At 40.2% G+C, this 144179-nt stretch overlaps 5 protein-coding genes across 6 annotated transcripts in view; 1 reads left to right on the plus strand and 4 right to left on the minus strand.

The window, feature by feature from the left end:
• Window positions 1-3352: 3352 nt before the first annotated feature.
• On the minus strand, window positions 3353-19521 carry LOC121954659 (guanine nucleotide-binding protein G(I)/G(S)/G(O) subunit gamma-4). Its single transcript, XM_042502308.1, has 3 exons — window positions 19102-19521; window positions 17744-17849; window positions 3353-5502 (listed from the first exon to the last, which is right to left on the minus strand). Exons 1-3 carry the CDS (start codon window positions 19173-19175, stop codon window positions 5374-5376), a joined length of 309 nt encoding a protein of 102 aa, XP_042358242.1. The 5' UTR covers window positions 19176-19521; the 3' UTR covers window positions 3353-5373.
• Window positions 19522-19894: 373 nt separating this feature from the next.
• Window positions 19895-93693, minus strand: lyst (lysosomal trafficking regulator). 2 transcript variants are annotated; one of them, XM_042502737.1, is made up of 55 exons: window positions 93636-93693; window positions 91934-92218; window positions 79774-79865; window positions 73529-73727; window positions 70109-70199; window positions 66493-68596; window positions 60843-61785; window positions 60583-60744; window positions 57373-57529; window positions 54249-54460; window positions 54078-54144; window positions 53543-53652; window positions 52479-52848; window positions 52229-52385; window positions 51945-52118; window positions 50890-51050; window positions 49951-50141; window positions 49029-49274; window positions 47084-47257; window positions 46159-46308; window positions 44734-44871; window positions 44457-44655; window positions 44238-44366; window positions 42005-42629; window positions 40902-41082; window positions 39451-39620; window positions 39074-39304; window positions 38740-38906; window positions 36884-37036; window positions 36578-36739; window positions 36002-36193; window positions 35680-35891; window positions 34460-34669; window positions 33808-33984; window positions 33527-33603; window positions 33214-33402; window positions 31471-31616; window positions 31274-31370; window positions 31033-31094; window positions 30770-30825; window positions 30521-30673; window positions 28130-28374; window positions 27732-27798; window positions 27496-27652; window positions 26786-26926; window positions 26466-26683; window positions 25546-25776; window positions 25236-25425; window positions 24999-25135; window positions 24760-24858; window positions 24124-24263; window positions 23079-23176; window positions 22819-22975; window positions 22326-22397; window positions 19895-22208 (listed from the first exon to the last, which is right to left on the minus strand). In XM_042502737.1, the coding sequence occupies exons 2-55, from the start codon at window positions 92012-92014 to the stop codon at window positions 22070-22072; spliced, it is 11658 nt and encodes a 3885-aa protein (XP_042358671.1). In that variant the 5' UTR covers window positions 92015-92218; window positions 93636-93693; the 3' UTR covers window positions 19895-22069. The 2 variants fall into 2 exon arrangements, with proteins under 2 accessions (XP_042358671.1, XP_042358670.1); XM_042502736.1 differs by having other exon boundaries at window positions 60559-60744.
• A 2436-nt stretch (window positions 93694-96129) lies between these two features.
• Window positions 96130-115879, minus strand: nid1a (nidogen 1a). Its single transcript, XM_042502149.1, is given in 21 exon segments — window positions 96130-96711; window positions 97898-98010; window positions 98810-98933; window positions 99014-99171; window positions 101220-101391; window positions 101483-101609; window positions 103025-103134; window positions 103137-103196; window positions 104027-104254; window positions 104737-104856; window positions 106332-106475; window positions 106807-106935; window positions 107474-107611; window positions 108360-108593; window positions 109343-109543; window positions 109846-110097; window positions 111168-111308; window positions 111428-111732; window positions 111840-112066; window positions 112562-112864; window positions 115461-115879. Coding segments are annotated over 21 exon segments (3621 nt in total). The 5' UTR covers window positions 115665-115879; the 3' UTR covers window positions 96130-96580.
• Window positions 115880-121367: 5488 nt separating this feature from the next.
• Window positions 121368-126621, plus strand: gpr137ba (G protein-coupled receptor 137Ba). Its single transcript, XM_042502765.1, has 7 exons — window positions 121368-122065; window positions 123701-123750; window positions 123901-124123; window positions 124513-124659; window positions 125493-125621; window positions 125912-126033; window positions 126124-126621. Exons 1-7 carry the CDS (start codon window positions 121685-121687, stop codon window positions 126239-126241), a joined length of 1170 nt encoding a protein of 389 aa, XP_042358699.1. The 5' UTR covers window positions 121368-121684; the 3' UTR covers window positions 126242-126621.
• Window positions 126622-126999: 378 nt separating this feature from the next.
• The window catches only part of egln1a (egl-9 family hypoxia-inducible factor 1a), a 29266-nt gene continuing 12086 nt past the window's right edge, over window positions 127000-144179 (minus strand). Inside the window, exons 2-5 of the mRNA XM_042501788.1 lie at window positions 137829-137948; window positions 130564-130700; window positions 129368-129435; window positions 127000-129265 (exon numbers count right to left, since the gene is read on the minus strand). Coding sequence (XP_042357722.1) covers window positions 129210-129265; window positions 129368-129435; window positions 130564-130700; window positions 137829-137948 — 381 coding nt within the window. The 3' untranslated portion in view covers window positions 127000-129209. The remainder of the gene's footprint in view (window positions 129266-129367; window positions 129436-130563; window positions 130701-137828; window positions 137949-144179) is intronic.

Consider the following 144179-nt stretch of genomic DNA (forward strand, 5'->3'; position numbering starts at 1 on the left):
TGTATTAAAAAAAATATATTCTTGGCATCCATGTATTGAAACAGTATTGCCACACACAATATATGGGATACTATGTTGCACTGATTTATTTTTCCTACCTGTAAATAATAATAATTTTGGGGTTACATGCCATTATTATCAGCAGTAATAGCCTATCTCTCTCTTTCTAAAACCTACTAAATGTGTGGTTTTCAATGATGCCTTTTAGACTTTTACAAATCTCCGTAGAAAACTAGAGCAGCACCATGCAGCTTAAATTCTCACTCAACCGCTTATAAGTAAATAGAATGGCATAGCAAGCACAATAAATAGTTTATCACATGTCCTTAGAAGTAAATCGAAACGTTAAAACATTGATTCGGGCTACAAACAGTATCTCTGAGGCAGACAGTCCCATGTTTATCACATAAGGACCTGTCAGGTTCTTTGTTTGTTTTGTCCACATTGTAAATTTCTAATGAAATGTGAAAAATCTTCTAAGCAGAGTAGAAAATGAACATATGAATCATTTTATCCCCCTAAAACCCAAGTGACATGTTGTAGCTTTAAGATTAGAACATAACTTTATTACTCTGTGCTGCACATAAATCATTTAAATGGAATCTATTGTGCATGGAGAGGGGTGTTTGAGGAGGATTTTTTCTGACTCTGAGAGCACCACCATTTCTCTCAAAGAGGAAGAGCAGACCACGCCACCAAGAGCGCCTGCTGCCATGCTTGTAAACATTTCATTTGTACTGATTTTAATGGAGTTCCAGTGTTGCATAAATGTTATTTTAGATTTACTGTGCCTTCTAAGGAAAAATAATAATGTAATGGGAAACACAGGCATGCAACACACTGTATGGCAATGCTATGAGTGGAAATGAGCCCGCTCCTACAGCATGCTGTGAGTGTAGTTATCAGAAATTATTACTATTCTCATGTATTTTGTGTACACTTTGGGGGCTCACTGCTCAATTTGGAAAATTGCTCCAGCACAGATTCTCAGCATTAGATAACCTACTGCCCCAGGGATAATTACTTTCCTGTGCATTATATAATTCTTTTTGGAGTCATATTCATAGATACACTCATTACAATGATTTAGTCCTCTCTCTGCAACACATTATTCATTCGAAAGGAAAAGGCTATTCATAGCATGCTCATGGTTTCTCAAAAACACAACCTAACATCCTCCTCTACTGCGGATATCCATCCCTCCTCTATCCTAGTGTGCTCTTTATGTGCTCATGTCTTTAACTTTTTATTTAACCCATTTATGCACTATTTATATTATTCCAATCCAGGTGTATGCATTTTTTCTTTCTCTTTTGTTTTGCAGCGTTCAAAACACTCAGCGCTCACTGCACTTTTCTCTGGATCTATATAGATTTCTTTTTATCTTGTCAGGTCCCATCTGAGAACTATGCATGCCAAACTGAGACCTACTTCTTGAATGTCTAATTTTAGCTTTTGGTTCATAAAACTCATATTTTTCTCTTTAGTACCTAAAGTTTTCTCCCTAAAAAGTTTTTTTTCTTATCTGAATTGAAGGTCTAAGGAGAGAGGGCGCTGCATGACTGCAAAGCCCTCTGGGATATGACTTGGGGTTATATAAATAAAATTGACTGACAGCTCCTGAAAACTTGGCCCTGAATCCTAAATATGTATTTATTTTCTGTAACTTCAGCTGGCCGCTAATGGCTAAGACCAACAATTAAAATTTAATTCAGAAAAATTGACATCCTAAAAGGAGCTGTATACAACATTCACAACATTGGTTTTGCACAGTTCCAAACACAGATCCCCCTGGGGGAAAGTCCTATGTTTGTTTGACCATCCACCATCCCTACATGCCTCTACAAGGCTGTTCACTCTGAATACTACTTAATACTACTAGCAGCCTTCCCAATTTCATGGGCTATAAACAAATTATTGGCTTATGGTTATGTGATATACAAATTGTGGTACATTACTTTTCGTAGCTATGGATTCAAACAGTGCATAAGAAAAGCCAGGCTGACAGAGTTAGCTCTGTCAGCAGTGTTACCCTTGTTAACACTGTTTATTGAGTTAGCATCATTAGCTGCTAGCCACCAGCTCAGCAACCTCCATGGTGAGAACCGTGTGCAGACAACCTGACTCAGAGTCTGATTCATAGATCTGCCCTGAATGTTGTGCACAGCTCCTTCAAGTATTTTTTTCAAGACTTAGAAAGTCAGCTCATCTGCTTCATCAGGACTGTGTAAGTGTTGTTGGGCCAACTTTTATTGACAGTAACCAAACAACCCATCAATTTTAATTTATGTTTAGACTCAGATGTTACTAAATCCTGATTGGTGAATGGAAGTTTGCGACATCACTTTTTCCTCTTATGGAGCCCAGCCCCTTTCAAAACCATGAAAAAACACAGAAATCTCTAATGTAAAAGAGGCAAAAACTGTCCCCACTTTAGGGAATACTTCTGTGTTTCTAAAGGTCCCCATCGATCATGGTAAGAACCTGATTGAGAAAATATGTTTTCAGGAGACTTTAATTTGAAATAAATGTAGATAATAATCCACACCACAGCTGTGCCAAGGTTTTTTTTTTTTTTTTTTTTTTTAAAAACCCTCGAAATGTGCTTCTTTTTAATTCCATCCTGGTCCTTTGGGATTGGTTCAGAAAAATCAATAAGGGATACCTGGCTTGTCATATCAATGTCATTCATCAAAAGTGTCCATACTATTTTGTACCATCTGTTCAGTATTTCCAGTTTTGTAACTGCACCTATGATAAGAAAACACAAAATTGGTTTCCTCATATGTCTGTGACTTATTAAGCAGAAAAACAACAACAACAACAAAAATTGCCTGTGATCACCAGACCTCAAAGTGCAGTGAAATAGTGTTAGAAAAGGCTTAAAAAATAAATATCAACCAAACTTGGTAGAAAGTGGTAATGTCACTATATTCCCAGATGAGGCTGTAAATGCATGCATGGATGGACGCATGAAATTGCTCCAACAGAAAATGTGAATGTTGATGTCAGCGGCTGATACCTTGAATCATTATAAGGGACATTCGTCATGCAGCCCACAGTGTCGGCAGATGCTTTTTTCTGTCTAGAGCGTAAAAGGCAAACTGGCTAAGGCTGAATTGAATTCTTAAGAAAAAAGATGCCCCGACGCATAAACAGTACAGCCAGATGGCCTATGGTTCAGCTCAACCACAGGGGGTCTCCACTACACACCAGAATATCATGTTAGTCTGTGAGACCCAGACCGATTTTCAGTGGCCTTTTATGTTATCAGTGTGATCAGATAGACTGCGGCTCAGATCGTCAATGAGAGACACAAGGCAGAAATAGTGAAGACACAGCACACTGGGGTTACCGTTTTCCTTTAATTCATTCGATCCATCAAAGGATTTACAAAGCCTGCTATTTAAATGCTATTTTTTTTTTACCAAAACGATAATACCATTCATTAATACAGCTGCACACTGTCGACATATCCGGACTCCAATTAGATTATTATGTGCAGAGTAGCACCCAGAAAGTCAACGAAGAGGCAATATTTCATATCATAATAGTTCTCTCTGTTAAGATAGAAATAAATCCATGCAATATTCATCTCTAGCCACTATATTTCTTGTTTCAGATTTGGCACCATCCTTAAGATGAGGTCAGAGGGAGCACCCTGAGGTCAGACTCAGGTTTCTTAGTTAGGAAATAAAGACAATAATTTTCCTGAAAACAATTTGAGTCCAATAGTCCAGTATCAGTTTGATTCTTAATGCGATGGCTGTTCAAGTACCAAGGGTTAATTACCTTTCATTTTACAGAAACGGTGATGCAAAAAGCCTGAACCACTGAAGGGATCATATTATGTAAACCGACCCATTCCATTGTTTTTAAAAAATTCTCAGATAGTATCAATAACTGCATGATTTATAAATGTGTTTTTTTTCTCCTAAGTATCATACAAGCTTAGTAGCACTACACGTCATGTAGCGGTCAGTGCTGTGCAACAAATATTCAATAATACTACTGATAATAACAATATTAAGAACGATCATAACAATTCATCGTAAAAATTAGCAAATGCTATTCAACTACCATGTAAAGGAAATGTTTCGACAGTGTGCTTTTTCTTCTAAAAACAAACAAAACGGAGAAGGAAAAAAAGAGGCTGTGGGAGCACAGTGTGAAGATCACACTGCTCTCACAGAAATTGGCACTGTAACATACTGTACACTCTAAAAGACTGACAGTCCCTCAGAAACGGAGGGGAGCTGTCAAAAAGGAGCAGAGAAACATGCAGGCCTCTGGTTTGGCATTAATGTCAAAGGCCTTGCCATTCACTCTAGGACAGGCAAAAGGAATCAGGCTCAGGAAACATGCCCAGAAAACAAATGTTAAGGAAATAAGAGGAAAAAAACGTCCTGCAACTTGAAGAAATATTCCAGTTGAGGGCTGCAGGATTAACTGATAGTGTGTCTGATTTGAAGTGGATGAAGTATATGAAGAGTAAATCAAACAGAGCAGCAAAGGTAGGATGCATTAGAGCGGGCTGGGGAAGGAGTTGGCAGATTCATAAATAATTTTTGACCTAAGGGTTGTTTGCACAGTGATAACCCTGCAGAACTCATCTCGCTGTTGAAACATTAGCTCGGCACCTTTCAATAAACACGGAGTCTATTTATTTATTTGCAGCAGAACTGATGTGCAGCCACCTTCTTCTTATTACCAGAGCAGTTGGCACAAGCTGAAATAATTCGCAATGCGAGATAAGGTTTCTGTTTCTAGGTTCTAATCTGAATCTGACTGTACCGCAGCGCTAAAACGAGCGGGTTAATTGTTTGTGACTCTGGAGGCAAATTGAAAGAGAAACCACCAGTAAGGGAAGTTTCAAATTTTAGTAGTGCTTTCATTAAGTGTTGCTACAAATAGTCAAACCTGTGCACTGAAAGCAATAAAAAACTAACGCCAATTATGCTCAAGATAATACAAAAATTAACTCTGCTCTGTTTTATTCAGATAAAGGGAAGGGGAATAAATGTTTAAAAAAGTCATAGATATTGGGCAAATTTCTGTTTCCTGAGGCATGTTAAGATCTAGCACAATAAAAGAAAAAAACATCTCTCATCTCATTAAGCACTGAGCAAGGCTGTTCTCTAATAACAAAGCAATAACAAACCTATTTAACAAGACATGATACGCTCACTGGGTTGCCAGTTTGGTAGCTGACTCCCCAAAAACCTTCAGCCACCAGGACAGAGCTGACCAACAACAGAGTGTCCACGTGGCAAAACTCAACTCAACGCCTATGGCCAATAGCTTCAGGTGTGGTGAAGACAGAGAAGACAGGCAACGCCATGCCTGCACCCGTACAGCTCTACCATTAGGTCATCAGAGGATGGTGCAGAAGAACTTCTTCTCCCGGAAAGGGTTCTCGGAGGCAGGGACGGGCATGATGAGGGGGTCCTCGCGTATGTGGGCGTCGCAATACGCCATCAGGTCTGCAGCTGCTTTGGAGACCTGAAGTGTTGAGACAAAAGGACAAGCATATGTGATTTGGCTATTACATAATAACTGTTACATAAACTTATTAACCGAGGATCACAGAGAGGTCTCCCTCATTTGACTCTGTCTTTTTGTTTAAATCTTAAATTATGTTTGGGAGGTTTTTGGTTTATTAAAATTAAAACTTAGTCGCATTCTTCTCCAGCGCAAAATGCTTTATTTACAACTTTTTCAGCTATCGTGCCTTCATCGGCGTGGTGTCTGAGGGAGTTTCCGGTTTTCTATTTATAATTCATCAGTAGTCATGTGATTTAAAAGTTCAAATCCAGCCGGGGACCTTTGCTGTGTCTCCGTCTCTCTTTATCTTCTACTCTCATCTCTCCCCCCGTTGCTGTCTAATAAAGATAGAATGACCCCAAAATAATTGAATTGAAGACTAAGGCTGAATTTTAGTTAATGCAGTATAGTATTTAAGTGTTAAATTGACTTAGCTAAGCCAATAAACACTTACTGACAAATTTATACAGTACAGCTGACGCCCTTGGTGTAGATTTCTGGTGAGGAACTTGGGACATGTACCCCTCAATATTTAGAACAAGTGCATTTGTCCCCCCCAATAAAAATATTAAAATAGCTGAGGACTTTTATTTTGACAAAATTTAAAACATTTCCACCATAAATTGATGCAGAAAGGGGACATATTGGTGAATAAAAAATTCAGCTGAAATGCAGGAATTTGTTCCTCAAAATTTCCTGTGGAGAGACCCCAAATCCTTCATTTCATATGTGTCCCTCTCAATATTGAAATTAAGCCTGAGGCTGATGGGAATGTCATTACTTTTGTAGGTATTTGGTAAAAAACCTAAGTATTGGACAAGTGAAAATTGTCTGTGGCCTCTGGGGACCATGAATGTCTGTAGTGAAATAAATTGATCATTACCGACAGCAGACTGATCAACCAACATTGCCATCCATTTAGCCACACCATTGATGGGTTTTAAAAGGAGCAGTGTGTACAATTTAGTGGGATTTAGTTGCATCTAGTGGTGAGGACTGAAGATGCAACTAGCTGAAACTTCTCCCTGTTAGAATTCCTTCAGTTTTTATAGTTCAGGAGGTTTTTAATGGAAGCTGAATTATCCCCAGAGGTCTCTTCCTCTCAAAAACTAACAGACTAAGTGATTTATACTGGTAAAAACCATAAATAAAGCAGTTTTAATGTTTAAAAAATCCCCTTTTCCACCGATCTTATCACAGAGAGCCTGCTTATTACAGTGTCCAACCCAAAAATGCACATGTCCCTTTCCAGAGCCAGTACATGCTTTTTCCATCGGGAGCTACTGTAGAAACAAGGTGGTGAACATGGCAATCTCTGTAGACGATCACCCGTGTCCTATGTCAAATTAAACTGCTCATTTTAAAGTAACAAAAATACCACAATTCTTATTTTCAGTTGACTATACACAAAAGAAAGCATACTTATTATATTATATTCAATTTCCACTAATATATCACGTAAATCCTACACACTGGACCTTAAAGTTGGTTTGCGTTGTTGGATGTTTTTGCATTTATGGTCATTTCTCTCATACATTTTACTATCCTTTAAAAGTAAATATTGTACAGGTGACTATGTTGAGGTGAATAAAACATGGAGCCCTGAAGAAGAGTTGTGCGACTCTTCTTGTGTGCTTTAATTTTGATAAACGTGCACGATAAATGATAAACGTTTTGGAGTTAAACTCACAGCAGATGAGACACGTCCAAAGTGTGAGTGACTTGAAACTGCACATCATGTGTGCGTCTGAGTCGTCGGTGCCTGTGGCGACTGCACTGATGCCTGTTTCCTCAGCCTCAGGCAATAAGACGAGACAGCTCATCGAGATGACTGACAGGTGTTAAGGCGGGACCTTGACCAGCTGAGGGGAATCGAGGCCAGGACTACCATCACACTTTCTGCCTCAAGGCAAAAAGTTGCATTGCGTAATTTTGAAAGTCAAATAGTGACTAGTATATATTTTACAGTACGGACGGACAAACTGTGTGTGAATGTGGGCTACTGCTGCTGTTACGGGAGGGGAGGCTGCAAATGGAGAGCAGAGGAGCAGCTGCATCAGAGGGACGGCGAGGGCTCAGGGATCTACGTGGAGGACAGAGCCATCTGATCTCCTGTCTGCCATTTCACCTCACCCACTGCTGCTCTCACAGGAGAATACAACACACTAATTCATCATGCTGCTTATGAGCTTTAGCCTTAAACATGGATAATACAATATTATTTTTACAGTCTCACAGCAGGAAATGATACATCTAAAGGGTTGCTCAGGTGAGAATTCTGCATTTTAAAAGGAACAATAAGGCTAGTGTTATTCTCTTTTTTCTTTTTGTCACAAATCCCATGAAAAGACCATTAACCAACAATATGTTAGAGAGTCTCTCAAGTCTTTCAGCCTTCCCTTCCCTGTGGCCGCAAACCCATTCGCTCCTATATCTATTGATGCACCTCACACATATATACATTCACTTTTTAAAAATGGCAAATAGAATTTCTGAAATAAAAGTGTACTGTGGTTTCTCACAAATGTTGCTCGAATGTGAGCAAGTAGTGCATTTGCTGGGGACACATTTGCAACAATGTGGCTCATAAATGCGTTTTAATGTGTTCGGGTAACAATGCAGGGAGAAAAGAATGACGTATATCAGGATTTGGCTGCACATGAAGTAACTGTCTTAGGAAAAGTTCACAAAAGCATTCACATCTAGACGACAACAAACTAGGTGCAAGACAAGAGAAGAAAAAAATAACTATGACCTAGTATAGTAGGTATTTGAAGGTGTGTGTCTGCACCGTAACTTGTCTGATGAAGAGCATGTAGCTTGAAACGTCACCTCAGTGGTAACTGAATTAAATATTTATGGCAGCATAGTTAAGTGTGTGGACTTTGCGTTTTCCTCTAAGTGCTATATAGTAGGCAACTGGACTTGCCTGAGTTTCCTGAAGATGTTTCATTTCTCAGCCAAGTTCAGTTCAGAAGAAAAATCAAAAGTGAAGAAGCCTCTTGGCTCAGAAGTATCTTCAAGAAACTCAAGCAAGTCCAGCTCCTTACAATGTAGCATTTAGAATTACCATGACCTGGATGACTGAAAACCTTTAACAACTTTTTGTTTTCTCTTCTATAGTTATCATAGGAACAATTGTTGGTTTTAGTCTTTTCATGGAATTTGATAAGAAAATATAGAAAATATAGAATATCACATGCAGCATTGTATTTTATCATGTAAGCCACCTTCCTGTGTTAAAATAAACAGTTATTTAAGAATAAATTGATGTATTTTTCTTTTATCTTAGAAGCAAAATCTCTTCGGGTTGACTTACTGTATCTTTACCTCAGTGCTTCCCCACCTATGGTTCTGGGTATATTTTCAGCTCTACAGGGCATCTAGCAATCCTTCAAATAAATCACCCTGAGAAGGAGGTCATTGCTTCATTTTAAGGGGTCACATAAAGCAAAAAGTTATGGAGCCACTGAGGCACCTCATGCTGTGCTAGTAAATCTATATCAAGATATTGAGTCCACAGCCATGCTAGCAGCACAGTGAGGCTGTATTCAGACACAGCAGTGTTTTCAGCTTCATGCGAACATCAGTAAGGTAACATGCTCATAATGACAACACCACAGTGTTGAGCAGGTTTCTTGTTTACCAAAAAGTGCTGCAGGGATGACATTTTGTTTGTGTGGGCTGATGTGCATGTTTGTTTTGTTCTCGATAATTATTGCTATTTACAAATATGAATAAAAGTTACAGCACAAAAAGAGTTTCCACCTTATGCAGCTTATCAAGCAATTGTAAAAAAAAAAAAAAAAAAACAACAAAAAAAACCTAGCAAACAAAAACAAACAACAACAACAATAACCCCCCCCCCCCAAAAAAAGACATGATGAGTATTTAACTTAAGAAAATAGAAATAAATAGGAGGGTCATGATGAACCTTCTATATTATTGTAACAAGAGGACAGATGTGCATTATTCTACCTGCATGCTTCATTAAAATTAAACATTTTAATTTGGTAACTGTTCCAGCTGTTGTTGGCCAACACGCAAACAAGCTTTGCCCTGGTTCCCTCTTTAAAAAGCCTCTGGTATTTTTCCATTGAACTGTGGATTATTGCAGTAAATAAGATCTGTGGTTGACAAAAGTTTATGATAACTGCATGTTTTGTTCAGCAAGATAATCTTCACAAATGATTTTTGAAGCACAAATGCAATCGCCAGAAGTATGTCTGCATGACTTAACACCCATACCACAACGAGGCTGTAAAGCTGCGTTTGGTGTTATGTCGTTCAGTGATCTTATTGAGCCATTTGTTAGCAATCATTTTCTCTGAGACACAAAAAGGCTTCGAAATTCATGAGTGGGATTATTTATCGCCATATTTTACGATGTAGAACAAAACATGAAAGTCCCTTCAGCTTGTTAACCACAGACCTCATTTACAGGTTTAAGGACTCATACCTGCACTTCTCCTTTTTCACCATCATATTTGGCCTTGTTAGCATGCTAATATTTGCTAATGTGCACTAAAAATAGCTGAGGATGATGGGAACATCATTAGTTTAATATGTCAAATACATGGTACTAATCAAACTGGTTTACTGTATTGGAGTCATACTCAGAGCTGTCAGTCATATCAAAAATTATCTGCTGACTCAGAAGACACAATACATTAAATGGTTAATCATTTTAGTTACATTGTTATTTAATATTTCTGTCTCATTTGACCTCATTCAGGCACTAATCTGTACAAAGCGGGAACACTAACAAACCCTTCTCTTACAATGCAACTAAACAGCTGAATTCTGTTCATAATCACAGTAAACGAAGTATTTATACTGATACTTATATCATGTAACTGCAGCCAGTGTTTCCGCAGAGGACAGGAGCCCCACAGGACAAAAAGTGGTATTGCACGGTGTGTGTCATTAGGCCCAGACTGACTGTAATTACACTGCAGCCCCATGGTGGAAGGAGAGTCCTTCTAATTAGCACAGATCACATTCCTTTGGCTGATTGAGCAATTAATGAGAATGTGGTGATCCCTCAATCAGCAGCACAGAGACTCCTCCTGTCACTGATACACACTCTCCCTCATCAGATCCCTTAATTAAATTTAAGGGATCGCCAGACGTGGCCAACTGTCTGTTTCCTCCTCTTTCTCTGTACTTTTCTCTGCTTTCATTTGCAGCCATGCTCTACTTCAGTGGCTCTTTTTTCAGGGCCGTTAATAAAGAATGACTTGGATCTCCACATCTGATGTGCCAAGTGGTTATTAAAGCCCAAACAGCTACCTGTCTTTTCAATCATCCAACAACTGTGGAGAAAATAATACAGATGTAAAATCATGCTGCTCCTGAAATTGTTTTTAGAGGGACCAACCAACTCTCCCATCTGAGGACTTAAGGTATTTTTTCCCTTATGAATTAGCAAAAATGTTATATAAATACCTAAAATACAATATTTATAACTGCCTGAGGCCCAATGTGGCCTGCTGTCTTAATGAGTGGAAACATATTTTCTGCTTAATGCATTCATTAAGTTTTTCTTGGGACATTATTATGGCTAATAATTTGCTGAGAAATGTGAGCTCTGATACAGAGAGTGAAACTGTATGTGAACCCAGTGCATCTTACCAAATATTTTATATAAAAGGTCCTCACAGTTGGATGAATTAAACTTTACCAGTGTCATGTTTTACTTAAAGGTCCAGTGTGCAAGATTTTGGGGGATTTAGTGATGTCTAGTGATGAGGATTGCAGATTGCAACCAGCTGAAACCTCTCCGGGTTAGGATTCCCCCCGCAAAACATGAAAATGCAAACAGCCCCGTACAGAGCCAGTGTTTGGTTTGTCCATCTGTCCCTATGGGCGAGAAACCACTCCATGTGAAGATATAAACAGCTCATTCTAAAGTAACGAAGACAGTATTCTTATTTTTAGTGGATTATACACTAAAGAAAATATACTCATTACACTATATTCCTACTCTGCCAATATGGCCCCCTAAACTCCACATTGGACTTTTAATTTTGAATCATATGTTTGTTTTTGTAAGAGATGAGAAGTTTTGGCCTGATTAAACACTTAAATAACTCACTGAATGAATTCAAATATGCCAATAATAACACTACTTTGTCTCTGACAAGTTTTAAGTTTTGGTGCTCTTACATTTTCACATAAGAGCAAAAAATGCTCCATACTGCAGCCAAATGAGGCTGCAGAAGTCAATTATTCAGTGAGCTTAAATATCTCTCAGACCTACTATGGAGCTGAGTGAAAGCCTCTCAGATATAGATCAGTGTGACATTTAAGATTCATTCACATTCAAGTCTGACGTGTCTTTTTCCATAAAATGCTAAGGTGACAATAAAACTGACAAGTCAGATCTATTCAGACACCATGTGATCCGAACACTTCTCAGCTCATTTAACAGAACATCATTTTACACTTTTTTTTTTTTTACCATTTACCCTTCACCTTCAGCAGCGCTATAAATGAGTTAGTTAACCTTGCACACTATTTTTGTCCATGACAGCAGATTATTATGTACGCTAATAAACAGTTTACAACTTTAAGAGCAATTCAACCATGACCTTGTTATGCTTGATGCTGGTGCCATTTTTCATTTTTGTAACGTTCTTTTGTTTTTCTTTTGTCCATCATACCCGCTCACTGTGACAGTCATTTGATTCCTCTCACTACAAACAATATGGTAAACACATATTTATGGTTCTATTTTTTCAGCTGTGTCACCGTCCTTTTGATGTGATGATGTGAGTCCACTGCAGAACTGGCTGTGGGCTGAACACAATGTGTAAATGTATAACAACTGAGGACAAAATTCACTATTTACACTGGTTGGTCTGATGAAATTGGTGTTCAAATGTTCAAAATCCTGAAAAATTTTATGCTAGCTGCATACTGATAAACCTTCAGTTATTTTTAGCATTCACACGCTATGCCAAGACGGACTGCTAACCTAAATTCTGAAACACATAGCTGAAAAATGCGTGTGCCTCTTCTTGGAATAGTTGACTCAGGCCAAGTGAAACATTTAATAAACATCTCAAGCTTTGATGTTGATTTTTGATTTCCATTATAATATAAAGGCCTTATATAAAGGATGCCTTTGCAGCCACAGTTTTTTGATACTTAATGTGAACAGTTTTTTCTCTTAGCTGTTACATATGATATGATGTGAACATGGCATTAGTCTAAGACTTTACTCAAACTTTATTTGCGTTCTGTTGACAACAGCAGAAGTTGCAGGCTCTGTCTAAAAACTGGAAGAGCTAGAGGCCGCTGTCGCCCAAGACCCCCACGAAAAAGCAGACCTCCAATAAGGCTGCCGGAGGTTGTGTCTAATCTGTGTTATTTTTCCCCCATAGCCTAGTCCTGCTCTACTATACTGTGATAGGCTATTAACCCTAACCATAACCTCTTTGACCTAAATGGTAAATGGACTGTACTTGTATAGCGCTTTTCTAGTCTTATTGACCACTTAAAGTGCTTTCACAATACATTGTCACATTCACCCAGTCACACACACATTCACCCAGTCACACACACATTCACACGTTGCCGAGGCTACCGTACAAGGTGCCACCTGCTACTCAGTAATCATTCACACACACTCACACTCTGATGATGCTCATTCAGAAGCAATTTAGGATTCAGTATCTTGCCCAACGACACTTCAACATGTTGCAACGGGGGAGCAAGGGATCGAACCGCTGACCTTCCATTTAGAGGACGACCTGCTCTACCTCTGAGCCACAGCCTAACCCCAAACTACGTCTGTCTTCGATGCGATGAAGTGACGAGTACTAGCCAACCAACGCAGGAGGGCTGCATTATAGGTGTAACACTCTTGAGAAAAATTAGTGTGCGTCTGATCGTTGTATTTCAAAGGTTTGATCTTTACCAATGCACTCAAAATAGTACAAACGTAGCCTAATAATACCACAGACTATTATTACTGACATTGCCATTAAAGTTCCAGTGTATAGGATTTATTTTTCTTTTTTTCTTCTTTTTTTAAATTCAGCCTTTTTAGCAATTGATGAGCTGGAATGAAATACTGTTCAATTCTAAAGAATATTATGAATATTATGGTTTAAATACTGTATGTTTAGGGTTTCATGTCATTTGTATTTATTCTGCAAATTTATGTATCAACTAAAAGTAAACATTGTATTTTGCAAAAGTATTTTTTCAAAATATGATCGTAAAATCACTTTAAGTCAATGAAAAACAACTTCTTGATTGATAATCAATGATTAGAAGTATATTAGATCCAAATATGTACATATCTTAAAAAGACTTAAATGAAACAATGTGCCAAAAAGTCAACTTGTAGGTTAAATTAGAGTTCCTCCTGAAACATCTCCCAAAGTGTGATTAGACGTGGGGGATAATCACTTTGGGGTTTTTTTTAAAGAAGAGTTTTTCTTGTAAGCAGCCTTTGTTGTGCTGAGTAGGGATGATGGTGTATGGCAGACTTCCAGGCCCCGGCTATAATGCTGAGCGAACAGCCTCGGGGCTGTGGGGCAATCATTCCCTGAGCACATGAGGAGCATACCGAATGAGCTGATGACACGGCCTTTTAAGTTGCACAAGAAGTCGTTCATGAACGATGTTACAAAGCACCGCCCCCTTCATATGCCAGAAACATATTCATGTAAAACAGTCATTTATTTGGGTGCAAAGATCATGCAGTGAAAAAAAGACCTCTAGGAAAGGTTCGATCTAATGACTGGTATATGAAAATCTCTATTTAAATATGAATATTATGACATTTAAAGCACAGTGACTGACCCCAACTATAAAGAGCATAAAGGGCTTTAAAGTCAATATTTAACCAGGTGTTGTATGATAGGGACAGATTATGATGACTCCTTCACAATAAAAGCTGCAGGAGGTTATGGGTATCAGGAATATGATTATTGCACAGAAAAAGTGAACAAATAGTCCAATTTTCTTTGCTGCAACTGCAAATCTGAATCAGTGAAACTCACAAGCCTGCTGCACACTTGCCGAAATCAAACACTGGCAATGTAAGATGAGAAGAAGCCTGTATGAGTAAGTGCTAACAGAGGACAATCTCTGTGATCACACTCAGAGAAGATGACCCAAATTGGTGGAAAACTAATGTCAGAAGTGGTCAACAATCACAGAGGCCTAGCATGCCTCCGGGTTCATCCCTCGCTGTTACCACACTGGTGCTACTGGAGTCTCCCAGCAGTGCACAGTGGCGTTTCGCAGTGACGCTGACAGAGAGGTGGCCGCCGTTACTTTTTAGGTGAACTGAAGCTTCATGTGATGTCTGTCAGAAGTAGTTGCACTAAATTGAGCTGAGAAACATTAATTTAGTTGGCAGCCCGCAGTCGGCTGTTGAAATAAATCACAGGAACTCCAATTAGGAATAATTATAAATGTTTATAGATGTGAAAAAAAGTTGTGGAAAGCCTTGTGTGGCTCCAGAGGGAGCTGCAGAAAGTCTGGAGACTGCCTTGTGTGATGTCATTTGAGTCAGTGAGGCAAAAAAAAGGGGGGGGGGGGGGGGTTCAAGTTAGAAAGAAGTGACTTACAAAAATGTATAATACCAAACAATTAACTATCTGTGCCTGTGCTTCCCTTATCGACAAAGTGAAAGATCTTTTATGCACAACCACTGGGTCATAGTCCTGACCTCTAATGAAACTTTATTTACTATCACAACTTTTATTATTATTTTTACTTTTCATTAAGTTTGATATTCTTAGAAAAGAAAAAATTCTCTAAAAAAGTTGATTACGAAAAAAAAGAAGTGAGTTCCAGACCTCTGTAGCTCATCATCTCTGCTTGAGGCCACATTAGAAGATGGTTTACTGATACTGTATCAGCCCATATAATATATGGGTTAATGCATTCATAATGCACTGAGGTGGCAACTAGTGCTGGAGAGAGCAGCCAGTTAGCTTAACTTAGCATAAAGACTGTAAACATGGGGAAACAGTTAGCCTGGCTGAGTCTGAAATGAAAAGAATTCACCTTTCAACACTTTGAGAGCTCGCTAATCAGCATGGTTGTATCTTCATTGTTTAATTAAATGTAAAAACAACACTAAGATTTGAGGGGATTGTTTGCAGGATTATTTCCTCTAAAGTAAAGAGAGTGAGATCAAAATAAACTTATTCTAATAGGTTTTTGCTGTTGAGCTCCTCAGCAGAAATATTTCCTGAAAGTTTGTGTTACTGTTCACTATTTAACTGTAAATATAATTTATTCTTTCGGCATTGTGTTGTTAATGTGTTAACTGGCTAAATGTTTGTCCTAAATACGTCCTGTTGGTCTTCATTTTTTACTTTTTAAATGACAAGTGACTGCTGTGTGCTGGTACATAAAGTTATTTCCTCTCACACAGGGGCAGAAATATTTGTCAGTGGGTTGAAGTCTTTGCAGTGTGTTCAGTGCAACTTTTGGCCGAGACACAGGCAACTTGAGGCGACACAACACTTGGACTTCCTTGCCATAAGTTCTTAATGTCAGTTTAGTGTGTCTGGGTATTTAGAGGTGCTTGTAGGCATATTTTGCTGCCTTTGGACAAAACCCGGCCTGCTGTTTCCCCAATTCCAGTCTTAATGCTAGGCTAAATCAACATGGGAGCATGTGTAGTTAGTCACAGAGGAGGTACAAGGTAATGCTAATAACTAAACACCCACCTTGCTCCTCTTGTCATTTTAGTTTAGACGCTGTTAATACTTTATAACATTATTATCAACAAACCCCATTAAACTGACCAAAAACAAAACTGTGGCAGTGTGTCTCTCAAAACCTTCTTCGCCTCTCTGAAGCCCAGTGGCGACGGCAGACAATTTCTTTTTGGCTATATAAAGGTGAGGCTAAACCATACATTGGTGGGGCTTAAGTCATTGTCGAAATTTCAAAATAAGTAATGATGCCCTTTCAACAACCAGAAATAATACACAAGCTGAGATGATTACTATAGGATGATTGCAATGACTTCTTTTTCCACACACAACAACAAGCACAACAGATGCAGATGGTCTACTCCTCAGGTGTGGATGAAAAGATATCCAACATGCTCAGCACATTTACTATCCATCGGCGTTTGAAAATCAAACGGTCCATTTTGACATTTCAATTTCCCCACTTAAATTCGGTTAGTTACTAGCTAGTTTTGATGGAAAGGTTACAATCGGCAGCCACTCCTGTGTTTAATTAATTTTTAGTAGTCACAGGTATTTATTGGCTCAAGCTCAGCTGACGATGATGGAAATACTACGCCTGTGTGGATGTGCTAGTTTTAGCCCTTTGCTGGCACGATACAATGACGGCCCACCACAAAATACCGTCCATCTCTGCCCAAGCAGCACTTGAACATTGTTAAAAATAAGTAGGCAACAAGTTTCACAGAGAGATTGAATAAGTAAGAAATATAACAAAGAAGTGAGCACATTTTCACTGGCCTCCATGCTGCTCTCTGCTGTTTAAGCTATTCTCTGGCCTGTTGGTGACGTTAAACATATCAAACCAATAAAAAACTAAACTAAAAACTAAACAGAAAGGCATACTACTGCAGACCCGTGTACACAGTGTCGGTCCACCGGCAATGGGGATGCAGTCGGTTTCCAATTTTTCAACTGTGTTTAAAAAACCTGCGTACATGCGTTTATTTTGATGGGAAAATATTGCATTAATAGGGGACTAATTGGAGAAGTGGATTGATACACATTTGGTCCACTAGTGAGTATTTACAGCAGCATGATGTGTACGTGGGACTGAGTTCAAATAAACAGTGCTGACTGTGATGAAGGAATAGGCTTGTTGATGTTTTTGTTAATGGTTTTTGGAAATCAATAGCAACAATGTTTTAACCTATTGAGTCAAATAAATGAATGTTCAGACATTAAATGTACACTGGGAGCTTAAGACTGTCATTCATAAAAAGAAAGCTATCGTACTGCTCTAAACACTCATGTTAAAGTAAGTGGAGTTTAGATACACAGATTTTTAGCGCATTAATCACATTATTCTACAGACCTTTTACGCTTGTAGTTGTATAAAATGGCAATACAGAAATTTTGACTGTGACTGAGCAAGGTGATTTACAAATCCACACAGTGAAAATGTGGTCAAACAGAAACAAAAAGCAAATATTTGCTCACAGTCACAGGTAAAAATAAAAGTCCCCTACCTTTATCCTATCCATGCAGGCCTCCATCTTCAGCTGCTCCACAGCTTTCCTGGCTTGGGAGATGCTGGCCGTGCTGTTGTTGGCGATCCCGTCCTTCATGGTGTTCCTGTGACGCCAAACGCAGGCACAAAGGGGGACACAAAGAGTCAATGAACATCACATTAAATCCACAAAGCAGCATCACCCCCCTGGCCATGTCTCTACCCCCACCCCACCCCTGTAGCAGCAATTCTCTTCCACAACCTTTTTTATTTAAAGGACCCATTTTGTCTGGGGGAATCTCTTTTACGGCAGCCAAGCTCCATTTTATCTGAAGAAAGAGATTAAAAGGCAGCAGCTGGACAGCATTTTGTCATTTTACAGTCAGTGATCATGCATGATTATTTCTCCTGGTTTGGTCAAGTTGTCTTGTTTGCTCAAGTGCTTTGCTTAAGGGCACTATAGAAGACATTTTGGGAGTTTATGTTGCCTCGTTTCCTTTGAATAATCAGCTCTTGAAAACTTTGCTCCCTCTGTTTCACAGCTACACAGACTGGAGCAGATCGGTCCACTCTTCACCTCCATACATTCAACTTCTCCACAATGTGCATGAATGCAACTGCACCTGATCCATTACAACCTCCCTCTCTGTGCATGCATCATTGTTAAACTAAATCTTGCTCTGATTTTAGGCCCCCTTGACCCCCTCACTCCTGAAATGTCCCAGTTTGGCAGCTACAGCAGTGAGAGAGAGAGAGCCATGACACCTGATCACAGCTGTGTCTTATACTAACGTGCATGAAAATATGAAACATCTCACTGAGGTGGGGTGAATCAATTCACACTTAATGTGGATTGTTGTTGCATCGATTTGCTTATTTATCCCATTTCCATCGTATCTAGTCGATTTTTTGTGTATTTAGACGGGTATTATAGAGCAGATGTTTTGTAAAGGGGGGGTGCAGACGGTGAAATCATTTTCCAAACCCACCCTTCATGCCTCTAAAGCCAATTTATTGCTTTTAATCACACCCTCGTAGGAAGCTATCAGGCCTTTTCCTTTTAGGTTTCCCTCCGACTCGTACATCCTGAAGCTCACACGGCTGCAGCTGGGGCTCAAACGGGGCTCTACGGCGTTTTATCCGAATGTAACGATGCTAATTGTTGATGCAGATCTGTCAAACATGGGCGACTCTTATTTCTAAGGGGATTAAATTGTGAACACACGGCGTGCGAGCTGCGGCCCTGGTTAGAGCAGAAAAACAGCAAACCACACATCATGATAAAAAAAAAAACAAAATGCATGGAAATATCTCTTGATGCTTCGCTGCATTGCTCGGCTAGGAGCACATTAATGTAGGCTACAGCCGCCGACCTACCTGAAATGTGCCAATGCTTTTCCAATTTGGAGAATTCCGGGTTGACTCCACCCAACACACACATACACACACATACACACGCACACACACACACGCGCACGCTCACACACACACACAAAAAGAGGATCTGTCAAATATCAAATGATAAGAGGAAATCCCAGCCTCGATTCGCTCTGGACTGAACCCGAGGAGGTAAATCCTGGCGTTTTAATTTCGCCTCAGCGGCTCGCTCAGTGTGAGTCGTGCGTATTCCGTGTAGGAAGATGAGATCCAAGCGGTGAGGTCTTGTTGAGCACCACGGCTGGACTTGGAGAGATGTTACGCATGCAGCAGGGGGGGAAACCTCTGTATGACGATCAGATACAGGCTGTGGGGCAGGGAGCACTCGATCAGTGGACCAGGAGCTGCAGCAGCAACAAGGCAGGAGGCGTTTTCTACTGAACAAGCTGGCCCTAAACGCACCGAGGCAGCCTATTAGTCGAATTAGGATCTGCTGCTTTTCTAATTTGCTTTATTGCTGCAGAAGGCACCTGAGATCTGCAGGCTTCCCCATTTCATTTTTACATCAGCTTTGACACCACCGGGTCCCCCCCCCCTCATAGTAGCTGCAGGGCCTCATCCATAACAACGCCACGGCGGTTTGGGGGGGAATTTGCATCCAAATTAATGATTTGAATCATTTTTTTTCTTCTTATCTAACGTACTTGTGCAACATCGCCGAGATTTGGATGTCCCTGAATGCACCTTTTGCCACACAAGCTAAAAACAATTTAACACAAAGAACAAGATGTAGTCATGTTTCTTCAAATATTTATATATATTTATATATTTATATTATACTCATCACTTGTTTTGTCCATACGTACACACACATACTGTATATACAAACAAAAAGAAACATAAAACACTTTCAGAACCTTAGTCCATGATGCCAGAACAGCCCAGAGGGGTCAATAAATGATACAATTTAAGCAACTCAAAACAATGATCTTAAATTATGCATAGTTCAACAGAAACATATTTCCTTCTGTGTCAGAAACAAATCTATCATGTTTTTTACCCCCGCTTTTGCAATTTTCTCAAAAAATAGGGTGTGAAAATGCATACAATCTCACACGTGGATGTTCAAGAGAAAAGAAAAGGTTTTGGTTCTCACATACTTTTAGAAATTTCAGGGAGGAACTTTATGTACACATGCAAGCATGAAACACAGTAAACGAACACAGTAACATCATGTCTCGTACAGGCCTGATGCTGCACAAAATAAGGGTCCAGGTGGGCTGAGAAGGAAAAAACAAAAACAAAAGGAATGACGTCGTTATGTAAGAAGAAATATTCCCTTTCTTGTAAACAAGTCAAACACCAAGTGTGAAATTTAAGACATCGTTTTTCATTACAGAAGGCTTCGCTGCAGTCAACACAAAGGCAAAACTTTTTTTTCACAGCTGAGTTAAAACAAATGAAACATGACGAAAACGACCTATTGCATGTCTGATATTGCTTTCTGGATTAGAATTATTAGTGGAGTTAACTCAAAACTCAGTTCATGTCAAGACCACAGATCATTGGCTCTCCTTGAAGTAAACGGTAGCTGATCAAACAGTGCTTTCATACATCAGACAAAGTGAAAGTGCTGTAGGTTGAGTGGGAATGTAAAGAATAGCTGCAAGGAAAGAAATGTTTGGTCGATTGTTTCCTGGACTGATCAGTGTAGTGTGTAAGAGTTGAATGAGCTGTAAACCTCAACAGTGCAGGAAACACTCTCTGCTCTAACCTCAGTCTGCTGATGCTCCTCAGCACGCCGCCCCACCTACTGCAACCGTTTTGTAATTCTGCACAGGTATGCCTCGTAGATCAGCAACGGGGTATTCAGGAGATTCCTCTCTGCTTCTTCTCCAGCTTCAGGCGTCTGATGCTGTTTGTTAGTTGCTTTCTCAGAATTTCAGCAAACAATATTAAGTAGTGAAAAGGTTTTAGTGCATTTGAGCGACAAGTTGGTAAAACACAAGAGAAGGAAGGAAGAAAAAAAATGAGCCTCCGAGGTGCTTCTAATAAATAAATAAATGAATATCAACAATGCAGAAGGGCAGGTTCCACCAAGGCAGGCCTTAATAAAGGAGTATCATGACAGTAACTGTCACATACACATACGTACAGTCAAGGTCAGCATCATTCTGGCATGCAAAAGTAGGACAGAACAACAGGCAACACAAGGAATAATTCATCCCAACGTCCCCCCATCCCTCCGCTGAGCTCAGATACAAAGTGAAGCAGGGCCATGACACTAGTGTTCAAACTTGAGTGGAGCAGACAGCCCAGCAGAGCGGCGTCTCACTCCCACAGAGCGGGGCGTCTCCTGGTGACAGAGGCGAGGAGGGGCTCCCTCCCTCCTGGCTACTGCAGCGTCAGCGGGACGATGCTCACCGAAGCTCCAGCAGCAATCTGTCAGATGACGCGCTGCGGGAGATCCGAGCGTCGCCGAGGTGAGACGGGAGGGGTTGCCTTCACACTTTGGGTCCGGCTTTGGCCAGACGATAGCAGCTTACCAGGAAATGGCAAAATCAACAACAGGCAAGGATCTCTGCGCAACACAAACCCAACACAAAAATAATAAAAGACCTAACAAACCAAACACACTCTCAGAAATGCATTTTTGTATAAAGTGTCTGTTGCAGCCTCAGCCAAATATTCATCCATTACCCCCGACATTCCACTTCAGTATGTTTATAAATATATATTTATATACATATAATACTATCTTCATTATCTTGATGCTGTGGGAGAGTTTGCTCAGCTGGGGATGGCTTTAGTTAAAAGTTTAGGGAGGTTTCAGGGAGGTTGAGGCCATGCTGACAAGTCCTCCTCCCTATCAGTGCAGAGAGGAGGAGGAGAAGGAGGAGGAGGAGGAGGAGGGGGGGGAGGGCTCCTCTTGCTGAGAACTGGACAGTAGTAAACGTCAGACACACAGTCAGCCTGCGGCGTAGCTGCTCAGAAAGGAGTAAAACATGGGCAGCTTCATACGCTGCTGGTCCCGCCGACACCACGCCATCACCGTGCCCTCACTGTTGGCTGTGTAGAGGTGATGGCCGTCACACGAGTACGTCAGGCTGCGGCACACAGGAGAGGACATTATCATCATATTCTCCACACTATTAAACATTTATTCACAACGGTGGCATCGCATACAAGCAAAGAATAACATGGTTGCAGTGCTGACGAGATACCTGATGATGGGTTTGCTCGACTTGGAAAAGGTGATTTCTCTCACTGGTTTTAAATCCCACGTGCTCCACAACCTGAAAATATTCACAGATAATAAAACGTGTGAATATGTCAGTGTCTTGGAAAACATGAATGTAAAAAAAAAAGGTTCCTTCATAAACACCATAGCAAATCTCTTCCCTTCCTTCATTCTGTGGTTTGACTCGTGACATAAATGGCGCTGTGTTTTCATGTAACTTATCATTAACTTTTACTTTATTTATATATTTAGTTTTTAACTATTATCACCATTGATAGCATTATTATATATATTTTGCATTCTCATTTTAAAAATTAATTTTATTTATTTAATCTATCTATTTTTTAACTTATTCATTTATGTATTTATTTGTTTTTCCATTTATTTACTTTTTAGGGGTCTGAATGTTTGAGTGTATATTGACTGAAAAAGCCTATAAGTAAAGTTTGGGTGGGGGGGTGAAGGTTCCTGCTCACCTGACAACGCCATTCTCCAGCCCACCGGCGATGACGTTGACAGAAACGCCCTCTGGCTGGTTGGAGAACGCCACGGAGCAGATGATCTCTCTGCAGTGGACGTGTCCGATTAGGTCACCGTTCACCGTCCACAGACGCAGGTCGCTGCCTCCGCCAACTGGATACACAGAATCATGTGTCATAACTCCTGTCAGCGTTGTTTCAGTCTAGAATAGCAGTATGATAAAGTCTGAGAGGACACAGAGCGGAGCCGTCCTAACCTGAGTCACAGACGGTTGCAATGTCACCCGTCGTCTCGCTGGCAGAAACTGCAGTCACCGGGCTTTTGTGGCCTGTGAGGCTTTGAACATAGCAGAGCCTGAAGGAACACAGAGCATCAGTTTACTTCAGATTTCCATTATCACACACAAAAACACATACAAATCTTCTTAAATGGACAGTTCACCTCAAAATCAAAAATATGCATATTTCCTCTTACTTGTGCAATTTATCAATCTAGATTGTTTTGATGCGAGTTCCTGAGCATTATAGATATTGGTTGTGGAGATATCTACCTTCTCTCCAATATAACGAAACTAGATAATTGGTTATTCTGGTGTCTCTGGGATTCAGTGTTATTATCATTATCTGCAATATTCCTGAGAAATTCCTCCAAATGTCTGACTTGCTTTGCTTTTTTTTGCTGTCGTAATGTCTTGATTTCATGTTAATCGATCTCTGGGACCTGCATGCTCTTTTTGACCCCCTGCTCCCACCCATGGAAAAGATGAAACCACCAGTTCCAAAGAATTGTGTTGGGTCCCACGGGATAATAAATAATAATAATGACTATAATAGATAGGACTTATATAGAGCTTTTCTAGGTACTCAAAGGTGCTTTACATGAAATCCCATCCATAAATGTATAATAATAGCTAGATATACAATAACAAGCCTGCGTAGTATGTGGCCCACTGAATATACGCAACCGTGTCTCTTCTGCAGGTTTCATCAATGAGTCACCCAATCGGCTCACAGACTTTAGATTATGTTGACACAGATTTTGAAATCATTGTTCCTGTTTTGAGGAAATTTGTACAAATATTAAACCTCCATGGAGCAAAAGTTCATAATAGAAAGAATCATAATTGACTTTATTTGCAGTTGGAAGTGTCTTGTCAACAGTTCTACAGATGTCTCGAACAAAAGTGGTCTATGGGGAAAATTTGGTCACAGAGGATTTTTTTTTTGCTGCAATACCATGAGTGGCCACTGGGAAACATTGGAAGCAAAGCTGAGATGTGTTTCTGGGAGCCTGACACTGACCTGTTGAGGTCCCAGAGGATGCAGGTGCCATCTTTGCTGACACTGATGAGAATGCTGTAGGGTTTGCACACAAACAGGCTGGTGACCTCCCCTGTGTGTCCGTACAGGTGAACCTGAGATTCCACCTCCATCTCCGACGGCTGTGGAAAGACATTTTCCATATCCATAAAAAACATATTAGAGACAATACATACAGGACATACAGATCTGAATAGTTGTGTGTGATTCAGTGTTAGCATGGATGAGGCATCTCGGTTTAACAGTTTCCCAAAAAAAACTCCATTAATGAATCTCCAAGAGGATTTTCTGAACAGCACAAATCAATTGCTGCTGAAACCCCCTTCAGAGATGAGAAAACAGGAAATCTAGATGCCTGTTGGTGGGGACCGATGAAAGTCTGAAAGCCTCTCTGATGACTGAACTCCCAGACCTCTAATCCCACTTGTAGGCTCGGTGGAAATGTGTTTCAAGGGCAACTGTGATGTGACTAATGAAGCTGAGCGTTTGAGCACGGTGAGGCGGTATAAAGAGGGGGAGGGTGAGGAGGGGAGGTGGGGGTAATGGGAGGTGGGTGGGTGGATTGGGTGTTGATGTGGAGGCGGAAGGTTAGAGGGGGACGTCGCCATGGAAACCCACCGTGGTGCTGGTGAAGCGGTTGCTGTAGGCGGTGATGACTCCACACTTGCTGCCTGTAAATAGCTGGCAGCCATCGGGCACCCAGGCACAGCTGGTCACCTGGAGGAGAGAGAGACGGGCGGTTGGACTGTGGAAACGAGAAACCTGACAGCTCATTGGTCGACGCTGAGTGCAGAGTTGTGTAATACCAGGGGGAGATCAGTAATTCCTTTCACTTACAGGTGCTCTGCAGTGTTTACCTGGTGAAGCTGTGAACACTGAATGAAGTTGATAGGTGGCTCGCTCTGCTTGCTCTTCAGCCTCAATATATTGTCCGCGTAGCCCCAGCTCAAGATGGCAGACCACTGGATGTCTGTGCTGTGCATGCTCCGAACACCTACGGAGCAGAGAGCGTAAAGTTAATGGAGCCAGCAGGACGTTGTGCAAACCGCCCCACACATCAAGGCTGGGTTGTGAGTGACCGGTGGGCTTCGTACCCTGCTCCTTGCTGTAAATCATCATGAGGCAGAACTTGCGGGACAGCCCACAGATGGCTCTCGTCGGCAGAGCCAGCAGGGATCCGAACCTCTCCCCGTGCGGCTGGCTGAAACACACCACTGGGTCTGGAGCGGAGGGAGAGCCCACATACTCACCCCACTTCAGACCTTTGATCCACGGCAGCGGGCTCTGTGGGGGAGGAAGAAGAAACTGCCAGGTGAGCAGCGGATCATTTCATGGACGATGTATTAAGTCATTCCTCAGCGCGCAGCGGGGTGTTATAGTCATTGCCACCACAGAGAAGATTACCGGGCAGACTATTTCCTTGGCCTGTTCTCTGGTCTCTCTGAAGGCCAGCTGAACCAGGAGACCCATGGCTGCAGGCAGCTCCCCCTCCATCATGAGTTTGGGGCCAGCCCTGCTGATATGAGAGGCACTGAAGAGCTGCCGGGGTGTCTGTCCATATGTCTTAATCATTGTCTCCAGGGCCCGTCGCTGCACTGGGTCTTCTACTGCCGAAACGTCCATGCCGAAATAAGTCTGAAAAATAATATGAAAACAAACGTAAGCAACAACTGTCCTGATAATTTCTATCACATGAACATCTATCATGAAATTATAAGATACGTATTATAAAATACGTAAGCCAAATTACCATCTCAAAATAATGAGCTGGTATTTTAAAATAACATCTAACAAACGTTTTTTTTTTAAATTAATGACTTCCTATCTCAAATTATTGAGTATCTTAAAAATGACAAACTTTCTTAAAATAACGACTTAAAATATCTCAAAATGACAACATAGTATGAAACTAACATCAAATTGTACATCAAAATAATGAGACGTTTTCTCAGAATGACTCAGTTTCTCAAACAGTGGCTTAGTATCTTAAAAAGATTAGTTAGTGTCTCAAAGCAAGGACTCAGTATCCCAAATAATGACGGTTTCAAAATAATCAGTGACTCACAAGAATAAATCACAAATTCAACATGAGTTATTACCTTAAAATAATGAACAAGTATTACAAATGAATGACTTAGCAACTCAAAATGATGACTAAGTATCTTAAAATAATTAGAAAAAATACTAAGTCATTATTTTGGGTAAGGTTAGTCTTTTTTGAAATAAGTAAGTCTTAATTTTGTGATATTAACTCATTATTGAAATAACTTAGGGACTTTTTTTCATTGCACTGGCAGAAATAAGCTTCGATAGAAGCTACTTACAGCTGGGTGGAAGACATTGATGGCGTGGACAGCAGCTTTGCCTTTCTGCTTGAGGCCGAACACAAGGTCGATCCACTGGCACAGTGTCTGGGAGACCTGGTCCGACTCCAACGCTTGCCGGTGGATCAAGATGAACAGACGTGGGTCGTTGCGGGCCCATGGTGGCAAATTCACATGATTCACCCTCTCACCATTTTGACGAACACCAAAATCAAAACCTGTGGAGGTAAAAAAAAAATTATTTATTAATACATGAAAGTATATGAAAAAGTTATGCTTGTATAAATGATATGTATTCAGATTATAATAATAATAATTACCCTCTCTGTTGACCAGGAATTCTGGGAGGTAGAAAAACTCTGGGATGAGCTCCTTCACGTCAGTCATGGACTCGTAAGAGGACAGGCGCCACGTGGTGTTCATGGAGTGAAACGTTCGGTCCGGGATATCAAAGCTCTGGTCTGATTAAGGCCAAAGACAATCTAATTATAGATTCGACTCGCTGATTGAAAAGATCCCCATTCATGACCTTAGACACCACGCTTGCTGAATACATTTACGATCACATGAAAAGATGCCTCGGAGGATCAGAGGAGCGAGACGGATGAATGAAAAAAATAATTAACAAGAAAGGAAAAAAGAGAAAAGAGAAGGGGAAGGGCGAGGAGTTGATCAGAGAAAAGTGTAAAGATGAAGTAACCTTTCATGGCCGATACATGTGATGCAACACGACTTGGCAACATGCTGCTCAGTCAGATCTGAGAACGGTATGTTTCAACATTTCAGTACTAAAAGCCTCAGCATCAAACAAGACGGAGCTGTCAATGTAATGCAGACAGGCTGCACTCGGTGCTGCTAAAAGCTTTTTGAAGATGTTTGAGAATTATCCGCTGTTAAAGGACTGTCAGTCAGGTAATATTTACAGGACATGTGGAAACTGGAGAAACTGTAAAAGACAACACAGCTGGAGACTCCGGATTTTCTTTCAGATTTTCTTCCTTAAGTTTCAGTAAAAAAGTTAATGACTTACCCTGGTATGCGAGGAACATCTTGGTGAAAGGAGGCATTCGGACGAGGAAGTGCAGCACAGTGCCGCTGTTGGAGTAATGTGAGCCGTAGTGATAAGGCTGCACAGGAGGCATGGGGTCGTCCTCACGGATGCCCTTCTTATACTCCTCCTCAAGGTACTGCACAACAAACACGTGTTATTACCCAAACATCCAACAACCTCAGGAAACAAATGCTATAATAGAAAACAGGCCTCACCCTGTAATTATCCACGTAGCGATCCTCTTTCTCTTTTGATTGGACGGCAATGGGTTTGATTAAATTTCTGTATTAAAACAAAATTAAATCAAGCGGTAATGAGCCACAATGTTCAGCTGTGACAAATCAGTCAGAATAAGAATGAATCCTGTGTCATGAGTCTTGGCTTCAGAGAAACCTTTTTTGTCATCCAGTTTATCAAATAAATTGAAAATACAACAATCAAGTCAATAAACATTGCATTGTGAGTTAAAATTATGGTGTGGAAGGCTCTCGCATAAACAAGAGGAGTTTAGTGTGAATATCTGAGTGCAAGTACAGTTTTTTTTAAGACTTTCAAACAAAATAACACAAACGTCTTTCCAAACGTATCAACAGAGCTGCCTTCCAGCACTGACCTGTAGATGTTTGCGTCCTGCAGGTCGAGCGTCTCACTGGTGTAATCTCGCAGGATGAAGGGGAACACTGGGTACTGCATGAGGTCGTTGAAGGAGCGCCCTGCGTGCTTGTTGAGATGTGTGAGGTACTCGAAGTTGGAGATCTGACCCGAGCCCCACAGCTGAGTGAGCGCTGTGATGTTTCCATGCTCCAGCAGGTTGGGCAGATCAGAGGTCAGGATGTTGTGGTAGACATCGTCACGGAACTAAAGGCAAAAACACAGACACATGAGATGTTTTCCATCTCTGATGTTGAAACTGAAGTGGAAAAAGTACTAACTTGGAAACAAAATCTGAATGATCCAATCTGACAAATAAAATCGATTGTGGAACTTTGTTTCCTTTACCACTGAGAAATTGAGCCGGATGCCTTCAGGAAACTGAAACTGAAACTACTGATCCACATGAAATAACTAATAAATATCAATACTTAGTTACTCTTGAAATTTATTTTTATTTTTAATTTTAAAAGATGATCAATGAAAAACTGAAAATATATTATATGCTGCTATGAAAGATTCAACTATCAATAAATTATATATATCTATCTATCTATCTATCTATCTATCTATCTATCTATCTATCTATCTATCTATATATATCTATATATATATATATATATATATATATATATATATATATATATATATATATATATATATATATATGTATGTATGTATATATGTAGATATATAAATTCAGTTGTGGCTAGCCAACCATAATCCCCAATGTCCCAGGTTCTTGTCTTGCTAGGGACACTTTTGTTTCCTGTCATTGGTCCAAGTACCAATTAATGCATAAAATGCAGCTCTGTGATGTTGTACTTAGGGCCAGCAGGGCTCGGAGCTAAATGTTTCGGTCAGCATGCTGCCATGCTGATGTTAAAGTTGTAATGACACAAATGTTTATATCATCTTAGTTTAGCATGTTAGCCTGCCAACATTTTTACATGTAATTAACACAAAACACAAGATCCATCTGAGGCTGATGGAAATATTATTTTTGCAGGTATTTGGTTATAAGCCAACGTATTGGAAAAAACAAAAATTTTGACATGATGATGTTGTTAGTTGACAAATCATCACCAAAGATACAAAAATTCATATAGAGGTGAACATGAGTGTGAGTTCAAAAGTTAATGACAATTCATTCAAAAGTAGTTAAGACACTAAACAAAAAGAGCAAAACATATCAGTCTAAACTTGAAATAAATAAACAGGGAAAAATCTTTATGCCTGTAGAAGAAGGTCTGCAGACAACAGATGATCTGTTTGGCTTCTGTGTGCTGAGTTCTTCTGTGTAACACTTGATTTCTTTGCATTGAAAAATACCTGCTGTTAACCCCAGACTTGCCCTAAAGTCGGTTGTCCAACCACATCAAACACTCTTTCAGCATTTCACTGAAAGCAGTCTTAAATAATACTGTTTCTTTTCTGCTTGATCAGTGTGATGGTACTGTATCTAATCATTGTGATTGATTCCTGGCACAAAATACTCCAGAGCTCGGCAGGTCTGAGGGATAAAAGGCAATTCCACAATTAACTCGCACTGCCAATATTTTTTTTTCAAGTAGCATTTTGTCTATTCATGCATCTTTTTCTCTGAGCATCAGTACACTCTCTCATCTTGTCATTTTTATCACAGTCCATCCTCTGTGGCTACATTTTTATATTCAAATGAAACATGGAGCAAATCTTTCTTATTGAGCTGCTGGAAAGTCTAGTTATGGATCATAAGCATATATGCATGGATAGTGTGAAATTCTGAGCCGACATTGCTGCGGATGTGTAAAATAATTTGGCCAATTGCAATTTTTTTTTTTTTTGTATAATTTGATTTAATCTATTTTTACAATATAACTACCTATCTAATATCTATTTTAAACTTGAAAACATAAACAAATACAGTTTATTCTTAAAACAACTGTATTTATTCAAGTTTCTCATCAAAAAACTCTATTTTTTTACATTACACTGAACACACCATGAAATTGTTATCATTTACTTTCACCTAATACTCATTTTTATTTAATAGATTTTGAACACATTATTATGTAACTCAATGTTACCTCCGGTAGTTGATGTCGTCATTTTTGCACGTCTATGACAGACAATAAGGCAAATATCGGCCAATGTGGTTCTTCTTTTAATAAATCGGTACATCTCTTATAATAAGCACACTCAATTTTTGGTAAAAATGAAATAAAACTGCTTAAGTGAATACACACTGACACGTTTACTGTATGTCATTCATAAGCAACGTCAGTACTTATCTGTTTCCTGTATAGCCAACTTTCAGTCAGAACTTGGCTTTGTTCATTTTGTTTTTAAATGACCTGTGTTTTTGATTCACCTTGGTGTTGTCAAAGGCTAACAGCAGGGTCCTGCCGTTGGTGAGGAATATCTCCACAGCGTTGTCTCTCAGCTGCCACCAGCGCTTGTGCACCTCCTTGATCTCCTCGTATGTCCAGGAGAAAGACGGTGCTTCAGTCTCCCCATGAAGACTCTGTCCAAACACATAAACACATCTGGTGTTGAGTCTCCAGGTGGACTCACATGGCCCTCTGGTAGAGAATAATCCTGAACTGTCCTCTGGCTTTACCTGGCTGTCATGAGCATCAGCAGCATTGTCCTCCACAAAGTACATCCCAGACTTTCCTGTGAGACAACACAGGGTGAGTGAGATTCAGTGTACTAAGAGCAAGACAAACACGAGCTCCCCCCACTGAATAACTGACAAACACTTGTGTGTGAGGGGAGAGCAATATTCTCTTGTGCTTCAGAGAGAGCACATTACTTGTTGTGCCTTGTGACCGCTGACTATATTATGCACGGAGCAGCTGTGAGAGATGGTCAGTGTCTTACCCAGAAGTAGCTCCCCTGCTGTCTCTCTGGAGGGGGCGACGCTGATGCACCGTCTGGTGAACCTAAGGACAAAGAAACATTTCTCACACGAGAAATACACCATCTGAATAAAGCACGGCGCAGCACAAGTTGATGTGACATTTATGTGCCTTCTCCAGATCCTTCTGTCTTCTTGAGAGGAATATGATGTTTACTAATGACTTACAGGCAGGCAGAGTGACAGAGGGGGAGCGAATTATACCTGATGGGCTCGCTGGTGGCTTTGTCTTTGACAGTGGAGGAGAAGGAGGAGTGTGTCTTATCCTCAAACAGGAAGGACAACGGTGGCTTTACTGTGTCTAGACAAGACATGGAGGTCAGATTAAAAACAGTAAAGAAGACAAACACACGGGTATCAGACAGGGTTTTGTCATACTGCTATAAATACAGTTTCCTCACCTTCAGACTTGCGTCTGTCTTTGAGCAGGTATTTGTTAGGAATAGTGAGGTAGCATCTCTGTAGCCGCCGTCGCTCCCTGTTCGGCCCTTCAGTGGGGTCCAGCTGCCAGGACGTTGGGTAGGACGTCGGGTCGTACCAAACCGCTCTGAAACAGACCGGTACAGCCTTCTCAAACACTTCGTCTACTCATATCAATACTGAAGTAATATTATTAAGGAGTTGTAGCTAGCACTGGGGACACCAAGGCCATGGAGTTTAAATTCTTTAATTTCACATAAATTTCACATTGTGAGTTTTTTAAGCCTGGTGCAAATATTTTCAGAATGAGGGAGGAACTGTTAAATTCACCTGTTTTAGGTCTGAGATACATTAAACCTAGAAGGGCATTTGAGCATCTGAGGCACAGAGCTCAGCCAAGGCCACATGCCCTATCTGCCAATGTTAATATAAGTGAAAAATAATTAATGTATCCGCCCTGCGATTCCTAACTGCTTCGGATTGGATTTAATGGGTTCTTCCCGAGTCCCCGCCTCACCTTTCCACCAAGTTTCATAAAAATAAGGCCAAAAATGTTTCTGTAGATATTCTGCAGATATTCATATCCTCTATAGAATCAATAATAATAACTTCATTAATCCCACAACTTTTCATCTAGTGCCACCAGCAGGTCAAAAAAATAGTGCTAATTAGCAAATGCTAGAAGAGAACATGCTAAACTAAGATGGTGAACATTAACATTGTATCTGATCATCAGCATGCTCATATTGTCATTTGTGAATACTTAAGCATATTGATGTTAGCATTTAGCTATAAACTGTGCATTAGTATAGCTTGACAGAGCTGCTAGCATGGCTGCAGACTCTAAGGACCATCCACATTGAGAGCAATAACTATAAAGATGACTATGAAGATAGCGATGTGAGCATCCACACTGATTTGATGAACGACAAACATTCTGTAAAAAGTGGCGCAAAGCACAAGCTGGCGCTCCAGCTGTGTCATCAGCTTAGGGGAAATGGATACTGATAATTTGTAACTGCTTTACATTGCACAGAGAAACTAAACGAAAACCATAAGGACACGGGTGAGCCCGATTGCATCCCAGATGTTCTGCTTTTTAACACTGTCTCTATAGATCGTTTCATTGCTATTTTCTTTCTGTATTCTGTTTGAACATCAATGATGAGTCCCTTCAAAATGAAATCTATCATGTTGAACATGACGCTCTTTAAATTCAAATGGATTTTGATTGGATGTCATTTTTTTTATCGTTCACCACTGTCATCGCCATAGTTGTGGTGTGGGCTCCGTCCACAACAATTTTTAGAATAACATATTCATAGTTAATGTTATAGTTCTCATTTTTGGTGTGGATGGCTCTTTGGCCTTGTGTTATATCCTGGCTACAGCCCTGCCTCTGAGGATATACAGCCAACACATCAAAGAGTTAACCTGATATAACTGTTCTACAAAATGTTTCCCCTGTATTCCGGTGCCCTGTACGTCTGAGATCATCTGTTATCTTATTCAAATCTAGTTATTCAAACACAAACTGCAACATAATTGCTTCTCATTAAAATGTCATTTTCTCTATAGTTTATTATCAAGACAATGGCCATAAAGTAAAGACGACAAAAATAATCATCACCAGAATAACAATCATCATTACAGTGACGATTTTATTATTGCACTTTGTGCCAATATTGTGTAAGCCCCCGTGAAAGATAAATGTCGATGCCTACCGGTCATGCGTGAGTTGTTGCACCAGCTCCTGCCAGTGTCGGCTGGCGCTGAGGTCAGTCTTATAGAGTCCCCTGATGTGCTGGATGACTTTCTTTCTCTCCATGCCTTGTCGCAGAGACACATTCTGAGTGACATCTGCTGCAATCTTTGAAATGTCCTTGGACTTTCCATCCAGCCTCTGGATAAGACTGCAGAGGAATGAGAAAGAACAGAGTGAACGGAAAAGTGGAATTAAGACATGATTCTTAACAATATTTTCCTGTGCTGAGGACTGTGCTTTGGTCTCAGGACCAAAAAAAAGCCCCTACTTACTTCCTCTGAGTGTTGGCCATTTTCTTTTCCCACGCCCCTTTGCTTGTTTTTTCTTCCGTTTCATACTTGAATTTTTCCTGTGTAAATAACATTGCAAGTAAACAAGTTCATTAGCTTTATTTTCTGGCTATAAAGAAATCTGACCGGCTGCATGGACAACCAAAATTTTCCACCTGCACAAAAGTTTATATTTCATACTACTTTCTTACAACACTCAGTTGCGTAAAATGGATCAGAGCTTATTCTTTGCTTTAACAACTGTTCGTCTTTCCAGGACTTACCTCTTTTATGGCCTTGAGCAAGTCTTGTTTGTGCGGAGTGTTGGGTGGGATGCAGCGATGGCCACAAAGCTTGAGTGAAGTCATAAATACACCCACGGCGTTCTGCTCGTCTTTGGTGAGGCTGTCCTTGTGATCGTGCAGCATCTCATACAGGTACAGTGACAGCTTCGGTCCATGCTGAGTGACAGAGAGAGAGAGAGACAGAGACACAGAGAGACACAGAGAGAGAGAGAGAGATGAAACAAAGCACAGATTCAATTTTCATTTGTGTCTGCAGCAAGTCACATACATTGATGGACAGGAAACAAGCCTTTTCCGGCTAGTTGACCCTCGGTAAAGCCTGAGAGGAGGAGTGAAAGAAGGCTCCCATGGCGATGCAAGGGGGCTGCTGAACAGCATGAAAACATCTATCAGAGTTATTTTAGAGCCAATGCCTGACAGCTCTTGGAAAAACCTGTCTGTAGGAGTGGAAATGACAAGCAAAGCTAATACACTGAACACTCACTCACACTTTCCCCTGAAACAAACACAATTTCTGCACTGGGTAGGTAAAAATGGCCAGAGATATATCATTTAAGGGTCCAACACTTGGCAGAGAACAAAAGCTAAGTTGATGTGTAAGCGAAAAATGGTGCATTTGCTCCACACTCACCTCTAGACCTGGGCTGAGACTCTCTTTGAGGATATCCAAATGTCTAGGATCAAACACAAACTCCAGCGACTCCTTCCTGTCACACAGAGGATGCGCAGGACTGAGTGTGTGCACCAGCAGGCGGCCGATTTGGACCCTAAATGTATCTCGACACGACCACAGGATTCTTCGCCACTGCTGATGCGGGGCTCCACCTCGACCCGTGCTGCCCTGTGAGATCAAAACCATCAATGCAAGGTCTCATAATATAGCAAGTGGCTTTTAACAGCTAAAAAAGCGTGCTCATACTCTTTTTCAACCAACATGGAACAGGTTCTGCTCCAGTTCTGAAACCTAATTTGGAACCGTTAGGAACATTTCGACCAAAAAATGAAATGGTTTTGAACCAGAAAAGATGGCAGGTTTTCCTTGACCTGAAGTGCGAATTGTGATGACATCAGTGGGTGTGTCATATTTTATTGGTTACAGCACTTAAATATTCTATGTCTTTGATTCATGTATAGTTGCTCCTTCTGTGCTAATTTTTTTGAAAACTAGAATAACTGTTGGGCAGTTGCATGCTTGCATTCATCAGTCATGTTGCACTTGTTGCAAGTTTGCATCCATTTTATGGCAAAATATATGTTTTATGAAGTCACAGTGACCTTGACCTTTGACCACCAATTTCTAATTAGTTAATAATTGAGTCCAAGTGAACGGTTGTGCCAAATCTGAAGAAATTCCCTCAAGGTGTTTGTTAGATATTACGTTCACAAGAATGAGACAAATGCAAAGTCACAAAGACCTTGACCTTTGACTACCAAAATCTAATAATTTCATCCTTGAGTCCAAGTGGACGTTTGTGCAAAATTTGAAAAAAATCGCTCAAGGCATTCTTGAGATATTGTGTTCACAGGAATGGGATGGACAGGCAAGCAAACTGAAAACATAATGCCTCCAACTACGGCTATCACCGACGCCGAGGCATAAAAACAAATATGTGTAATAACAGATCAAAAGCTGGTAAACAATGTGATCCGCCGTCTTGCTACTAATGTTTACTCTGAATGTGCATTTTGCAATACCCTCTGAGGCATATTTGATGATAGTGCTTCTGCTCAAAACTGGTCAAAGCACATGCTGGTTCGTCAGACAGCACCAAGGTTCAAAGCATGCTGAAGAGAACTTTGTTCAGGACCCAGAGCTTATTTATTTGAAAAGGGTTCTCTGTGTCGACATACCAGGCTGATTTTGATCCCGTCCATCATAAGTTTGAGGATGTCTTTCTGAAAGCTCTTCTTGCTGGCGGGCGGCAGGGTGAAGGGAATGGGAGAGTGTGGGACGGAGGTGGAGCCACTGTCGTCCTGCAGTTGATCACCTGGTTCTGGTGTGAAAAGCTGCTGGTCTGGAGAGTCGGGAATATTCAGCAGGTCAAATAAGTCCTGACTCACATCTGAAATGAGAGAGACATTCATACAGAACCAGAATTAGACGGCTCGGATTATGCTCATGTAAAGTGAAGGAGAGGATGGCTGGAATAGATAAGCAGGACAATTTGTTTACCATGGTAAATGAGTCTGTTGACAGCAAGAACCACAAGCCTCTGAAGCCGTTGGACGAACTCAGTCTCACTGGCACGAATGGGGTTTTCCTGGCTCATCCTCCTCTGCATCATCTGGTGGAGCTCATCGCTGGCCACGGAGCGCATCCGCATGAGGAGAGAGTCAGTCTGGGCCAGAGAGAAGCGGCGCCGGCCTACAAGCACAATATTGGTATGTGCTCAGTTGTGAAAACAAAAATTAGGCACACATGATGATATTTGTAAGTATAAGCACACATTTTTGTTTTTTGTTTTTTTTTTTCCAAGTTCAGAGTAAGGTTATGCAAATATCTTGTGAATCATTGAACACAGCAAAGATTAGAAAGATTTGCTAAAGTGCCATCTGTGCTAAAATGCTTAACACAGATTCAATTAAGCTTTCAAACATGCACACACAAAGGCACCAGTAGCGCATGAGGGTACTGGGCAGATTAACCTCCGAGGTGAGTACAGGGGAAAAGGTGAGCTCACAGCAAACACGGGAGACATGCTCCATGACAAGGAGGATGTTCTCCGCTGCGGACCGCAGTCTGAGCTACCTGCGTCACAATGGAGCATGTAGGATGGAGCTCCTGATGGGGAGGGGAGGGGGGAGTCCTGGGACAGGAAGCTGAAGGGAGGGGAGAGGGGGATCTGGCCATAGGAGCAGTAGTGCTGTCTGGGGATGCGGGGAATAATGGAGTCTTTCATGGCAATGGAACCTTGAGATCGTGACGAGGAGAGGATCAATAAACAGACAGGTGAGGGTGGAGACGTGAAATGCCTGAAAACACACGGTAGTCCATTCTATCTTGACACTCAGGATCAGTGAACTAGACACCAAATTTCACAGAGGAAATACTCACCTGCAATGCTCTTGCGTTTCTGATAGATAGCGTGATGTGGAGAGCTCGGAGGATTAACGGAGCTGCTCAGCTTCTGAGGTTCCTGATTGGCTGTCGTCTTTATGAACTCAATCGCTGACTGAAGGACGCGGAACTGCAAAGCCACAGCCATCTCTGGAAAAACCAATAACAAACAGTGAACTTGGTAACGTTACAAGTTGACGCTCTTCATGAGTGACTGACAATTAGCTTCATGCAACAATCAAGCAAACAAATTTTTGGCTTTGTGATTTGTGGCACATAGAAGTGATTTAAGAGAACTTGTTTCCTTCACCAATTTTATTTTACGTAGAATCTTCTCTTACATATGAATGTAATTCAAAAGGCATGTTGTACTAGTCGTAAAGAAAGCTTGCCTTTCTAGACATATAAAAAAAACAACACATGTTTAACTAAATAATCATTCTTTAATATGAATGTATTTTGAATTTAACCATGATACCAGAATTAAAAAAAATATATAAAAAACAGAAAAACTTTTTTAAAAATGGGCCATGGGAAATTAAAAGAAATACTTCGTCAACACAATAATAACTTGTATATCAATTTCTCACTGTGTAACCTTAAGTTCAAGAAAAAAAACACTTGTTTCTCTCGCATGCCTCCACAGTAAATCAAGAATCCAAAAACCGAGCAAATTCTTGATAAATTGAAGTAAAAGGGGGTTTACATAGTAATGTTTTCGCAGAAATGCGTGCTCGTGGGAAGTACTGAGCACACGACTGGATAAGTGTGACTTGGATTATACTGTAAAACCCTCTGAGGTAAATGGTATGTTTTGATGTTGTTTAGCTGTTTTTAACTGCGAAACCCATGTGCTACAATTTATTAAGAATTTTTATTAATTTTTCATTTCTTCGCTCATCTCGGAGGTGGTTTTCTTTATGAGCTCAACACAACATGGGGTGAGTAGCTGATACACAAATTATGATTTTGTGGGTGAAGCATTCCTTTAATATTCTATTTACTGTATCAGTGTGATGTGTATCGTGGATTGGCAATTAACAGAGCAGTTTGTTTTTATTGGCTTTTTGTTTGTTTGTTTGTTTTACCTTCAACTTATATATTATTATTATTATTATCATCATTAGTAATTATATTAGGCCATTCTTGGCATTTTTGTCTCTGTACAGCTTTGCAGTGACATTGGGTAAACAGTCATGGTAATATTTTAAAATTTTTCAGGTTCCCTAATATGACAACAGCCAAATATGCTGTATATTAATCTGCTTATTTTCTATTATTTTTATTCTTGGGTGAACAATAAAACTTGCCCACAAACATAACAGAATAGGTAGCCTAACACTGCAGTTTGGTTAGTCGATTATGCTAGTGAACAAACTGTCCAAACACGCAGCTCTTTACGAACTGTTGGCATTCATTAATTTAGCCTAATGAAGGCAGTAATACAGTCACTATTACTGAAATGACAAACAAGCAAAATTAAAGGGTGCCATGTACAGGGCCATAATGCCTTGTAATGTTTTTGTGATTACACAATGATTTTATCACATCAAAAAATGACTAAGAAATCAACGCTAATGGGAAAGAGATGGGAGAGATACGTTCAGAGAGCAAATTTAAGGAAGAATGAGAGGAAACTACTTAGTGGGAAGATGGAGATGTAAGATATTTCTCAAATTATGTTTTCTCTCAAATGAGTTTCCACTCTGCAGTTATAGATAATGAAGCGACAGCCCAGTTTCTTTCTGCTGCCAAGCTTGGCAGCTTGATATCATTCAGAACTGCAGAGCATAGCAGATGACAACACTGATGTATTTTGCATGTGTATTGAATTTTAGAAATCCAGCCCTCACCCTGTGTGCGACGCATCTTGCTGGTCTGCATGAAACCGAGCAAGGTAATGAGGTCTTCAATGATTCGAAAGTACTGGGACCCTGAAGAACTGCAGGAGTGGATAGTCACAGCCACTAACAGCTGCTGGATGTCACACACCAGGAGCTTGTAGTCATTCAGGGGAATACTGCAGAGGGACGACAAGAAAAGCAGGAAAATATGAAGCACAGAAAGAGTCTCGTATAGACCAATGAACAGTAAGAAAGGATTAATGATTCAATTCATGGCTCAAAGGTCCAAGACAAAACCCATGGAGGTGTATGAATGAATCATCCTCTGTTCTGGCAGCCCTACCCGTTCTCCATGCCATTGAGGGTGGAGAGGGTGTTAAAGAGCACGTAGAGCAGCCCATGGTCTAACAGGATGTCTGCCAGCTTGGGGCAGGCGTTGAGGAGCTGCAGCAGCATACACAGGATGTTGTGCACCAAGGAGTTCTCATACAGGGAGTTCTCAATAAGACCCAACACTGGGATGATACAGCGCTTTCTGAAGGGTGAGATATTTTCCATTTCCTCCAGGTCCAGACTGTGAAGCAATACAGCAGAGAAAAATATTACAACGTGCACAAAAATGTATGCATCAAACACTTTTACTTATACAGCAGACAATCCTATGCATACTATGGTGCACTAGATGTTATGGCTCGATAGGTTTATTTCCCCTGAACTCACTCTTCCTCCAGGCCCACCGGCCGTCCAAACAGCATCTCCAGGAAGCACTCAAGGAGCCCCTGGCTGCCCTGGTGGATGTACAGCTGGTTGGCGAGCAGCGAGAAGCCGTGATTCTTCAGAAATTTCTCCTTCTGCTCCTTGAGGGCTCTGCTGAAATATGCATCCAGCAGCTAGAAGAGAGAATAATATGAAGTAACCTCAGAAAGATTAGTTTTAATGCTGACAATATATTGTGATGTTTTCCTAACATGCTGGTACCATTTTTAGAGTATAATATTTTTTTTACTAAGATCTTGAGGCACAGGGAATCAAATGTTTAATAGATACTTGCTTTCATGGTAAGAATTCAATGAGAAGACTGATTAGCATAAAGGCTGATCACAAAGGGAAACAGCTAGCCTGGTTCTGTCCAAATAAAACCCTGGCTACCAGCACCTTTAAGGCTTCTCTAAGATAAAAAACAAATGTGTAAATGTGACTTTTGAGAATGGTAATGAGCAAAAACATTTGTCACTGGGAAATACCACATTGTCTACTGGCATCATAAGTGCAGTAAAACTTGACTTCTGGTGCTAAATCTATGGAAGCCCTGACAGGCGAGTGAGAAAAAAAATCTGGTGATCAATTTTCTAATTCTCAACTTGTTTTCTTTCCTGTGTTTGTGACTTAAAGACAGGTGGAAAAAGTGTTGCCAGGATAATTTTCCTAAGATCCTCTCCTTTTTTTCCATTTTTAAAAGGTGGAAAAAGTTTTGCTAGGTAAAAAGTTTTTACTGTGATGATTCCCCTAGTTTCTTTTTTTCAGTCTGTGAAAACAAAGTATATTTACTGGGTTTTAGCATGTTACGTGACATTACCGTATTGTCTAACAGTTAATGTCAATATAGCTAACGCTAACAGCAAACTAGAACAGAGTAAAATACACTTTTAGTCATAAGACAGACATAACAGTAATGTAACATTACTTGCTAACTCATAATTTCTGAACCTTTCTGAACCAAAATTCACCCAGAAGAAAACATTACAGCTTTTAGTCCTGTTTAGAGCAGGTGCTAGGGATACACTCTGAAATTTGAAATTCATATTACAAGGAAAATAATCCTGAAAGAAAAAAATCACACACCAAAACTTTTTTCCAGCTGTGAAAAAACAAGTAACTAAGAAAAATGAACATGGCAAAACTTTGTTGTTTTATCTGGCAAAACTGTCCCCCTTATTCATTTAATAGATGGAAAAATGGAACTTTAAAATAGCATCCTGGCAAAACCTTTTTCCTAAGTCCTAAAAACAGGAGAGAAAACAATATAAAAAAAACAATACAAATATAACAATATCAATTGGACACCAAAAATGGATCATCATAGATCTCACTTGCCCCTCGGAGCCTCCATATATTGCAGATCAACCTGCTTCACAGTGTTTGAGACTAATCAAAGAAGATACTTAACCAACCTTCATGACTCCTTGCTGGATGAGAGGTGACGAGTGGTTGACCAGGACAATGAGGGCTTCTGGCTGGATGAGTTTGTCCATCACCTCCTCAAGCATGAGGTCAGGCAACAGCAGCAGGATGCCCCGCAGAAGATCATAGAGTCCACAGCAGATCAGCACCAGACAGTCCTCAGTGCTGGACCTGACAAACACCGCTTAGACTTTAGTTCTGAATCATTGTGCAGGAAGAGCTAACTTAATTTCCTCTATCAGTGCTCAAAATGACAAGTAAAACTGCTTATTGTGAGTCCAACTATGTAAAAAGAGCCATAATCAGCACTACTAGAACTGAGAAAGCTGTTTTGCACCCCAGTTATAAAACTTGCATCAGTCAGATGAAAAGCTAATTGTCAATGAACCCACAACAGCCTGTTGTACTCATCAGGAAGGAGACATTAATGAATGTACCTAGTTTCATTAATACTGCCGAAGCAGTCAAAGCAAGAGACAAGAAAACAAACACCTGCCATGAGGATATTGTTTTCTTTTCTTGAAAGTTTTCTGAACAGCTTGAAATTCATCAGCAAATCAAATTAGATATCTAAATGTCAGACGGCAACAGATCAAACTGAGTCTAATAAAAAGACAAAGGTGACTTTGGTGAGAAAACAGGATTACAAGGAATAAATCGTTTTTTAATTTCCTATCAGTTTAAGTCACCAGCTCGATGGCAGGTAGAAATAAACTGAAACTGTCACCGCTGTGCGAATCACTTTCAACGTTGGCTCAGGATTATTACCATAACCAAATGCTGTATTTAGATTATGCAAATCCCTTCACAGCTCTTCTTTATCAAGCAGAGTGGACGAGGTATTTATCTTTTTTGGAGTTATGTAGCAGAACAAAACTCACACAGACATGCAATTAGATAAAATGTTGAAAGAGACTGTTAGTGCTCACAGTACACAAAGTCATTTACAGACCCGCCATGGTTTAGTGTGGGCTGACTTAATTAAGATTAGTAATGATATTGCTCATTCAGTTAGAACCTCCCGTAAGAATTTTCTTTAGATACAGCACATTCAAACAAACATGTCTTGTTAAAGTTTACTACAGTAGCATACCTGTCATTGGACTCAGTCTTGCTGTGCGCCCTCTCGTAGCCAGGAGAGTAAGTGTAGCTCTCCCAGTCTTCGGGCATGGAGCCTCGGTCAGCTGTACTGGGCCAGCGGCCGATTGCCAACGAGCCATTTGGAGCTGGGAAGGCCAGGCCAAGACTGGCCAGATTGCTGTGGCTCCTCTGGAAAGACTGGATGCCTTTCAGGCTGTCAGGGCGGCGTGGCGCCTCGTCACTGGCCCAGTCAAACCTGTCCTCAGACTCAGCCACCCCAACGCTGCCCTCTGCCAGGCTGTCTACCTCTGCCGCCTCGTCCCGCTCCTCCTCCACACTGATAGAAGGAGTGCGCAGAGCTCCTCCCTCACCTATGTCCTTGGACTCACAGATTGTCTTGGCTGATTCACAGCTGCTCAGGAGCTGCTCGTCCCCTCCGCCCTTCTTGAGTGTCTCTGTGCTGCCAAGAGCCTGCTGTGTGGTGAGGGAGATCCCGTCACCTTCACCTGCCTCATTTGAGATACCGTGTCCGAGTCGAGGTGTCAGTAGAGGGGAGGAGTACGGAGATGGTGCCAGACTGGGTGGGCGTAACGAATGATCATCACCTCCGTGTTCAGGGGACGGACCGTGGAGATGGCCTAGAAAACAGGACAAAAATGATTCAGCATTTACAGGCTGCAAAGGGCCTATTTGTATGCAGACACAGAAGCTGCACTGACACTTGTAGGGCAAATAGTAAAATTGATGGACTTGTGGATGTGATGAATAACATGATGTGGCAGAGCAAAATCGCGGATATTCATTGACAAATTTGTACATTTAAGTGCGGTCAGAAATTGTGGATCAATGCAGGAAATGTCTGTTGCTGAATGTCTCACAACGTACTGTTGCATGTAAGGTTTACTTTATTCATAAAGCAGTTTATACAGTAAAGTTCTTTACAAGAAATAAAAAGAATAAATCTCAAAAAGCAAGGCTAAGATGACAAAAGAGGCTCATAATTGTAAAACTGAGTAGAACTATAAAGCTCAGATAAAAGAGGTGAAATGGTGTAGTTACAAAGATATATAAGAGGATGGCTTTGTAAGACATACTGTTAAGAGCAGCAGTTAGATTAAATCTTTTTTAAAGCAAAGAACAGGAAGATTAGAGGGAGTTTCACAAACACATAATGACCTAATGTCCATGCATCAGCTTTTCCTATAAGTAATGGTGTTTACATTAGTGGTACTTTAAAATAAAACTCTGGTGACTGTAATTAATCACAGTGAGTAAACAGGGCTGATGCAGCTCTAAACATGTTAAACACATTTTCCCTGTTGGACAGAAATACACTCATGAAAGCACTGCTGCCCATTTATAATGTCAAAACAAGCAACAAACTGAACTGTTTGTATTTAATCATCCTCCTAACTGTGTTGGATGCTTTTGAGTGCTTTAAAGGGACAGTTAAGCCAAAAATCAGAAATACATATTTCCTCTTACCTATAGTGCTATTTATTAGTATGGATTGTTTTGGTGTGGGCTGCCGAGTGTGAGTATATCAGCCGTGGAGATGTCTGCCTTCTCTTAAGTATAATGGAACTAGATGGCATTTGGCTTGTGGTGCTCAAAAAGCCAAAAAGTGTATTTGAAAAACTCAACAGCAATGTCTTTTTTCAAAAATCATAACCTTGTTACTCAAGATCATCCACAGATCTTATTTTGAACAGTTTTATGTAGGCACTACTTTCTCGCTACTAAAATACAGCTGTTTATTGCATCACCACACAGAAGAAAGTGGGCTTCTACTGCCAGCTCACTTAGCACCACTACGCTAGCTAACATCACAGCCCAGCCACGGACGCCATTAATGTTTACATTCCCCACTGTCACAAACACAGTGAGTAGATGCCGGGGTACAGTCAAAGGTGTAGTTTGGTAGAAAGAAAATAGTTCCTACATGAAACTGCTCACAACAAGGTCTGTGGATTATCTTGAGTAACCAGGTTATGATTTCTGAAAAGAGACATTGCTGTTGAGTTTGTCAAATGTATTTTTTGGCACTTTGAGCACCACAAGCAGAGTGCCATCTTGTTCCATTATACTAGCGAGAAGTCAGACATCTCTATGGCCGATATCTCCAACACTCTGCAACCCACACCAATCTAAACTGATAAATAGCACTCAGCAATTAAGGGGATTTTTTTTATGTCGGAGTGAACTGTCCCTTTGTGATTGATGTAATATAGTTGAAACAGCTGTACCTTCATGCGCAGCATCAGTGAAGACAGTTGGGGAGAGCGACATCACAGAGCTGCTGGCAGACTTTCCTCCACTGTTAGAGTGTCTCAGGTACATAATGGACTGCACCTTCTCCTGGTACAGCTTCCCATCTGTAAAATCAGAGACATCAAAAGAACTCAGTGCATTGAATTAATGGCACTGATACTGTGGTGCTGCTTTAGACTGCACTTCTTCCTCACCTATGTGCAGTGAGAAGTAGAAGCTGGATGGAGTGTGGCAGACGTAAGTGTTGGTAGGTGGGTGAACAGCCAGCAGGAAGTTGTAGATCAGTTTAAGCAGGTCCATGTCCGGAGGAGACCCGAGTACCTCCTGGATGATTTTGACGAATGACAGACAGACATCCTGTGGGATGGCAGTCAGATGCTCGTCCCGATGCTCCTTCAGACAAACATCATGCAAGTCAGTGACAGTGTCAAAAGAGATATTTCTTAGAGCTGCTTTATGGCTACGACTTACCTGTAACACCTGGCAGGTGAGCAAGAAGCGATGCACGACCTCAGCCTTGAGGAACTGACGGATGTTGAAGACCTGATGAGGGTGGTGCACCCTGATGAGGATCTCTAAGGCAGCCAGCAGTGTTTCCCACACTCCACACTGACAGAAACAACACAGTGAATGACAATGAATAGGCAGAAACATTATCTGGTTCTTCATCTAATGGTGGATTAGAGAGTGCCATCACTCCTCAGCAAAGAAAAATACTGCTGCACAGAATGCAAAACATAAAGTACTAGTAATTAGTAAGTAATTTTCACTTCTTAATTTTATCTGTTTATTTCTGCATGATTTGCAGTCAGTTAGTACTTTCTTTCCAAAACTTTTGGGTTTGTCAGAAAATCGAGGTGAAAATTTGTTTAAACCAATTTATCACCTTTAAATCCTGGATATTTTTTTGGAAACATGGTAAAAGATTGAATCATAAATGCTGAGTGCTGCTCCTAAGGTGAAAGAATTTATCACCAGCACACCATTAGATGATGATGCTTTAAGGTTTCTTCACCTCATCAGGAATGGATGTTAATAAATGAAAAGACCTTGGGAAACTAGAAATGTGCAAATTCAGTAAAGCCATTCCACATTAATAGTTTTCTCTTTTCTTACTTTTCTGTGCTGCTGCACCTTTAAATCTAATGAGAAAAATTATTTGAAAATTTAACTCATCTAGAGCTGTATTTCTACTCTTTATCCTGGCTGTAGTTTTACTTCATATTTGACTAAAAAAAGAAAAGAAAATGTCTCCTAGCAACTTATTTGTTGTCTTAAATTGCAATCATTCTAATGACCTAGTTAGAAATACGACTGTTAATCTTTGTGCATGTTTACTGTTCGTACATTCTTTCATTTTTGTTTAATTTTTTTAGACGTGTTATTTCTTCTGTTATTAATGAAACACAGGGTTTCATCATATTTTCATGGGCAAAATTTCAAATCTTATTCTTGAATTTGCAAGAATAAAATATCTGGGACAATCACAATGTGTAACATCACATAAATGTACAGTATTCTTTAAAATGAATGTTAATTACTATATGAAATTTAACAGCAACCTTTTAAAAGTCTCTAATAGTTGGTTATGTTCATATTCAACTTACATACTTCAAGCTATAGTCATGAACAATACATTGCCCTTTATTAAACAATAGCTTTCCAAGCACTTGTGTCAGATTGGCGCTGGCTTTCAAGACTACTATGGAAGATAATTAACTTCATTGTACACAAAAAAAAAATCCATGACTTTCCAAAACTTTTAATGATTTTTACTAATTCTGTGACTTTTCCAGGCCTTGAAAATGCAACTGTGAAATTCTATGACTTTTCCAGGTTTACCGTGACCAGGGGGAACCCTGAAACCATGACTGACCCTGTGATGTATAGGTTTACCTCAGCTTTGGCCCAGATCTTCCAGTCCAACAGGACGTCTGAGAGAAGCTTGATATCCTGAACCACAGCGATGGACTCTGCGTCCAAACGGAACTGCCCATCGTCCCCCAGGATGAGGATGGGTTCACTGCAACATCCATCCAGTAAAGTCTAAAGGGACAAAATATGGCACATCATACCACATCAGTTCTTCTACAGTGTTTTTATAACAGAGTGCTGTTCACTCTCATCAGACACACACCTCAACATATTGATAATCACTATCTCTCCAGAAACAACCTTACAGTGCAGAATCCCAGACAGGAGGAGAGTCAATAAATTCTCCATGAAATTTTTTGGAGTGCTTATCACTCTGTCAAATCCACTGCCATTTACTCACTGAGCAGCCGTGTCTGTATTGATCAGAGTCTATCATTTGTGACCAGCTTTACTGCAGTGGTTATAAATCTAACACTCCTTTGGGTCTGTGGTAGACCAACGTAAGACAGAAGTTGGCCGCCTTTTTTGCAGCATAAATAGAAAAGTAAAAGTGAAAAACAAATCCAATGAGTGTAACACAGCATGTTCCTTTTGATATAGGAATGATTATGAGTGTTTAATATTACTAATCAGTGCATTTCTGTGCTATACAATACAGTATTTGGAAGCCTAAAGTGACAAAGGCAATCAAAGGTGCTGTGTGACTCTGCAGGACCTTAATGTTTCATCAAGTCAGACAGAATCCATTTCAGCACACAGCCATCGCACAGCTCAATTACAGACACAGCCAGAGGGTCAAGTAACAGCAGGGTCACCAACACCGGCTCTGAGAGGCACCGGTGTGTCAGATTGGATCAGATTCATTGTAAAATGAATACGTTTTACTGCGCAGATCAGCAGAGGTGGCGGCTACAGAAGACGGCAAAGAGTTCACAGTGTGACTCACTTTCAGCATATGATATCCAACGATGCATTTGGACTTGATGAGGACCTGGTGGATCATAGAGTAACCATGGTAACAGTCCATTTCGTGGATGCGGTGTTGGTTAAACTTGGACAAAGACAGCAGCACCCGGAGGGCCAGAGCCTGGGTCTTCTCACAGTCACTCAGCTCCACCGTCTGGACACCGCAGACCCAGAGGCGAGGGACAGAGGAACAAAAAGATGTATGAATGTGAACAGCGAGGGCCTGAAATTTGAGTTTTAAAACGCTATTTCACACTGTTCCTGCTACAGTTATTGTGTTCTCACAAAAGCACACATGAGCCTAATATCAAACTTTGTCCGTGAAAGTGACATTTAAACTACAATTCCAACTGGCAAACAGTTACAATGACTCTCCTCAACCAACACAGGCCGGTCACCCGTTACAGACATAATCAATTAGGTAACATTCTCAGAATCAGATGAGTAACAGCTAATTACAGAGTTCAAACATGAGTTAATCATTGAATCATTCATAAAAATAAAACAGCTTTATCAATTATCTTTTGGGATTAGAAATGAATTTGAATTTCCTCTAGCATTATACAAAGCACCCTCACTAATGCATGTATGATGCAGTGAACTGACTTCATAATAAAGGCTTTTTAAACTGTAGGGCTGCAAAAAAGGATTATTTTCACAACTGATTAATATAAGATAAGATAAGATAATCCTTTATTAGTCCCACAGTGGGGAAAATATGCTAATATGCCAGTTATCATCTTGATTAATTGATTAATTGTTTGACCTCTAAAAAGTGAGAATTGCCAATCCCCATTTCCTGGCACTCAAGGTCACCCCCTTACTGACACTTCACAAAAAGATTTAAATTTACTCAAATGTTAAGACAAGCAGAGGCAGCAAATTCTCAGATTTGAGAGACTGGAATGTCAAAATAGGAATGTTACGGAAAAATAACATTTGGCATTTTTGCTTGAGAAATGACCTGAATGTTTATTTGATAATCAAAATAGTTGGCTATTCAGTTTCTATTGATTGACCAATGTAGTTCTATGACATCCATTCTATGATTGTTTATGAACTGAAAATTAAATCCCTTCATCTTTTGTTTGTTATCTTAAAAAAGGTGCTGAAATGCACCCTGCAGTAACAGAAGACCAGCTGGGAAGCAGAAGTTAATGCAAGATGATAATGTGATATTGGAGTGACCAAATCTCACGATCGACCCGTGGCAGTTGGGGGAAAATATGGTTATGAAACAAAGGATCATTCCATTAGGTCTATTTGTTAAAATTCTGATTTAACATAAAATTGATTGGTATCTACCGGTGTGTCAGATTGGATCAGATTCATTGTAAAATGAATACCTTTTAGACTCAAAATTTCTTTTTTGAAAGCAAGCATGAACCAAACAAATGACGTGTTCTGTCTGTCAAGTCTATCCCCTCTCACCACTCTTTCAGTACTGTGGATAGTGCCACACCTACATACAAACACACATCTACACACTCACCCTCGACACACAACAAACAGCGCTGGATGAAACACATCCTATTACACAGTAAGTCCTTATGCCACGTCAAGAAGACAAACTGTTCAATTGTGTGTTTCAATTGTGTGTTTAGCTTTTTTGCATAGTGCGGATCAAAGTGAGAGAAAAAGAATTTAACTCTTAGTCTACAATAGGCAACTCTTGAGGAATCAGATTCGACTGTGTAAATTCTTAGTTGGGGACAACCCTGATGTGTTCAATATGTGACGTTATGATATATGTTTTCCTTTTACTGAATTTGTAAAATTAACAGAAATTACCTTTTAAAGAAGAAAACCCTTTCCCTCTCTGGAAAACATCTATTTAAACAAACAGTATTTCAGAAATGTTACACTAAAAGGGACCTAGCCAGAGCTTTAGCTCCAATGAAAATATCGAAATATGGACCAACTACCTGTGCGAAGAGGAAGACAAAATTTCCTGTTCCTCCTATCTTGTGCAGGACGCTCTGCAGGCCGTGGGTTTCAGTGGGGAGCAGAGCTCGGAGAGAGTTCGGTTCCAGGGAAACACTCTGCACTTCCTTGGAGCTGAACGGCCGCTGTGTCACCACCATCTTGGTCTGACCCTTCATCCTGATTACCGGCTCATAGATGGTGTAGACTCTAGGACTGCTGGGAGCATACACAACTGCCAAGCTCTCCTACACAGAAACACAATTATCATTTCAGCTACAACTTTCATTCAGTAACTTTTAGTTATTTAGAGTTTTAGAATTTTCTGTATTAAATCTTTTTTGTTGAAATTCAATTAGACCCAAGCAAGGAGGCCAGATAGCCTGGAGCTACAATTTCTAGCATGGATTTAGCTGTGCTAAACTTGGGCAGAGCATTACAGAAATTATGAAGATGTGGAGTGGAAATCATTAGTTCTTCTTGTCTTACCCCCTTCATTTCTTTTTTTAATCAGCAGAGTTATTATCAACAAAGCCATTAGCATTTAATGGGAGAAAAACTATTTTCAGTCTCACTGAAATAGCTCCAGCTTAACTGTAATAGCTTTTTCCATTGGGGAAAAATTACTTCCTTCCATGCAGTATCATTAATGACAGCTAATTGGACCAGCACATTACTCATACACCGTGAAATGAAACAATAAATGAGACATAGGAGGGATTTGCTATGCTTACAGAACACTTAAAACACTAAGTATAAGTGGAGGGTTTAACAGCATTGTCAATCTGTATTTTAACTTTCAAAAAATTCTTGAAACAACAATGACAAAAAAACACTTCTTTGTCTATTGAATGTTTAATAAGTGAATGCTTTTATGTTGTGATTTGGATGATAAGTTGGTGCTTCCCTAAAACAAAGACTTACAACCAGAGCTGTTGTGTCCACATCCTGGTTCTTCATGAGAAGCTCTCGTACATGCTCACACTTCAGGCCTTCCAGAGTGACAAACTTGGAGATCGTCCCACTGGGCTTGCCGTATTTGCAGGGCATGATTGAGGTGAGGTCAGGCCCACTAGTGTACAGGTAGAGGGCCTCCTCAGATCCTATTCTAGATCCTGAAAAATGGAGAAAAACGGGTTTTATTTACTCTACTACTGAGACAAATGCTGCAAATTCATTTCAAAAGCTGAGAAACAGAATTGTAAGAAATCTAACACTGACCCTAAATAAACCCGATGAGTAAATGATTAATATCATTCCATCCATAACCCATAACGTAAAGACATATGATGTGACGCAAAGTGAGAACCCTGAAGAGCCATGGTGCTCCTTGATATCTAATTTCTTGTTCTTCTTCACGAAACTTTGGTGTCTTTCATAGTCCTTATTTTCCAAGAAGAAGCTGCTACCTACAACAGCAGAGAGGCTAAAGCTTGTCTAAAGACATCAGTTGGGTTCACAGGTTGAGATTACCCAGAGGCAGGCCATTCACAGACAATTAGAGGCAACAAGAGAAGTATTCAGTTAGCCTCTGGAGAGAATGCTAAGAATCTACAGCATGCAACACACATCAGCAGCAGCCTTTTACAGCCCTGAGACTCGTTACGCTTCAAAAATATAACTGCACCAAGACTCATTACTGTGCATTTATAAGCCCAATATTTACTGCTAATAAGAGAGAAGTTGGTAATAATCAGTGTACCAGCAGGGAGCGACACTGAGGTGGAACAGATTAAATTATATAAAGGATTATAGCAGATTGCATGTATGAATGTAGAGTAAAATGATGAGTGACTGGGATTAAGTATCTGAGAGCTTATGGAAACATGATTTCAGTTAGATAAAGAAGACAGGAGGTCCTACCATTAAAGAGAAGCACAGTGCCCATGCTCCAGCGTCCACCCTGCTTCAGCGTCTCCTCAGAGGACGGCGTACAGTGGCCCAACATGCAGAAAGTCTTGTTGCTGTCAGATGATAAACTTGACTTTCTGGGCAGGGTGTAGTCCAAAGAAACTTCACATTTCCTGAAACAGAGAGTGAAGGTTAATGTTCATTTATTTACCAGATATAAAATTAAACTTCCATAATCCCAGTATACCCCATCTCCTACCATTTAGCCCTTACCCCTCCGTTTTGTTTGTTTTTATCTAGGGGTAGGGTGTTATGATTCCAGCTGGAGATGCTAGTTGGAATAGAACAGTTGGGCAAAGTGTTGCTGCTACATGACCCTCCAAACTGAGGTTTTACAGAGGAAAACGCTAGACAAAGCGTTACGAGAAAAAATCTGTGAGATGTCTGTACAAACAAAAAGAAAGCCACAAATGTGTTTTTCTTTGTTATTAAAGATTTAAAATTAATGATTGAAGGTATTATCATAGTTTGATGTTGTTTTAATGCATTACTCTCCATTTCTTAATAACAAGCATAACAACAACAAAACGGTAGCCAACTTTACATTGTTATCGTTACTGCTTATTTGTACATGACAGTCCCACATTTTGACATATTTCCATGTTGCCCCCAGTGATGTATGATGCCTGAAATTTTACTTAAGTCCAGCAGCAAAGTTGGTGCATTTGTTTATGCTTCTCTAATATCAGTGCAGACTGCCAGGGTAGGAGCATGTTAGATCCAATCATAAGCATCAATGCTTTTCTATCACCATCAGAGAAATGGAAAATGTCATTGTGATAATACAATTATTACAATAGTTGCATGTGTTTAAGTAAATACCATTGATGATAATGACGTTACTGCTGACGTTTCAGCCTTCAGCTGTCCCGTTTCACAGGGGAATGCTTCAACTACTACCCCTTGTAATTCTGTTCTGAGGGTCAAAGGGGCACTCGAAAACAAGTGGTAGGTGTAAAAGTAAGAAATGTGATTGAGCCTTACTCTCGCCATTACAAGTTCCTCACCTGATGCCACACACCCAGACAACCACACGGCCATGGATGTTCTTCTTTCCCTCTGGCTGCTGTGTGTAAGTGAGGCCCAGGTGCTGCCATTGGCCCGTTCTGAGTAGTTCCTCACCAGAGTCTGCCTGTGCCAGCAGCCCTGCTTTTATCTCATCGTTTGGGTCTATACAAATCCTGAGGGATCAGCACATTACAATACTTCAAGGTCCATAAACTATGAATACTTTAAAAAACTCATTCTGCACACACACATCTTGGAGACTGAACTCTACACTGGAGCTCACCTGAATGTGAGAGCGCCTGTGGAGAAGTCTGCCCACACTTGAAGCATCAGTGCCTTTGAGCCCATGGACAGAATATGAATGAGGCCTTCCTCTGCTAATCTCGCCCCAGCCGGAGGGGAGCCATGGTGGGACTCAGCTGCAGGAGGGTTACCCTCCTCTGGAGAACAAAGACAAAAAAAAAATCTTAAAACCATTTTATATTTATGGACTTCAGGCATGAAAGGGTCTTAGTGAAGGATCTGTCTCTCACCCTGCTCTTTGTCCCCATCCTTCTCCTCCTGCTCTGCCACCCTAAGCCACATTGAGGCGCTGAAGCCGCTAGCCATGTGGGGCCAGCAGTTCTGCCCTACCAGGGGCAGGTGGAGAGGAGCAATGTGCCAGGGAGAGGAACGGATGTGGCTTGGTCGATACTCACTATCCCCCTCCCTGCGCCCAGGAGACAATTTGCCCTTCCACAGCAAACCAACACTTTTCCCTCCAGCAGCACCGTTCTGCCTGGAGCCCATGGAAGCCCCTCCTGGGGTCGAAGCCCCAAGGATTATTGGAAAGGTCAGGAAGTGAAGAGGTTCTATATTCACGTTGGCTTCAACAATTTGTAGTATGCCTTTTAGTAAAATTTCCTGCAGGTAAAAAAGTAAACAGGGAGTCAGAAACACAGAAGATTTAATAAAGAAAACACTTGACAGGTTTGTGCAAACTCTGCCTGCTTAAGTAAAGAAAATGAAAAAAATCACACATTACTGAGCAGTTCAATTTCTTCAACAGTCTGATCCATCTAGACTAGCTCAGCATTAAAGCCGTAAAAACAGTGAACATTTTGACAGAATGTATCATAACCGTCTTAAATATAAAAAACCTGGGTAGCAGCACAAAAACAGTGGCCACTGTAGTCACTGATATGTCTCATTTTCATACACGGAAACTCAAGTCACATGTCATCACATTCATGTGGTTAAAAATAAACCCCTCTCTTTCCTTTCCTCTCTTGGAGACAGGTTATTAATGATGTCTGCTGCCTGATTCCAATTAAACACAGACCTGTGGCAATACGCTGTAGCATCACATCTGTTCCGCACACATTGGTGTTAATTGTATGTAGAATGAAGTGGGCCCGAGGGAGCATTATGTGTTGATGAGTTTTTAAGAACCAAGAAGTGAGAACAGAGTGTGACAGGAAGAGTGGTGTACAAATAAGTTCTTGCTCCTGCTGAAAAATTGAATGTGCAGACAGTGTGAGCACAAGCTATCAGTGTCAACACCCTGAACGTAAGCTAACAGTGCATTGCTGACTGACTGATAGAGTTTGCTATTTACAGTAGGTGGGGTCTTCTCCAGGAAGAGGCGAATCAATAGGGCCAGTTCCTCCGCTGTGATTCGCTGGCTCACCATGGCAACCAGCAGCTCCACTAGCACAGTCTGGCAATCTGAACATAGACCAATGAAGAGCAGATTACGTAAACAGTTTTCATTCACTTGGGCATGCACCAGAACACCACAGGCAGAAACAATAAACAGCGTCACCGCCTGCTTTGCTCTGAACAATAAATATACATGTGACAGAAAAACAAACAGGCCACAGACACATGACAATATCTAACAATGACAGATAAGATAAACATGATTTCTGTATATAAAAACAATCCTTTGGGTAAAGCTTTTTCCAAGAATTACTAAAATGATGCAGACTGAGTATGACGTTTGAACCCTGAGGAACCAGTCGAAATGTCAGCAGCAGGAAAAAGTAAATCTGCAAACTGAGTGCACCCAATGTTTTTCCCTTAGATGTCACACATGAATAGTATCCTACAGTGTCAGAAAAGACAAAAATAAACCAGAAGGAATAACAAACCTGTAAAGGAGGGGTCTGTTTGGCTGAGGATGCTGTGAAAGCCAGACAGGATGGTTTTGACTCCTCCCTGCGAGGAACAGGACAAGAGTTCATCCTCAGAGCACAGTTGAGGAGAAAAGTAGAGAAACTGCTGAAGCGGCTAAGAGTTGTACAAAGTGTTGTCAGTCTGACCTGGTCATAGAGCAAGGCAGCATTGCGGCGATTGGCGTGCACTGCGCCCAGCAGGCTGTGAAACACATGACTCAAAACCTCCAGATCTGGTGAGCCTGTGGCGAGTAGCTGCAGCTCCATCGTGCAGATCTCCGGGAACAGCAGCACACCACGCCTTGGCCCGTCCGCCACCACCCCAAACTCACGCAGTAGAGTGGACTCCACCTTTACTCCTATGAGAACCACCACACACACCAGGGCAAGATCAGTAACACTACAAGACTTAGAGATGATAAACGTCACGCTGAATGGCATGCCACACATGCTAGCACAGAAACACACACGGGCCGGCTGTGTTGCTTAAACATCTTCACGATCCACAGGCATTCCCTGCTTCAGCTCCATCCTTCCATCTTGGAGGCAGCTCATAAAAATGAGTTATCTTCAGTGCTGTGCTCAGCCTCAGAGCAGCATGGGAGTCCCCTCATGATTTACAGGGGAGCAGCCCAGCAGGCTCTCACACAGCTTCTAGGACCTCCTGTAATTAATGAACCTCGCTCTCTCTCCTTGTGCACAGCTGTTTGCCTCCAACTAACACTCACACAGCCAGATATACACTGCTGAGCCTGTCAGGAAATATAAACTGCATAAATATGAAAGACTTATACCAACTGGTATCACTTCATATCATTTGTGAAAAATTGAGATGCTTGTGTTAGAGACTGGGTTTACATAGAGGTCTAGCTGTGAGGGTGAACGCCGGGGCCGAGAGTCAGTTTTTGTGATTAACGGAGTATTGATGGATTAGTATAGAATACGGTGGGACTCGAGAAGCATGTAGGTTTTTACTATTCCATTTTGGAAATTAAACATTAATTTATGCTGCTTATTGAAAGTCTGCTGTATATGTTTTCTGTTAAGTATTAGTTATTTTTGCTTTGTTTTTTTGACATATATATTTCATGTTATTTTTTTAATGTTCAAATTAAATCATATTCAGTTAAATATAATTGCACAAGCTTCTACTGTATATCATTTTTGCTGTGTTTTTGGAAAAAAAAAAGTACTTTAGTGCACAAATCATTTCGATTAATCTCTTTTCAAAAGTGGAAAACTGAACATAAGAAGCTAGTCAAGTGTAAGCACAATTAAGAGACTAAGGAATAGGCTTTACAAAAACATAGATGTGAAGTGCATGTTCCATATCATGATTGAATTGTGAGGAGGCAGCAGTTAACAGGGCCAGGAAATTTTAATGTGGGCATAAAGAGGAAAGCCTGGGGAGTCAGGATGTAGGATGAGTGAGTGCCAAATGCCACAGCTGACTGTAATAGATTACGACAGCTGTCAATCATGCAACATCCCCCTGGAATACTTAATATTTGAACACTTCAACAAAAAAAAGAGAAAGCACCAGACATGGGATGATGTGAAAATGGCATGTCACGTATATTCCAGCCAAAATACAAGAGATTCATGATATTATCCTGTTCTCATCAAAACAAGCTTAAAACTCTTAAAATGGCTCTAAAACATAGTGGAGTGACTTTACCTTACAAGCAAATATTTGCATTGCATCACAAAGACGACACACATCTTTTTTAAGTGATCTTCCTTTTCAGTGCAAAACAATTTAAAAAAACTATTAAAAAGCCAGGGTTTTTAACTACTTAAAATGACATCATGTCTTTCGACATAAAATATACCGGCACTTGATTTAGCTCTATTGTGTTTTTTGAGGTTGGTGTGTATGCAACCTGTTTTGCCAGAGTCTCTTTATTGTTTCTTACACCGCAGTCTTTTTGGGTGCTGCTGGACACGATAATCACTATTATTCTGAATATGGAATTTGACATGATCAACTTAATGAGTTTTTTATGTTTTATGTTTTTTAACACAATCTGCAATAAAATTGCATATCATCCCATCTCTACTGGTGCCCTTTAAATTAGCCACTGATATCATATGTTGTTGGGGTTTTTTTTTTAACTTGAAGAGGATCATTTTATTTGATTTAGTCTGCCACTGAAGCAACTAGCTGCCATTAGTGGTGATAATTACTTTATCAACAAGATGCATTTTCAACTAAACCAGGATGTTCAAAGTTAAGGAGAAAAGGCTTTCTGATAATAGAGGAAGGATAGAGTATTACTGCCCAAATTGGGGGTTAAATTGTGTCTGGTAGGGGTCAGTGTTTAACATTCACTGTTTTCCAGGACGATAAAGCTTTCCAGGAAGTTCAAGCCTCCATTTGATGGAGACTTTAAGTCACAAGATCCAGCTCATGGGGCCACAGACTGTAGTTGCCTGCAGTTGTAAAACGTAAAACAATGATTTTATTCTGAGGGGATGAAAAAGCAAAAAGGGTATAATCAGGCCACGTTCTTAACTGGTGAGACCAGAGTGGAGAAGCAGACCTAACACAAGAGGCTGTTGTGAGGGGAAAAAGTGCTCAGGCCCCTTTCTGCCATGTCATATGTACGCATTAAAAACTAGCCACTTGTTATTGCCAAATATCCTCCTCAGCAAACCAAAAGAGGATGTGGTTTTTACACTGCAAATTGCTTAAAAAAACATGATGCTGTTCAACATAAAATCCTTCAGTAAATGTAAGGACATGCAATAATGCATAATACTTTCACAAAAGCATTGAATGATTAATTTAATAGTGGGAGAAGCAAGATTTCCCAAGGCTAAAATTCACCAGGTTTAGAGGTTGAGACCAATACACGACCTCTCAATCCATCAAGATTAGTTTGTTGACATTAATCACGAACAAAAACAAATGTTACAGAAGACGGAGCGCATTGGGTAAAAGCAATTTATAGCGTTCTTAAAATAACTGCAGGGAGGTAAAAAAAAGAGTGAAAATTCTGCAGTTGAGGATTTCAAAGTAAAGCAACAGAGAGTTAAACGTTAAACCAGCCTAAGCTAATATAATAAAGAGCAGTTAGGTGTGTGCAGTAGCTGTGGATTCTTGAGAAGGAGTAAATATGGGAGCAAGTGTGTGTGTGTGTGTGTGTGTGTGTGTGTGTGTGTGTGTGTGTGTGTGTGTGTGTCTGCATGCACATATGTGTGCATGTGTGTGTGTGTGTGTGCATGCACGTAAGTGTGCGTGTGTGTTTGGCAGTAAGCGTGGACCTACCCTCTTCCTGCTTGGCCATGTCTTCAGGGTTGCTTTCACTGTCAGCGTCGTAGCCCTCCTCCTCCCCCGGGGGCTTGACGCCACAGTTCTGCACCTCGTCCACCTCCTCAGACAGATCGCCTGCTGGGGCCACCCCTTCCGCCAACACCTGGAGCTTCTGACAGAAGGAGAGTCAGAGAGGAACAGTGAGACAGAGACAGAGAGCGAGAGAGGAAGGGAGGTAAGAAAAAGTCATGAATTTCAATGTCTTACAGTCCAGATACAACAAGATCACCGCCTGGTTCCTAGATAAGAAGAATTTTGCAAGATCTTACCCAATCTGATTTAAAAAAACAAACAAAAAAAACTCCTGGACTGAGAATGTTTTGCTAAAATATACTAAGCATGACAAGCAGTGGTCCAACCACTAATACAGCGAATAAATTGCCAACAAAATGTTTTCAAGTGATGAGGGGGGAAAAAAAGTACAAGATTTTGGTCATAAGACAAATATCAGCTGACTTGCAGGGCACTCACACAGCCCAGTTCCTTGACGTGAACAGTCAGTCATCATATGTGCACGTAGACACACACACACACACACACACACACACACACACACACACACACACACGTAAACAGTCAACTCTAACCCGTTGCCTAGTTCAAAGCAGAGGCTTACTGTAATACACACCTCTATTCCTTTCAGCATAAGACGAGGCAGCTTTGATATTCGATTTTGCTAAAGGGAACATTTCAAAGAATAGTCTTTCAGTGGACAAACTTTGTGGTGAAAGACTAATCTCGGAGCTTCATAGCACATAGTTGTAATGGTTAAGTGAACATCACGCTCTACTGGGCTCACTGAGAAAGAAACTAAGCTCTTAGGAAATAGGTAAATCTATTATATAAAAAGCTAAATCCTCCAGTGTTGGAACAGGCTTACTCAGACAGGCATTTTAAGACTTGTGAAAAACACATCTGAGGCTGTGAGATGGGGGGGACCCACTACCGGGTGGGTAGTCATTTTAGTGAGAAAGGAAAATTATTTTCTTTTTACCCTGTCTCTGTTTGTTTTTTGTATTTGTCACACTTCCTGGAAGAAATAAGAACAGTTTCACATTTGAGAATCAGTCATTAATCCCTTCAAACCTGGGTTGACATCACTTTTCATGTGCTGCGTTCAGACACCTTGCACAAGCATTTCAAACTTTGCACCATAAACAAATTGGTTTGATTTCTTTTGAGAACATGGGGAAAAGGCAATGAGCAACTTGATGAAAAATGTCCCGCAAAATGGAAGAAATTAGTAGATTAAGAAAACTATATTTAAAAAAAAAAAAAAAGCTAAGGAATATAAAGCTAAAGCTATAAATAAAGCTATCTTTATATTGATCTTAATTATACATTTAAAAATATTTAACTTATTTTAAGCACCCTTTTCGGGCAATTTCCTTTGTTTTTGACCTTCCTTTTTTTGTTATTTATCGTTTATTTTTCAGGTTATTTTTTTTTCTTTTTACTAATTTCTTGCTTATTTTGGGGTTGTTTCTTCTTTGCTCAGGTTTCAAAGTGTTTATGTAGATTACATCAATAGTGATACTATTGAGAAGGTAGGAGTTGTTGTGACTGAAAGATATGTGTAAATATATTCCAACCAATTTATTCTTGACATGTTTATAAAGACTATATAGGCAAAAGTCACAGTATCATGCAAAAAGCTCTAAAACAAAGTACCACGAGTGAGCTGTTTGGGTTTCAAAATGACACAATGCTTGGTCATGTTTGCATCCACTGCTCAGTCTAAACAAAGGCTATCATTATTTAGGTCTGCTGTTTTGTTGCACATCGGGCAGATAACGGCTGCTAAGCAACATAGTTTGAGCGGCCATACACAGCCGCGCTGATGCTTGACAACACTCAGTTGGAAAATGTTTTTTCTTTCATTGTACCTTCCCTCCTAAATAAACACTGCTGCTCTTTATATTTTCCCATGGCGTCCAGCCAAAGACGCAGCATTTGGTGTCTGAACACAATCAGCTTCTTTCTACTCGGAAAAAACAATTAAAAAAAACAACTGTAAATGAAATGTGCTTTCTTTCAATCTTTTGTGCTGGAATGAACTTTTATCGAGCAAAGATTCATAGTTCCCTTGCAAGCAGCTAATGACAGCAGAAGATATGTTCATATCATTCAGCACACAACAAGATGCAGTTTGCTTCCTGTCACATGCTTGTTTTAATCTCTCAAGTCTCTCCAGTCCTCACCACTGTATGACACAATTTGCCACCTTATTTAAACAAGTTATGAGAAACTGTTTAATGAAAAGGCAAGGTAAATGGTAAATGGACTATACTTGTATAGCACTTTTCTAGTCTTATTGACCACTCAAAGCGCTTCAACACTACATGTCACATTCACCCATTCACACACACATTCACACACTGGTGGCCAAGGCTACCGTACAAGGCGCCACCTGCTACTCAGTAATCATTCACACACACTCACACTCCGATGACGCAGTGTTGAAGCGCAAGGATACTTCGACATGTTGCGCAAAAGAGCCTGGGATCGAACCGCTGACCTTCTAATTAGAGGACGACCCACTCTACCTCTGAGCCACAGCTGAGCAGGCTCAGAAAGTACGAAAAACAGTCCTTATTTCATTGTAATTAGTTGCAATTCTTTAGGGTTTTTTTTCTGGGGGGGGGTAAAAAGTATGACTTTGGTACCCAACCCTATTGATAATTGAGTGGATATATCAATGCAGATCAATGTTGAATTACACCCATACTGACAGAGAGAGACAACAGAAACCAAAGAGCCCGTAGCTGCTAATTTTGAAATAGCAGCAAATTAAATCATAGCAACATTCACTGAAGAGGATAACTAGAGTTTACACTGATACATTGTTACATGGGTGGAAGGCAGAATTTGCATACGAGGTGCTAATAAGGGCATTTAAAGTTTAATACAAATTTTTATTTTTTAAGGCTTTATTCTGTTGAGTAGTCCAGAAGAAAAGATTAAGATTAGTAAAGTAACATTTTGCAGAGAGCTTTATATTGTGAATAAGACAAAACCTCCTGTGACTGCAAAGGTATCAAGTGTCTGACTGGCTCTAACCTGAACTTGCCTCTTGATACATGAGTAGCCAAAAAAAAAAAACAACTTGAGAATATAAAAAGGTGCAATAACTTCACTCACAGTTTCTTCAAAGGCAGGACTCACCCTGTCTGGCTTCTCCTCAGGGGGATCAGGACAGGATGACACCTCTGCCAAGGCCACTCTCAGGAGAGAGTCAAACAGAGGAATAGCAAGGTCAGAGTTCACCACGCCTGAGCGAGAGAGCTGGTCTCTCACCTCAAACAGGGTCTCTTCCACTGACTGGAGCTATCAACAAGAGCAGATGTAACATTTTTATTAAAACCAGGGGTTCTTCTATGGTAGATGTGGTCAGGGGTTGGCCAATATGATATTAAACTACATACCTGATGAGAAAGCTCGGGCTCTATCCTCTGCAGGGCCGAGTTAGCACTGTGCAGACAAATAGCCAGCAAGGCTTCAAGGAGACGAATACTTTGTAGTTGCCACTCTTCCTCCAGCTTCTTTGCTGGATCTTTGGTCTTTCCCTCAGCTGGACCAGTGCCGAGGGTGTCGGCTGAAACATGAGTTGTCTCCTCCAGTCCCAGTGAGGAAGCCGTGGACTCAGGGCTGCCTTTGCCCTTACCATCTCTCTTCTTCTTTGCTTTCCCATCCTTGGTTTTACAGGAAAGCTTCTGAATAACCATGGCCATGAGGCGCAGGCAGACATCAAGTCCTCCTAGCCTGAAGAACTGCCTCTGAAATAACGGGCTGGCCAGGTAGATCCACCGACAGACTGACCAAACATCTGCAGCGCGTCGTACCTGCTCTTTGGAGGGCAGAGCCACACTATCTGGAGACAGGTAGGGCAGTCGCCCACCAAGAGGTTCACTGGCGGTACTGTCGTAACCTGAAGTGTCCTCAGAGTCATTGGCCGAGTCCCGATCAGAGTCGGCCTCCTTGCTGACACAGAGGAAGGCCACACACAAGAAGAGGTTGATAACATGGAGGTGGGTCTCTGCTCGGCTGCGCCCTGGCCCACGGCCCTGCCCACTCCGGCTCTTGTGACGCGGATATGCCTCCTTTAGGCCTTCGTAGAATTTGCTGAGGCTTTGTGGGCCCTCTCCAGCCCCTCGGGACCCCAGTTCCTCAGCCAGGCCCAAGACAGCCTCCCTTTCTTCAGCATCAGCACTCTCCAGCTCCTGAAGCACCCCGTCAGCCTGCTGGTGTCCGATGCCAATTATCAGAGTCTCAAAGACCTTCAAAGCCAAGGAGCGTGTCTGGTCTAGGTAGACCAGCTCCGTCACCTGATTGAGCCCGTTGCAACTGACGAAAAGGTCTCGGATCACCCTGCAACAAACAATATAACAAATGAAGCAACGCAAAACAGAAATTGGACATAAACATTACACATACTACACATACATACTCGAACTTTGTTTGTTTGTTTGTTTGTTTGTCTTTTGTTTCTATTGTCATTTTACTTAGGAATATGTGCAATGTGCAATAACATCTAAGGAGATATCCTGTACATGTACAACATTATATGACTGAGCAATAATTTATTGTACTTGGTCTGCTTTTATTGCCTGTTTTTAAACATATTTACTGTTTTTTTATATTTAGTTTTTTTTTGTATTTATGTTTACAGTCTTTGATGTGTCTGCTTGTCTTTAAATTTCAGTATGTACCACTGGAGACACAAAATTTCATTGTACAGCTGTGCAATGACAATACAGGCAGTTTTTTTGTTTTTTTTTTAATACGGGGTAGAGGAAATGGATGGGGGAATCTGATGATACTCAGTGAACTGTTACGTTTGTTTGTCCATTGGTGATTGCTGATTATTGTGCACTCTTCTGAAATAAAAAGATGTGGAGCAAACGTAAAGTGTGCATACGTCAAGGTCAAGCTGTGATGGCAAGATAGTAAGCAGAGGTAAAAAAAATAGTTTAGAAACACAGCAATCGTGGCTCCAATTTGGAACTATTGAGAAAAAAGTACAGATCAGGATGAGAACATCTTGAGCAGCCTCGCTGAAAGTGAAGTGGATGAAAATCAAACGGCTGCAAGTGCTAGTGGCTACTTAAGCAGCGCCAGTAAAGTCTCTGATGGGGAGCTGGCCTTGTAGTACATGACAGATGTGTGGAAGAGTTTAATTGCCAGTATTTTCTGAGGTGGTGCTAAGTGTAAAATATTTTAAAGCATTGCCTTGGCCTTTCAGTTACTTTAAAATCACCACCAGGAAGAATATTTCTGTGCATGAGCCCCTCATTGACTGAGGAGAAGATTAACGTGGAGACAGGAAGAGAGAGAAAGTAGATGTTAAGCGCATACATATAAACTCACAGATCTCCCAGCAATTAAAATAAATGGCACCACTCAGTCTAATCTAACAAATTCTGCAACTATTCAATCAGAGGAGAAGCCACTGGCACCACACAGAGCCCGTCACACTCTTTCCTTCACTGATTTCATTTCCTCCCCATTGGATTGCCAATGTAATTTCCCCCAGGGCAAAACAACTCCTTTAAATACATTAGTCAACTTCTATTAACATGATAAATTAACTGTGAAGGACACAACAAGCCAACATTGTACATAAACACAACTGCTATATTTGTAAAGTTCCCACTTTATTTACAGCATTCCCTCTGTTATCTTTTGTGTGTGTGTGTGTGTTTATTTTACTGAGCGACAAAGACAAATTTGCACCAGACTGTGTCAAAGTTATCTGAATGTGAATCATATGTTAAGTTAGCAAAACAAAGATGACATTTTCCCCTCTTGAATTTGTTTACTACTGGAATACACATACAACTGAGACATTGTTAAACAATAAATTGCACCGTTACAATGCAAGGTAAATTACCTTAAAAGAATAATGTGTCACCTCTGAGAGAGGGTTCAATCAACGTTTGTTAAGAGAAAACAAGCTGCTCAAGAGATGATCTGACACTATACACTGACTGGAAATGAAAAACACTTTCATCTCTGTATGGGATTGTTTACGCAGTATGTCAAGGAATCAAAACAGATGTTCACTTGAAGCTTTGAGCTCCGTGCATGAATCGAGTAAATTTAATAAATAATAAACTCACTGATTTTTTTTCTCCAATTCAAACCCTTTCTCCTGCCTTCCTCTAAATTAATGTAGAGTCGATTAATTCTGATTTTTCAGAGCATTTCCCCTTGCCATTAGTAGTGTGCAAGTCCAACAGGATGACTTTCCAGCCTTAATATTTAATGCTTTCATCTGAAAATTATGGAGTTCTGTCATGCAGAAAAGCCATAGGAGCGGTGCAAGATGATGCTCTCACTGACAATAATTTGGTCTTCAACATTGCAAGTATTTATTCCTTCAGACCAGAGTGAAAACTGTGCATATGCTCAGGACCCAGAATAATGTCACACATAAAGTATATTACTGGGCCCAGAGATAATTTGGCTTAAAAGCACTTTGATTATGCTGAATGTGCTGTTTGAGAAAAACGACCTTTGTTAAACCGTTTAAAAGAAGGCTGAAGAGATGGAAAGGTTGAGACTGACTTTTAATTATGTAATTATATTTCAATATTTCAAAAGAAAAAACCCTCAAATATGTAATTGGCCCACCAGATGGAGCCGTATAGTCTAACCTAGTGAGACTGACCATATACAGTACAGTATATGCATGGGTGAGTGGTTTCTCCCTGTTCAAAAGCACTGGGTTTAGAAAGCATCCTTCTACAACTTATGATTTTCTTGATCTTGCTGTGCAGTTGATATTGCAATCTAGATGCCAATGTTCCAAGACATACTGCAAAAAAGGTTTTGTTTTTGTTTTTTTGGATTCATAAGATCAGTTGTACATTATATATGGGAAGCTCCTGTTTTATTTACCTTGTTTGCTGTGACCTCAAGTTTCAATAAACTTGTGCAACTGTGACCAAACAGACTAATCTAAATGTCTAAATGTATTAAACATAGTGTATAGCAGACAATTAAAAACTGCATGAAGTGGAGTTCTTAAAGCTGTTTAGAGTAACAACAAATAAAGAGACATCAACGTGTACAGCAACAGCATGTTGATTACGTGGCCATATCGTCTAAATTTAACAGCTTAAACGGTTTTGTCCCCTCACATACTGCAGCAGTGGATAATTTAAGAATACAGGTGAAAACTTGCTCTTAAACGCCAGAAATCAAAACAAGCATTGGCTCTTGCCCACACTTGGACTCATACTGCTTCCACTTTTTTTTGATATGCTACAATGGCATTAATCAAGGATTTTGTTGTTTTTAGTCATTAAACCTGCAGTGCTTTTGTCTCTACTCTGATTACACAAACACAGTCAACACATGCTGATGATGTCTGCCTGCAGGTGAGCTTTTCTTTTTGACTTTAATCCTTCCTCTGAACACCTCTTCTTTATTATCCGGAACATTCACTCCAGAAACGTTTCTTGAACGCTTCCTGGGATTTTTAGCTATAACTTCTGCAATAAACTTTGCTGCTCTCCTTTACTAAGGTTTCTGGCCCTTCTTGCCCCCTTTAACTCTGGCTGGTTGATGTAAAACACACTTTCAGAGTGCCAGCAACAGACATGATGCATTGATAGAGAATAAACTGCCAACAAAATGTTCTCAAGTGATGAGGGGGAAAAAGTACAATTATATTGGGCATGAGACAAATAAGTCACAACAGACACCAGACACTAGACATCACAACTCTGGTATACAGAGAAATACAAATCTTTCCCTGGCAGAATCAGTGTGTGTTTGGTAAGACCTTGAATGTAACAAACCTTCATTCGTATGTAAAATTCATGCACTCCAGCTTTGACAAATAAATAGTGAAAAAAAAGTATTCAAATGTACATCCCTCATACTAAAAACCACATGTATTCATGAGCCTACTCAGGTATGTAAATTATAAATATCCACTGAGCAGCAGCAAAAATGCATTAAAGGTATGTTAAGGAAGAAATAAAAAATGATGCTAAGAGCACATGGTCTCCAAAAGTGGGATTTATCTGAATATAGGACTTGTGTAAGGATGCTTTTTACATAAGCATAAGGGCCTAAAATTGTCTCTAAAGTGCCTTTGAAAAGGCTCGGATGACAAACATCACAGCTGTAAAGACTTTGAATGCCAGTCAAACCTGCAGAGAGCACAACAACATACTCTGAATTTCAATAAGGAAACCTATCCGCCCACCGCTGACAGACTGCCTCAAAGCATCCATCCATCCATTTTCTATACACGCTGATCCTGTTTAGGGTCGCATGGGGATTCAACCTATGCCAGCATGCAGTAGGCTAGAGTCAGTACACAACCTAGACAGGTCACCAGGGTTAACACACAGACAGACAGGCACATTCACATTCACACATATCTAGGCAGTTGAATCTTTACTTATCCTGCGTGCCTCTGGATTGCCTCAAAGCAGAGGACTCAATATTCAACTGATAAAATATAGAACAAGAATAAAACCTAATTAATACAGTGTCAAACCAAGTTAGTGTTGGCAGCATTTTGTAATAGGTGTCTGCACAAACACCACAAGCACCTGCTTTCGCCAGACTACTGTACTCGTGACAGTGTTACATAAACAGTTAATGATCCTCCCTCTGTCACTCAGTGCACAAAGCTGTAATAAATTATTGATTAGCATCAATTAGCAATGACCTGGAGAGACAGATCTAATAACAAACTATGTCCAAGTGGATAAGGTGTCTGCCTTGAGCTGGGTGATTATATTTGTTTTATGGGATAAAACGAAAGGAGCAGAATCGACTTCTTGAGTCAGAAATTTGTCAAAACAACCACCTGCATCACTTTAATATGATGACAGATTAGTTTAAACACCTTTTATAGATGCCCCTGCGCATTTAATTATCCCAAGAACAGCTTGCAGAATCTTTCTACCTAAAAAATAAAAAATTTAAAACAAATCTTTGGTAGAACTCTGAAATCTTGTCCGAAACTACAGGGAAATCTCGCTGACTAAAACCACTGAAAAAAAAGGCAGATGATGAAGGAAAAGCATCTTAAAGTCATATAAAACCACTCACCTTGATTTGAGAAGGGCAGGCAGCGTTTGCAGGTATATTAGTAGTACCTCCACAGGCAGGCACTGCGTATGATAGCTGCACACCTGAGTACAGACAGTGGAAACCCCCAGCTGTTGGGCATGATGGGCCAGCTCTACCCCTCTCTGCAGCACAGGGTTAAAGATGTGTGTGTAGAGTTGCCACTGCACTATAGCATTGCCCCGCAGGGTCAGGTGGCACACATGGCCAGCTATCTGCTGACTCAGCTGCCAGTCCTCACCAAACACTAGCTCTTGATAGGCCTCTAAAGCATCCCACTTCCACAGCATGTCCTCTGCCCCCCCTCCGCTTGGCAGAATCCCCTGGGAGCGGTAACACAGACTGGTAGAAACTGCCGAAGGTTCCCCGTGCTGCAGTGTCTCCTCCAGGCCTGGTAACTGGCTGCTGTCCAGAGTGCAGATGTTACAAGAGGCCAGCTTGGCTCTCTCTGAGGGTTGTCCCCCACCAAGCTGGTCTAAAATCAGTCGGCCAAGGACGCTAAGAACATGAGACTGGTAACTACGCAGACCTGGAGCTTGGAAGGCATGCAGCAGGGGTCCAACAACTGAGCGAGGGTCCATACAACAGCAGATTCCAACAGCCTGCACCCCAGCGAGTACCTGCAACACAGCTGGCCCACTGGGGGACAGTCGCTGCAAGAGCCGCAGACATTGGTGAGCACACGCAGCAAGGCAGCAGCAGCGCTCAGGGTAACGCACAGCATCACCCTCCATCCCTTCCTTACCCTCTCCGTCCTCTTCAAAGGGGTTGCGTCTCGCAGCCTGCTTGAAAGCAGACACGGGCAAACCTGACAGGTCTCTGTGGTGATGGAGGAAGTGGGAATATTCACAGCGACGGTGGCGCCGTCTGGCGCACACGGACTGATGCAGCTGCTCCGACTTTGCCTTCTTAACAGCACTGATGATCTTGAAGACCCCTGCAATGAGACCTCGTAGCCTCTCTGAAGCCTCACCTCCTACCTCAGAATCCCTGGCTCTGCCAAGTACCTCCAGCCGCAGCACTGTGGCTTCGAACAGCTCCAGGCCACGATGCTGGACAAACTCATGTATGAGCTCCAGCGCCTGGCTAAAGAAAAATGGGTTGGGTGTGGAAGCTTGCAGGCAGCCCAGCAGCACTTGTAGTACTCCCTCTAGAAGTTCTGGCAGCAATAGCGCTCTGTGGCGATAACGAGAGAATGAAAAGTCATCCTGGACCTCCTGTAGGGTCTTCTTAGGCCGAGGAGCAAAAGGGTCATTCTGTCTGTCCAAGCAGCTCCGAATTTTAAGGGTGGCTCTTAGCAGGTCTGTCAGGCTACGTCTCAGGCTATCTGGGAGGGTTTCACTCTGACTCACATCCACTGACATCAGGTGAAGGATAGTGCGTAGAAGCATCCGCTGGACCAGTGCGATGGGCTCTTCCGTCCAGCCTCCAGCAAGCTCCTCTGCCCCCGTCCCACCAGGCCCTCCCCCTGGACCACAGCAATCTCCAAACTCAGTCAGGATCTCAGTGAGAGTAGGTACGACGCTGACTGCCAGGCCAGGGTTGTGATTGATGCTCATGTCAAACTTACAAACCTTCTCCAGCAGAGAAAGCAACACATGGCAGAGGTCAAAGGGCGAGTTTTCCATACGGTTGAAAATTGATATTGCAGCTGGGTCTGTCAGGGTTTCAGTGTCCATCATTTGGGAGCCAGGGGCTCGAGGGTGTGGGTATGGTGCACTCATGGTTTCTGTGTTGCTGGTGGCGGTGGATGTTAGCTGTGAGGCTTCTGAACGATGATGCTGACAGCTTACACGGATGGTGGAGCCATGTGATCTTCGGCTCCTTGCACCACTGGGGCCCGGGACAGCTTTGTCTTCAGGGTTGGCTTCCGAATCTGAGGTAGAAACCTGGGACTTCCGAGCATCCTTTACAGAGTATCTCTGCGCTGTCCTGCGCGATCTCCGTGACTTCCAGGTGCCGCTGCCAACACGAGACCTCTTCCCAGAGCTCTGCTCATCTGTCGCAGCCTTCTGTCCTGCTCTGAGAGGGGTTGCCTTCACCTCCCGGCTGAGGAATACCTCCAGTAAGGACGGCAGGGTGAAATCTGTCAATACAAAGAAATCTGTCAGTTTCATTCTGGACATACATAATGAGCTTGTCTACACTAAGTTTTGTGGTTTTGGTGATCTGTTCACAAGTGGGCAGCGCTAATTACAAGTTGATACGATCACCAAGACACATTGTTATTCTATCACTCAAGCAACTTGCAGAGGTGGTCTGGGATGCATTTGACCACATATTTTTTGTAGTGACAACGCGAACACATCCTGATGCATCCCTGATAAAGAACTATGTTATCAATGCTGGACATGGTGGTTGTTTTAGTGACAGTGTGCTAACACTTTAAAACTGGCCTATTTTAGTAGGAATTGAATGAAGTATTGCGTAGCCGTCCATCATTTTGCACTATGGAAGGAGACGTGCTGACATGAGTGAGCATGCTGACAAGCAGCTAGCGAGGGTGTGGTTGTAAAAACCATGCCCGCTTTGTTGTTTGTACCTTCTAGTAACGTTTCTGCAAATTGACATTGGCAGTAACGAAATCTGACGATGGCGATTTGTCTCAGCTGTCTACTTGTGTTCGGATAAGCAAAACACTTAAAATCGAGTAAAGACGGCCTAATAGACCTACATAGAGAATGTACTTCTAGACATTCATACTATTATTTTGACTCACACTTAAATTGTACACTGAGGACATAGTGAATTAATGTCTGCTAGTGTCACATTTTAGGAACTGAGACTTAAAATCAACATTCTTCAAACTATTGCCATTTGAAATTTTCAATTTGCAAACAAGATTTTAAAGTATAAAGTGAGTAAGCTCAGCTGCATGTCAGCAGACATTCTGTGTTTGTTAAAACACACTCTGTGAGTAAGAATTAATTAAAGTAAAAATGTGTAGAGTCCATGTTAGATTGGATCAGCAGTCCTGTACTAAATGCCGGTGTCATCCTGAGGTCACTGGCCTCTGCAGCCAGTATCTCTCCTGTTGTGTGGCTGCTGATGTTTGTAACACTAAGATTCTACATAATGGAGACATTTACTTCACGATAAACAGATTCATCCACCTCAAAATAAGCCCAGTACAATGTTTGCAGCAAAGAAAAAACTGCACTGAAAATAAAAATGAGTCACTTGATAGGAACATCACAGAAACTATTTACAGTCAAAAGCAATGTGCACACATTCCACTGCCTTCACCAAAGCTAATGCTGAAACGTGGCTTGACCTCAACTGGTAAATAATTATGTAAAAGATGGAAAATGAAGCATATAAACGAACACATCAAAAGAACATTTCTGGCCCATGAAATACAGCCTGCATTTCAGTTCCTCTGTACAAATGATATTCACGTACAGTTTGTAAACTACAGAGAACTGCAACACACAGACAAATTTCACATTTGTAAAAACAAATTATGTAAAATAAAATCATTAGTTACAAAGCAGGAATAAGAGAAAGTCACATGCCATTGCAGCTGGGCATTGTGAGGTATGTGCTCTTAATACCAGCATTAACATTAACAAGAAATAAAGTATTTTTGGGTACTGACCTGGGGCTTTCTCCTCCTGCACAGGGATTTTCCAGACCAGTGGTAGTAAAGACAGCAGCAAAGTGAGCAGCTCCTCCCGGCATGTCAGTTCCTGAGAGTGCAACAAAACACACTGAGGTTACCTAGAAAGCCTCCCTGCCCCTCTCCTTGTGGTCACACACTGAAGTCACACCCAGACACTCCTATTAAGATAAACTCTTAACTACTGTCCATATTTGGTACAAATGTCCATTTGGTTTTCACCAGCATAAACAGGGAGAATTTAGCTACTTAAAGATTTTTTTGTACCTGAATTTGACAGCTTTTGAGAAGTAGCTTCATCTCAGGACTTAGTTATTTGCGAACATTTAGTTTATTAGTTAGTCTTCAGTGAAATGTGTCAGGAAGCAATGTAGCAGCTACATGACGGCTTTACTTCCTAGACCTTGGGGATCTCATGTCTTTCCAGGACATACCTCACAGCAGAGAGAGAACCGACTCCTTCATGTGTTAATTAAAAACAAACAACCTACTCCTTCAGGTGTGAATTATGTTTGATCAACTTGCCGATTTTACAAGATTGTGAGTATTATTCTTTTCACGGTACAATACGCACTGCAATAAATCAATACAGCATGTGTGCCGTTTCTTGAAGTTAATTAGTCTGCCAGTTTTGTGTTGTTTATACACAGCATGATATTGACTTAATTTACTCATTTAGTTTCACACCAAACGAGTAGACTTTTCATTAGATACTCTTACCCTCATGAATAGTTTTCCCTCTATTTAATAATACTATTTGGATACTAAAACTATAGCCCTACTGTGGTAGCTAATAATGATATATTAATAGATAGTTATTATCAGATTTTTGACAGGCAAGAGACGGGTAGAGAAGGGTATGATATGTGGCAAAAGTCATGTTGGGGTTATTGGCATGTGCTATAACAAGGAGCTCCAAAAGCCTTTTTTTTAACACATAAAAACACAAACAACTTGGATTTAGGTCACTTAGATTTGTATTTCTACATACTGAGCAGGACATTTTTTGGTGTAAAAATGAACTTGTCAGCACTCACTGGCTGACAAACTATAGCCTAATTCCCACCAAGCAGTCAGGTTAATTTAAAACAGTTGTGGATGGAGCCGATAAAACCATTTCATTCCCTACCATTTTTCCATCACGCATCTGGTGAGTTACCTAGCACACTTATCTGATCCTATAAGGTGGAGCTGGACACATTGCAGTCCGTTGATTGGTCAGTACAGAATCGACAGTCTTCAACGCACAAACCAGCTATTAAAAATAATCAGATGCAGACCATTTAGTTTTTTTATGTTTTTACATGACTATAGGAATACTAGTTATGTGTGAGAAAGTCTTACTTATCTGATGAGTCTTACATAAGTAACATCTTACTGAGATAGACCTGAGTCATCTGAACAGACAGACACCAGGTAGCACAGGGTATTTAACAGCACAGTGGAACAAACACAACCCAAAATACAATTTCTACTTTATTCAAACACAAGATTAATGATTTAAAATCATGTTTTACACACCACATGTTCTTAAATACCACAAATAAATAAATGTTTATAAAGTGTCTTGCCTTGATTGTCAATAAAGGCTTGACTCCATCCAGACCACAGCTGACACACACAGCTGGAGCTTAAAAAAACACACTAGCACAAGAATGCATCAAATTTCTGCACTTGAAGGCTCCCATTAAAAGGGAAAATACAATGAATGTGTGTGAAATTAGCTAAAAGATGTGAACAAAACGTGGCCGCAGGCATGCTGATACACAGGGTCACCGCATTCGTTGCGCTACAATATTTAATTTAAGAATGCTCTTGCTACTTCAAATCAGTCAATTATGATCTTCTTATTGTTTTAGATTTAGACTGTTTGGCATGAAAATAACTGAACTTAATGATCTCTTGTTTCCCTCTGAAGCAAACAGCCCCCTAAAGGGCAGACTACTATTTACATTGTCATAGGGCAAACACGGCTGATAGTTTCCTCGTCTAGTGTTCTTACTTTGTCAATGGCAGTGACACACTGTATCACTGGCACGTGAGTATTTACCCTGTTTATTAACTCAATTGCACATGATCAGCATCAAAGCACTTAAAAACCTAATAAAACCATTATGATTTTGCGTAGATTGAAGCGTGACTCAACAGCGGTACCATTTGTGATGCAAGGACTGATAAAGAAAAACTCCAAACCCTAATGCTCAGGGGCCTTACTGTTTTCAACTGTGTCCTGATGTTGGGCCCTTTACTGCATGTGCAAAGCTTTAGATTGTCATGTGAAAGTGCCATGTTTACTATGGAAAGCACTGTTTCCTGAATTGTTACAGCCCTTGCCCTTTATATGATAGTATTGCCATCAACATTATGTCAAGCCATATCTGTAAAATCCTTTTTGAACAGGAGTAATACTGTATTTTGTGTATTTTGTCATAAAAAATAACATTATCTACTCTGGAAGTTATTATGATATGCTGTCAACTAAATGAATTTGCATATCAGCACCAACATCCTGTGTGCAGCCGAAGCAGAATGAAGAGACAAACTTTCTGCAATCAATCAGAAAATCAAACAACGCGTAGGCACTGCAAAGCTCATTTCCTCTCTAGATTTGACCACCATGCAAGCTGTAGCAACACCAGCCACAGATGTAGAGAGGCAGCCTAATTGACCACTAAACAAATATGGTGACAGTATCGGCCAGGCGGTGGTATAATAATTGAGCACAGTGTCTGAAAGTCAAAACAGGTATTAGGTTTCTCATTTCTACGGTCATGGAAATATAAGCATCACCTAATGTGAAATGAAATGCTTACAGGGCTTTGAAAAGACTTTAAAGAGAATCTTAACTCCAATTCAATTTAAACCTTGAAACACGATTTGTTCTCTATTTTCCACTAATGGGTTTTATTGCACTATGGTCATTAAATACCCCTTTTATCTTACCATCTGATGTCTGATGGATGTTGTTTGCATAATCTTTGTTGCTTTTATCATGTGTTTGCATTATGCTGTATCACTATAGACAACTCTGACTGTAATTTCCGTTTCATGAAAAGAGATTAGTGGCCACAAAGGTCACATAGGCTTATGTGCAGATATTTAAATTTGCCATGCTGATATTAAACAGCTGCATGAAAAAAAGTTTAAAACATTAATTAAAAAATATGAGGCATAAATTCAAACTAAAAGCAGTGGCCTGAAACCAAGTATGACTATTATTGAACTAGTATGGTAGAAATATTAACATAAATTTGGGATCAAAGCTGCAACTCACAGTGCTGAACTACAGTTAAATGCACATACTGTGTGATGTGGCCTCAAGGTGAAGGTTGCTGATCTTGACTGATCAGTGGGGATGTTTTTCATGATTGAATAATTTGTCGCTTTGAACGTCCTCACCTGGTCAATGATGGAGTCCAGCGTGCTGAGCAACAGGAAGCCCCGTCCCCTCACCAGGTATTCTCCCAGTGCTACCATGTGACTCTCCTCCTCATCTTCCTCCCGTGCCTCCGCTCTCTGGGCCACTGCACTGCATAGTTGATGTACATCAGTCAGGAACTCTCTGGCCAGTGTGTTACTGGCTCCACTCATGTCTGAGCTACAACAGAAAACATAAAATATCATGAAGCTGGGGCACAATCAAATCTGCACACACACTCAGAACTACTATGACGAAGGTCGTCCTTCATAATAAAAGAAAACCATACAATGTTGTTTCTGTGTAACATTATGAGTTATATAATACAGTAAATAAAAACGAAAAGCTGAGAAATCATCTTCACAGACTTAATTGGCCAAACCGCCTCCTTAAAAATCTCTGGCAAAGTCCCAAACTTTGTTTTTTTCCTGTTTTAACTCTTAATAGAGATATCCTTTGGCAGTGAAAGTAAAGCCAAACAGATTTATATGAGGTAGAAAGGTAAGATTATGGAAGTAATTTTAAGGAAAACCAAAATGGTTAAATGAAGTCAGTTTTATTTATATAGAGCCAAATCATAACAAAACTCATCTCAGAACACCTTCATATAGAGTATGTTTAGACCATGTACTATTGTTTTACAGAGAAACAACAATTTCTACCACAATGCTTGCTCAATTTGACAGTCTTAAAAACATACCAATCACATTTCTGCTTGGTTACTTGAAAGTAAGTAGTATTCAATGTATTTATTGCTTACTTGGTTTTAAGAAATAATACCTCTTTCCAGTGCATGTTCAGAGGACAAAGTAGGAATCAAGTATGGAAAAGCAAAGAAAATTTAAAAAGACAAGTTTGCAAAAATGACAGTTAAGCATTATGCTCAAGTGTGTTTTAAATATTATCTGTAAATGTACAGTACTAATGTGACAAAGCTGCAGTTTAATCATATTAGTCCTTCTTTTAGAGTCAATGTAAGGGAAATGCCTGGATACCAACACTGATACAAATCGTGGGAAAATAAAAAAGCCAAAGTGAACTCCCTCAAAAAGCCCAAGCTAACAACATGGTGGCACCCATGTTCCAACAACGTTTCATCTCAATAAGCAAAACCAACTGTTGTGCTTTCATAGAGCACATCCAAGCTAGTGTTCAGGTCTCAACATAAAACACACACTTCACATCTTTCTCCCTTCACAGCTTCAGATACACCCCTGCTTTACAGGACAACCCCAATAATACAGATCAACATGATTTAAGACATGCCCACAGGACTGAGCCATAGCTAATTCCAACTGAGAGTAACCAAATAACTCCGCTTTTACATTCCTGCCATTTAGATGCAGCACAGACCCAAACCTACTTACAACATAATAATAATACATAGAGGACTGCTGGGTAATAATATCTACAAGTATTTAATTTATACCAAACTAATTTCATCTCACCAAATGTTACTGGGACAAATGGTTTCCCTCCAGTCATCTTGTGTCTGCTCCGTGCCTGACTGCAGCTCTGCTGGCTGTATCTGCATACCTCCTCACACGACTGCTGACTGAATTTTCTGTTCTGCAGCACAAATTCCATTAAATTGGAATTTCAAATGGAAGCTTTCCAGATTCGCAGCAGATCAGCGTATCACATGAAAGCATGTGATGTCACATGGCGAGGGGACTGGACTGGAGAATACTGACAAGCCCCTGGTGCCCTGTGGAAGACCTCAGTAATCGACCATCATTCACAGTAACGGTCCTTGTATTCTGCACTACAATAACTGTTTTGGGATTTTTTTTTATTTTTTATTTTTTTGAAAAACAAAAAGGCCTACTTGGAACAACAAGCAAAAGCACCAAAGGAGACAAGTTATCCTTGATAAAGCATACAGTGCCCTATATTACAAGATGAAATCCGCAATGTACTTGTACAATGTAGTTCTATTCTTCTATTATTCCTAATTTCATTCTTGAAGAAATCAAGATTGTAAGTTTCCAAAAGATACACTAATTCCATTAAGATGTGTACAAAATAACGTACAAAACATGTTTTTATTACTCATTAACCCCTTTTTTAATTAATTACAGGTCTATTCCTAGCTTTAATTGAGACCACAAGATTTTCAAAAAATAATTGGCTAAATACATTATGTTGTGTTTCCACTCTTTTGGATAGATTTTTTTTTAGAACATTTCTGCCACAGTAAGACCTACATTCTACTTCTACTGAGGAGCACAGTAGATAAACTGTTTCTGCATCTTCATAGGGGGGTTACTACTACTACTACTACTAGGTGATTTTCACAAGCATAACTGAGAGACAGAGGATTAAGAGACAAAAGTGAAATTCAATTCAATTCAAAATGAAATGAAATGCAAATATCACCATTTATACTACATTTTGACTCATATTGCAATATCTCTCAAAATACTTGCTTTTGTGCTTGTAGCCCTCTTGTAGCAAGACCAATTGAAGAATTGGTCAAGAATATAATAGTAAAGCTGAGGGAAAGATAAGGATGCAGCAAAAACAAACCAATCACTGTACTTAAAGTAAACTTTGTCTGACCCTACCTGTATAGGTGCACATACTGCACAGCAACTCCTGTTTATGTAATTATGTATACAAGAGAGGCTCCTACAGCTCAGACAGCAACACAACACAGTACTGAGTCGAGCTTTACAACTTTTAACACATGGACAATTAACATTAAGACCAACCAACAGACACTGTACACATTAAGAGCTGAGAAAGATCTGAAAAATGTTGTCCAATTTGATGATTCCAACCCCACTGTAATTAAAAACTAGCAAAAATTGTTTTTTGGTTTTTGTTTTACATGTGTGATGAATTTTGTCTAATGTACTACACAGTGGTAGACAGTTCATTAAATTGATCATCGATTTGATCATTGTGCCATTGCAAAGATAGAAATATTAATACGTGGATATTAAAAAACATTTAGCCATATCAACTGCCCTACCTTATACTGAATTGTCCTCTGAAACTACTACGCTACAGTGTGTCACTAGAAAGTATTTAGTGACACTGTGTCACTGCAGTTGAAATTCAAGATTACCATGATAATTCAGCTTCAGTCTGGGAGAAATATTCAGCAGATCGTCTATCCACTGAATTGAGCTTATTTAGGTCACAGGTTTTGTCAGATGCTCTGAAATGCTTAAAGATACAGTTTGTAGCTTTTATAAAAATAACTTTTTGCCATATTTGCGGTATTGCTATACTTGCTCTCAATACAGCACGAGACAGATAAAAAAACATGGTTTCTTCTCCCACTCCTTGTGCTTCCAGTGGCATTTTCAAGAATATACCACAGCTCAGAGCCGAGGAGTCTCTGAAGCAGCTGTCAATCATGTCAGTCACTGCTTGTGAACTGCGGTCAAACTGCGCAGGCAGCACTGATCAAATATGAATGAAGACTCTGTTACTGCATTGTCTATTTCTAGCCTCAAATGCTGTCAGATAAGATATTTTAGTGTTAAGCTCTACTGATGTTTTCAACATGGCAGACAGGTCATTTAACAGCTATATAGTAAACTGATATATGTTTCCGAAACCATTTGAGGCAAGATATAGCAATGCAGTAACAGAATCTTGATCATATCTGATCACAATTGACAGTTTGGCCGCAGTTCATGGGCAGAGATTGACAGCTGCGTTGGAGACTCCTCAGTCTTGATTGTTTTCCTTCATGTGTAGTAATGCCAGTATAAGCTATACCAAACCCAAAAGAGGAACATAACTTTTCTTCACAGATTCTTTGTCTCATACTATACTATATGAATATAGCGAAAGATTCAGCAAACATGACAAAAAATCACTTTTATAAAAGCTACCAACTACGGCTTTAATGTGTCATTGTGACTGTAATTTATAATAAAGCTGGTGTTTGCATTGCATTATCTAAGTTACACATGCAGTTTATCTCAATTGAAAGCTAAGCTAAAACACAGACATAATCAGCTCAGGGCTAGGAGAAATGTATTATGTAAATATATTATTAAATTAGATACAATGCCTTCAAAACAAACACCTGGCATACTGACAGTTCTGGCTGCATTGCAAAGTAATTTAGAAAAAAATCAATGGAGAATAATTAAAGCCCCACAGATTTTCAAGACACAGGATTTCCTTGTCAAATAATAAAAGCATTATTCTATTTTTTTCCACCATCTTTGAGCCATCATTCTCTCAGGCATTATCACACCCACAAGACATCGATTAGAGGCTTAGTATTCAGAGTAATGATTTCCATGATATCACCCTGCTGGAAAAGACACCTCTTTCCTGCAGATCTCAAATTTTGCATTTCCCCTCTGGCCAATTATTGTGATGTTTCTCATACCAACTGAGTTATTTACACAGCAGAGGCTTTATTCAGCCCTGCCCCTTTGAGGTAGTCAAGAAAGTGAAGAAATACTGGCTTCATTTTGTCAAAGCAAAAAGGACAAAGAGGACACTTAAAGCAATGGATGGTATTCAAACACTCTCTGGGTTAGTGTCTTGAACCAGGATTCCTGTGTGTACACTGAACTGTTAATAGAGTGTCACGAGCTATAATGAGGTCACGGAGGCTTTTGGTTTAGACATGGTTTATCCACATGATTAACTACATCAATATATCTAGTTCAACTGCAAACAATGAGAAATCAAGAGTGTGAATGCACAAGATGTATGAGTGGAGTGATTTATTCACTGTGGGTTGCTAACTGCTTTAGTTTACTCTGTCTGATCAATTCAAATTTGTCACTTAGGCATGTGGTAACTTCTGATGGATGTTTGTAAACGACCACTGAATACATCATGATAATCTGTAAATTGATTGTAATCTCTGATTTATGCCAAAAGAAGTGATTAAGGTTCATACTTGTCCTGTTCAGATGATATCTACAAATCAACACTGCTTTTAAAGGCTTTTTACACAATGCTGTTATCATCACAGTTCACGTTTATTTTCATGGACAAAATTTCAGATTTTCAAGGACCCATAATAAAACTTCCATGACCATTCACAACATATAACACACACAGAACTGTATATTATATTTTACTCTAGCTAAACAGCAACCTTTTACAATCTCTAACAGTTGGCTTTAAGTTAATATTTACTTTAATTAATTCAGACTATACGCAAAGTCAATATATTGCCCTTAATTAAACAATCGCTTCACCAGCACTTGTATCAAACTGACACTGGCTTTCAAGATTACTACAGGAAATTACTGTAACAATTCTTCATACGCAACAAAATTCCATGACTTTTCAAAACTCTCAATGATTATGACTTCCTCTGTGAATTTCCCAGGCATGGAAATGGGATTGCGAAATTGTCACTTTTTCAGTTTTTTCCATGATCATGTGAACCCTGAATGATAAATTTGCATCAATGATCTACAAATAAAACCATGTGGGTTGTCAAACTTCCAGTCCAGTCCAGTCCACAACAGTGTAATGACAGTATACTTTGCAACAAACCAGCTCTTCCATTTGTACAACATCTGTTAGCTAAGTGCCCAATTATTGCAGATAAAAGCTTCAAAAAATTAAAAACACAGTCCATTCAATGGTTGATCTCACAGAGCGAAACATTAAACTGCCTTAAGCTTGTCTTTAAACAAGGACATTATTTCAGCCATTTTAACCAACACACCTTTCAAACTAATCACTTTTCATCTGAGGGAACACAAAGTTCACATATGCTAATGCACTCACTTAATTCTTGGGGGTTTTTGTGTGTGTGTGTGTGTGTGTGTGTGTGTGTGTGTGTCTCTTATTTACACTGAACAGAATACAAACAAGAGGCACTCGGGGTGCCTAATGTCTATGATTTTCCTCATCAATATGGAAATCTATGCAGCAAGGTACTCAGAAAAAGCTAATGCACCACAATTGCATAATGTCTGCAACCTCTACTATAGTGGAGGGACAGAAAAAAAATAATTTTGTCACTTCTGCAGTCACTTCTCTTTGGTAGAGACCAGAGAAAAGACCAAAGTAGCTGTATGTTTGCAGTTACTATTTGCCAACTACAAAACTCATCAAGTCAATTTTATCATTGGGTTGTTGACTGAACACCCTGTAGTCTTTAAGGCTGCAGTTCATGACCCCCCTTAACTGGATTACATTATAACGCAAGATGTTACCCACCTTTAGTCAGACTAAACCTTCATCACAGTACATTTAAAGATGTAAAAACAGTAACGAGACCTACCAGAATTTCAGAGCATCTTTGGTGCTTCTGTTGGGGTGGTGCTGCACATAGTGGAAGAGACAGAGGAAATTCTCCAGACCCTGAAGGCTGACCTGATAAGACACAGATAAGACACAAGAGCAGGAACATAAATCAAACACGTGTTATTACTTGCTCTCACATGAGGGGGAATCAAAATGAAAACAGTAACGTTTCACTTAAACCATTGTGACATTACTCTCAATGATTTTCTGATTTGTAGTCGTTTTAGATGACGGTGAAGTCAATTAGATTGTGATGTAATAGCCGCTAATGTCGTTACATAGAACTGTTTCTCTTGTATTGATTCATCAGGTCAGACGCAGTGGTTAAAGTCAGTATATTTCATTCCTCCTCTCTAACATCCAAATATAAAAGCATTGGACCAAAAAGTACCCTTGTGTCACTGTTTCATGAAAAAATAGCACAATAATAATTCAATTCCCAGAACCTAGAGTCACATTTTAGGCATTGCTTTTTTTGTTTTTATCTCTGTACAACTCTTCCTATTTATGTTCAATGAAAAGGCTCATTACTTTGAACAATAGCCTGGTGGAAAGCATTTTGCTATTTAAAATCACAATCAGCAATAAAAGAACAGCACTGGAGAATACCTGAATATAAAGATTAATTCATCCTCATTACAGAGTTTAGGTCAGCGCCTGTCCGAACAGCTGGAATCTCTCACCGCCAGAGTTGGCAAGGCAATCAGGACATTCCTCAAACCAAGGTAAGCCACCTGACCGCTTTTAACTGCATTACCGGTTGCAGGGTAGTGTGTTAATGTCTTCCCGGCAGACATGCGACTGTCTAAACCAGCGTCCCACCTTTGCTCACGCCGCCCAGGAGCTAGCTTTACTCCTCTGCTAATCTGACACCACTGACTGGATTCATTCAAGCAACGCTGATCCCTGACTGATGTGGCTGTGCTGAGTGTCTGGGTCACAAAGCCAGAGAATAGACACCACACAGTACCAATCACATTACACGCAGTCTGGCCTACAATGGCATCACAGGACACTGACAGCATGGGAAAAACTAGCTTTACATAAAATGAACTAAAATTAAAGAGCTATGTCATTTATTATTTACTGTTATAAAGGGATGCATATAGAGGATAAGTGTGTGGATTCACTAAATAGTTGCTGAGCATAGTCAAAAATGCACACTCTCACAATAACAGTATTTGTCAAATGTTTAAGTCAGATGCATATTCTCCCATTGAAAGATATATTTTAAGTTATGATTTTCACACTGCTATAGTTGGTGCTTTAATGTAAGGCAACATATGAATCTTTGTAATGAAACAAAAAGGTCTTTTTACTGAATTTTGACAAAATTGTTTGCTGCAAACTATGAGACTTTCAGAAATTAACCAATCACAGTTTTTCAATAATCCTCATTTGAGGCAGTTCAATAAAAATGTTTATTTTCTCCCTTGAAATTATTCTAAAATGTGACCTTAACTATACATTAGAAAGTAAGTTGGGTAAAAACATTTTATTTTTATTATTATAGTTCTCCTTAACAATATAGCGTTTTCAATTTGTGCCCAACACATAAAATATTATCGATATCAAAAAAGCTGCAAATTCTTACAAATAGTAAATGTGGGATTGGGGATGTGCTTGTTTGGTACAGAGCACAAAAAACCCACGATCATCAATTTTATATTTCTTTCACTAAAAATTAAATTCAAAAATTGCCATTTCCACTAAAATTGCAACTCATATTTTAATCAAAATATCTGCCGAAATAACTGAAATATTTTTATAATTTTGTAATATATTTTTAATACATAATATGTTTGCATATCATGCAGCCCCAGTCTATTGATTGACAGTTGGTGGCAATAACCCCAAAACAAGGGTAGTGGTGCCGGTGAAGAAGAGGCCAGAGCAAGCAAACAAGGATTTAGACAATGTGAAGTTTAAAGTATATTTAAAAAATGGCTTTGCAAATGTTTTATGAGGAATGAAACACATTCAATGAAGAACTCAAGGACACACAGTGTGTTTTGGTGAGAATTACTAAATGTAAACTTTTTTGTTTCCAAACCACTCATCTTTAATTCCTCTTACATGATAAGAAAATATGCATTAACTAACACTGGCACTTCACTTTACAGGTATCCAATCCAGTCACCACAAAAAGATTATAATGCGTGTATTTTTTCCAGTTTAAGTGTACTTGCACCAGCATACAATTTCACATTTTGATTCCCCACTAAAAAATAAAGTGGAAGTATAACTCCATACTAATTTGGACACAGTGATATGTCACAGTTACTCCACAGCAAATCATTCAGAGGCATGGAGACAGATTTCTACATCGACTCAATTCTGGAATCTAAAAACAGAAACTAAGCGATGCGAAACAGCTCTTTAAAGAGTCAATCTGGCATAATTTACAGTTGCAGTGCGCTTACTATTTTCCGTGTCTTCTTTACATGCCCTAAGACATATGAATATCCTGCTATGCATATCTTTAAAACTGATTTACTCACTCTCCATGACTAAAACACAAGAGGGAAACCTCCAAATCGGTTATTCAGGTGTCTGCCGTTAAGTCACACCTCGGCTTTTGCTGCTAACCGTCAAAATGAGGACAGGGACCGAGGCTACTCTTCTGGCAAAACCCAGCTTTGTTTAGTTACATGGTGAGTCAACTTCCTTCCTGTGTCATAACTGTCAAAGCTAGTTTTGTCTTACTTGTTACCACTGTGACTTTCATTAAGAAAAGATGTCACTAGAAAATATGTCATGGGCTGAAAGATAAACACATATATGTCAAGCGTGGCAAAATTTAAAGCTGCAAGTCATGACGGAGTTGACCACACTCACCAGGGTCAGGGAGGGGCAGAGGGGTGACACTTCAAAAGCTGAGGCAACAACCCACCCGAACAGTGGGGGGGGTTAGGTAGGTGGGTGGGTGGGGGTCACTGCACACCAGGGAGCTGGACAACATCACACATAGGAGATGGAAAAAAAGGAAGAGAAAGAAATGCATGGATCATGACGGACACAGGAGAGGACAGGGCTAAAACACGAAAGCTGACAAGAACATAAAAGGTGAAAGAAATAACTGCAGCAATAGATAAGAGCAGAGATAAACAGGGGGGGTGACTGGCCGGAAATCAAAGCTTCAAGGTTGCCAAAACTGTTATTAGTTTAAAAAATAAGCCCTAGAGCTATGCTGAGAGCTGTGCACTCAGTCTATTAAAGTTAATCTCCCGAAATGAGCATCTGAAATGACTTGATTTGTCCTTGTGTTATCAGTGTACCTGTTGTGGCCGTACTTCTCATATGGGAAAGGGAAACTGAGCAGTTTTACGATAACACTAATTTCCCAGCAACAGGGTTGTTTTTTCCTCCGAGGCTCTAATCCAATATTACAATGCACTCGGCACAAACCAGCCAGGGTGATTTGATAATGGAGAGACTGCCAATACTGATTAATACAGCTTGAGGGGAAATCAACAGTTCACAAAGCCCCGAGAACACATTTCTGTAAACAAAAAGGAAGCTTTGACCTTTCCTCTGCAGTGATGAACTTCTTTATTTGCTCATTTGTCATGCGGACATCTCAAACTATCTAGATGATTGGGACAAACAAGCTGCAGATTTCACTTATTGACACTTGAATGTTAAGGTCTATTTTTTTTATTCAGTTTATGATTTGTTGACAAGAATTCACTTTACACAATTTAACCATATATCATTTTGGTGTTGCAGACCTCTCCTTTCATCCAACTCCTTGCTGTGTAAGTTCATGAGCTGTCTGACATCGACTTATTGATTCAACATAGAATCATCAGAGTTGAGGGGAAAAAAAAACAACACTCTTACTCACTTTTAATAATATTTCAGGAAGACTAATTTCTTGCCTGGTCAAGTAGAGTCAGAGATCAGATTCAGTTACAGAACAGCATGGCGCTGACACTAGCTTTAAGGTCCAGTGTGTAGGCTTTAGGGGCATCTATTGAAAGAAATGAAGTATAATAAAATAAGTATGTTTTCTTTAGTGTATAATCATCTGAAAATAAAAGTTGGTGTTCAGCTTAAATTGTGTTGGGGTTTTTTTATACATAGGAAGCAGGTCCCTGTCCATGGAGATTGCCATGTTTCTAACTCTGATCTAACACTGGCTCTAGATAGGGCCATTAGGGTTTTCACGTCAGCCACTGTAGTTAGCAGCCCCTCCGCAACAAACAACATTGGAAGAAAAAAACACCTTTTTTTAACGTGACACTTCTTTATTCAGTATTTTTACTGGTTTAAATCACCGGATCCTCACCGAATCTCTGCAGATAATTCGGCTCCTGGTAAAAACTCCCTGAACGTCTGGATCATAAGTTACCAGAGAAAAAAAAAGAGCACTCAGGTGCGGCAGTTGCTGGGCAACTAGCCCTAGACCGACGAGCGGAACTGCATTGGAGAAACACAGATTTGTGATGTGAAACTGCTTGATTCTGTGTTTTTATTATCCTAAATCATCTGATCTGTTCTTTTTGGAGAGAAGGAGACCTCTGTGGATATTTCAGCCCACGGTAAAAACTCTCTGCATGTCTGGGTCAAAAATAAGGTGAGCACACATTAAGTAATCACAAAAAAAAGCTAAGTGCACATTAGCAGGTGCTGAGCTAGGGGCTTGAGTATGACGTGTTGAGCAGCAAAAACAGAAACTGATTAATCACTTGGTCCATTCATTATGGAGAGGGAGAGACCTCTGCAGATAATTCAGCTCCCGGTAAAAACCTCCTTAACAATGAACACTGAAGGAATTTCAATCAGGAGAAGTTCAAAGTGGTTGTAATTTGCAATCCTCACTGCCAGATGCCACTAATTCCCAGTAAATCTGTTTCTTTAGGGAAACCTTAGGAACGAAACACATCCACTCTAACTCTCTGGCTTTGTTTTTTATATTTAGGGCTCTGTTTTATATTTTTCTTTTTTCAGATGGCTGCTCTAAGGGAGAGGAATACATGTTTGAATACTGAAAGCCCAACCAAAGTTTCCGTAACTGGCCGGACAAGGTGGCTGTGACCTGTCTTTTACTCTACCTTTATCCAAAACAGACAATCACGGGAGGCCTAGTCATGGGAGTCTGACGGCTGAGTCACTCGCACTGGTACAGACTTTCCTCTCAAGCTCTCTTGGATAATTGGGTAGACTACATCTTGGCAGAGGCAGTGAAAGCGATGTGATCCTGTCCTCGTGAGAGAGGACGTGGGGCGTTGGTTATGCAATGTTTTTTTTCCGGTTTGAGATCCCTACTGATCTAATTTGACATTTGGGTGATGAGCATCATGAGAAGTCCCTAACGTTCCACATTTCCTCACAAACTAAAGTCAGAGAGCAAAGCTGCTTCACACAACAAAAATAACCCTCTTTTTTTTCCATTAAGACACACGACAAAATGTCAAGAGGCTACCATCAAACACCATGTTTGTGTTTTTGTCCGTGTCAGATCAGCTCTGTCAGAAACAGTGACCTTTAGCCACTATGCAGGAAATGAAAATGCTGCACTCTCTGCTTCATTGTTTCCATTACAGGGAAAGAGAGTGCAAACTGGTGTTGGTCAAAATTACAATCCAAACATCCTGCTCTGGCCTTTCTCTTCCCTGATGGACAGAGCAACTCTGTTTTTGAGGAGGAGATCCAACTTAATAACATGCCACTGGGTGGAAAAAGCTGAGATAGAGCAATGGTTGGACTCTGACTCAACCCAGAGCTACAGACATGAATTATTCATTCATTCAGTCAATCGTTTGGTACAGCCCTGGAGACCAGAGCGAGTAAGAGTTAGGTTGAAAGTGAGGACGGAACAATAAATGCAGATGTGAAACAAGCTCTGTGGTCAACCAGCTCGCCTGAGAAAGCAACTTCACTTCACAACATACTAGAAATCATGAAAGTCACAACACATTAAGTTAAATGCTCAACAAGCTTTGGATAAAGAAGTGTCGGGAGCCTAACAGCACACTATTTTTGGATCATCAGCACGAGAATTTTACTGAAAGAGCAGTGTCATAGTGAATTTACTCAAATATGCAAGGGTATTAAAGGCAAAATACTGTGGAGTAAAGGAGACAGAGTCATCAAACAGTTTTTTTTTGTTTTTTTAAATAAGCAGGCTGATAATTTCTAATTTATGCTTTCTCAGGACTGCGAAACTTCACCATCACTAGAGATTAGATATTACTAACTCTAAATACACGTAGGCTCATATCACCGGGTTGGTTGGTTGTTTATTTTGAGTCTTATAAAAAGTCTTGTAATTTTCCAGAAATGCACTGAATAAGTGATTATGATTCTCAACTGCCAAGACAGATAATGTACTGAATTGTATTTCAGTTATGGTTTTTACTGAGAAACAATGCCGTTTATACACTGTAACACAATTCACATGAAACAATCATGTAATAACAAATGAACTAGGGTTACAGTGACAGTTCAACCCAAAATCTAAAATACGCATTGTTTTCATTGCCAAGTAACTTTACAACTACAGGGCATTTGTCTTGATGATTGGGTGCATAACATATTAAACACAATGCAAAAATATGAAGACATAACATAAAATAAAATTATGAAAAAAAAGAAAAATGTTATTGCACTGTTGCTGTGTAGTGCTATTTACAAATGTCTTAGCACTTTCACTTTCCAGAAATTGTGATCCAAACCTATGAGTAGTTTCGTGAAGGAACTATTTGCTTTCAACCAAACTACACTCCACAGCCAAATCATTGCGTGGAAAGAAGTGTGCATCTATGCATGGACGGGAGGATCATGCTCCACAGCACGAGACGTAAACAATAATGGCGTCCTCCCTGGCTAAGCTGTAATGTTAGCTAGCTCTGCGGTGCTAAGTGAGCAAGCATTAGATGCATGCCTCTGTCTTTGTGGTGATACTGTTGGAGGGTGTAGTTTGGTAGAGAGAAAATAGCTCCTTAATGAAACTGCTCACAACAATGTCTGTCACCATTTCTGAAAAAAAAAAAAAAACATAACTGTTGAGTTTAAATAGTTAAATAAAAAACTGTGCTTTTAGCACCAAAAACTGAGCACAATATAGTTCCTTTATATTGGAGAGAAGTCAGACATCTCTGCAGCAGATTTCTCAAACACTCATCATCTCACACAGGTTAGAGGAAAAAAATACAGGTGTTTGATTTGGGGGTGAACTGTCCCTTTAAACTGACAGGATTTATGCAGGTCTTTTAATAAACCGTTGGATATATGGTAGTCAACTAACACTATCCAGTTTTTTTTAATTTTACTAGACTGTTATGTGAACATTACAAGAGTCTAATTAATGTCGCAATCATGTTTTATGCTCTTAACTGCTCAGATATGGTATATGATACATACACATCATCATCAATTGCTTTAGATAGCTAGAGTAGTGTTACATGTTACAGCTGACCTTAATGCTACACAAACTACACATCATAATGCATCTGATAATACATTCATGGAAATAATGCACACAGCACATCCAGACATGAAATATGGTGCACACATTGTTCAATTCTGACAAGCCAAACAAAAAATTTTGGGGATGAATTGAACCAGCACTGCCATCTTTACTCCCTCTTTAGTATTCACTCCATTCTGCCTTATGTTGTGCTCGACAAGTTTAATCTTCTTTAGACAAGGATTCAGGGCTTTACCACACAGGGAATGTAAAGCACAGGAGTGAGCTTAGAAAGCTAATGACAAGTAATGTGGATGGAATATGTGACCAGGATTGTCCTAATTCAGAAAATCACTGTGTTTAATCAGCTTTACACACAACTATCTGTTGTTGAAGAGATTAGGTTACAATGGGCAGACAGTGGACATTTACATCACAACCCATCAGGATTATAAACATTCAAAACACGACTGATCTTAGAGCAGCAACAGAGCAATACTTACAAGATGAGTCCAATCACTCTGAAGGAACATGTCTTTTCAAATACAGGTCTTCCATTTTTTGGAAAAAAAAAAATGAATTCAAAGAGAGTTAACATTAGACCCAGACTGCAACTGACTGAATTTAAAGAAATAAATGAGGCAGAGCCCACAAAGATCAATTAGCTGGAGCCCCTTGGTACCAAAGGACCAGAAAAGTGAAGTGCTCCAAACACCAGACTGAGGTGTTTTGAAACATCCTGTTAGCTCATAATGAAACTGAACAATCCCACAAGCAACAAAACCAGGTCTCTGGCTTGGCTCCGGGCCAGGTAACCATTCAACTAAATTTACTCTGCTCATCAAGATTCAGAGACTGGGCAGAATGGAAAGTGTCCCCACAGATACTTTGATGCAAATGTGCCAAAGGCAAGTTTCCTTTGTAGCTGAGCACACTAGTTTTGGCTCCATAAAAGAGGAAATTCTAAAGAACTAAAAAAAAGCTTAATGCCAGAAATCCCTTGATAGTGAGGCTATAATGCCAAAACGCTTATTTAAATAAAATCCTATAGATTAAATACAAAGAGTGAGTTTGATCACAGTGGGTTTCACTATCCATATAGTAAATCCTGTTATGTAAGGAACATTAATGTACAGGCAATAGATAGCAAGTAGGAGGATACCACCAATGTCTCCTTTATAAACAAAGCAAGACAGATCCACCACAACAGTTTGCTCCGTCCCCCATTGAGACTGCAGTTCCTTTTGACCCAAAAAAATACTAGCGGCGGTGAAAATCTTTTTATGGCATTTCTGCTTTCCGAGAAAAGTATTTATTGAGGAAGAGTCAACAGGAAACAGAAGAGGGAAGACTATGTTTAAGCATCAGGTCATGGTTAGACTTTAAGACACTAAGACATCCCAGATACCACTGTTCCTGTCTCTGTGCTGTATAAGTGACAGAAACACAAGTGGGGGAGTTAACCCTGAAAGAAATGCAGATGAAAGAGATGAGACAAGAATGCAAAGAATAAAAGATGAGGGAAGCTGCAGTACTTTAACACTTTTTTGGTATCTTATTGATTGCTGCAGGAGAAGGTGTCTTTTTGCCCTCCACATTTCACTATAAAGTGTGATCACAGAATTAGATACACAGCAGCAGGGCAAAGTCTTGCTGTCTGGCGGGCACTAAAACAAGGGCCTTTCAGATGCTGGCCAGTTTCCATGATCATTTAATCATGTTTACCTGTATACTGACTGTGATGACTAGCAGACGCCACAGATGGTAGGAATGTACAGTGTACTCTTGTGCATTGACGGCAGAATGAGCTGGAGGAAAATATAATGTGCAAGCAGTGCAACAGTATCCATGTGAGTGCTATAGCCTGTCACTGTTTGTCCCCATCAGATTCAATCAGGAGGGAAAGCGACGGTATCAGCAAACTACAGCTGTGATCACTTCAACATCTTTCTGCATCTCACACACACAACACTTTGATCACAGCGACAGTGACAAGTGGAGGAGCAAACACTGTCTTCCCATGGGGGTCGAAAGTGACATAAAAAGTTTCAAATAAAAGAAAGGCAGAGCTACTTGGTGCAATCCAAGCGTTTGTATTACTATGACAACTGAGAACAAGCCAGCACAATTTCCACAGCTGATATCCTAATGCACACCAACATGATTAACAAAGCAACAAAGCAAACACACCACCACAGACATGATGACTATATAGGGAGGAAGCCATTGTTTCCCAGAATGAGAACCCTACAGGCTTTCTCAGCACTCATTAGCTTTGAAAATGATAGCAGATCTGTCTTTTAAGGACGACTTGCACATGATTAATCAAAAATAATGCACTGATTTAATGGTTAAATCAGCTCATCTCTGTGTGCGTGTGTGTGTGTGTGTGTGTGTGTGTGTGTGTGCGTGTGTGTGTGTGTGTGTGCAGGGCAGATCTCTGCCTGCAGTCCCATCCTAATCCAAGTCTCGTGATCTGGCTGCTGTTTGTTCTCTCTGACGGGGGGGGGGGGGGTGAAAAGAGCTGCAGTGGCTGAAAAGAGATTTCAGAGTCTCTCAGTCCTGTAATATACCACAAAAGAATAAAAGTGCACTTGCGCAACACTCATAACAAGCAATCTGTGGTTAACACCTGCCTGTAACTCTGTGCAGTGACTCACTGCCAGTCCTGCTTGTGCTGTGTGCCGGTTACATTTCTGGTTCTAAAAGTGGCATCTGGAGACCTTCAGGAGGATTTAAGACATGTCCTATGCATCGAGGGGAGTCATTCTCTTTCATTTTCTTCTAGTTTTTCACTGCTTGTTCCTACCACAATGACAGAATGACACAAACTGAATGACGCTCCTGCCATTACCTCATACAATTATACATAATTCTGTACAAAATGAGCCTGAAGACAAACAATCTTCTCTCAGTCTAAAAAGGAAATCTTATAAAAACAGGCATCTGTACTCTACTGCACGTCTCTACACAGATGTTTCATTTGAAGTTTTCTTTTTATAGTCTAAACTAGTTTAGCACTTAACGCAAAAGTTATTTACTCTATTTAAACTCTGTCCTTTACTGCTTTTCTTTTCAAGCGTTTATGTAGAGTAACATTTTTCTTTTCACTGTGCGATTTTCTACAGCTGCAAAACATTTTTGCAAAAGCCACTTCTAGCTCATGGTCAGTCATCGCGGATCAGCTGAGGCAAAAATAGTATTTCAGGCAGCTTGAATGATGAGGAGCAGACTAAAGGAAGGCCTTGATGTTTGCTGTTATTAGATGATATTACCTTGATGATCATTTGTAATCAATCAAATCTCATACCGACAGCAGCACCCAAGAGCCACTCAGATGCGGTAATATTTAGATTATGGTGTATTCAATTAAAATTCTACACAGACAAGAAACCCCCTTATAAGAAACAGAAAGCTGATCAAACATGCAAATATATGCCTCATATATAAGTTGTTCATAGCATGACTCCTCCCCCCATTCAGCCACTATGTTAGGCAACCGGTAAATACAAATCAGATTACAAGAGGAGTCACAAGAGGAAACTGCATTATCCTACTGAGAAAATCTACTTTCAGTCAATCTGCCTTCTTAATTAAAGCGAAACATGAACGGAATGCGTACCAGCACTCATCAGGTAACTCTCCTCCTACAGGATTTACAGACAGTTAAGAACATGGCTTATGAGACACCTAGGCTGTCAGCAGCATGTGGATGCCTTTATTTATTTGGCAAATGTCAGTGAACAGTGCTGCCAATCTGCCCTGTTGCTTTACTTACCTTGGTGCTACTGTTAAACTGTTGGTCATACCCATCTTTGCTTGTGCATGTTTTTGCTCAACTGTTCTGTTTTTTCATCTGATCTGTAATTATGTGTTTTATTTGTGTTTTGCTGTAATTAACTCTGCTTATATTGCTGCACGTTTGTGATCTGCTTATGTCTGTGTTTTAGTTTTACTGTAATTGATATGTCTTGATTATTGTTTTTAAACCTGATTTAGGCTTTACACCTGGGCAGGGATTATAGTAGGCATGGACAAAAATATCGGCAAGTCATCAGTATCGGCCAATACTGGCTTTAAAATTCACTACCAGAATCGGCCAACATGTTTTTTTCTCATTTTGCACAATGAATTAATATTATAAACATTAAAAATCATTGTATTTCATGTCTCCATCTGCTGGTGGGTGATCACGGTAAGAGTGTGCATGCATAATAATATATTAATTTGACTACAGAAGAGACTTGATGATCAATCTATCTCAATATCGGCCTATTGACTTGCAATATATCGGCATATCAGATATCGGCAAAAAAAAAAACAATGTTATGCACCCCTAGATTATAGATGATAAAACTAGCCTCCCGACTAATTCACGCATATTTACAATATTATTTATTAATATTTGTCCCTGACAAGTAAACAGAATAAACAAAGTTATTTCAGAGTGAGCAATAATAAATTGATTAAAAGTATATATTGAGTCAAATTTCTTACTTCATAGTTTTACTTTATAGCCAGTTTTGCAACTTCGACATGATGAAAACAAATACTTTGTGAGTCTAAACAAGATCTACCTAACCTAAAATTTTCTTAAGGCTCTTTCCAGGACTGTTGCCTTGTAGTCCTGAAAACTAAAAGTTAGCATCACCAGCCCCCAGAAAAGGAACCTGAGCTGAGCATGTATCACACAGCCTCCTGAGAGTCTGTCAGCAGCGCCTACCTGCAGATCCGCTCCTTGCAGTCTACAATCCATGTACTTTTCCCACGCATATGACAGATCAGTCTGCTGTGGACTGGCCATGTCGTCCACACCTCCAGGTACAACACCAGTCAGGGCGTTGAGGAAGTCTGGAATGACAAAATCCTCTTTTTGGTGTCCTTCCCAATCCTCCAGGTGGCTGAAAGTGCCCCGGACAGCACCGAACAAAGCCCCAAATGTTGTCCCGAGTCATTCATAGCAGATCCATGATTCACTGCGCTGCTTTGCCACTTTTAAATTGTGCTCCTGCAGAAATATACAAAGTGACAGTGGTTAGCAAAGCACAGTAAGTCAGTTAGTCTCTTTCTCCCACGCACTCACAGATACTGACAGTTGTTTATGACGCACTTGCACCTGACGTGAACCCGAAACTTCAAGACGACACTGTAGCATAACCAAAACAAAACGGACTCGGGCAATACACTCAGCTAGCTAGCTAGCTAGGTGTCTGGCAGAGGTTGCGTCAACTATGCAGGCAAAGGGAGGCAACCAATTTCCGATATGGGATTATGTTTTCAAAATAAAAGCATCTAACGTGTAACAGTAGGTTCGAACATATCGTATAAGATAATGTGAAAATCCCTTTTTTCGGGTTTGTTTGTTTGTTTGTTTGTGTGTGTGTGTGTGTGTGTGTGTGTGTGTGTGTGTGTGTGTGTGTGTGTATTTTATTGAAAATAACAAAATAAAATAATAATTTATTAACACCCTGAATACCATCGGTATTTGCATCCTTGGCACCCTGTTTTTATTTATTTCATACATTTAGTATGACCTACTTCTGTCATTGTTAATTGTTACTTTAAACTGAATGTACTTAATGCTGTTTTTTTTCCATTCGTTATTTACACTACAGGGTGTTACAAAAATCCATTACATTGAATAAAAGTATTGTAAGATACAAATATTTAGTGTCTTGATAGCCTTTTTGTTGGTCAAGTCAGTGAATAGTTTCATATAATGTCCCATATCCTTCAGAAAAGTGACACTAGTTGCTAAAGTTATATTCATATATGAAGTACTTTGCTGAAATCATTACCAAATTAATTATAAAAAAATGTTTTGTCTTCTGTTTTTGGATAACTGAGGCAGCCAAACATCAAATTTTCTTCAGAGATATGGTCCATGGTGTGACAAAAATGCCAAAAAGGTTTTCAACACAAAAAGAGCAGTTTGTGGGTTTTGTATATATAGATATAGATATAGATATTTCTGCATGTTTATAGCAGGGTACTGTATTTTACTTTTTTAAAAACAAAACGTTGCAACTACTTTTTTATTTTGAAAGTTCTACTCGATAGTTGAGTGTGTTGTGTTTTAGCTAGCTTGACAACTCAAAAGCAAGAAAGCGCGATCATTTTAAGCATACTTTTTTCATAAATATCATAATAACCTAAGAGCGGTTATATCTAATTGGCTCTGCGACCTATTTCAATTAACAAAATATATGTTTTGATATTTTAGTTGTCTTGCTAACAATCATAACGTTAGCTGTTGTTGCACCGCATCGCACTGTGTGAGGCAGCTGTCAAAACTGTGAAGCAGAGGGAAACAACACATCGTTAACGGCCTCTAACGAAATAAGCGGACGGTCCGGCTGTAGATACATCTTTGTTACATTCGGAATATCAAGTTTCGAGTGGGAAGAAATCATTTTCATACATACCTTCGTTTCCAATATATTACAGGGAGCTAATGCTAGCCTTCGTCCAGCAGAGACTGAACATCGTGTGTAATTTGCCCTCTGAGGTGACTGCAAGGCAGACTCAGGGAGGACGTCGATGGCTGAGGAATGAGTGAGGAAAATAGCTTAAATGCCTTTTGGTCGCAAAAATCTCAAGTTAACATCTTTTGTTGACTTTTTTTTATTTGTATTTGCTGAGAGGGTGGAATTCAAAATCTACAAGTAATTAAACCTGCAACTACCTTGTTTGAATCCCTTTGAAAAATAAAATGAATGAATTTTAAGTTTCATATTATTCTCATAATATTCTGTCAAAAAAGACTGTCTTATCTGTTTATGTGCTGTGTCAGGGCTCTAATAATCCTTGCAGACAAGGTTGGGGGTCGGGGCTGTATAGGTCTTAATAAGCGCTCACAGCCGGCGACATGCCCACTGACTTCTGTTCAGCCTCCCATTGGACAACACACAGCTGATTCCCCAATCAATCAAAGCATTACGTTCAGGAGAGGTGGTGCGTTTGATGAATATCTGGAAATTCACCAATCGGTAGCCCCACCATAGGTTCTGGATGAATAATAAAACTGGTAGCCTATGTTATCTGTGCCCACACAGTCATTGCTTTTCGAAAATGTTAAGACCCTCTCAGACCAATCTGAATTAACAGATTATTTGGGGTAAATTCCTGTTTTATCAATATGTATAACTTGAATATACATTTCATATACAAACCACCACACAAATTATAGCCTAAATGGTTATTTACAGTAAAGTGTGTAACGGTAGGCCTTGGTAAGTTCTGACCTCCATCTTTGGAGATTGACAGAAATAAAAAAAGGAAAATATTTTGCTGAGGCTCTGTTCGTTATTTATGAGAGAGGAGAACGTGGTGAAAAATGGGGTAGTCTCCTCAAATATTTTTAAGCGGCGGGGGGTTATGTTTTTTTAATCAGCTTAGGGACAGGACGTTCATCTTTAATTTAATTTATCTTTATTTTAAAATACCCCCCCCCCCCCCCCCCCAAAAAAAAACTTGCAAGTGGGTTTTCTTGTTTTCTTTAAAAATCGCCTAAATCAGACCATTTATCATAACCAGAAACAGTGAAATATTGTTATTTATGGTGGAGGGAGGGTCAGACATTTTCCTAGTCCCCTGGGGAGGCTCATGGAAAAGTAAATGTTGTTTCAGAGAGTTTCAGATGATATTGAAAAAAAATGAATAAAATAAAAATGACTTAACTGATTAATTGTCTAAGTTATTTTTAAGGAAACATTGTTATTCAGTCAGGCTTTTGGTGAGCCCTTATCTAAATAGCTAATGACCCAGTTGATTGTGTTTGTTTGATTGTTTGTTTTGCCTCTGTACATATCAGTTTGTGGCTGCTGTTTTGTCTTGTCAGCTCTTTGCTGTGTGCTGTTGCTATTCTCTCTTCTATTGTTTTTTATTTTGTAATTTGTTTATTGGCACTTTGTGATTTTTTTTTATAGGAAAGGATAGTATTATACACTTTACTTTTTTACTTACTTTCTTGTAAGCAGAGAGGATCACTACTTTTTTTTTTTTTAAAGTAAACTGAGTGTTATTCAGACAAAACAATGTGATTGCATCACTTTGAATTTTAGGACATTCTTTTAAAAAAAACAACTTTTTTGTCTGATATTTTACAGGCAACAATAACAGGCAGATAAATGAATAATGAAAATGCAGTCGCAAACAGAATGTGGTTTCAATGATATTGCAGCTCTTTGATAAATCTACTATATTCCGCGTTTATCAAGAGTCCATAAATGCACCACTGACGTAAGCACGTGTCTCCCTTTTTGCAGCAGCGCACAGACTGTGGGGGTGGCTGCAGCCGCGCATTTTGTTTCCCTCGTATAAACAAAGCTGAAACATCCTCCCACTGCCACATTGCATTTTGGAAAAAGGCTACGTGAAAACAGCAATCAAAATGCCTCTTTTTCGGCACTTCAAGGCGGGTTACAAGGCAAAGTGTTACTTGTTAGGGAACATGATGTGGCAGGTCATTAGTCCAGTGTCCTAGGTAATAAAATCCACTCAGTATAACGTTTTGTCACACTTCCTATTCAGTTCAACTTCTATTAATGCATAAGAAATGGACTATAATATAAATAGATAATGTAGAAAAACCTTATATTTATATCTAATGTCAAAGGAGCTTCAAAATACTATTATTTTAAAAGTCTATTATAATAAATCTAAGGGCCAAAACCACAACTGCTATGCGAATATTTTGAATACAGAGCATACATTTAAATATATTTAGACATTGTACATTTTTACATGCAAATCTGCCTTAGACATTGCATTTGTTATTCCATGGCATGTGCTGCCCATAGGCAAGCTTAACTTTGGCGCCACCTACTGCAACATCACGTCAAACATGTATTTGTACTTAACACTACCCAACACACGGTGTCGCTGTTATTTCACTGAAGCCATACACATACCAGAACATGTTAGAAAAATGTTTATTCTTTTGCTGCAGCATGTAAACTCATTCCACCAGCACCAGCTTGCACAGACACTAGTCCTACTCCACAATAATACTTCCATGAGATAAGACAATCCAAACATGCCACAGTGTAACAACATGACATGATGTAATGCATTGCTGTGATAAATTTCACATTAAATTATATATCCCTTGAGCTTTATTCTCAGTTTATGTGCACTCAGGAAAAGACAAAATAATAGTGTTTATATTTACAATTTTCAATGGCGCTTGTGATTTTGTAAATGTAAAAATGTAGATAAGCATAACGCTGAGCAATAAAAGGCACAGTAAGTTCACCTCTGTGGTTTTCAGTGGCATTTTCAGCAGCTATAGTTTAGTAATGCTGAATGGCTCCTAATTTGCGGTCAAACATCCAAACAGTGTCAACTCTCAGAGCACAGCCGCCTCCTCTCAGTACCCGCCGTCTCTCTCCACACAGCCCACGCCCACTGCGTTGTCGGGGCATTTGCAGGAGCGGCCGGTAGGGGTGGCTAAACAGAGATGAGTACAGCCCCCGTTGTTCACAGCACAGTAGTTTTGTCCTGGAAAAAAACAAACTTGTATTAATGTGGGACATTCCTGGGTGTTAGTATAAATCTTGAGCCACCATAGCAGGGGATGGCAGGAAACAGTCGCGTCACTTTTTGTTCAACAGACATATACACACTTGAAAGAAACACATAGCAAACTCCAGATGTTGGAGGCCCCTCTCCCTTGACTCCACATTCCCTGGATTTATGCATGCAGCCTTATCTGGAGGAGAGGATGAGGCCTGGTGCCGCATAGTAACATCACTCATCCCTCTATGTAATGTTTAACACTTGCAGCAAAATACCTCCTACTGCTTTCAGAACCTGCGATTTTTCTTGTTCAAAGTATACGTATCTTAACAGAGGGCACAAAGGTGGGCTGCTAGGTCCTGAGGAGTAAAGAAAATAGATAATAAGCGTGACTCAAAGGTAGCCTCCAAATGTACCTGGGTCAAGCTATTTCTAGGAACTGTCTTTCGTGGGACTGGGAGAGTCTCCTTGCCATTTGTTTGGTGAATAAAAAGAACCAAACATTTAATAATAATAACATATTTAAGACTTCAAGAGCGGATATGTTAAGTGTCACACTTGACACAACTGACCATCACATCCCATTACAGAGTCTGGAACATTTAATTGGCCTTAAAAGGAACTGCACTAAACTGATTTATATCCTATTTATCTGATTAATCTCAGTTAGTTCATGTTAACCTTTTCAAACCTGGGCAAATTGGCTTGACTTCTTCGAAAAACACGGGAAGAAAGGCAATGAGCAACTTATGAAGACATGATCCAAACATTGGCAAGAAATTAGTAAAAAGTACAAAAAATTACCTGAAAATCAGCACATAAAAACCACCAAAAACAAAAGTAGTAAAGCAAAAAAAAAAAAAAAAAAACAAATGAGAAAATTACTTGAAAAAGTGCTAAAAAATAATTATGTAAAATATATAATTGTGTTAACTATAAATGTAGTTTAGGTTTGACGATTTTTCATTAACTTTTTAATTTTTTTTTTCCAAATTACTAATTTCTTTGAAATTGCGGGACATTTCATGCCGGGGACGGGGGTTCCTCATCCACTGTGAGGGTCAAGGGACAGAGGGATGCTGTATGTTTTAAAGCCCATTGAGAATACTTGTGATTTGTGATACTGGGCTTTATAAACAAAACTGAATCGAACAGCTGGTATGTTTACCTGAAGGACACTGGCCTAAGGCTGTGGTGATCCCATATATCTTGGTCCGTTTTTGAGGCTGGAACTCATCTGACTCCTTGCCAGCATAGCGGTCCACAGCAACCACGGCATCTCTGTTGTAAACACAAAAAGCACTTAGCAAGAGTTTAGCAATCTGAGACTATCCCAGCTTGAGAAATGTTAGCATCCTGCCTCCTTGTGTTTTGTATAAAGTTTGTCAAGAATGAGTAAGGGGTTAGGGTAGCTTTCTTCGACATAACTGGCATAGTTTGTGTGCCTCCCCCTCCCACCAACACCACCTCTCAACCTTTTCCTGCAAAAGCTACAGGCCTGGCAAGATCAGAGGGAGGCCCTAGGCAGGTCACTCGCAGACGCTGAGGCTGAGAAATTGCAAGCAGCTGCCACTTTTTAAGATGCTCTCCACTCCACATACACACACACACAAATAGACACCCCAACCCCCGCATTTTTTCAGTGGCTAACATACAGAATGAGAAAGAAAGCTCCAGTCTTCAGAGCGGTCTGGAAGAACATCAAGGGCCCATGGTTAAAGTGTGGGGAGCTTTTTGACCTCTGACCTCCCCTCTCCCCCCTCTACCTCAACAGATCTAACTTCTTACATTGCACAGTGAACCCTGGATAAAGGCTGCTTTATGTCTTCATAAATTCCACTGTGTACTAATTCAAAACGATCCAAATTACATCTAGCTACACTGGCCAAACCCCTACCACTAAATATGTGTGTAATAACGTTTAATAATTATGTAAGCATTATACAAACATAAAGCATTCCAAGATTTCATTCATTCAAAAAACTTAAAGTAGTTTCTTTCTTTCTTTTTTTTTTTTTTAAACTTACATCCCATAAGTTGTATAAAGATAGTTTTTAAGATGATAATAAAAAAGTCAAACCTCCGCCAGTCAGTGTAGTAGATGTTCTTTCCAAAAGACGTGATTCCAAACGGGTACTGAAGTCCCTCCATAACCTTTCTGCGATCACCGTGGCCAGGATGTGTGCACTCCATTTTATGTGTGCCTGCAGGCAAGAGGGGTTATTGCTGATCACAAGGCAGACATCATTTCATAGATGAGTCATCTGTCTGAAATCTACAGTACCTGCATCTGCCCAGCAGAGCAGAGAGCTCTGAGAGTCATAAGTCAGGCCGTTTGGCAGGCCCAGGTCATCTTTAACCAGCACCCTCCTGTTGGATCCATCCATGTAAGAGGTCTCGATCTTGGGGGCATCGCGGTTCCAGTCAGCCCAGTAGAGATTACTGTTATAGGGACAGGACTAGAGTCAGTTCACCATCAAACTCAGCAGATTTTTTTTAATCAGATCTTTTTAAATTACAGGTAGATTTCATGAATGTTACTGTTTTGACACTGATTCTTCAGCAGAAACAAATCAAAGTTGTTGCGGCTTCTTGTGAGTACTGGAGACTGCCAGTATTTGAAAATTTTGCTAATATCCACACAAGCTGTTCTACTATCCAGATATACAGTATACTTATACATATTTAAAGGAATAGTGTGACATATTGGGATATGTGCTTATTTGCTTTCTTGCCAGGGATTAGATGAGAAGATAAATACCACCCAACGTGGTTTAAGAAAAAATGAAATTGAAGTTGATCCTAAATCCTGCTACATCTTTTTGGCGTCAAAGGAGGAGTTGAGGAGTCTCACAGCCTGGGGAAAGAAGCTGCTGTGTAGTCTGGTGGTTTGGCAGTGGATACTTCTGTATCTTTTTTCAGATGGCAGCAATAGACAGATGTTAAATTTTGGTTGGAATAAAAATCGGATTGAGGATATTTTAAGTGTCTGATGATGCTAGAACTTCATGTTGCGTGGACATTAACATTACAATGCCTAGCAGATGTTGGGTTTTGTTCTACCTTGCAACTAAATGTTATCCTACGTCAAGATAACATTGGAATAAGAAATTTGGAAGAGGTTCCATAGGTATTCGCCATTTTCGGGTGTTCACAATTCACTCTGTGCCTCCCTACAGCCATCAAACAGGCCTTTATGCTGGGGGTGACTGTCACCAAAAGATTCACTTTACGGGCATGAAAATCGCCCTCTCCTCGTTTCTTCCACAGAAGGAGGTCTTACATGATGTCAGTCATACAGATGGAAAGACTCAGTATCGTGAAAACCAACTCAATTAAAAAAATTCTTGGCTATCAGGACCCATTTCTCGCTTATCTAAAGGAGGCTCGGGGAGGATGAGTAACCCACCCAGCATATTTGTCATGGCCCTATCTTAAGATCTAATGCAGTGGTTCCCAACTAGTGGGTAGCAGACCAAAACTGGGTCGCCACTCTGCTCTGAATGGACCACAAGTGACTTGTAAATGTACCAGGTTTGTAAAAAAACACACTTTATTTTGAAGTACAGCAAATTTCTAGCACAGAGCTTTTAAATTTGCAGTGCCGTTTCTGTTTATTTTTGCAATATTTCTTTTTGTTCTAAGTAGGGCTGTCAGCATTAATGCCTTAATCAGGATGTGATTAATTCTGTACATGATGTGTTATCTTTTTAAATCCCATTTATTGCCAGATCACATTCCTGTCTTTAAGAGGCTGTACCGCGTTGAGTTTTAAAGCTCAAGCAACAATATCAGTATCATATGAAACTAGAAGACCTGACCATGTTATACTAGCATTTCACGAAGGGACTTGATTAACAATACAGATTCAGGCAAAATGTTTGTGTTGGAAAAACAGCATGGTTATTCCACAGGGGTCCCTTGACCTCTGACCTCAAGATATCTAAATGAAAATAGGTTCTCTTGGTTCTCCCCTTTACAGATATGACCACTTTATGCTAGTCCCAAACAGTTTTTTTTGCTGTAATTTGATTCTTAATCAAGACCATCTGGCAAGAATTGCTTTACTTTGTCAATGGATTTCATAATGTAATTATGTTTGTAATGCAAAATCACAATTGAAATTCCACAATTGATCATGATTTGGAAAATGAAACGTTTGATAGCCCTACTTCTAAGCAAATGTGTTGTACATTTTGTGAAATCAAATTGAATATGTGGTAATTTATCTCATGTGTTGACCTTGAACTAATGACGAAGGAGAAATCTGGTGCCCCCGTGGCTGGATCAGCTGATAACCATTGATCTAATGCATAGCAATCTTAAACAATTCGTACAGCTGGTAGCCTTTGCTATTTTAATATTTTGATTTAATTTATTTCTTACTCCTGTACATGTCTGAGTTTACCTGGTTTTTGACTGTTTTTGTTGCTTCATCTTATTGTTTCAAGAATATCTAGAAAAGAGTTTTAAGTAAAAACAATACACACCCACTGGTAGGGTCGGTGATAATGGCACGGGGGTTGACGAGATCAGTGTCTATTATGACACGACGCTGAGACCCGTCCAACGACGCCACCTCAATTCGATCCTTCACAGAATCTGTCCAGAACATAATTCGCCCCAAGTGGTCGATGGCAATACCCTCTGGACTGTCCAGGTCTGTTGGGATGTTACATTTTTCACATGAAAACAGTCTCCTATTAATAAGTGGTTGAAAATGAAAGTGTGAAGGATATAATTAAACATTTACCTGATCTAATGACTGCAGTGGGCTCTCCCCCCTGGATGCTGGCCTTGCTGATTGAGGGAGAGGTGATTTCAGTCCAGTAGACCATTTTCTCCACACAGTCATAGGCCACTCCGATGATTACCTTCTCCTGTGGAGGGTTCATCAACCAACAATCTTTGAAGTGCACTTTTGTGGTCGTACTTAAAAACACAGTCCAGACATTTTTTTCTTTTTTACATTAACGTCTAGACATAAATCTAAGCAGAGCCACACACTGAGTGTGAGCAACTTGGCCAGGCCCCAGACCAGCTGCTTTGGAAATCACCATAACAAGAAATACAGATTGCAATTCCAAAGATGTCAGACTGATGTTAGTAATTAGTGTGAATGTCACCATGTGCCTCCAATCAAGAGCAGGCAGTGAATGCATGACGCAGATGGGGAAACAACAGACCTAGGACGCAAATGTTATTTGCAGCGGGGGAGTGATTTGTGTAAGAGGCTGAGCTGATGTTGGATACACAAACAAGAAATCCAAACATACTAGAGCTTTTGATTTTGATTGTTTTCTCTAGAGTAATATATCTGATCACACATACCAAGAAATCCTGACGTTTTGCCTGAGATGAACTTACAGTTGCTATTTGCTTAAACTCACATCACATCTTCATTGTGAAATATTTCTTTACTCAGAAGTGCTTATTGTACAGCTGTGATCCTCTGAGATTGTATTAGCATTTGGCAGTGATAAACAGACAAAAATACAGTAAAATATTCCCTTATCTTCCATTTAAACACATTTTAGTCAAACACATTTGACCAAAGATATATATATGTGTTATGTGTGTGTGTGTGTGTGTGTGTGTGTGTATATATATATATATATATATATATATATATATATATATATATATATATGAATCTGCAATAAATGTTAACATGTGCAAAGAAGTTCCAAAAAAATGTTATCTTTTTTCAACATTTCATATCTTATGAAGTGGGTATTTCAGCTCTGGAGCTTTATGAAGCAAGATCTGTGGCACTAATTTTTAATGAAATTAATGCTAAAATTTGGCTGCAAGACAGTGAAACTAGTCAAAGTAATACGTTTTTAATTGTAAGATTCTCCGTTTGGTAAAAGCTGTTTATTTTTATAAAGTGTATTACTGTTAACATTTAGCATCAACTATTCATATTAATACATGTTGCAAATTAATATTAGGGTTTTGTGAATGTTTAGTACAAATTTCAACTCAGTCCAGTGAAAAATAAGCAGTCAGTCAGGCGTAGCATACCATTGCGACATTATGAAATCAAACTTCAAAAATTCACGTAATAAAGTTTAATACAAAAAGTATTTGGAGAAAAACTGTAGGATCCATGAAATGAACGGGGAAAAGTTCTGAATACTGGGTGAATTTACATGGAATAACCCAAAAGCCACATAAATAGCACTGGTATTACCAGGACATGGCTCTTAAAATGTTGAACAGCATAATTTTCAAAAAAAACAAAAATGACAAAAACCTTCTCCACAAGATAAGTGTATTCAAAGAAACTTACAGGGAGATGGAGGAGAGCCTTAGCGTCATTCTTCTTCATATCATAACCTTCCAGAGGGACGTGCTCGATCCTGCCGCTCTGGGCAAACAACAGGTGTGTTCCTGAAGGCAGGGGTGGACATCAGGTCGTGGTGTGGGTCCAACAGGTGGTGGCACTCCACCGTGGTCAATACCTACCAGAGGCAACCACTAAGAAATCAGGGGTCTTGTTGAGGAGGAACCAACCACGAATCAGTTTAGCGACAGAATTTTTTTTATAAAAATCCTCTGCAAAATTTAGTTATTGATTTTTGCTTGTGTTTATGGCTGTGCATCACTCATGTATATTTGCTCTTTCAAAGGAATCCCCCAACGGACCATTTGTATATCAATTACTCACCTTATGTTACACCGAAACAGTTCAGAAAAAGTTCTTCTCACATGCCTCTAGTGAACAAAGAATCCAAAAACTGATTAAATTCATGATAAATTGAAATGAAAGGGGTCCACATTTAACCACAGCCAAACAGAATTTTCACCTTGCTGAACACAGGAGTTGCATGTCTACCACTGGTAGTGTGGATGAACCATTGTTTGACTTTCCCAAATCAAAACTAACCGTTAAAACTACTAAAGTCACTCACCAGCAGCTCCAGTGTTCAGCAAGTGAACTGAATTTCTGACTGGATTTTTGAATTTTTGTCAAGTTTCACTTTCTGTTCAGCTCCCAGTTAGAATGGTCCATCTGTTTGGGGAGTTCTGGGCATATGGTTGGATAAATGAGACTTGGATTAAACTGGGTTTGTATTTTTTTAGATAGTTTTGCTGCTGTTAAACATGGATCCCAATGACTTCATTTTTTGGATACTTCCAAAGGCATGAGAGAAAAACGGTTTCTTCTCAAAGTCAAAGTAGTATAGGGTGAAAAAATGGCATACAAACACATCAGGGCGGCTAGTGTTCCTTTAATAAACAGTGGTAGACACTGTGCTCCCCTGCTGATAAACACATGAGATTTACTCACACATTGGTCTGCTGCCAGGCCCAGAGCGAGTCCCAGGGATCTCCCGCCCACTTCGGTCCACGCACCAGCAGTGTCCTGTGCTGCCGTGGCACTGCATGGGTTCATAGGCTCCGTTCTCATCACATGTAGGGATGTACTGTCCAACAGGAGGTCGGGGGCCCCGTGGACCAAACTCTGTCGCACCCAGAAGACTGTCTCTGTGGCTCTCACATTGTGTTTTTGTCCTCTCTGAAGAGAAAAATGACAAATGAGAGTGAACGCAGACACCCCCGTAATAATGCCACAAATGTATTCATGAGTTCACTTATATCTCCTTTTGTCCTCTGCTTTAAATTCAGCCACACAAATCCCTCATAAGACATGACAAATTCCTTTTGCCATCCAGAAGAAAATGAAAAACAGGTTCCAGCTGGCACCAATATACTCTGGCAAGGAACTCATTTTCAAACACTGCTCTTGCCCAAGTGGGCGGGATACACAATGCTGAGAGTGAAAATGATCAGGTTTTTTTGTTAGTCATCAGTCTGCATCTGAATCAAAAGAAAACTATTACCAAATCTGTCCAGACTCCCACGACACAATCCCAAAATAAACTTGTTTCACAGTGTTTCCAGACTGAATATAAAATCAAGCCGACTGACAATGATGCACTGTTCAAGTAGGATGTTGGGTTTGCTTGTCAAAAAGTGATGGCATTCCACAAGACTTACCTGGAGAGCAGTAGGTGCCGTCACCATAGTAACCCGGCCTGCACTGGCAGGTAAATGATCCCTGGGTGTTATAACACACAGCGTCCTGATGGCACCTGCCTGGCTGGCACTCATCTATGTCTACAGGAAAAAAGGACAGGGTGAGTGAGTGAGAGAGTGAGAGAGAGAGAGAGAGAGAGGAATCATTCATCAACCGTATAAGCGGAAATATTTTTCCGCATGTCCAATTTGTCGTGTCCTTTTATGGTCAGATGATCCGGGTGAGCCTGTGCCCAACAACATCAAGCATGGAAAGAATGAAAACTATGAATGAGTGCTACTGAGGACCAGCCAGAAAAAACTACACGCAGATTGAGGACCTCCGTCTGCTTTTCATGTTTCACTGCTCAGTCGCTGCAGATGTATTATGTAAGCAATCTCACCTCCCCCGTTCCTGGGCAGATGGTTCAACAATTATAGCCTTAAAGCCCATGTAATGGATTTGAAATCTGGACTACTTGTGTTAAAGGACTAGGCCGTTTCCCATGAGCCTGTTTAGCCAACCATTTTTGAAACATGTCATGTGATTTTGCACCATATCATACAGGCAGCCGTTAGTTTCAGCAGATTCTAGCCATCATTGGTCACAATCACATGATAATTCATTTGCAAGGAGGCTGCGTTTTGAAAACTCTCCTGGTAACTGTAAGAAAGGATGCTCTGACATTCAAGATATAAGGGCAAATTTCCAACAACACTTTCATTGCCAGAAGCCGCTAAAATCACAGCACTTTCACAATGTCCTTGTCAGCTTGTGTTTTTCCTTCCTCTGACAACATGGCTCATGAATGCAAAACCTTTTGGCTGAAAACTCTCAAATCTCAAATTTCACATTCTCCTTGCAGACACCAACAAGTATTAAGCCACAGAGAGTTCCACAGGTATCATTATAGACTTTTAGAGTTGAATTTATAATCAGTTCACAATAATCTAATAATGTAACTACGTTTAAATCATTCTTTCATAGACTGAACAATTTACCATCATGTTTAAATATTAAATGAATAATATGATTTTACAATGTAATTGCTAAATGAGTTTAAAAAAGCTTTCTGTGATTCCATTCACTAATGACTATTATTTTTTCTCCTTAATTAAGAGAAATCTCACTTTGGTTTAAAGACGTAGTAACTGGAAATTAAACTTCTTTCAGCCCACAAAGCAGCAGTGGGAGCTCTGATTGTGTTGGCAGCAATCTGGCCATTCACAGCTGCAGCTATGTGGGCTGGATGTCATGCTTACGAGTCTGTGTAAGGTAGATCAGCCTTAAAAGTTACATGGCCTAACTGGCTACAACAAGAAGTAACTGATGGGCTAATATATGCAAAAGCACTACTACAATCCTGTACAGTAAATCTAATGTTATCATGATAAACACAAAAGATACTAAAAGTTCTAATAAACTACAAACAGTTCATTTCACTGGATTTTAACTAGATGCAATAACTACTCATTAATGTCATATATTCTGCAACCTTTGAATGACGCCCATGTTGTAGTTAGTCTGTAACCTACAAACTCAGTTATTCCTGTGAATAATAATGTGTGTGCTGTACCTTGGCAGATTCTTCCATCCCCTATGTACCCTGGCAGGCAGGAGCAGATGTAGGACGAGCCTCCGGTGTAGCTGCACTGAGCGCGCTCAGGAATGTCACAGGTGTGGGTGCCTTCTTCACAGGCGTCCACAGGTCGATCAACCTCTGAGGGGAAGAAGAGATACTTCTTAAAATATTTATTTTGGTAAGAAATGATTATGATATGATATGTTAGAGCATGTCAAAAAGGACTAGGCATCACATTCAACTTTTTTTTAAAATCACACTTTCTACTAGATAATCCCCGAAATGATAATGCCACTGCACCAGTCACTTATGTTTGGTAAGTATGCATGTGTTTTATATTGCTCACTCTAGTCCACTCAATATCTTAATACATTTAATTACAGTTTATATCTGAACCTCTACATCCAAACTACCAGTTGAGATTTTTAAAATATGTAATTGCACTCGGCAGCACACAAACACCACTTACCAACGCAGGTCTGCCCATCGCTGCCAAACTGATAACCCTCCTCACATTCGCAGCGGAAGGTCCCGGGCTGGTTGTTGCAGATAGCGTGGGAGCCACAGATCTGAGGATTCTCCCTGCACTCATCAATGTCTGGTAAAGAGAAGAGGCAATTATCATATGCTAATAACTGCCGCAGGTCTGTGTTTGAGTTTGAGGCTCTGAATTCTGTTTTAGTTAAATCAGTGTCCTTCATTATCAGATGGAGATCAGAGGGGAGAGCTTGATTAGGTTTCTTAATTACAAATGTTTGCAGATAACATCTGTCTGAGATGTTTCCTTCCTCTTTCTACTGTATGGGCCTCAGAGCTCTTCCTGTCTAGTCTCAAAAAGTCCTATAGAGTGTGGACTGGGGACAAGGGCCACACTATATACGTTAACCTGGTCTGGGAGCATCAGAGGCTTTGTTTACCACATGGGACTCCCTCTGCTAATTGGTTTGATTGCCCAGTTCCCCAGGAAGGAAGGCTTTAGAAAGTCTGGGTTAATTAAATTATGGCTCTCAACAGTACAGTCAAACTGTTTGATTCACTTCAAAGCAGATACTACACTGGCGGTAAGAAGCTTTATTGCACAAACAACAATTTTTAAAAAAAGGTCCTTTTTGTATTAACTCATATGTCATTCTTACCATAACATGTGCGGCCATCACCGTTGAAGCCAGCAGCACACTGGCAGGTGAACTGAGCTCCGTCTCCAGGTCGGCACACAGCGTTGGTGTCACAGCCGTGTCTTCCAGTGAAACATGGGTTCTCCTGTGGCTGCCCTCCTGAGAATAAATTGTGTATTTAAGGACAGTGTTACCAATATAATATTGACCTTTTGAATCCTGCATCAACATCACTTTTTTGTGCTGCATTCAGACACCTTTCACAAGCTAGTTAACCCTTTGAAATCTATGTAAATTGGTTTGATTTCTTTGGGAAAACATGGAGGAAAAGGCAATGACCGACTTTACAAGAAATGTCCAACAAATATATAGAAATTAGAAAAAAGGTGACAAGTAAATGATAAAATAGGTGGGAATAAAAAGGGGGTTGGAAAAATAATTTAAAACTAGTGGAAAAACGTCAACAAAACTATATATATATTTACTAGAATTTCATATTAAAAATCATGTTTATATTATAATAACTAATAACTTTTACAAAAGATTTTTAGAATAGAAAAACATATATATATATATATATATATATATATATATATTTTTTTTTTTTTTTTTTTTTTTTTAATTCATACAACTACTGTTCTTTATTTTCTCATTTCAGGTTGTTTTCTTCTGTTTACTAATTTCTTGTAAGTTACTCGTCGCCCTCTCCCCATGTGTTTGAAAGAAATAAAACAAATTTGCCAAAGTTTCAAAGGGATAATTCATGTGATTCAATGAGAAAAACATTCATTTATAGCCCTGACTTTTAGTAAATCCTGTCCTTAGTCAGGATGTTATAAGTTGTACTCCAGGAAGGAAATGAGCGGAGACCAAAACAGGAAAGCAAAAATAATCCCTGTGACCTCACCATTGATATCACCGATCTTGTTGCTCATGGCGAACCGGATGAGTTCATTATTAGCGTCGTACATGACAAAGACCTGGTCCACACTGAGCATCTGAGTCGGTTTCATGTTTCTCAAAGATTCGCCGTGCTGGCAGCTCTGGAAAGTGATGGTCTGACGCCACTGATACGTTCTGGTCTCAGTGGAACCATCGGGCAAACTCACTACATAATCCCGAGTGGAGGATGAAGTGATCACTGAAAGTAAGAAACAAATAGAAATTTTATCAGTCTTCTTAATGGTTTAGTTATGATTACAAAAGCAGAACTAGAATTACCGCCTCGTGGTTGTATGCCTCTGCAACTAATCAAGTTGCACCTACAGTCTACATCCATGTCTGCGAAAACATGGACGCCTCACACATACACAATCAGCGCAGTTTCAAAGTGGACAGCCAAGAATAGTGTCACCAATTCACTATCTGACCAAATGTCACCCCTTCTGTTCCTGAGTTATGACATTGAATAATGGCCAGAAAAGTGTTTTACAGAACATTTATGAAGTCACAGTAAAATTGAACTTTGACCTTTTGGATATAAATTGTCATTGCATCATCTTTATATCCTACGAGACATTTGTGCGACATTTAAGTGTATGAATTCTTATGTTACAGCCAAGTTGCCATGTTTTTGTGACAGTGACCTTTGACCACCAAATTTTAATCAGTTCATCCTTGACTCAAAGTGGACATTTGTGCCAAGTCTGAAGATATTTCCTCAAGGTAATCTTGAGATATTGTGTTCACAAGTATGGGATGGACGGATGGACAACCCAAAAACATAACGCCTCCCACCACAGCTACCACCAGCGCGGAGGCATAAAAACACTTTTTTAAAAAAATTTTGGACAAAGAGATTTGGCCAAATGTAAAAAAAAACCCTGGAGAAACAAGCCAGTGACATTTCAATGAAAAACAAAGAGAGTCTCTGTTCAAGCTGCAACTCACAGTTGTTGCTGTACTGGTAGATCTCAGAGTAAGGGTCGATCTGCACAGTGGAGCCACCAGGCACCTCAGGGACCCGGCCCTCCAGGGTGGTGCTCACCACCAGGTGGTCGTGCTCATCGATGCCTTTGAACTCCTGCCTGATGGTCAGCTTCTCATTCCCAGGCTGAAAGGTCACCTCAGCCTGCCGCGTGAACTCCCCCCCTACAGAGGATCGAGAAGAGGAGGTTAACTTTAAGACCCTGGCCCCGGATGAACTTTGGCTCACCGCCTCCTGTCTCCGCTGAAGTAATGTGTGGAGAATTCAGCTGGACAGAGTGAGTAAAACTGCAGCTGTATGGCAAAGTGCTTGTAGAAGCATTAACATTGTTTACAGAGTTTTATACTTCCAGAATATTTGCTTTTTACAATTTTCTAATCAAGTGAAGCTTGAGGAAAACACAAGAAAAGCTTCTAGGTGTCATATTATCAGATATTGTTAGTAAAGTTAGAAATATTCCCCTTACCAATAATACTGAAGCCATTCTTGAAGCCAGGCTGCTCCAGAGCAAACGCCCACCCAATCACTCCACCAAGGGCCGACAGCGGCTGCAGTGAGGGCCCAACGGTATACGGGATGTCACTGATGGCCACGTAGGAACGACCATCATTTACCACAACGTATGAGTGCAGGTCGTTGCTGCTGAACTCCACTGGAGAAGGAGAGTTGCCCACATACACTTTTCCATGCACTTTACCGTTCATCCTCTGTGGCTTTCCTGCAAAAAAAAACCCCAAACTATCAAATTTGGTCACAGAGGAGAGCATCCGAACACCAAAGCTGAACCCACAGACTTATTCAAATAATTCCAATAGTAGTTAAATGGACAATTATGGAGAATTTTAGAACACACAAAGTAACATTAAATTGCTAAACAGCTAAAAGATTTTTCCCAAACATCTCCACATAAGACAGCTACTAAATAGAAAAATAAACACATTAAATGCTTTTTGGTAATAAAGTATTTACAAATTCAAAGTTCGTAGTTTGTTTTAAAATGTCAACCTAAAAGGTAGCTTGTTTTCAAATTGATGCTGTTGAGTATCATTTTACACCAGCTAGTTAATGATATTAATTTTTTTTTGTTAGAGGCCAAGATATATTTTATGGATGCATAATGCAATCACCTAAGAAAAAAAATATCTTGTGTTTTATTAAATAAACAAGATTAATATCCCAGTATTATGAGAAAAAATGTTCATGTAAAAAAAATCTCATTTGCAAGATTACTATCTAATTAATTCTGAAAAAATAGCAGGCTTTTTCCCATTAAAAGTGTTTTAAGAATTTGTAGATAATAATCTCATTATTTCAGAAACGTGTATTTTTTTCCTCGAGTGAATGCATTACACTTTTGTATTTTTTTTTAGCTATGCAGCTGTTTTAAGTCTTAAGTGCAGTTGTATTAGTAAAAAGCTAGTAAGCAAAGCAAAGGTGATGAACTGTGGTATTCCTGGTATTGATTAGTTAGCAGAACTGCAATTTCACAAAAAAGGAAAAACCTTTTTTGTTAAAATTGTACATTTACAGTAGAAAACATAGCAGCACTACTAGGCTTAGACGCTAATGCAGGAAAAATAATAGTACAACTGTATTTTTTTGTCTCGTCATATCTATAACGTTAGTTCTGGTCTTGTGACATGAAACTGTTTAAACTTCACCATAGATACATATTTCATGCATTTTAACCAATTCCTCTCCTTTTTCCTGAAGCATTAAAACATGACAACACTCAAAAGCTACAATCCTGTTTGAAAGTGACCACTGAAAGCAGGAGTGTAACGTTACCCTCCGCCACACACTGTATCCCATTGCCATAGAAGCCAGGTCTGCAGTTGCAGCAGTATCCACTGGAGTAGTCCTGGCAGTCAGCAAACTGGGAACACTTATTTCTATTGTTTGCACATGTCCCCAGGTTGTAAGAAAACACTGAAAACATTGAAAGAAATGGTAAGCATATGGCAGACACAGCTAAATTGATTACATACATGTTCTGATAAGGATAATAATTAAAAAAGAAGCTCCGAGCCGTTTTCCTGGGGACTCACCGTCGACATTTATATCTGTGTCGTCCACCACCAACACCTCTGGGTTGTCAGGGTGATGTGGCTGGTACTGAACTGGGTGGACTTCGATCTGCGCTCCTTCTGTCTCATAAGGAGGATACTGCACTTGCTGTCCATCAGTATACACAGTCCCCCTTGTGTCAGAGGACTCCCCATCGCTCTCAGGGGGCCCCTGTGTGGTGGCCTCGGTGGGCAGGTCAGTGACCTCTCCTGGAGCCACGTTGGTAAAATAGGGAGACGTTCCAATCTCGTACACCCATACTCCCCGCACGCCAGAGTTGGTCTCCCTATAAGGAGAAAAGACTCTTACAGTCACTATTCTTGAAATATATCCAAACAGCAACACTAGCCAGGAAACATTTATTCCTGAGCTGACAGCCATTGTTTGACTTACTCTGCTAAAGCCCTCACGGACGCCTCGTCATCAGTGGTGGTGCGGTAGTATGGTCCCTGACTGGAATACAGGAAACCTCGGACCAAACCCTTACTGAAGCCAGCCTGCATGATCACATTCCTGCCTTGTACAGGCGTTGAGGAAAACTGAATCCCATCCCTTGCGTACAGAACAATAACGTACGATGCGGTCTCCAGGGATGCAATAACCAGCTGGAAGGTGTTTCTCTGTGTAATAAAACATTAAAGAGAATGTAAATAGCAAGTCATACCCAGGCTGGGCAATGGAGAAAAAAAATATCCCAACATTTTTGACCTAATGCCTCGATATTGATATCAATCAATCAAACTTTATTTGTATAGCACTTCTCATGCAAAAAATAATGTAACACAGAATGCTTTACATACAAACGGATCAAAAAAAATACATGACCCCCTATTTTTGGGATTTTAGGTAATTACTGGGATTTTACAACATTTTTAGGGATTTTAAGACATAAGGGTTTAATCTACGATCTCTGTGAGGTGTGCTCACACTGGCACTTTTTTTGATAAAAAAGCTCTATTTTGATGCCGTATGTATGTCGAGTATTACAGCTTTACTGAGATGCAGCCTTTAAATTCTGTAAAAGAGGAGTTGATACCTTGTCTCAATATAAAATTGATATATTGCCCAGCCCTAAGTTACACCACAGATCACTTGAAAAACTGTGTGCTGCTCACCTTCTTGTCAATGCCATCTCCTCTGCTTTGAGTTTCGTGGGGGGCGACGTTGACCCAGGTGATCACCACAGCATGGGTGGGACTGACCTCGTCGTCCTCGGGGAAGGCCCTGTTGATGTAACTGGCTGCCTGATTGAGCACATAAGGACTGGAGTCTTGACGGAAGTAAACCTTCCCAACACCATCACTTGTGTCCAGGTCTCCTTGCAGAGCTGCGATCATGCCGAATTTTGGGGGCATTTCGCCAAGATATGTCGACTCGCCCGTTGGCTCTGCTGTGGCAACAAAACCATTGGTGTTGATCTGAAATTAAAGGTTGGAGACGACTGTAACACCATATGACCATCTATAACGACACATGACGAAGTGTTTCACAGCAGAGGCAAACTCAGTCTAGTCTGACCCACTTTGATCTTTATTGCACACTCATTACAGTAATGATCCGAATCAGCTGCCATGTCCCACTAACGTACTAATGAACAAACAAGATGCCATTTAACACAGATTTTACACACTTAAGGTTTATTGTGAACATATGCAGGGCCTGTAAAAAATAAATAGAAAAGCTGGGTTCATGTCAAAAACACACATTCACTCAGCACATGGGGCTCCTTCACTTCCTGACCAGAGGAAAACAAGAGCACTATTCCTGGCCTGGGCCACACTGTTTCCTGTCCTTGCCCCTGACAAGCAGCCCCGGAGAGCCCACAGATTGCACACTAATGTTCATTACAGAAACTTCCTGACAAAATGAAAGATAGAGCTGGAAAACTGATCACTGAGTCTGATCTCACAGAAGTAATGCAGGGAGAGATTTTAAGGTTAGCGGATACCTGAACACAAAAGGGCTTTGTGGGATATGAATCACACCAATAATGATCAGAGAAGAGTTTTCTATAACTATGTCTGGTGTGAAAAACATTACTGTTCCCCTCCAGGGCTCAGACTGTGTCTCATAAATGAAAGACAAAAGTCTTTAGGCCATCTTGATGGCAGGAGAGAAATATGTTTACGGAGAGTGATGTCTAGATAACTTGGAAGTAATCAGAAGTGGGGAAACCCATCAGACTCACTCTCATAATAAGGAATTCAATATTTATTCTTAACCTCAGACTCATGTGTTAACCAGGACTTTTTGCCTCTGCACATCTCCTTCGCTCCGTGGGTGAAATTGGGCCTAGTGTAAAAACAGATGTTTTTACACTAGGTTACCATGTTGGATTTTTTTGCCAATATCCAATACGCAGATCTATAATATATAATAACTTATTTGGCCGATAACCGATATTGATATAATGTAAAACTTCAATTAATAGCCTGGGCTATTATTTGCTTAAACCACTGAACTCAACAGACTTATATTTGGGACAGACGTCTACGTGGGAAAGGCTTTTATTTCCTTTCACACAAAACTGTTACTCAGCAAAGATGGGAAATACAATCAAATTATTTATTTAACCTCTCTTTTACTATGCCAGTAGTACTTATTCTTTGGTACTCATGGTTTCAGTAAAATTAACTGAATGAATCATAGAGAACCTTACCAAGCTAACCATGTGTGTAGCATGTCTATACTGACAAAACTTTAAACATTTATACTTATAAGCATGATCTAAGCAGCTAACTAACATTAGCTCCAGCAGGGAGCCAAATTTTTTTTTTTTAAATGAACAGCATGGTGACCGAGCCTGTAATGAGTGTTTATTTGTCAAAATGTGAAACCACACCAGGATAGTAAAAGGGCGTTTAACTGGGACGGGCTTATATTTGAAGTTTTATGGTGTCCACTTTTTCCCCCACCTAATGTAGTGACTGTCTCTTCTGTAGTAGAATTAACATTATATTATGCAGACACTTATCGTGATGGCCCACCAGCAGATAGAGACATAAAATATAATGCATTTCAGTGTATGTGATAGTCATTCGTTGTGAAAAAAAAAGAAAAATATTTCAACTCAAGGCTGATGTTTTGTACATGTTCACTTTGCCAATAAGAAAAATAAAATATCGGTTTGTCATACCAGCAGAAATCTCCATGTAAGCTGATTCCGGTATTTCATTTTAAAGCCAATATCTGTCTATAACAATGATGTGCCAATGGTATTGTGTATCCCTAGTGTAGACTAATAACTTTAAAAAAATAAATAACATATGGAAAAGTTTGGGCAAATGTTAAGTTCCTGCCTTTCAAGGGAAATACCCTCTGTATATAATTGCTTTCTGATAGCATATTATCCACATGCAGCACAATTAAAACAGAGATGCAGCACTTTTCTTTGAAAAGGAGAATCACTGAGAATAAAGGGCTGTTTGTTTGTCCAATACAATGGTGCAGCTTTCAGCCTTTTTCCAAGTCATTTAAAAACTCTGGTAACTGCAAACGGCAATTACAAACAAGTGAAATCTTTGAGAGTTTATTTCGTTACAGACTAACCTCCAAAGTCGCTATTCTGCACAGTCTATATATTGGGTGTCGTCTAAATATTACAGGATGTGAACATTTAACAAATTTGGCTCACAGTTGTGTCATAGATTCATCAGTAGGATGTTGAGTTGGATTGCAAAATAAGTACTCTGGTCTTTGTGTCAACAGTAAAATGATAACCTCGGGGGAAGCTGTAAGAATGCGTGGACACATGCATTCCACAAGATACAGCAGCCCCTGTGATAAGTAAATCAATATTTACAAATACCCCAGAGCATACCCTGCCCTAGATATATTCTGTAACTTCCAGGTATTGTATAAGGTTGCAATACTGACGCCTTTTCACGTATAGCTGCCCGGGGTTTCTAGGATATGCGTAATTGCGCAAATTCAGTGGTCAGTTCATCCTGAACAATAAATCCCACGCGTGTCCAAAATGACAGTAATAGTGTACAGAGTTGTGGGTTAACTTACAAAGATGCTGTTGAAAGTGCCATCATAAAACAACGCAGGCTTGTCCAGTTCAAGTCGGTGCGTCTGGTCATTCCCTGCTTCCAGTAACTGGTCCCTGGCGCTTGGACCGAAATGAAAAAGCTCCCCCCGCGTTATGCTCTGCACCGACGCCACAAATGCGAGAAAACTCGCACAGACGAGCCATCCGTGCTCCTGCCAGCCCATTGTTCGTGTTTCAGGAGCAGTTGAGCAGTCCCGTAGTTTGTCCGAGCCAGGTTTGTGGAGAGTGACGCACGGGCTCCTCTGAGGAAAGTTCAGTCAGAGTTTGGGGAAACGTGGGGCGGAGTTGAGAGGGGCGCTGAGAAGTGCTTTCATAAAACAACCAGCGCCGCAGAGAGAAATGAGAGGTAGCCTATACTTTTCTTTTCATGCTGTTTCCTAAACAAATTCCTCAAGTGATGTGGTAATAACTGTGGACTGGCACGCTCAGTTTAATGTTAAGGAAAAATCTGCAGTGATGGCGTTTGGTCCACTTTGAAATCACACAGCATTGCAGTTATAAAGGCTGGTTCAGGATAGAAGTGGGCACTGAAGTCAGTTTCACGTCACATCCATTGATTTGGATTCAGCACCTATGTGCCATTAGCATCAGAGCAGGCCTCCACAACAAGGTACGGGTTAGGGATGCTGCCCATCGCGCCTAAAAATCAATATCAGACAGACAATCAAACAAGCAGGCGAAAACATAACTTCATATGTGGAGGTACTGATCTGAGGGAACAAAGGACTAAAGGAGCATATGGACCTGATGGAACATATGGTTGAGGGAACACAGGGCCAGGGGAACACAGGGCTAAGGGATTATAAGGTTAAGGTAACATAGGGATAAATATAGGGTTAGAGAATATGGTTGAGGGAACATAAGGTTAAGGGAACATAGTTAAGGAAAATATTAGTCTGAGGAAACATAGGACTGAGGGAACACAGGGCTTAGGGAACATGGAATTAAAGGCAACAAAGGGCTGAGGGAACATAGGATTGTGGGAATATGGGGCTAAGGTATTATAATGTTATGGGACATAGGAATGACCATAGAGCCAAATGGACATAATGTTTAGGAAACACAGGGTTAAGGGAACATATAGGGCTATGGGAAAATAGGGCTGAGGAAATATATGGTTAAGGGAACACATAGGGCTGGGGAACATAGGGTTTTAGGGAATCATAGAGTTAAGGGAACATTGGGCTGAAGGAACATAAATTTGAAAAACAGGACTGATGGAACGCAAAGTTGAGGGAACATAGGGCTAAGGAATTATAAAGGTAAGGGAACATAGGGTAAAGGGAATATAAGGTTGAGGGAGCATAGAGCTAGGGGGGCATAGTCTTTGGGAAAAACAGGGTTAAGGGAACATTTTGGGCTGATGGAACATCAGTTTAGATAATTTACCTGGCTGTGGGAACATATAGTTAAAGGAATATATTGGGCTGAGGGAATCATAGGATTAAGGGGAAAGGGCTGAGAAACATACATTTGAGAAAACATAAGACTAAGGGAACATAGGGCTGAAGAAACATAAGGTTGAGGGGACACAAGGTTGAGTAAACCTCAAGGGCTGAGGGAACACAGAGCTAAAAGAACATAGGGCTGAGGGAACATAGCATTTAGGAAACATAAGGTTAAGAGAATATATCGGGCTGTAAGGAACATAGGGTTGAAGGAACACAGGGTTGAGGGAACTTATAGGGTTGAGGGAACATAGACACACTTCCCTTAATTTAAACCCTGGCTTGCAAGTCAATGTCCCAGTACAGTAGAGAGCAGCCACCACTGTTTGGATGATATGGTACTGTAACACAGGGGCCACTGTATGGGAGGTGCAAGTGTCTCTGGAGGGACAACGCTGGACCTGTATTAGCAGATCTGGATACAAGCCAAGGGGCCATCGGAGCATAGACATCAGAGCATGGACCAGTTACCAGCAACAGAGCCTCATGGCCGGTTTGATTGAAACATTATGTAAAGGACAATATCACAGAGCAGTGTACCATACGCTAATCATTTGAGGCATCCTGCTGCGGCTATCAGACACGACTCCAGCTGGGATAATGAGGGGTATGCTGGTAATGCGGTTCAACTTCGAGCTGTTTTTTCCCTGCTAACGGATGGTCAGTCATCCATCCAACACTTTGGTCCACTCATCTGAGCAACACTGTCGTGACATTTTAATATGGGTATTCATGGTCCCCTCAATTCCCGATGATTTTTGTGACCTCTGACCTTTTGTGTGGCGGTAACATCAGCCAAATATATCCTTTTGCCAACACTTTGGTCCATAACAATGCATTCGGAAAATGACAAGAAGATAACAAATAACCTCCAAATGGACAATCATGACTCCCAGCTGATGATTAATAATGTTTCCCATGACTCCCCTGACTTTTTCTCGTGTGCACCACCAGAACAAGATTTACAGATTACAGATCTGTACAGATTATGTATTATGTTGCTTCCCCTGCCTGCTAAACACCCACACATTCTCAGAAACAGTAACCCGATCCCCTGTAAAGGTGTGAGAATAGAAAGTGCATGTTTTGTACAAAATTAATTTTCTTTTTTTCCTTTTACTTTTGATAAACTGGACATATTCACCTTCCCCAGTCTCTAAAAACTAAAAACAAATGCTCATAACTTGTAATGAAGGGTCTTTGATTTCTTTGAGGGGGGTCACAAGTCAAATTACCTTGAGAAAGACTAACCTAAAGGACGAGCATTTTTCTGAAGCTACACTCTTGCACCACCCTCAGGCCAAAATTTATCATGGCCATATTTTTCTGAAATTCACTGGGCACATTTATGCTGCTATGGAGATAAATCCTGTTATTCAAGTGATTCCACGGCCCTCCACCCTCAGGGAAAACTTTCCGTTTTTAGCCTCTCTAGTTGTACGGCTTTAAGATGCATTTTTCTCCAACAATAGTGTGGTGTAGCGAACATTTCAACACTCTGTGGGGCTTTATCACGCAGCTATAAGTCCTAAAGAAAAACACAGAACATAAACAGCCATAATATGTTGTTTTTTTGTATATGTTGCTTCTTATACAGACAATTTACTTCAGATAATGTGATATTTTGTCTCTGTCACCAAGTGAAAATAATATTTTGAATTTCAGATGTTGAATCATATCAGCATTGTGTTTGTGCTGAGGCTAGAGACCACAGGAGTTTTATATATCTATATATCACCAGTTAAAACATAATTTCTCTTATATGCCACAAAGGCTGAAATCAGAGGACATCTTCAGACATTTTAATATGAATCTGTTCATTTATGAAAAGAGGATTTCGCATATATAACATACGGATACTATAATATTTTCAGAAGCGACTGTACCTAAGATTTTAACATTGCATTTGTATTTTTTCAAATATTTCTTACTTTTTAAATGATCTTATCTGATTTTAGTTCCCAGTGTTGCATTATTTCTCCCACATTTTTCATGGATGTTAAATAGTGAGAGGTGATTTGTATGAAATGTTTTCAGAACAGAAAATCTCATCAACATGTCAACAGTGATTCTATATCTGGAGCTTAAAGTATTTCCCTCAATAACAACACTTGTCTTCAAATACACACACCGTCTATTTTATAACACTAAAGATATTCATCGCACTTACATGGTGATACACATTAGGCCCCATGTGGACTCTAAGTGGCTGATGGGATATTTACCCCGAGGCCTGTGACTTGTCAGTGTTTGCCTGTTTTTCGTGTTGCCTGGGAACCAGCAGTGGACTGAGATGTGATGTGTCTGTGGCAGGAGCCTGATAATCAGACTGAAGTGGCGTGTCGTCACCGCTGTATTATTTCTCTCTTTTATTCAGACAAAACTGGAGACGTGGGCGATTTAAAGGGCTGCAGCCAAGCGGAGGGAACTCTGGGAACAAACAAGGCATCAGATATTTTGCATATTTTTGCATTTTATGACTCAATCTTTTGCTTTCATATTTAAAAGGCTTTCAGCTTGTTCTCTGCCATTATTCTAAACACAATTATAGCATCTTTACTGAAAACAAAGAGGTGCAACAAAGCACATGATGATGTCATTAAACGGTTTTTTCTTTATTTAATAATGTGGCTATTCAAAGCGGGAAGTACTGTAGCTGACAGCATCCTGTTTGGTGCCTGGGTGGCAGCGTCCTCAAATGCAAAAAGATGAATGTATCAGAGCAGTCAAAGGTGAGCTGCAGTGACCTCCATCCTTGGCCTCCCTCATGTTCACATGCCCCCGTCCTGCGAAACAAAAAACCCGACTGCTACTAACCAAAACAAATTTCACTGGGGTCTGTGTGCAGATTAGACAAGTTTCTTTTTGGGTCATAAACTAAATTCTGTTTCTCTTGGTTGTCATTAAAGTGGAACTCTGGTGATTTCACACATAAAGATCAGTTTATTCATCACAAGCACAGCTGCTCACACTGTGTGAACTGTTGTATAAGGTCTTCCTTGGTTCTGGTGGAGCTTTCAAATGTCCAAAACAACAACCCTGATGTTTCCCAGTCAGAGAGGGTTGAATTAAAAATCCTACTGATTTGAACTTGTAGGATTGAGTATTTTTGGAGGTTGACTTCTGAGCACAGAAAGTCAGAATATGTTGACCTCTGCTGCATTTATTTGACCATTTAAGATAATATCAAGATTGGATTACCAACTGGGCAAAGCAGGCTGAAGACTGTCCCTTGCTCTGGTTGCTGCTCAGGCAGACCACGGTTAGCTTTTTGTAACTATGGTGAACCTTGAGGACTTTGACATCAAGGTTTCAAAGACTCCAGGTTTACTTTGTGGCAATTACATTACTGCAATTAGATCACTGATCAATAAGATAATACAACTGTAATGTATACATTTCAGTGGTTAAGTTTCTTAATTAGTGCTTTCATAAAACTGAAAATGAGAAGTTACTACTACAAACAAAATAAAAAATATTTTAAAAAAAGATTTCTTGGGCTTTTGGTCTTTATTTGATAGTACAGTGAAATGAGACAGAGAGAACCAGGGACACTGCAATCACACACAACCTTCATTCTGCATTTACCAGCACCTTTTATTCTGCGGTAAAGGCTGTCGAAACATAAAATAAAATATTAGTAATAATAATAATGTATACTTTATGAATTTATTATAGACTTGCTTTTATGTGTCATGATATGTTGTTTTTATTTCATCTTTTAATTTTTTAAAATCTATTTTACCTTTTTAATTTATGTTTTATCTATTTTATTTCCTTTTATTTGTGGATTTATTGCTTTTATTGTTTCTGTTGTTATTGTTTTTGGTCTGTTTCTTTGTATTTTTTTACATTGACATCATGCGTCCTGCATCTTGCATTATTTGTCCTCTGGTTTTAATTTAATCCTAACTCTACCCTAGTTTCCTCTCGCTTGTGTTAAACAGGACTGTTTGGCTTTTTGTTGTTGTATCGCCATCTATGCATCCCACTTCTGCTTTTCTGTTTGTCAAAGCACTCTGTAAACTGTGTTTTTAAAGGTGCTATATAAATAAAGTTACTATTATAACTATGTTAGGAAATTTTCATGGTAATCTATCAAAAAGTTTCCCACATTACCTGACGCCACTCTGTCATACAGTGCGTTATTATGTTGTATTGATCATCCTTTTTATGAGTTCTCCAGTGTTGACTGATGATGGTGCTATGTGATATTTTTTCACGCACCTTAATAAAACGAAAGTAAGTGAACTTACAGCTCTGATGTGCTCTCTTGGGATCAGTGCAGCGGTGGGAAGTCCCATCACAGGGTTAAAGGTACAGTAGCGTGCGTCAGCTGATGCGTAGCGTCACGTATTGAGCGCGGGGGGGCTGGAGGCTGGTCCTCTCCTCTGTGAGCCGCAGCTCTGTGCAGCTTCCTGCCTCTGCAGCTCCTGACAAACGCCTCATTCTCATCACTGATCATGTGCTTCGCTCTCTGGCTGTCTCTGGCTCCGCAGCAGGAAGTTAGCCCTGTTTTCTTCCTCTTGCTTTTCCTTTCTCCCTCCTCTTGACAGCCCCATTCGCAGTATTATTTCCTCCCCAATTCTCTAGCACTTTTTTGTTGTTGTTGCTGCGGCTGTCTTCTCTCCTCTGCGGGGCGAGGGAGCCGAGAGGCTGGCTGTGTGAAGCTTGAGACCGGCGGCGAACACCGGCAGAGGCCGCTCCCTCCTCCCCTGGCCAGGGAGAGCAGGTTCATGGAGGCCCCGGTGGAGGAGAAGGAGCCGTCGCCGATGGACAAGTCTCTGCCTCTGCCTACCCTGAGCCCGGCCGTGCCTCCTTACGTCACTTTGGGCCTGACGGTGGTCTACACCGTCTTCTACTCCCTCCTCTTCATCTTCATCTACGTGCAGCTCTGGCTGGTCCTGCGGTACCGACACAAGCGCTTGAGCTACCAGACCGTGTTCCTGTCCCTGTGCCTGCTGTGGTCGGCGCTGCGCACCGTACTCTTCTCCTTCTACTTCAAGAACTTTGTCACAGCCAACACGCTGGGGCCCTTTCCCTTCTGGCTGCTCTACTGCTTCCCCGTCTGCCTCCAGTTCTTCACTCTCAGCCTCATGAACCTTTACTTTGCACAGGTGAGTTAGCAGGCTCAGGTATGGTGGCCCCGAGGGTCCAAAAAACATTCCAGAAAACACCGCAACATTTCAGAAAAACACTATAATTCAGAAAACACTGCAACATTTCAGAAAAACACAAAAATTCAGAAAACACTGCAACATTTCAGAAAAACACAATAATTCAGAAAACACTGCAACATTTCAGAAAACACCACGACATTTCAGAAAACACTGCAACATTTCAGAAAAACACTATTATTCAGAAAACACTGCAACATTTCAGAAAACACTGCCACATTTCGGAAAACCAAAAATTTAGAAAACACTGCAACATTTCGGAAAACCAAAAATTTAGAAAACACTGCAACATTTCAGAAAACATTAGATTTCAGAAAAGACAACAACATTTTAGAAAACAATGACATTTCTCAAAATAAACCCAATTTTGGGAAAAACGCATTTCACAAAACACAATAACATTTAGGAAATTCCATATAGTAGCCCAGAGCAGGATTTTGTCATTACAACCAGTTGTAGTCCAATACACACTCAATTTTTTTTTAATAAATAAACAGAATATGCTTGGATTCTGTATGTTTAACATGGCCAAAAAGAAGATGTAATGTTGGAGCTTTTTAACAAGACAATTACATTTTTATTCCAGAGTATTTATTTGCCATAACACATTTCTGGATGGGGTATTTTAAAATACACTGCCTTCATGTGAACTAGTGCCTGAAAACAAAATATACAATAGCTTCTGGTAATAATAAGAAATAGAACAGACTGTACAGTTTTTGATCATTTAGTAGGGAAATTAAAAACCATTAAACAAGGATAGAATGAGTGATTGGAATCATTTTCACAACAACATTAAGAACAGCTTATAAACAATTATTATTTTAAAATGATTTTCAGGGAGTTTTCTCAGTCAATGATCATTATATCAAACATGGTTCACAAGCTCCATGATGCCAATTTGTTGTTTTCAGCTGTCTGTTTCAACCATCAACAATCCATGATTTTCCGATAAACCAGTGACTGTTTGATATATTTGCTTGAGAAATGATCACTTATCAGAATTGTTGACGAATCATTTTGTGTTAATTACCAATCACACCAGCTCTATATGCAAATATTTTCCCAAGACAACACATATTTAGGTGTACACTGAATTATCTAATTAATAAATTTATGTCCAAAGCAGTGAACCATATTTCCATTCATTTTGCTTGATATTAAGTAAATAACAGTAAATAACTTATTAGGGCTGTCTGCTAAATATTACCTGTTGCTATAAAACAACAGGTAATATATGCAGTATGCAGTGAGGCATTCCTTCATCTGCTTACTTAATCCCCATATCAAATAATAGCTTCTCTGGCTTCTACCTAAAGCTTATTTTTAGCATAATCCTCTTGTGCTGATTTGAATCATGGTTGTGAGTTGAGTGTGAGGTGGCAGAAAGCATTACAGCGCATGTGGCCCCGTGTGACTGCTGCGTATCCAAAGTTCAACACTTTTCATCTGCAGGGTTCCTGTTTCCGAAAGATGTGTGTTCTTTGTAGAAAGAGTGAGAATGCAGAAGTGAAAACGGGCTGCTCGAACAGCATGACGCATTTGCCTGATGCGGTGACTGATTTCTTTCCACAGGTTGTTTTCAAGGCGAAGTCAAAATATGCACCAGAGCTCTTGAGATACAGGTGAGAGTGATCTGATTTACTACATTTCATTTGTACATTAAATTAAAATTTGCTTTTATTTTGTAAAAAAAATAAAACACAAACTGTCTTGGCTGAAGTACTAGAAAAGCAGTTTTTGGGGTGATAAATAATATTTTTTCTTACCCGCAGGCTGCCTCTGTACCTGTTCTTCCTCTTCATCAGCCTGGTGTTTTTAGTAGTGAATTTAGTGTGTGCGCTGCTGGTGAGGATGTCCTCTGCAGAAGCCCACACCATCGTGCTTGTGAGGGTCGCCATCAACGACTCCCTTTTTGTCCTGTGTGCCATCTCGCTCTCCTTGTGTCTTTACAAGGTCGCAAAGATGTCACTGGCCAACATTTACCTGGAATCCAAAGTAAGAAGCACTTCCTGTCCTGCAGCAGAAATTAAATCTGAGTAGTCAGAATAAAAGTGTTTTTGTTTCATATCTATTTGTGTAGCTGACATTAAAAGGCATTGTGCGCTGCTTATAGCACCCTCTTGTGAAGATGCAATCCTCCGCATAATTTATGCTTTGCACATTGCTATTGTTTCCTGGCAACACAGTGTCGTTTTTGTGCACGACTGGTTGTACTTCACAAGCCGATAAAATGATAGGTCGTGCCTGAAATTCAAAATGTATTAGAGCTGATCTTACTTTCAGTTTCCATGTAGTTTTTGTATGATTTAACATATCAGATTTTGTGTAATTTCCTCTTGAAGGTAGATGATGTGTGATTTCTTAATGAAACTCTTCATGTGCAGGGGACGTCAGTGTGCCAGGTGACAGTTATAGGAGCCATCGTCATCCTCCTGTACTCCTCCAGGGCCTGCTACAATCTGGTCGTCCTGGGACTCTCAAACAAGAGCATTAACTCCTTTGACTACGACTGGTACAACGTTTCAGACCAGGTGAACCAGCAGAGGGCAGAGTGCCTTCAAATGTACGAGTTAAAGAACCAGTGTGTAGGATTATAGGGGATATATTGGCAGAAATTGAATTTAAGATAATAAGTGTGTTTTCTTTAGAGTATAATCACCTGAAAAGAAGAACTGTTGTGTGTCATTACCTTAGAATGAGCCATTTCTATGTACATACAGAGCGGGTACTCCTCCACAGTCTGCCATGTTGTTTCTACAGTAGCCCACAGCGTACAAACCAAACGTTAACACGGTGACCACCGTAGTTCTCCTAAATACTTGGCACAAGGGAGAATTTTTCAATTGGTTGCAACTGCAACCTCACTGCTAAATGAAACTTAATCCTACACACTTGACCTTTAAATAAAAGTACTAATACCACACTGTAAGAATACTTAAGGAAAACAAAAAGATGTATTTAAGTAAAAATAGAAGTGTTTAGTTTAGTGAGAAAGAAAATCAATTAATTAAATAAAAATAATCAAAACAATTAAAAGGAAAAGCAGCAATTCCTCTTAAATGAGAAGCTGAAACCATGAAACCATTTTTTTGCATGAAAACTTTCTTCAGCGATTATCAAAATAGTTGCCGATTAGTTTTCTAATCAGTCGACTAATCTTTTCAGCTGCAATTGTATACTTTCATATTGTTTGTGTGAAAATCTAAAAATGCAATTTAACTAGTAAATAACTGTGGTGGAGTAAAAAAGTACATCTCTCTCTGAAGTGTAGTGGAAAGTGACATGTTATTAAAATAGTTTTGTCACATGATTGCGTGTAATAGAGGAGGCTGTATTAATATTAAATGTGTTTTGTTTTTTTCAGGCAGATTTACAGTCGACTCTTGGCGACACCGGCTACATCGTCTTTGGTGTGATCTTGTTTGTGTGGGAGCTGCTCCCCACTTCTCTCGTAGTTTTCTTCTTCAGAGTCCGGCAGCCCGACCTAGACAGGGTGAGCCAGCTCTTACTCTAAGTCAGCGGTTAGGTCACAAAATAAAACTAAGGGGTCAGGAGAATAATTATAGGAAATCATAATAGAACATGCTGGAGTGCAGCTCCACAACATGTCTGTTTCTGTTTTTAGGCCATTCAAACAATCTAGATAGATATTTTAAGGGGGTCATGAGGTAAACTGTCCTGGGATATAAACAAATCATGTGAGATTCAGTCTAAAGGTTTTCTAATCTAAGACTTTGAAATGTTTATTGTGTTTTTTTTTTTTGTGTGCGGCTCGTCTCGCAGAGCGGCTCTGGGCTTCCTGGTCACGTCTTCTCCTCCAGAGCTTATTTCTTTGACAACCCACGCCGTTATGACAGTGACGATGACCTGGCGTGGAGTGTTATGCCTCAGAACATCCAAGCCAGGTAAAAACACGAGATCTAATCACCCAAAACACTGTACATGAAGATGTGAGAAAATGCTGTTGTTTAATGGATGTTTGTTTGATTCTCCAGTCTGGCTGCTGACAGTTACGAGTGGGGGAGCCAAACCAGCAGCGGCATCGGCGCCTACATCGGAGGGGACGACAGTTACAACCTCCCGCCTCCTCCAGAGGAGCTCAGCCATTACTGACCGCAGTTCAGCGACTCCCTCTGACCTGTGGCCTCGTTTTTTTATCTGTATATTTTTGCACAGTCTCTCATAGTGACAGAGGCACATCTTCCACTCGACACATTCAGTCTTCTATTTTGTCTAGAGAAGAACTAACAGACTTTTCTGCCAGTATGTGAAGGTCCACTGATGGGACATTAATTTTGCACACTCCTTGTACAAAGTGATCTAATTGTGACTGCTTTTAAACAGTGTATAGTTTATATTGAATACTGCTTAATATATTTCTTGACTTTTGTAATATGTACTGTATTTACTATTTTATGTACTGCGTTCTTTTTCATACAGATGTGTTTGTATAGACATTCATTTAATTCATATTAAAAACAGATTAAATGCTCTGAAAGATGCTGTTCGTTTTTTATAACTCTCTTTAGAACTGACAGTAGGTTGCTCGTGTTTTTTTAAATATGATTTTTCACACAAGTCTCTTAGCACAGCCTTCAGAGCATTTTGAATTTTAACCGACAGATTACTTCTGTGTGTGAATCTCACCACCAAAAGGTTTACATAACACTATTCTATATTACAGAATTGCTCTATAATAAAATGCTTACTGACTAATAGAAAATCTACTGCATAAAAAATATGCAGATTCTGGAGCCCCGAGACGTTTTCCCATTTTGTCAACGACTCAAAACACGACTCGTTCACAGTTAGACATTGAAGCTCAAACATTTTTTTAGAATTTCAGAACAAAAGGAGCAGCAGGCCGCACATGTTTTGCAGTTCTCCCCATTTTATTAATGAGCTTTTTTCCAAAGATAGTTGCCTTATAAAAGCAAAAGACATGATGTACCCAGGAACTTCACAAAGGACAATACTTTAAAATTTAGAAAGAAGTTTGTGGTCAGTTTACAATATAAAAACACTCAAACTGTGCACTTGTGAGGCTTGGAGGAGCTGTATACGACATTCAGAGCAGATCTATGATGCAGTCTGATTCAGGTTGTTTGCACACGGCTCTCAACATGGAGTCGGCTTAACTGGCAGCTAGCAACTAACAGCACAAACAGTACTAACAACGGCAACACTACCGACAGAGCTTCCAGTGACCTTGGGGGGAACCAGAGGGTGGGCACTACACCTCGACAACAACACTAATCCCCTGTTGTGGTTCCTAATGGTATTATTAGTGATAACCGTCAAATGAGGGCAGTGCAGAGCGACAGCAATGAGCTAACCAGTGCGACACACACAAGGGACTCACATGCTCACGCTGCCAGACTGTCTACCGCAACAAAAAACAGAGAAGCTCAGATTACAACACATGTAGAGGGAACATGACTTCATTCTCTGCTGATGATGCTGTTACTCCACTTTCTCTTTACATAGCAAACAGTGGTTTGCTGCTAGCCAGGCATGACCATCCTGCTGATGTGAGCATAACAATCTCATTCGCTCTCTGTATCAGTCTGAACACAATGCCTTCACGCCTCGTATTGAGGAATTAAAATCCATTTAGGGCCAATCAATGATCCGCACTGTAGTAGACGTTACCTTGACAATGTAAGCAACCAATCAGCGACGCTGTTGTAGTTAATTGGTCAAATGTTTCGTTTTCGTTTCTGATTGGTTTCAGAGTGTCTGTCAAGGCGAGCACTCCGGCCCACTTTAAGAGAGTCCTGATACAGAGAAACAGAATGTTGAGCTTACATCATCAGCATGGTCTTAAAAGTTGCTGCAATATGAAAGCTCTGAATGTTGCATCAAGCTCCTTTAAACTTTGAGATTGTCTTAGAAAAGGTCTGAATTAGTTAAAAAGTTTTACAGATTAGATTAGTGACTTATTTTTTAGAGGGTTGATTTGTCAGCTAATGCAGAAAGTGTAAATGTAAAGCCACTTCTAAATTTAACCAAAGGCTGAAACAAACAGGCAGCTGTGGTACATAGTGCAGAAAAAATGAATTTGCAAAGCTGTTTATACAACAGTTTACCCAATAATTGTGTGTCACTTACCACTTGATCAGTATACTGAAATATTGAAATCACATCATGTTTTAGAGATCATCACTAACATATGCTTATTTCAGAGTCATAAAGACAGTGCAGCAGATATTGATTTTGGGGTTGAATTTGCTGATGGGTAGTTTTTAAGTATGTTTTTCCTCTCAGTTTTTTTAGTGTGAGAAATTTTATTTGCCTCATAGAGAATTTTATTTATGATCAAGTCCAAATAAAATATGTATAAATAGGTGCAGTGCACCAAAGGCCTGCAGAGGGCAGCATGACACTACATATAGTGCAAACCGTAAAGGTTGAGAAGCAGTTATGCTGCTGACAGATGTATGTTTCTCCTTATGTCTGCGCTAATTAAATGAAATATTGTATTCAGGGAATAGGAGAACCACAAATACACAGTTAGCATTGACTGTGTTGCAAATGATCAAATTCAAACTAAGACCAAACAGTTTTCTGTCAGAAAAAGGGTGTTTTTAATTCAGATCATTCCTCATATTATTGCAACCTCAAGTACATTTTGCTATACAGTAGCTTATAACAGCTGATTCCATGTGAAAAGCATAACACATTAAGCATATGCAGAACACTGTACCTTTAAGGAAATAACTGCAAAAACCAATATGCAAAAGATGTAGATTCTCGGGGAGTTTAATTCCTGTTGATTTTCTGAAAATGTCAACGTAAGCAATCTCCACCGAAGAGGTGAAAGGGAGAAAAAAAACATAACACACAATCCCTTTCAGTACAATGTCATGACATTCAAGGTCCTCTGGGTTGACCCGGTTTTCTGAAAACGAACAGAAATTGCTGTTTTTGTTTGCTTTGTCTCCATAAGAATGGATCTTCCACCCACTCATGCAAAAGTCTGCTGTTTTGCCTTGTAAAACACACACACACATGCTCTCTATAGGCCACTTTCTTAGGACTGAGCACTTAATGGCTGTTTGTAGGGGACGCTGGCCTCCCATTAGCTGGGATCTGATGGTTTGCCAAGTTCAACCTTTACTCCTTTTTCTCCTGCACCTGCACCCAGAGGAAACACAAACAAACAAGACATGAATTAAAAAATGCTGAGAGCCTGAAACAATAGAAACAGGATTGTGCACTTTGTACATCAAAACCTACCTGTTAAGTACTTTTCTTTAGCTCGGGCTCGCTCATCTGCATCAAAATACCACACTGTGATGGCATACCTGCGGAGACAATTAGAGTAGGGTTGTGAAAATTTTCATGCCTGTTTGATATTAAAGCCAAACACAGGAACAGTGAACCTAATTTTACCAGGTGATCCACATGATTCAGCAGTCAATCCTGAGATGAACATAATGACACTGTATCCCAACAGAAAATGATTGTCTATCATGTGGCATCGCGTAACACTGCAGCTCTCTGTTCACACTAAATCCATTAAATATATTGAATGTGTATTTCTGTCACTTCTTGTAAACAAACATAACATCAGCTGTAAGCTGTGCAACCGAGATCAAACCACAGACCTAAACACTGAAAAGATGGGTGAACAGCCTTCTTCCTACGCATGTAACGCTACTTTTTAGATCACAAAACAAACATTCTATATTGTGATATTTACTGGAAATTACAAATGATAAAGCCAAAAGCAAGTAACATTAGCCTAGTTTGTTTTAAGCAATGTCATTTACCTTTGGAGAAATTTCAGCTTCCCGTTGATCTCCCTACAGCCAGCTGAGACTGTGTTTAGGTTTATGTAGTGAAATAAGTAGGTTTCGTATAAATATTTCCTCATTTCGACTTTGTGAATAAGCCACTCTTCTTCCACTGTGGTGCTTTCAGAGCGAGCATCAGATATAAATAGAAACAGCGTCTGACGAAAGTTGAGCTCACAAGACTGCATGTTGTAATATTTGCACAATTTTGTCACCAAAAAGTAAACATACAGCGTGCTGGAATTTGACCTCTCTCATGTTTGACACCGGCTGGCCGCCTCCTCTCAGCAATAAATTAGAACACAACTTGTATGACACTATTTGCTCCATTAGTAAAATAACAAACATGACACGCTATTATATTAATCATGCTGTCATATTGCTTATTACTAATGGAATCTGAGTAGGATTTAAGCTGCGGTAGGCTACCTTTAAATTGCCAGATGTGACATAATGACACAAATGCCAGTTTGGCCAGTTTGCACAAATCAAACCGCATTAAGCTCATATACCTGACCGGACTTGACCTGACCGGCAAAACCTGAAATCGACCCAACTCTAAATCAGAGCAATGTTTCACAATACATGATAGACCAAATCATCTGAGCTTGTGCAGTGGACAGAACGGATGCTGACCTGGTAGCGAAGGCGGGCTGAACCTCGTGAGGATTCCGTCTGTCGGACCAGAACAGCAGCAGACGGTCAAATTTGGGCTCTATGTCAGCAAACTGGGCTTTTCCTTCTGGGAAGATCCGAAGAAGGCCTCCGTGTTCCTGGAAGAGCAGAACAAGAAGAAACAACCCTGTTATGTATACAAATCAGGACAAAGCAAGAGCAGGAAGGTAAGGGGAGACTGTAGGAAGCAAACACTGAAGTGAAGCCTCGGTGCTGATCACATTTGTGTTTTTAAATCCTGTTGTGTTCATCGGCTTGTAAAGGAAAACATTCCGGGAAAGGAGATGAGGTCTCCAAAAAACTGCATTTATGACTTATATAGATCCACTTAAACACATCTCACACGTCAGGCATTTTAAATTATGAACATAGGACGACAATGTTAAGGAAAAGGGTTGTCCAACTCCAAGGGCTAGGAGGAAAGCTCAGGATCGGAAGCAGCAGCGGGGGGACGGCTTTCCTGTGGAGGGATAGGAAGAATAACCCACAGGAAAACTGCTCTGGCTGGATAAAGGACCTGGAGAGTGAAAAAGCAGATTGCTGCAAGCGTGCCGCTTAAACTCTCACACAGCTGATATGATAGGCCCCTCTCTTCACACGCAAACCAGCCGAGCAAAAAGGTTCACACCCTTAGTAGGAAAAGTAATGCTATTCCCAGTTATGCTGCTTTGAATGAGGGGGAATGCCGGTGGTGTGACAAAACCATATTAAGCACAATGGGGTCAAAGAAGACAGGAGGAATGTTTTTTTTTCTCTGCAACACGTAAGCAGCTCAAGCACCACTGATTTTAACAATTGTTTGACGACACGTAAATCTAAATTGGTGTTAACATTGTGTGTGTGTGGCGGCCTGTAAATGATGGAGTGAACACTGGATGACCCTCGCCTGCAGGACATGACCTTCTGACCTACATCAAGCAGAAGTCCACTGATGTCAAATAACAAGTACAGCTCAAAGACATGATGTACTCATGTAGATGGGTGCAAGCAGTCAGACCTTTGACACGACACATTTAACCATGATCACCTGTTTTTCAGACGGTTGGGGTCAACGTCTCTCCATTAATGATTTACTTGTTGGCTTTTAGACTATCGGTCTTTGTCAGGAGACGTATCACTCGCAAAAGTAGCAGAGCTTTGCAATACGCTTAATGCAGCACGTGTAGAATCTCTCCTTCGCTCTGCTATACTCACTGTCCGACTGTGGGTGTGTGCACTTGTGTATCTGAGTGCGTGTCGGTGAAGCCCTGCCCGAGCAGAGAACTGACAGTGATGCAGCAGACACTGAAACATAAATTAGATAAATAAACATATATAGTGTATTTCATTAAAAATGTGGAAAAATGTAGACCTGTTCAATATGAAAAGTAGCCTCGGACGACTTCTGTTATGATATGGCTCTATATATAAAATAAAACTGATTTGACTTTTCAGGGGGGAAACTGACACAAGCACACAAACACACACAAAAATATATATACCGTTTTTAAATTTATTTTAGGGCTTTTTTAAGGACATTTTCTTGTTTCTTTTTACTTTTGTGTGCGCTTACTTTCAGCTAATTTTATGTTTCACTAATTTTTCGCTCATTTTTGCAACCATGAAGTTTCTTGTTACATTTTCCCCATGTTTTTGAAAGAAATTAAGCCAATTTACTCAGGTTTCAAAGGGTTAATTATCTCTCTGTATCAGTTTTTTATTGCAAATGTACAGTCCACCATCACTGTGTTAGATTCAAATGACCTACACAAGGCAAGCATGTCATCCGGAGTTACTGTTAATCTAACTGATATCAGCCTCACTGTTTACCGTTCACTTGCCTACAGCCATATCAGAGCTGCTTCTGCAAACCCAGCATTTCCTACCGCTGCCAGCGATTGGCTGGTTAAAAGCATTCAACTGGCAAAAGAGGGGGCAGCTTCTGTTATGAGTAAGCCACAGGAAACACAATGATCGAAAAAGTAATGATAGAAGAAGAAGCAGTCCCAGTGAGCTGATAGATGAAGAGCCGCGGGCACAGGCGGCCGCGGGCACAGGCGGCACCTCCTGTTATCGGTTCGGCTGGTGTTTGAAAAACATACCTACGGTTAATGTTGATTGACTTTTTATCAAAACAAGCAAGTTTGTTTGGCTGCACTGTAGCAGATACACCAGCTGTTTGTTGTATTTCTGACAGAGTAGCGTCTAAAGGAGAGTGTTTGCTGTAGTATTACAGTATTACAGTATGACAGTGCAGTCCTTTGCTTCCATGCCGGTCAGGGATTTAGACGAATATAGTTAATTTGCAAGATCAATAACACATAATTCTAAAAGAGGGCAGGCACATTAGATGGGCTAGGGTGTTTATATGTAGCTACATCATCATGCAGGAACCTGTCTCAGGTCACGTGGGAAAAAATCTTTAGAAGGGCACTAAAACAGACTTACTTCAACCAAAATTTTAATGTTGGGATTTAAATACACGAGGAACACTACTGAGAAGCAGCAGAACGATACTAAAGCCTAAATAAATCAAATGTTAATAATGGACCCTCTCTTTAAAAATATAAAGAATTAAACTTGACAAAAATCGTATCTGTACAAAAATACTGCACATTCATGTTACTTATGTAAATTTACTCGACTGATAGTTTTTCATAGTGCCAACAAGCAGAACAGGGGATAAAAGTTTATAAAAAGACCAATATTGAGATCATTTCCGTTTTTTTTTTCTCATGGGTGGTAGCAACAGTGCAAGGATAAAAATGTTTTTTAATGTCAGAAACACAATCCAGCCAAAGCTGACACCTCCATGCCCCATGCCAGGGAAGTTACATGGTGTACCCAGAGGTTCAAGTATGAATGAGTTGGAGGCAGACACTGCAAGACACACACACATCAGGCACTCACTTTGCAAGACATTGGTGTTACTATGCAAAAAACCCCCCAAAAAAACCTTTTAACAATGTGAGTCATGTCCTGTGTCGGTGAGAAGGCGGGATGGTTCTGGAAGAAATGACATGTCGGGTGAGTTCTGATTGCTGAAAACTGTAACCACAACTGTTCATGCATGACATAAAGACTAGTGTGTTATGTCTGCATGTCTCTACAGTTACTGTATGTGTCAGCTCTGACAAACTGGTGGCCTGTCCTTGCCTCCATGCAGTGCATGCTGGGAAAAACTCCCACCCCCTACAACCCTAAACAAGAGAAGCACAAAACTGATAAATGGAAAAGGTTTCTGTATAGCACATTTGCATTTTACAGTATCATACAGTATCTAAGTCCACTCAGTGAGGTGTTTCTTGAAATGGCAGCGATTATAGTCGCTCTCATCTCATGGTTCATATTGATAAAATTAATTATTCTTTTCAGGGAGCTTTTTAATCCTCTGAAAAATGACAAAAATTGACTTGATTTCTTTCAAAAGCATTGGAAGTTCCAAGTTGCAAAAAAATTACTTGAAAGTTGCCCAAAAAAAAGAGAGAAAAGAAAAATTTAAATACAGTATACACAATTGTATAAAAAAAAGGCCATAATTTAAAAAAAATAAAAATTCTAATAACTACTATTCAATAATAATAATAAAAATAATACTATAGTTTGTGGACTTTTTTTTAAATGAACTTCTAATAATTACACTCTCTTCAAAAACTAATTTGCAGGTCATTTTCTTGTCATCTTTTCCTATATTCTTGCAGTTTATGTGACATCTCTTGCCAAGTTGCTCATTGCCTTCTAAGCGAGGTTTCTAAAAGAAGTCAAATCAATTTTCCTAGATTTCAGAGGTTTAAATGCATGTAGAAGGCATCTGATCGCAGCATAAAAAAACTGATGTCCTCCAGGTTTCAAAGGGTTAAAGCATACTTTGCAGAGAATGTGTTCTTGTAACAGAAAGCAAAGTATTTCTAGTGGCTGATTCATTTCCTTCCACTATGACTTTTGCTTGTCTGCATCTATTTCCTCCCATATTGCAGAGGGTTTCTGTTGTACTGGTCACATGGGTGCACAGGGAACATTCAGAAGTGGTTTCAGGTCGTGCGTGACTGAGCTTCATGACGTTTCGCACTGAGACTTTGGTACTTTATACAGTACAATAAACTGTAGGGCTCTATTGTGTAATCTAATTAATGTGTCATTTACAGTATACATACAGCCAATGTGACACCAGCATGCTGCAGTTTCATAATGATGCAGCTAATAATGCAGCTAAAGAGACATGATGTTGAAAATTGGGAATAAATAACCGGAACGACTGAACCTGAACATACCAACACAGGTCTTTCTCTCACGGAGCCTCGGTATCCAGGCAACCACATTCTATAAAACACACGTCCAATAAACAGCCAATCAGAGACCAGATTGGAAATATCCACATGTGCGATGGGGTCCTGGAAGATGGCTCGTTTGAATAATTGAAGCCTGTGCATGAACATAACAATAGACATCATGCAGCCGGCTAGTTAATTAACAGAAGGGCAGTGTGACTCACTTGATGCACATCACATCAGCAGTTAAAGACTTGCATATAAAAACTGTGGCTGTTTTCAGCAAGTGCGAGGACACACGTGGTTAGATAATATAATGCAAAACACTGCTACTGAAGTGGGTCGCAGGTCAGGTTGAATGCCACTTGTTGGCATCTGTTGGCTATAAAGAGGTGTGGTAACAACAATACCTGTGTTTATAGCAACATGAGACAGCTAATATACTCTAAACAGGTCAAGTCATCCGTGCCAAATTTGTAAGTACATTGGTCCAAAAAGACACCCACTGTGCCTACTGATTATTTGGGATGGGCATGGGCACTCTAGTGCTCCTTTGGATATCATTTTGTTCAACATGTAGAGTACTTGCCGTTGTCCCTGCAGAAAATAGGTAAAATCTTATTTGACAATGTCGTGTATTCTTTTGCTCAGCCCCTCCTTGCTCATGCTCATCCTTGCTTTCGCTCTCTCTCTGTTTGTCACGAGACTACTGCTGCAGGAGTGTGAGCTCCTCATCAGGAAACCGGTTGTATACTGCGGGTATAAGCCTGTCGTTGGCCATCATTAAAATCCCCATCTTTATGTGTGATAGCTAGACCTATCTTCACAATTCGTTTAAGTGCTGGGTGTAAAACAACAACAATAACCTCAGAGCTCGCAACCTCCATGCTTAAATGTTGGTTAATGACATATGTTGCATTTTCTTTTGCGAGGATTTGGCGATTTTGATGCTAGGGCTCGCCTTCCCACATGCAAATGTTCCACCAACACAACTCCCCTCCCGACAAAATTTACAAATCAACGTCACTGCATCCTGGGCTAAGCCCAAGACAACTGTGATTTGTTAAAAAAAAACAGCAGAAAAATATAAAATAAAATTTGGTTCAGCCAGACCCTCTGGCTGATAGGTCTGGCTACATAAGACCATGTAGTAGATTAAGAGACTCTGTAATATGTTAAGAAAATCACAATAACAAATGCAAAACAAACTGCATCAGCTAAGAGATACAGTGGTCCAAGGTCTATGTTAGCTGGAATATGCCGGCTTTTTGCCGGTATAATGTGTAGTTGTCTCGTAGATAAAAATATCAACATCAAAAATGTCACGTGGGAAATATGTGAAATAATAAATAAATACATGAATGTATTAGTAGCACATTAAAAGGCCAAATATTGTGCGACCTCTAAGATATGTTGCCAAGATAACTTGAATAGAGTGCCAAATATCAAGTGTTTCCCCTGTATTCATTCTGCTGCGGAGCATCACAGTGAGTCCACGAATGAGGCGTGTCGGTATTCAGTTCACGTCACGTGTAATAACAGCAGGACAGATGAATATCGGTTATCTACGTTTGCTGAGCAGGTGAAGTGAAGATAACGTTGTCGATAGGAGTCACAGGTTAAAAACAGTCAAGTTTGATTGATCGAGTTTGATTACGACTAATTACTGACATCCTCTGCTTCATAGCCAGAAAACCAACTCGTGAATGCCCTTCATTCTACCACAAACTAGCATCCAGAGGCAAACCAGTTTCCTGTAATTATGTAATTTTCATATGCAGGTCTGAAGGTCAACTATGTGAGGAAGTCTGGAAGACAATCTCTTGCCTACTTACTCGTCTTGTCATGTCATGTCATAATCTCCTTTGAGAAGCATGAAGCCCTCCGCCTGCCTTACAGTTGCTGCTTTCTGTCATAAAAAGTGGTGTTCCTTCCTGTTGAGCAGCATCCTGTTCTGTCTCATATTCAAGAGGTGAGTTCCTTAACTACTTGTCCAACAACATTTACCGCCAAAAGACTTAAAGCACTGTGCGGTGTAAATACATTTTCTTCTACCCGAGCATGCTGTGACAAAAATGTGGAGTCTGACAGGTGTAATAGACTAAAAAAAAATCAGTGGAAACATGTTTTAGTCAACACATACATTTATATCAACTAAGGGTGGCAGTAGTAGTAATGGGTTGACTTGGCTACTGGGACTGACCCGAATACAATTTTGGGGTGATAGGGTGTCTTTTGGTTTAATTAAAGAATCATTTTTAAGGCTTCAGTCATTCTACAGCAGTGTTTTTTTACCTTTTGGAGGTGAACCTGAATGATCAGCAACCTGAATGATCTGGTTGCTGATCATTCAGAGAGGTAGGGGGGGAGACATGACACGCAGCAAAGGGCCACAGGCTGGAATCGAACCCAAGCCGCTGCAAAGGCCTCAGTATATGGGCCGCACACCCTTACAGGTGAGCTAGAGGCCCCCCCCCCCCTCTCTCTCTTTCTTGTGTGTGCCCGTGTGTACATTTTCCTGCAGGAGGATCATTGGGTGTGTTGAGGGTAGTGTGGGGGCGCTCTTCTCCCTGATAGGGTTTGGCTGGATTAGCAGGATCTCTGCGTTTTAATGGGATTATAAACGGGGAGAGTGGCCGAACAGCACGTACTGACACGTAACCTCTGCCGCTGACTCTGCTCGGGTGTGGACTGTGGAATGAAGCAGGATGGAGGGTGACGACCCTGCCATGGAGACAAGAACTACACTGACTTGTCATGTGCTTGTGACGGGAAGTCCAACTGGAATATAAACACCAGACACACGGGTGGCTTGTCTGCTTATTATTTTGTTTTCATGGTTACTACAGTGATAATTTCAAATCAGAACTGAATCAATGTTAAGAGCAGAAAAGTAAATAAATGTGTATTAAGTTCAAATTGGAGCAATTATCAACTAGTACCAATGAACATCATTTCCTTTACAAATCACTGACATACCTTGGCAGTCCAATCTTTATTAAGGTAATATATGCATGTGACACAGCGTCCATCGCCGTTAGGGTTATCCACGTGGCGCACGTATCCTGTTCCGTTTCCAGGGTAACATGCCACCATCGCCTGAAGAGAGGAAGATGAAACAGCATGATTAGTGGAAACAGAAAGCACAAACATATGCATTTAATGCCTAGATTTAACATGTCATTCAAAAAGGCAGCAGAAGCACACTGCATGAACACTGAGAAGGAACAGCTGAGGTTAAAATTGTGTTTCGGTGCAAATGCAGCTTCAAGTGTGAATCCAGTCGATCAGAACCGGCTCTGTGGATTCAGTACAGGCTGCCTCTGATGGCCCGTGATGTGGATGCAGCAGAGGCTCTCGGCACAGCCACATGGCATTGTCCTTGCCCCACCTGCACCCAGACTGATGCAAGCAGTGGCTGCTTACAACACAGCTGCTTCATTATAAACTTTAAACTAGCGAGAAAATAAACCGGAGATATCGCACACCACGTCAACTTCCCCTCGCCTTTTCCTGCTCTATTAAGACTCTCATGATCTGCTTGGGTGTTGGCAGTGAACCCCTATGAGCTCTTGTAAACGTCTTGATGTAAACAGCGTAGACAGTCCCTCAGAAATAAGACGTACACAAGTGGTGACTCGCACACTGCTGGGAGGGACTCTGGCAGAAACACTTGTCTTTTATTCTTCTGAAATTAGACTTCCATGGAATGCATCAAGTAAAATTTAAAGAGTAAAATTTAGCCGATTCAAAATGACTCTGATCGACACTGCCCGCAGTATCAGATATCAGACCATAAGTTCTGAAAATTACATCCAACGCTTGTGGGACGCCATGCGACTGTGTGTGTTTTCTGACTTGAAAGAGGAGCTGAGGTAAGTGGTGAACTTGCTCAGCCCTCATGCACCGTGTCTAAGCAGTGATATGACAAACAAAAGGCGAGTTCCTCCACATTCTTCCATGCACTTGGATCAACATAAACCATAGCAACATTATTATAACATTCACAGCAGACTAAACTCCTTCACTTGGTCTCATGCCAAGTAAAATAATGTCACACTCTCTATGTTTGAATCCTGAAAAGCTATCATCTCTGAAGAGAACTGATGGGATACAAAACATTTTTTTAAAATATTTGGAATGCAAGGAGACAGAACCACGGAATAAAAACAATGAAAGTCCTGTTATAAAGTATTGCAAAATCTGTGCGTGCAAATCAAAGCTCAGTGAGTGAAAGAAAAAGCTTCCACAAGCATCACACATACGTGAGAACCTTCTTTTCCTGCGCTTCTGACCATAGTTGCTTGCGTCAGTGCACATTGTGTTGACATGTTTTGTGTGATGCAGGTTACCACTGCGATGCACGGTATCAGGGCCTTCAAAGCCGAAAAGCAACAAAAATCCGAACATAAAGATGGGGGGTGGGGGTGGGGGGGTCAAACTGACAAAGGGCTTCCTGTCGGTAAGACGCAATACAGTAAGCTTTTCTGTAAGCGTGTAAAAGAGTGGGAGAGAGAAAGAGGGGCACAGACAGAGAGAACAGAGGGGTGGGGCTGGAGCAGAAGAGAGGAGTGAACTGCTGTTAACTTTGACTCCTGGCCTCCCTCCAGAGGGAGCAGGATTTTAATGGTTGTGCTACGTGCAGAGCGTGAGGAAGGTTGGCTGATCCTCGGCTATGTTGCCCCTCCCACCCTTAACTGCTCAGCTCACGCTGCAAGGCTGGAGATGGGTAAACAGTCTTTGCTTGGAAAAGTGTGTGGATTCAGATGTGTGAGGGTTGTGTGTGTGTGTGTGTGTCTGTGGGGGGGCTGACTGAAAGTGTGAGAGCCTTGGCACTCTGCAAAAACCCGGACACAGCAGTTTCGCCTTTCATTTCCTTCAACTAGTCAGTTGTCAAGGATCTATACAGGGTACACCTACTGCAGGAAAACTTAAAACCCAGTAAACACTGCGATTTTGGGCGATTTTTGATCTCAGACGAAAGATGAGCATCGTGACCAAAACGTGGCGATATCTTTGGTTGTGGCTCTAAACCGATGGTCCGACATGAAAGACAGCCTGGGATAAAGTTCCAACAGCGTCAGAAATTTGGGATGATCATCACACTGCGTGACTGCTGTTACGACCTACATCTCCTAAACAAAAAATAGAAATGCAGCATGAAACGATGCACTGATCAGTGCGACTCTGCTGGTGCATGCTAATAGATGCTAATAGTTACTCCGAGCTCTCGTTGCAAAACTGTTGTGCCAAGCCGGCCTCTTTTCCTCAGCCACAAGTGTGTCCACAATCCCCTCATCTTCAGATTTTTTTCTGACACACATAAATGCTGCTATAGCAAGGGCTCGGTTTATGTTTGTTTACGTTTTATTTTTACCACTACAGTGGCGTAGATGAATGCACACGTTGAGGACAGAGTCTGTGGACATCGAACTGGATGTCGTACGAAAGTTTATTAAGATCCTTGTTGCAGAGTGTAGCTTACAGTCAACTAAGACTGTAGAAATCTCACAGTCTGCAGGAGACTTAAGTCTAGCACAAACGCAATAATGCACCTGTGAGCGTGCTACACAGGGTCGATTTACAATATATACAAAAGCCAATGTGGTGGCCCAGTGAACACGGCATTTGACCAGCTGGCACTTTTCAAAACAGATAAAAGTGATGGCATACACAAAAGTGTACACAAATTATCGACACACAACTCATGAGTGTGGAATGCAGATCAGCTAGTATCTGCAAATGCCGACCTTGTATGAAATGCTATTGAACTCCAGTTTGACTTTCATGTGATCTGGTCATGAGGACCCAGCAAGCTGAGATACGGTACAACAGACACCACTTTTGATCAAATCTTCAGTCAGAGAACCACAGATGGCTCGGCGCTAAGACCTTGCTGAAAAATGCAACATGCAGCAGCAACACAGAGTCAGAGTGCAACAGACTGTGCTGAAAATCACTGATTTTCTACCACAAAAGACATGTTTTACTACTGTATATGCTCATGCACGTTAATCCCTAATATTCCCTCTCTCTGACTTCTTCACTTCAAACTGTAAACATGACACTGAGGTGTAGTCCTGACAGGACTATTTATCTTCATTTAATATGGTCTGAATGAGCTGCCAGTGTTAAATAGTCTATACTTTTCTACCCAAACATGGCAACTTCTACACTGCAGGAGGGTTTTCTTTCTTGCCAACTTCACCTCTAACCTTTATCCCTATTTGAGCTTCCTTTCCTCTCAGCCACTTATTCTTCCGCGTTCCTCTGTGGCCCTCATTAGGAGGTTGACCTCGCTCGTTTGTTTACATTCCACAGGCACAGCTTCAGAGGCCCTCTGGCATTTGCAGGCAAAGCATGAACTGACGTTAATTTCAGACAATTACTTTAATATCTGTTATGAGACAACATCACGGCTGAAAGTGAGGAGACAATGACATTCAGAACAACGACCCAAGGTCACTAATACATTCGTCCAGAATAATTTAAAAAAAAAGTAAAATGATATTTGACTTCATACTTCAATGTTTGAAGTGAAGACTATAGATGGAGGATCCCTCTGTGTGGGAGAGACAAATCTGTTCCAAGCAAGTCACGCGCTGATGTTTATTTTTCTTCCTCATTCTGCATTTGTCTCAGACAACTGCAACTCAAACCTCAAATAAATCAACGATTAACTGGATGGGAAATGTCAAGCAAAAGTAAAACTAACATTATGAATCTATTTTACTGTTAAATAAACATAAGATTTTGCTCTTCTAAATTCAGTTTAAGGATACGACTGCGTTCAGGTGCTCCCACAGTAATACTGATCTAATCCAAAAGCTTACATTTAATTGAGTTTAATAAAAAGAAAAGTTGCCGTGGAGGATATTAACTTATAACAGACATATTCAAGTGATTTCTCTATAGTTAGTGTTGCCATGGTAAGTGCTAACAGGTAGCAAAGTTGGTCCCATATTGTGCTCATTTTAAGGTTTGTACTCATATTTGGGGGTCCTACAAGAACATGTTAAATGCTGTAATATTTACAAAACTTTATTTTTCTCACACTGCCTAACTATACCTACATTTACCTTTTGTCTGAAACGCTTCGTTTTAGCGTCTGTCTCTTTAAGCCCCCTCCCAAAAAAGGCCAGTCTGCTCTGATTGGTCAGTGTTTCCAGGTCTTCCACATCTGTACTCCTATTCTCTCTGTACCATCATTGTAGCCGGGAACAACAGTAACAGCACTGTAGCTGCAGTTTCTACCTTTATATAGTATAGTTGTGACATCATATTTCCATGGAAGTCCTGACGGCTACTTTAAAGGCACAGTTTCTAAATACAGACTGTGTGCATTACTGGATTAAGCATTTTGATACTTTCACAGTATTTATATAGCACCAATACCTGTTTTATAATGTATAATTAAAAAATACATATAAATCTGACTTAACACAATATGGGACCTTTAACTCAGACATGCAACAACTTTATCTAATTAATTTGTTATTGCAAAATAACTAGTAAGTAAAAGGACAGGAAATTAATCAAAAAATAATCGAAACCGACATTTAGAACCTCTGACTAACGTGTTTCATTTTTCTTTAAATTCTGTTAATCCTTTTATCACCTGGGCTGCCAACTCCCATTCATCTGCCGTGTGTCTTGCACTCTATTGGGCTCTGTCTCAAGCTGTTATAACACAGAGGAAAATCTCACGCCAAAACACTGCAACAGCAGAAGTGCTGAACAATCATGTAATGCAGTGAAAGACTTTGAGCTGAGTGTTTGACAACCGAGTCGTATGTGCTTCCACGGCGTTTCATTATCGCGGATCCAACAGCTGATGGTCCCACAGCAGCGTGGTTAGAGAGAGACAAACGAGCACGAGTGTCTGAATGAGCAAACAGACAAATATTCAGTGGAAAGTGCTTCTTTAGGCTTTGGATGGAGTTCTTTAGAAACACCAGGACTCATCGCTCCGTGTCTCATTCAGCCACTCGCGCTGAGCTCTCATTACCAGGGGCAGATGTTGTGATTTGGGGGCCTGGGGCCACAGGCACATTGCCATTGCCTCTTCAACCTTTCTCTAACTGGGAATGTTGGCAGGGTGTTGACAGCTACAGGACAAGAAGGCCTACTCAATTTTTTTCCCCCTGAGTAAAATGATTAATATCACACAGCAGTCGGGAGAGTCCTGCAGTCAGGAGAGGTTGGCCTGTTGTCAGCACAATGTGCTTAAATTTATCTAAAGTTTGTTTAAGATGGAGATTTTAATCTTTATATAATGCTGGATAGTTTAATAAATAATATTGCATCATATGTTTATGACACTCCAACACACCATGGTCTCATGAAACCATGTCAGTGAACTATGAGGGCAAAAAATAAACAAAGGACTAAACAAAATAACCTTTCTGTAATCGTAATCTAGGTAAAATGCTCAGTTAATCGTGATATTGATTTTAGGTATAATCAGCCAGTCCTACCACCTTTGTTAAAACTCAACACCTTCAGTTAAAATGAGAAACACTGAACGCTGACACTTCAGTGCAGTCAGTGGGAAAAACAGCAGAAAAGAACACCACTCAGCAGGCATGCACGATAACTATAATGATGCCTTTAACACAATTAATGTTACTGATGTCTTGGCTAAACATTTCCATCCCTTGCCCAAAATGCAAACCTCTACCATATGTTTACAGCTCTATGCAGATCAAAACTGTGTGTGTGTGAATTTTTTTAAGGAGCCTCGAGAGAACCTCAGTGCCTCACAGGGCCGCGTGTGGTACACTTGCAGTTTTGTCATGACCGCCACAGAATCATTAATAATGAAAATTCCATCATGAAATCAAATGGATTTATAAAGCGGTGCCAAGCGGTGTACAAGTGAAGAAATAGCCTGTTGTCACTCAAGCAATTTGATCAGACTAAAAGGGCAAACTTCAAAACCATTTCTTCCTTATTTTTTGGCCTATTTCCAGGAGAAAGTGAGGGACAAAAGGCAGAAATGCTGTTCAGTGCTGTGACTGTACCAGATAATCATTGTATTTGAATTTAAAATGTTCCTTTATTTATTTCTATTTTACTGACAAAATGTCCCTGTACTGTATTCATCCTGCCATTCTGACACATCCAGCAGTCCCACAATAAATGGTACATTTTTATAAAATTTAAATAAGCTTTTTACCTGAGAGTGTTTTCACAGTGTTTTAACCCCCCCGCCCTCCCATAACACTGATGATGGTGCCATGCATGGTGCTAGTCTGCTCAACGGGAGTGTCTTGCTCAAGGACACTATGAAATGCAGAGGAGGAGCTAAAGGATCAAACCACCAACCTG

The sequence above is a fragment of the Plectropomus leopardus genome, chromosome 15 (assembly GCF_008729295.1).
Source record: "Plectropomus leopardus isolate mb chromosome 15, YSFRI_Pleo_2.0, whole genome shotgun sequence".
NCBI lineage: Eukaryota > Metazoa > Chordata > Actinopteri > Perciformes > Serranidae > Plectropomus > Plectropomus leopardus.

Bases quoted from the DNA above. Each gene is read 5' to 3' on its own strand.
- LOC121954659 (XM_042502308.1), bottom strand. From the start codon at position 19,175: ATGTGTGTGTATGTGTGTGTTGGGTGGAGTCAACCCGGAATTCTCCAA. The intron at 17,850-19,101 runs GTAGGTCGGCGG...TTGGCGTCACAG, and splicing joins AAAGCATTGGCACATTTCAG to GAACACCATGAAGGACGGGA. The intron at 5,503-17,743 runs GTAGGGGACTTT...TCAACACTTCAG, and splicing joins CCTGCATGGATAGGATAAAG to GTCTCCAAAGCAGCTGCAGA.
- lyst (XM_042502736.1), bottom strand. From the start codon at position 92,014: ATGGCCAGTCCACAGCAGACTGATCTGTCATATGCGTGGGAAAAGTAC. The intron at 47,258-49,028 runs GTAGTTGGTCCA...TGCGGTGTCCAG, and splicing joins TTGTCTTCCTCTTCGCACAG to ACGGTGGAGCTGAGTGACTG. The intron at 22,398-22,818 runs GTGAGCAGGAAC...GAATATTTTCAG, and splicing joins CTGGAGAATGGCGTTGTCAG to GTTGTGGAGCACGTGGGATT.
- gpr137ba (XM_042502765.1), top strand. From the start codon at position 121,685: ATGGAGGCCCCGGTGGAGGAGAAGGAGCCGTCGCCGATGGACAAGTCT. The intron at 123,751-123,900 runs GTGAGAGTGATC...TCTTACCCGCAG, and splicing joins CCAGAGCTCTTGAGATACAG to GCTGCCTCTGTACCTGTTCT. The intron at 124,124-124,512 runs GTAAGAAGCACT...CTTCATGTGCAG, and splicing joins ACATTTACCTGGAATCCAAA to GGGACGTCAGTGTGCCAGGT.